We start from the raw sequence: 143,865 nt of genomic DNA on the forward strand, positions 1-143,865 counted from the left end.
GAGACCCACCGGAGGAGACCAAATGCCAACCTACCACCCACCCACCACGGCCTGTTTGGAAGGGATGAATGTTTTGAAACAGTGTGTGAAATAAGTACTTTTCCTTGTCTTGGTTTGCCTCTTTAAAACAGTTAAGGGGGCAGCTCATCAGCTGATAATTTCCAAACTGCTTCATTAATGTTGTGTGTATTTGTCCTTGTTCAGAGATATCTTTTGTTTGTTTGTTTTTTTAATCATCTTCTATTTTTAAATGTTTGTTTTTCTGTTCACTGTCTGGTTTGGTGTCTGTCTGTCTGGAGATCAGTCCAAATGAAGGAACCCATGACTGGCCAGGACCAGGGTTCGAGTCAATCCTTTTACATTCAGTCAATTCCAAATGGAATTGACCCCAACCCTGGCCAGGACTTTTCTATCCCCCTCTCTCTAACAGCGTCATCCACTTTAGTTGACCCTTCTTGGGGCCAAAGGTTATAGAGTGCTCTAGGTATAAGTCTTTTTGTGCTATAATCAGTAGCATGTTTTATTAGATACTATGGTACAGATAGAGATTAGCTTCCCATACACTGCCTGCCTTGCAACACTCTTTGGGTGTTTAATATGTTCTAGGAGGACACGTTTTATCATTTTCATTTGTGTGCAACTTCGAGGTGATTTTGTTGTGAAATTAACTGAAGTCATTGTTAAATACATTTAGAATTGTGACCATGCAGCCTTTCCAAATTACTGCAATTGTAGGTTTAGTGCACATTTTCATACACAAATCACTTTTTTTTAGTAATGCAAATGTAACCTAGCTTGGGTGCCTGTCTGTTTCTACTCTATTGCCAACTCCTTATGGAATTTGTCATGTTTGCCTTGACAATGACAACAATGCAGTTGGCAAGACAGCATAAACAGATCTGGGACCAGGCTAAATGGAATCTTCAGATGATATGGTTGTTGATTAACAACATTCATGTGCCAAGGCTCTTGGCAACTTGGTAGATGTCCTATATACCTTGAGTAAGTTGTAATCGCAAGATATAAGAGATTGATTGGGAAATGAGCCAAGTCCTAGCTATTTCTTTCTATGGTCCTTCTTCATTCACTCTTCTGTTGAAAAGGCTTTTGACCATAGACGTTATTAAAAGATGTTTGTAATTATTAAATTAATATCGGTGTGCTTTTTCATGTTTCTGGGCTGTAGGAGGTCACATTTTCATATAAATCTTTTTATGGAAATAATGGTTATCTTTGGAATGAATGGCTGTTTGCTCTGCATTTGGACCATTAATTTGAAATTGTAAATGACATCACTTGTATATTATCTTTCTCTGGATTATATCCATATGATCAGATATTATTTTATGGTTTATAAATGTACGGTATACTTTCCCCTTTAATACTTTTTGGTTTTACTTTATTTGTGTCAGAACAAATGGCTACCGTGACCAACAGTTAGAAGTGGCTCATTGGTCTTTATTGATAAACGTGTGAATTGTACAAAGTTTTATAGCTAGAGAACTGTTTGGCCTAAAATGTTCATCTGAAATGAATGAAACTGTTGGGTGTAACCGAGGACCAGATTTATTTTATTTTTCCCCCCTTTAGCTGGATAGTCTACTCTGACTAAAATAACTGTGTACACTTTATTTTTTCTTTATCTGCATCTGAAAAGGTGTTGTATATTAGATGTAAAATATCTTCTGGCATTGTCGGTATTGCACCTTAACTTTGTAAACATTTTATTTACCACTGGATGCCTTGTTTTCTTTAAAAATAAAATAAAAATGGAAACATCTTTGGGAAAGGAATTGACCCTGAAGCTGCTGTATATCTAGAACTCTATATATTTAAAAAATATTCCAGGGAATGTTCCCATTCAGTACTACCGATTATTATAACTGACTCCATGTTTTGTTACTTCAAGATTTCTCTCTTGTGTTATCATTGTAAATCCTTTTGTAACACCGTCAACTCTAATATTCTTTAAAATAAAATGTACCTGTGTTCAAAGCTTTCTACTGATGGATGAAGTTTTTTCATGTTGTAATGGACGTCTTGTAAGTGCGTTCTGTTTGAGGGGGTACTTTTGAGTCGTTTGAGAACAGTTCAATGACACGTTTCTGATGTAGAAAGAGAATAAAATGAATATCTATATGCAGCACAGATGCTGTATCTTAATTTGACCCAGTTTCTCATAGCAGGAAAATAATCAACTGGAAATGAGAATTATTATGTAAATTATCATTATTGGGCATTTTTTGTAGGGGTTGGGATATTTTTTCGTTGGGCAAATCAGGTCTGAAATTTAAAGTGGAAATGACAAACTTTGGACACCTTTTAAACTTTGAATACACTACAAGTTTGCATTTCCTGCTGTGCAGGGAAATACCTGCAACAACAGGATGATCAAATTAAGATACGGCATCTATAATATACAAGACAGATGGTGTGGTAATTTGTTCTCACGTGCAGAAAACATACTCATTCCCTTGTGTTACACAACTTAAGTCTCAATTCTTTTCAGTTTCTTGTTGACCATGTATGGCAGGGGTAATAAACTCTTACCCTATGAGGTCTGGAGCTGGAAGGTTTTCTGTTCTACTTGATACTTAATTGCACCAACCTGGTGTCCCAGGTCTAAATCAGTCTGTGATTAGAGGGGAACAATGAAAGAAAGCACTGGAACTGGCTTCGAGTGATGTATGGGGTCATATCTATTTGGAAGAGGGAGACCCATAACCACTATTCATCTTGTACCTGTGGAATTGGAGGACTGGAGCTAGTCCCTTATTGTCCGATATGTCATGTTCAATGGGTCATAAGGTTTGTTTCATCCTTTCGACTCCTCTGTGAAGAGGCTAGGTCCATTCTGTTATTGTAACAACTTTGGTGAGGGGTGTGAACAATGGTCTACTAAGCAGGAAGCATATTCACACTACATAAAAAAAAATCTCTCCCGAGAATCTCACTGTGGGCAGGAGACACGTTTTATTCAGTGAGCCTTTTCTTTATGATTTCTTCATGTGATATCTGGGGTGCTTTAGCTTAGTAAGGTTCTAGCACAGAGGTTGAAGGTTCAACAAGCCTGGTGTCCTCTCTAATTATCCCACTTCATGTGAGCTGTCTTCGGGTCTTGTACTGGCTTGTGTGCATTTCCAACATCCTCTAGGGGCAATAAAAATGTGTGCTGTTAGGGTTACTGGAAGACGAGTTGGGAAACATTGCCCTATGGCAGGGTCAATTTCTTGACTCTTTTTCCCACTGGAAAATGTCCTTGGAGAAGACTGATGTACACAGTGTACAAAATATTAGGAACACCAGACATAGACTGATCAGGTGAATCCAGACGAAAGTTATTATCCCTTATTGATGTCACTTGTTAAATCCACTTCAATCAGTATAGAAGAAGGGGAGGAGACAGGATATAAAATAAGGATTTTTAAGCCTTGATACAATTGAGACATGGATTGTGTATGTATGCCATTCAGAGGGTGAATGGGCAAGACAAAAGATTTAGGTGCCTTTGAACGAGGTATGGTAGTAGGTGCCAGATGCACCACTTTGAGTGCGTCCAGAACTGCAACGCTGCTGGGTTTTTCACACTCAACAATTTCCCGTGTGTATAAAGAATGGCCCACCAGTCAACTTGACATAGCTGTGGGAAGCATTGGAGTCAACATTGGCTAGCATCCCTGTGGAACGCTTTTGACACCTTGTAGAGTCCATGCTCTGACGAATTGAGTCTGTTCTGAGGGCAAAAGGGGGTGCAGCTCATTATTAGGAAGGTGTTCCTAATGTTTTGTGCACTCAGTGTGGTCCTCCATTGCTATGCCTAAATGGTTAGTATTATCTGGGATCCTTGGGATGTCCCTACCCTAGAGCCTAACCCTATCCCCCTCCTACCCTAAACCCTAACCCTTAACTATCATGTTTCAGGAGAAGACCCAGATACAGACAGATGGAAACAGGAGACAAAGGGCCGTGAGACATGGGTTTGATCCTAGACACATGAAAAATGGGATGGAGGGTACCAGGCAACAGAAGATGAACAACAGAGAGGCTAATGATCTTGGAGATGGGGAAAGGGCTGATAAACCGGGGAGAAAGTTTGCGGGACTCCACCCGGAGGGGCAGATCTCGGGTGGACAGCCATACTCTCTGCCCGAGACGATACCGGGGAGCCGGGATCCGGTGGCGGTCCGCTTGTCGTCGATACCTGGAGGTGGTCTTGAGAAGAGCCGACCGGGCTCTCTTCCAGGTACGACGACAGCAGCGGACAAACATCTGGGCCGAGGATATGCCGACCTCTTCCTCCGGGAAGAGTGGGGGCTGATAACCCAGGGAACACTCAAAGGGCTAGAGACCCGTGGCAGAGCAAGGATTGGTGTTGCGGGCATATTCAACCCACACTAGTTGCTGGCTCCAGGTGGTGGGGTTGGCAGAGACCAGGCAGCGAAGAGTCGTCTCCAGGTCTTGGTTGGCTCACTCGCTCCAACTCGCCATTGGACAGGGGGTGGAACCCGGAGGACAGGCTAGCCGACGACCCAATGAGTGTGCAGAACGTCTTCCAGAACCGGGACAACAACTGAGGACCCGGTTGGAGACCGGGTCCTACATCCCTCCTGTTATTTAACTGCCCGTGACAACAACAAAAAAATCCAGACAAACGCATGTCAAAAATGTTATAAATTGATTTGCATTTTAATGAGGGAAATAAGTATTTGACCCCCTCTCAATCAGAAAGATTTCTGGCTCCCAGGTGTCTTTTATACAGGTAACGAGCTGAGATTAGGAGCACACTCTTAAAGGGAGTGCTCCTAATCTCAGTTTGTTACCTGTATAAAAGACACCTGTCCACAGAAGCAATCAATCAATCAGATTCCAAACTCTCCACCATGGCCAAGACCAAAGAGCTCTCCAAGGATGTCAGGGACAAGATTGTAGACCTACACAAGGCTGGAATGGGCTACAAGACCATCGCCAAGCAGCTTGGTGAGAAGGTGACAACATTTGGTGCGATTATTCGCAAATGGAAGAAACACAAAAGAACTGTCAATCTCCCTCGGCCTGGGGCACCATGCAAGATCTCACCTCGTAGAGTTGCAATGATCATGAGAACGGTGAGGAATCAGCCCAGAACTACACGGGAGGATCTTGTCAATGATCTCAAGGCAGCTGGGACCATAGTCACCAAGAAAACAATTGGTAACGCACTACGCCGTGAAGGACTGAAATCCTGCAGCGCCCGCAAGGTCCCCCTGCTCAAGAATACATGTACATGCCCGTCTGAAGTTTGCCAATGAACATCTGAATGATTCAGAGGACAACTGGTGAAAGTGTTGTGGTCAGATGAGACCAAAATGGAGCTCTTTGGCATCAACTCAACTCGCCGTGTTTGGAGGAGGAGGAATGCTGCCTATGATCCCAAGAACACCATCTCCACCGTCAAACATGGAGGTGGAAACATTATGCTTTGGGGGTGTTTTTCTGCTAAGGGGACAGGACAACTTCACCGCATCATTTGACGGGGCCATGTACCGTCAAATCTTGGGTGAGAACCTCCTTCCCTCAGCCAGGGCATTGAAAATGGGTCGTGGATGGGTATTCCAGCATGACAATGACCCAGAACACACGGCCAAGGCAAGAAAGGAGTGGCTCAAGAAGAAGCACATTAAGGTCCTGGAGTGGCCTAGCCAGTCTCCAGACCTTAATCCCATAGAAAATCTGTGGAGGGAGCTGAAGGTTCGAGTTGCCAAACGTCAGCCTCGAAACCTTAATGACTTGGAGAAGATTTGCAAAAGGAGTGGGACAAAATCCCTCCTGAAATGTGTGCAAACCTGGTGGCCAACTACAAGAAACGTCTGACCTCTGTGATTGCCAACAAGGGTTTTGCCACCAAGTACTAAGTCATGTTTTGCAGAGGGGTCAAATACTTATTTCCCTCATTAAAATGCAAATCATTTTATAACATTTTTGATATGCGTTTTTCTGTATTTTTTTGTTGTTATTCTGTCTCTCACTGTTCAAATAAACCTACCATTAAAATTATAGACTGATCATTTCTTTGTAAGTGGGTAAACACACAAAATCAGCAGGGGATCAAATACTTTTTCTCCCCACTGTACACTGGGGATAATGGGGAAGAGGGGTGACACCTGGAGGGGGGTGGAGACAAGCACAAAGACAGGTGAAACAGATTAGGGTGTGACATTAAAATAACCCTTACCTTAACTGTTTTTTTCTTCTTACCTTAACCGGTTTAAATGTCAACTTCAATGGGGTGACATCAGATTTGGGATCTCCCTTTTCCATGCCTGAATGGAGAGGAAGAGGAAGCCCCTGGGAGAGTGAGTGCTTTGATCAACAAACAGTATACTTTAATAGAGGGCATCACAGCTTTCTCTCTTGATCCCATCACCACACCACAGCTCATTAGTCTGTTGAAATGTAAATATTCAATGTGTGTAATACTATATGTATGTTTTATGTCTGTTTTTATATGTTTACCCTGTAAGGCAGAGCACCAAATACACATTTATATTTAGTGTTAAGCTAATGGACAATAGTTTTATTGTCTTATCAATTCCCCAAATACATTTCAACAGGATTTCTTGTTTTCATATTTCATTCTTGGGTAAATTGTTACATTATTTTAATTCCAAATATATATGTACAGACCCGCAGAGGTTGTTCCAAGGTCAAAAGGAAATACATACATAATATACAAATCTGTAATAGAACAAAACTGTAATGTAAGAAGCTGATGTCACTAGAAACATCAATACATTCTCCAGATGAGAATGACAGATAGAGCCATTGACATAATGTAAATGGTCAGCACGATGGATGATGCGGGAGGCAGAGCTCAGCAGCCAAGAGCGTGCCAGTTGCGCGTGCACATCTGGAGCGGAACCTACAACAGCAGCACAGAGTAGCACTACTGCACGCGCGCAAACAGATACCGGTTGGTTCATTCACACTTACTGTTTTACCAAGATAGCACTGGATCGTATCGTTCCTCTCTCTGTTGACAGTTTGTAAGCAACAGTGCAAAGCTGGAGGAACCAACTCAACAACCGCAACAGCAGTTGCCATGGACCGGGACAGAGAGGCAGCCTCCCCCCTGGACCGACGAACTAGCCGACATGTCCCGGCACATCTACACCCGTCACGGTGCAGGCGATGGACTCCAGAAGGTAAAGCACAACATAGTAGATACTCTGCTCTATAGGTTTCTGACTCTGTTCTCTTACTGCTGTTAATAAAACGTGTTAAATTCACATTTTGCACATTTATGTGTAATTAAGATTATCCTGTGGGATGACTACCAACTCCACTGCACCAAAATGGGGAAAGCATTCTCTATGAGGCTACCTACCTTCAGAAAGTTAGTTACAGATTCATGTTGGCTATATATTTATTTATTAATAGGCTAGTTTCTTTATTTTCTCACATTTGTGAACAACGCTCAATAATCCATGGCACATCATAAACTTCGCACTGTATGTGATGTAGTCCTGTTGTGTGAAGTTTAGCAGATGGTATGTGAATTTGATTGATGTGGTTTGAAATAGGGTATTTAATAATTCATCCATGTAGCTGGAATCCATTTATGAAGGGCAGACTGACTGAACACATGACCTAGTTTTACAGCCTTATACCAAAATATTAGACCATCTTACATATTTAAGATCTTACAATAAATAGTAAACATGTAATATATAGGTTCTAAAAACGACACACTTGTTTTTAAGTTAGGCAGAAATCAAATGTGATTCAGGTGTATTTTCTCTGCAATTAAGTTACACCCTTAGTTCTTATGAAAGGTCACAAGCTGAGCTAAAGCTTAGGCATTAGTTTGGGGAGCCAATGCAAGTCTTCAGGTCTCAGCCAGAAGTGGACAGCAGGCTACACCTTTACAGACAGGATGGAAATGCATACAATAGGGACAGGCTATACCCAGGCACCTGATCACCTGTGGGGCCCCAGTGTTCCTTATGGTGCCCTTGTTGTCATGCTGCAAAGTGAGTGACAGTGAGAATGATGTGTGTGTTTCTGGCTGTACCTACTCAGGTGAATAGAGGGACCTACTCCAGACGCAGTCGGCTAAAGAGGTCTGACGGGAGCACCAACTCCACCAGCTTCATCCTCAGACAGGTGAGAGAGACAGATGGGTAACTACATTACTACTCAATTACAATAGATCCCTATGTAACAACGTGCTATCACAATGTTGTTGCGAGAGTAATTACAGCATTACTACACAGTCAGGAGCAAAAATTGTATCGGGGCACAAATCCCACTACACTCTCTATGTTTGTCCAAAACAGGCTATGCACTATACTATAAACCATATTTGCTGATAGTTTTTCAGCAGTGACTGCTCTTGTAATCCACAACCAGTTGTTATCCAATTAACAGTTGCATACTGTCTGTACTACACCCTGTACAAAATGTATTGTCCGAATGAAACATTCTGAATGCTTAAATTATTCTGGAATAAGAGAACGGTCAACAAGACCAATATTTCTTCAACATGGGGTTGTCACCTCTGTTGCAGGGGAGCCAGTGGCCTTGATTTGAGTGTTATTGGGAATTCACTTCCTCTCATTATCTCTGTATTCACTCTCTGTATTCACTACCATTCATGTATTATTTTTTATGAATGAGTGAGACATATTGTTCTGGACATAGTCATAGTTGTCTCACCACCTGTGTTCAACTGTATAACAAATGTAAAATAGTCCTTCAGTGTAAAACTATTATTCCGTAATACAGAGGAGACCATTTGCTGCTGGACTGTGACATCCAAACTAATGGGTTGCCTAGGGAACTGGCTTCCATCAAGGCTATTCAACAACACAAGGACACCTGAATGTTATTGCCTACCTTTGTTCTGCTTCTCCATCTCTCTGTCAGGGGGCTGGTCTATCACAGGCTAGCTAGCGTGTGTCTGTGTGTCTGTAAAGCTTAACAAATCAGGTTCAAAGTTTGGATGAGATAATTGACATGAACAAAATACATGACAGATTTTCAGAGATAGTATGTCCAGAGATTTGCTGACACTTATGGCTGACTATGAAGGATGTTATGAAGTCTTGCGCAGTTGTTTATAAGGCTTAATGAATGCATACATAAGGGGGTCAAGTGTTACATATTACGTTATACACTGAGTGTACAAAACATTAAGGACACCGTCCTAAAATTGATTTGCATCTGCCCTTTTGCCCTCAGTACAGCCTCTACAAGGTGTCTAAAGCGTTCCACAGGGATGCTGGCCCATGTTGACTCCAATGTTTCCCACAGTTGTGTCAAGTTGGCTGGATGCCCTTTGGGTGGTGGACCATTCTTGATACATGCGGGAAACTGGTGAGCTTGAAAAAGCCAGCAGCGTTGCAGTTCTTGACACAAACCGGTGTGCCTGGAACCTACTACCATGCCCTGTTCAAAGGCCTATTTATACCTCTGAATGGCTCACATACACAATCCATGTCTCATTTGTCTCAAGGCTTAAAAATCCTTCTTTAATCTGCCTCCTCCCCTTTTTGTGGATGTCACAAGTGGGGGATCATAGCTTTCACCTGGTCAGTCTATGTCATGGAAAGAGCAGCTGTTTTTAATGTTTTGTACACTCAGTGTATGTTACAAAGAGGTTGGATCATTCAATGTGTTTGCTATACAAATGTATTTAATCTACTTTATATATAGGTCACTGTAGTCATGTGCTGTTTGAATGGTTACTTTGAATACTGTGGTATTTCAGGTCGCAGATGCGGTCTGGATAGGCAGAGAGTCTTAGTCTTCCTCATTCTATGTTCACCATATCCTACTTAAATGATACACTATTAATCATTTACGTCTTTGAATTGGAAGTAGAGCACAGTTTATTTATCTCTGAAATGGTAAATGCTTATCCAGTTCTGTCTTGCAGACAGGCATCTCATGCTGTTTGCCAATTACAGAAGAATCTGTATGGGGAACTGGTATAATACGTGTGTGCCCCGTTGAGGCATAAGGTTGGAGGGAAAAGACAGCTTCTCACAGGTCATCTAGGTAGACAAGGCATGCATTATTCATTAAAAATACACATGCACACACACACACACACACTCACACAGAGAGATATCCTGCACTGCTGCCTGGCTGACCTTCCTCAGTTTGCCCTCATAACACTATATAGATGGATGTTAGAGGCAACATCTGCCAGAAGTGCCTAGTGACTCTTTCCAGCGGGGGATTTACTGAGGATCTACTTAATGGTACAATCTGGGATCTGGGAATCTGTTCAATGGTCATTTCAATGCTACTGTTTTGCTGAAAAACAAATCCCAGATTGAATCTTTAATGGCCCACCTCAGAGAAAGTTGCTGCACTTATGAGTAATTCCTGTCCTAGAGCGGAAATTATTATTCGGTTCCACCTCGAAGACTGACGCAGGCTGCTAATACGTATTCAGGCATTGGGGGTGGGAACGTTGTGTTGATCTCTACGTGTAGCAGAGAAATAACATCAAATAGGGCACTGACTGACAGCTGTCACTGTAACTAGCTATCATGCTAACCTTAGCTAGCTAATAAAAGTTATGTGAGCACCGTTTCAGAAAAACACTACCAAGAGACGAGTCTCCGCTAAACTGTGCCTATATTAGCGGTTGACATGTTGAGGGTTGACGTTTGTCTGACTCTTGCGGTTTGTTAATTCCAGTGAAACTGTGTCCGGATTGCAGAAGTCATTGATATTTTGGATATACGCACGGACATTATCATATAGCTATAATCTGTGTTCTCTATTATCATCAGGGTTGGGGAGTAACGGATGACATGTAATCTGTTACATGTAAGGGATTACAAAAAAACGGCAACTAATGCGTTACGTTACCAGCAAAAACATTGTAATCAGATTACAGATACTTTTGAAAAACTAGATGATTACTTCGAGGATTACTTTTAAATTCAGAAAGGATGTTTGCGGATGTAATCGGTGTTGTAACTCTGCGTTGTGTGTGGTTGATTGAGACTATAGACGTGGCCTTTGGAGATCAGGTTGTTTTAATGAATCAGAATTCACTCTCTGCATCTGCATCCAAAAGAAAATACAAAATATTTGTAGAGCACATATGTTATGCGAATCATCACCTCTTTCTCTCATAGTGCATCAAAATTATTTTTTCATAAAAAAATGAGTACAGCCTCTCCTTATTATGTATCAACACATAACATGTATTTTACATAGATAAAACCACATATCTGCATCCAAAAGAATACAACACAGTTATAGAGCAAATATGTTCTGCGAATGGTCGCCTCTTTCTATAATAGACGCACAATACAAGGGACTGGGATCATTAGAGGAGCTAGCCATCGTTCACACATACAATAGCTAGCTAGTAACCACATGTTGAATTCAGAATGTTAATATTATCCTAAAAAGTACAATTACATCTTAACAATACCATACACTTATGAGTAACCTCTAAATATGCAACATTATTCATGAACAAAACACTATGTGTATGACTTTGTGCTTAAAGGAATCAAACTTTTCTGAAGACGACAGAAAAAGCTTGCCTACCTCTCATAGAGCATCAAAATGATTTGAGCACGAGCACTCAGGTCAAAACGTAAGTAAAGTCGTGGCCAAAAGTTTTGAGAATGACACAAATATTAATTTCCACAAAGTTTGCTGCTTCAGTGTCTTTAGATATTTTTGTCAGATGTTACTATGGAATACTGAAGTATAATTACAAGCATTTCATAAGTGTCAAAGGCTTTTATTGACAATTACATGAAGTTGATGAAAAGAGTCAATATTTGCAGTGTTGACCCTTCTTTTTCAAGACCTCTGCAATCCGCCCTGGCATGCTGTCAATTAACTTCTGGGCCACATCCTGACTGATGGCAGCCCATTCTTACATAATCAATGCTTGGAGTTTGTCAGAATTTGTGGGTTTTTGTTTGTCCACCCGCCTCTTGAGGATTGACCACAAGTTCTCAATGGGATTAAGGTCTGGGGAGTTTCCTGGCCATGGACCCAAAATATCGATGTTTTGTTCCCCGAGCCACTTAGTTATCACTTTTGCCTTATGGCAACGTGCTCCATCATGCTGGAAAAGGCATTGTTCGTCACCAAACTGTTCCTGGATGGTTGGGAGAAGTTGCTCTCGGAGGATGTGTTGGTACCATTCTTTATTCATGGCTGTGTTCTTAGGCAAAATTGTGAGTGAGCCCACTCCCTTGGCTGAGAAGCAACCCCACACATGAATGGTCTCAGGATGCTTTACTGTTGGTATGACACAGGACTGATGGTAGCGCTCACCTTGTCTTCTCCGGACAAGCTTTTTTCCAGATGCCCCAAACAATCGGAAAAGGGATTCATCAGAGAAAATTACTTTACCCCAGTCCTCAGCAGTCCAATCCCTGTACCTTTTGCAGAATATCAGTCTGTCCCTGATTTTTTTCCTGGAGAGAAGTGGCTTCTTTGCTGCCCTTCTTGACACCAGGCCATCCTCCAAAAGTCTTCGCCTCACTGTGCATGCAGATGCATTCACATCTGCCTGCTGCCATTCCTGAGCAAGCTCTGTACTGGTGGTGCCCCGATCCTGCAGCTGAATCAACTTTAGGACACGGTTCTGGCGCTTGCTGGACTTTCTTGTGCGCCCTGAAGGCTTCTTCACAACAATTGAACCGCTCTCCTTGAAGCTCTTGATGATCCGATAAATGGTTGATTTAGGTGCAATCTTACTGGCAGCAATATCCTTGCCTGTGAAGCCGTTTTTGTGCAAAGCAATGATGATGGCACGTGTTTCCTTGCAGGTAACCATGGTTGACAGAGGAAGAACAATGATTCCAAGCACCACCCTTCTTTTGACGATTCCAGTCTGTCATTCAAACTCAATCAGCATGACAGAGTGATCTCCAGCCTTGTCCTCGTCAACACTCACACCTGTGTTAATGAGAGAATCACTGACATGATGTCAGCTGGTCCTTTTGTGGCAGGGCTGAAATGCAGTGGATTTTTTTGGGGGGGGATTCAGTTCATTGGCATGGCAAAGAGGGACTTTGCAATTAATTGCAATTCATCTGATCACTCTTCATAACATTCTGGAGTATATGCAAATTGCCATCATACAAACTGAGGCAGCAGACTTTGTGAAAGTTAATATTTGTGTCATTCTCAAAACTTTTGGCCACGACTGTACACACTCCCATATTCCCAGGATGCAGGCATGCATAATAACAAATCAACATGCTATAGTATTTATATGAACCTGGTCAAATCCACAAAGTACTTTAACAACTGTTACACGGAAACAAATATTTCACTCTTGTCTGTTTTATCAATGACATTAAAATCAGCATTGAAAAAAGGCGCTAATGTACATTTGTTCCACCTGAGCAAGTCTGACCACAAGTCATAAACCACTATGATGACACACCAAATGTGTTTGATGGATCACGGGAAAAGAGCAGGAATAGGTTTTTGTAGGCTACAGTCCAAGCTATGTCTTCCAATGGTGCGACTGCTGTCGGCATCCAAAGATTATTAACGTTGACCCCTATTTTAATTTGCTCCATGGCTCAGGCAGCCAAGTACCAAAGACAGAAGAGGAAGCGAGACACCCCACTCGCTATTTTTTTTCTGGTTCAATGAAAGTCAGTGAACTAAGTAGACCAGACCCAGCTGCTATTGTGTTGGTGTCTATGGGAGACCCACCCGTTTTGTAGACCGGAACTGACAATTCTTTCCAATGGTAAACGGCCTAAGTGAACAATCTTCATTGAACCATATTATTTCCTGTAGCTAAAGACAATCTATTATGTTGCTCAACTCAGTCGTGACTCACACATTTTTCAGGTGTTTCTGATTAATAAACTGTGCCATGCTGGTGGGTGGTACCATTCAAATAAAACCCAGCCCTAAAAAGAAACATGGGCAAAAAATGATTTGAACGTCATTTCATAGGAATAGACACTTCATTGGCATGAATATGCACAAAGAGGGCAGTACGGTTTTGTCACTTCAAGCCCAAATATATCATACTTTGACTATAACGATGACTTATTGACTTACATCATTGTGCAGAATCATGGGTAAGCTGTGCCAGTCTTCTTTCAGCTTGAAAAGTGGATTTCTACTGGTGTGGGCGTTTAAGGTGTTAGGGTTAGTCAGGGATGAGCATGACAGTGTCTAGAGATGCAGATCTTGGGTGATCTTAAAAATGTACCCAACTCCACAGCCTGTTCAGACCAGGGGTTGCTCTGAACTGTGTGTTTGGACAGTAATCTCCTCACAGAAGAGAATGGTGTCTGGAGGGTGTTAGGGACAGAAAGAGAGGGTTGAGAGTAATGAGGGAAGGATGGAGTGTTTCTGAGAGGTTTCTGAGAGAGGCTGAATGAGGAGAAAGAATCGCGCTAGAGAAGACAGAGTCAAGAGAGAGGAGAGATAATGGACACATTCGTGAAAAGGTGAAATGATTCAGACTGTCAAGCGATGCAGCAGCATTTAGTGTGTTCATCTCTCACCCCCAGATGTTGTGTTGAACAGTGGCACATGAGTTTCCTGTATCCAGATGTTCAATGTTGGCTTTATGATGGGATAGTCATAGAATTACAATGAGTAATTCAAGTTCTATGGGAAAATGACGTGTTCCAATCTGACCTATGACCCTGATCGCGTCTCTTATTCTGGGCTCTGTCCCAGGAACATGTTTTTAGCTCACGACAACCCAGTCTTTACTGAAATAAAGAAAAGGGGACGTTAACAGACTGAAATTACATTGCGTCTTTGCGGGGTGTACCAACAATACTGTAAATTATGAGATAATTCCATCCCATGTGATTCCATGGTAGCAGGCTGACTTTAGTTGATCTGAGGTGGTATTATTGAGTCATAGACTGAATGAACAGTAGTTCCACACTCCGCATCACTAGCTAACTCTGTCTGACAGCCAACCAGTTCTATTATTGTACACTACAGTATTAAAGACATTCCTGTTCAGTATTTGGTTCTGTTAAGTAGTGAGTCATGCATGCTTTTCAACCGTTCGCTGCCCGCACCTGCCTGCCCGACTAACATCACCACCATGGACGGTTCCGACCTAGAATATGTGGACAACTATAAATACCTAGGTGTCTGGTTAGACTGTAAACTCTCCTTCCAGTCTCATATTAAACATCTCCAATCCAAAATCAAATCTAGAATCGGCTTTCTATTTCGCAACAAAGCCTCCTTCACTCACGCCGCCAAACTTACCCTAGTAAAACTGACTATCCTACCGATCCTCGACTTCGGCGATGTCATCTACAAAATAGCTTCCATTACTCTACTCAGCAAACTGGATGCAGTCTATCACAGTGCCATCCGTTTTGTTACCAAATCACCTTATACCACCCACCACTGCGACCTGTATGCTCTAGTCGGCTGGCCCTCGCTTCATACTCGTCGCCAGATTCACTGGCTCCAGGTCATCTATAAGTCTATGCTAGGTAAAGCTCCGCCTTATCTCAGTTCATTAGTCACAATACCAACACCCACCCGTAGCACACGTTCCAGCAGGTATATCTCACTGATCATCCCCAAAGCCAACACCTCATTTGGCCGCCTTTCCTTCCAGTTCTCTGCTGCCAGTGACTGGAACAAATTGCAAAAATCGCTGAAGTTGGAGACTTTTATTTCCCTCACCAACTTTAAACATCAGCTACCTGAGCAGCTAACCGATCGCTGCAGCTGTACATAGTCCATCTGTAAATTGCCCACCCAATCTACCTACCTCATCCCCATATTGTTTTTATTTTATTTCCTTTTCTGCTCTTTTCCACACCGGTATTTCTACTTGCGCATCAACATATGCTAATTTATCACTCCAGTGTTAATCTGCTAAATTGTAATTATTCGCTCCTATGGCCTATTTATTGCCTACCTCCTCATGCCTTTTGCACACACTGTATATTTACTTTCTTTTTTTCTACTGTGTCATTGACTTGTTTATTGTGTTGACTTGTTTATTGGCTTGTTTATTGTTTATTCCATGTGTAACTCTGTGTTGTTGTCTGTGTCACACTGCTTTGCTTTATCTTGGCCAGGTCACAGTTGTAAATGAGAACTTGTTCTCAACTAGCCTACCTGGTTAAATAAAGGTGAAATAAAATAAAAAATAAAATAAAACACTTTCCAAAGATGGGATCAATAAAGTACTACTCTACTGTTCTCTACTCTCTGCAGCTCCTTTGCCTAATTCAGTAGTGACTATACTCCGGTCATCTCTGACACTTTCAAGTCTTCTGCACTGAGATGAGATCATTTATCTCATCCTAGGTACTGGACAGAAACTTCCAGCCATGATTTTTCTGGGGCTCAAAGGTTACATCCATGACTGTCTAAGTTGGGATGGGAGGGTTCATATTTAGATCTTCTAATTGAATGGGCCTCAACATTTATTCACCACCGAAATAAATCACATTTTGGGGTGGAGCGAAGCAGCGAAGCTCGTCTGAATTCACTGAATGTTGCCCGAGATGTAATTTCCTTTCTAAATCACAATAATGTGTTGATTATCCCTTTTATGCCATTGCTATAAGTTAACAGAAGTGGGGGGGTGGATCTCAGGGGTTTACCACAGAGGTGGGGGGGTGGATCTCAGGGGTTTACCACAGAGGTGGGGGGGTGGATCTCAGGAGTTTACCACAGAGGTGGGGGGTGGATCTCAGGGGTTTACCACAGAGGTGGGGGGTGGATCTCAGGAGTTTACCACAGAGGTGGGGGGTGGATCTCAGGGGTTTACCACAGAGGTGGGGGGTGGATCTCAGGGGTTTACCACAGAGGTGGGGGGTGGATCTCAGGGGTTTACCACAGAGGTGGGGGGTGGATCTCAGAGGTTTACCACAGAGGTGGGGGGTGGATCTCAGGGGTTTACCACAGAGGTGGGGGATGGATCTCAGGGGTTTACCACAGAGGTGGGGGGTGGATCTCAGGGGTTTACCACAGAGGTGGGGGGGTGGATCTCAGGGGTTTACCACAGAGGTGGGGGGGTGGATCTCAGGAGTTTACCACAGAGGTGGGGGGTGGATCTCAGGGGTTTACCACAGAGGTGGGGGGTGGATCTCAGGAGTTTACCACAGAGGTGGGGGGTGGATCTCAGGGGTTTACCACAGAGGTGGGGGGTGGATCTCAGGGGTTTACCACAGAGGTGGGGGGTGGATCTCAGGGGTTTACCACAGAGGTGGGGGGTGGATCTCAGAGGTTTACCACAGAGGTGGGGGGTGGATCTCAGGGGTTTACCACAGAGGTGGGGGATGGATCTCAGGGGTTTACCACAGAGGTGGGGGGTGGATCTCAGGGGTTTACCACAGAGGTGGGGGGGTGGATCTCAGGGGTTTACCACAGAGGTGGGGGGTGGATCTCAGGGGTTTACCACAGAGGTGGGGGGATGTGGAATGGATAGACACTCCCAGTATCCTAAAAGGGTGGGGTAGGAGAGACTCAAACCTGTCCGAGTGTAATTTTTTATATTTTCAAACTAGTGCAGGGGTTTTTCAATTATGGGTCAGGACCCAAAGTGGGGCCCTGGGCATGTGATCACACATAATTTCTTCTTCATTTGGGTTGTTGGAGGATGATTTGTCTCACAGGAGGACTGTCAATTTCTCATTTGGTTCTCGAGCTAAAAATGTTGAAGAACCACTACACATCTGATTAAAATAACCTACTCATCATCAAGCTTTGATCATTTGAATCAGCTGTGTAGTGCTGGGGAAAAACTAAACATGCACCCAGGGGGGGCCCCAGGACCGACTTTGGGAGACCCTGGACTAGAGGATGGCCAGTTTGTAGCAGTTGCACCTGCTGTAAGTCTCTTCATCACTAGAGGGCGATATTGCTCCAGTCTTCCACCATGCCTTTAGAAAGGAACCCACACAATGTGATGTGTTTCACTGCAATTTAACTTGATTAAAGCAAAGGGAAACACTTGTTTGAAAATCTATACGTTTCTAGAAATGGAATCAGAAATGACCAAAAATATACCATGAATATATTGCGTCATTATAAAATAAAATTTGATTTATGTCTAATTGTGTATCACATGAGATTAGTCTATACACATTCATTTGTCTTTTATGTTATATTTTTTTCTTGACCCTTTGATCCCTTCCAATTCTAATGACCTAGTGAATCTGTAGACTGCATGTTGGGTGTTTTATGGTCCCAGTGGGTCCATGAAGATGGAATAACACAGAACCTGGGTATTGGAACACTGTAAGGATCAACACTGTGATGATTAACACTGTGTGGATCAACAGTGTGAGGATCAACACTGTGAGGATCAACACTGTGAGGATCAACACTGTGAGGATCAACACTGTGATGATCAACACTGTGAGGATCAACACTGTGAGGATCAACACTGTGAGGATCAACACTGTGAGGATCAACACTGTGATGATTAACACTGTGAGGATCAACACTGTGAGGATCAACACTGTGAGGATCAACACTGAGGATCAGCATGGGTCAAGATCCAATTTGATATGTAATGATTCATGTATGGCATAATGCTGTGTGTGTGAATGATGTGACAGTGTGTGTGTGTGGCGGGAGGGGTTGTTAAACCTGGGTGATTAGGTCAGGAGATCATCACACACACACATACAAACATACACACACTCTCGCCTCTTCAGCAAGCCACCTTATGACAGAGGAAAATAAAAAGAGAGAGGGGAGGGGATAGAGGTAAAGAGAGAGGGGAGGGGATAGAGGTAAAGAGAGAGGGGAGGGGATAGAGGTAAAGAGAGAGGGGATGGGATAGAGGTAAAGAGAGAGGGGAGGGGATAGAGGTAAAGAGAGAGGGGAGGGGATAGAGGTAAAGAGAGAGGGGAGGGGATAGAGGTAAAGAGAGAGGGGAGGGGATAGAGGTAAAGAGAGAGGTGAGGGGATAGAGGTAAAGAGAGAGGGGAGGGGGATAGAGGTAAAGAGAGAGGGGATAGAGGTAAAGAGAGAGGGGAGGGGATAGAGGTAAAGAGAGAGGTGAGGGGAAAGAGGTAAAGAGAGAGGGGAGGGGGATAGAGGTAAAGAGGGGAGGGGATAGAGGTAAAGAGAGAGGGGAGGGGATAGAGGTAAAGAGAGAGGGGAGGGGATAGAGGTAAAGAGAGAGGGGAGGGGATAGAGGTAAAGAGAGAGGGGAGGGGATAGAGGTAAAGAGAGAGGGGAGGGGATAGAGGTAACACTAGAGGTAAAGAGAGAGGGGAGGGGATAGAGGTAAAGAGAGAGGGGAGGGGATAGAGGTAAAGAGAGAGGTGAGGGGATAGAGGTAAAGAGAGAGGGGAGGGGGATAGAGGTAAAGAGAGAGGGGATAGAGGTAAAGAGAGAGGGGAGGGGATAGAGGTAAAGAGAGAGGTGAGGGGAAAGAGGTAAAGAGAGAGGGGAGGGGGATAGAGGTAAAGAGGGGAGGGGATAGAGGTAAAGAGAGAGGGGAGGGGATAGAGGTAAAGAGAGAGGGGAGGGGATAGAGGTAAAGAGAGAGGGGAGGGGATAGAGGTAAAGAGAGAGGGGAGGGGATAGAGGTAAAGAGAGAGGGGAGGGGATAGAGGTAAAGAGAGAGGGGAGGGGATAGAGGCAAAGAGAGAGGGGAGGGGGATAGAGGTAAAGAGGGGAGGGGGATAGAGGTAAAGAGAGAGGGGAGGGGATAGAGGTAAAGAGGGGAGGGGGATAGAGGTAAAGAGAGAGGGGAGGGGATAGAGGCAAAGAGAGAGGGGAGGGGGATAGAGGTAAAGAGGGGAGGGGGATAGAGGTAAAGAGAGAGGGAAGGGGATAGAGGTAAAGAGAGAGGGGAGGGGGATAGAGGTAAAGAGAGAGGGGGATAGAGGTAAAGAGAGAGGGGAGGGGATAGAGGTAAAGAGAGAGGGGAGGGGGCTAGAGGTAAAGAGGGGAGGGGGATAGAGGTAAAGAGAGAGGGGAGGGGATAGAGGTAAAGAGAGAGGGGAGGGGGATAGAGGTAAAGAGAGAGGGGAGGGGATAGAGGTAAAGAGGGGAGGGGATAGAGGTAAAGAGAGAGGGGAGGGGATAGAGGTAAAGAGAGAGGGGAGGGGGATAGGTGTAAAGAGAGAGGGGATAGAGGTAAAGAGAGAGGGGAGGGGATAGAGGTAAAGAGAGAGGGGAGGGGGATAGAGGTAAAGAGAGAGGGGAGGGGGATAGAGGTAAAGAGAGAGGGGATAGAGGTAAAGAGAGAGGGGAGGGGATAGAGGTAAAGAGAGAGGGGAGGGGGATAGAGGTAAAGAGGGGAGGGGGATAGAGGTAAAGAGAGAGGGGAGGGGATAGAGGTAAAGAGAGAGGGGAGGGGATAGAGGTAAAGAGAGAGGGGAGGGGATAGAGGTAAAGAGAGAGGGGAGGGGATAGAGGTAAAGAGAGAGGGGAGGGGATAGAGGTAAAGAGAGAGGGGAGGGGATAGAGTTAAAGAGAGAGGGGAGGGGATAGAGGTAAAGAGAGAGGGGAGGGGGATAGAGGTAAAGAGGGGAGGGGGATAGAGGTAAAGAGAGAGGGGAGGGGATAGAGGTAAAGAGGGGAGGGGATAGAGGTAAAGAGAGAGGGGAGGGGATAGAGGTAAAGAGAGAGGGGAGGGGATAGAGGTAAAGAGAGAGGGGAGGGGATAGAGGTAAAGAGAGAGGGGAGGGGATAGAGGTAAAGAGAGAGGGGAGGGGATAGAGGTAAAGAGAGAGGGGAGGGGATAGAGGTAAAGAGAGAGGGGAGGGGATAGAGGCAAAGAGAGAGGGGAGGGGGATAGAGGTAAAGAGGGGAGGGGGATAGAGGTAAAGAGAGAGGGGAGGGGATAGAGGCAAAGAGAGAGGGGAGGGGGATAGAGGTAAAGAGAGAGGGAAGGGGATAGAGGTAAAGAGAGAGGGGAGGGGATAGAGGTAAAGAGAGAGGGGAGGGGATAGAGGTAAAGAGAGAGGGGAGGGGATAGAGGTAAAGAGAGAGGGGAGGGGCTAAAGGTAAAGAGGGAAAGTGAGAGAGATGGAGAGAATACAACACAGGGTATTAGACACTGGTAAAGAAATACAAGAAACCACTGTCAGTGGAGGGGAAAGTCTGCTGCTCTCAAGCGACAGACCCTCCTCTTCTCCTCTCCTCTTCCTTTCCTATCCCCTCATCTCCTTTCCTTCCCTATCCCCTCATCTCCTCTCCTTTTCTCTCATTTCCTTATTCACCATCAGTGAGAATGCTCTTCCAAGCTGATTGGAGCATGAAGCAGCCAATCAGAAGCCTGCCTCCCTGCTCTGTCATCAGCCCGTGATTGAGGAATGGTTGGCTCTCCTCTCCTACTCTCTGTTTGGAAGGGAGATAAAATGCCAGGTCTGGATCTAGACAGCAGCATCTGAGGATAACTGAACCTCTGCGTTGCTTTATTAAGATGATGGAAAAAAGGACAATTCTTTAAGCTAGAGGGGGAAACCATCTAATTCACCATCAAGGCTCAGGGAGGAGAACAATAAGAACAACTCCACCTGTTTCTCATTTCTGCTTTGGTGTTGTTGTTTTCTATCTAGAGGGAATGTAACCCCTGATAATCCATCTCTGGTGCTGGTGCTTCAAGCCATCCTTGCTATTTTTGTCAATTCGCAAGAGGTGCTTGTTGGAATATCAAACCTCCATGTATGATAATTTGTACCTACATGGATTGGAAGACTCGGAGGCGGTGAGTAAGGGGTTGTAGTGTAAGGGTAGACCATGTAAGCAGTGGTAACTGCCTGTACGGTGCTGTTATTCTCTCATTGTTTGCGTGTGTGAGAGAGAGCGAGAGAGAGAGAGAGAGATGCCTGTGTATTGACAGAACCACACAGTTGATGCTGGTTGAACATGCAAACACACATACAAAATGCACTTACACACACACACACCACACACACACACCACACACACACACACACACACACACACACACACACACACACACACACACACACACACACACACACACACACACACACACACACACACACACACACACACAGGGTTGGGGGAGGCTGGAGATTCAGCTTGTATATTATGCTCTGTTGAGTTGGAACAGAGTGGGTGGGTGAACCATGGAGAGAGGGAGGGGAGGGGAGGGGGAGAGGAGGAGGGGAGAGGGAGAGGGAGAGGAAGAGGGGAGGGGGAGAGGGGGGAGGGAGAGGAGGGATGGAGGGATGGATGGAGGGAATGGGGGATGAGAGAAGAGGGATGCATGTGTCTCTGTGTTACTGTCACCTTCTAACTGCACGGTTCTCTTGGTTCTCTGTAGGTTCTCTTGGTTCTCTGTAGGTTCTCTGTAGGTTCTCTTGGTTCTCTGTAGGTTCTCTTGGTTCTCTGTAGGTCCTCTTGGTTCTCTGTAGGTTCTCTTGGTTCTCTGTAGGTTCTCTTGGTTCTCTGTAGGTTCTCTTGGTTCTCTGTAGGTTCTCTTGGTTCTCTGTAGGTTCTCTTGGTTCTCTGTAGGTTCTCTTGGTTCTCTGTAGGTTCTCTGTATATTCTCTTGGTTCTCTGTAGGTTGTCTTGGTTCTCTGTAGGTTCTCTGCACAGTTCTCTGTAGCTTCTCTGTACGGTTCTCTGTGTGGCTTTGTGTGATGCCACTGAAGGAGAACAGGCAGAGGAACCATTCCTTCCTTCATTTCATATCATTGAACATCCACTGATCTGGACATACAGGGCTCTCTCTCGACCATCTACCAAGCCTGTGGATGACTGATTAGCCAGTAAATGTTGTAACTCTCGCTGTGTGTGTGTGTGTGTGTTTAGCCAGCAGAGCCCTAGCCTTCCCTTTAAGGTTGTGATTGCTTAATGTATCCTTCTGTAGCCCCTTGGAACAGAGAGCTGCAAACATTTTGTCTCATTTAAAAGGAAAGCGTCTCACCATTTTCCTTCTCTCGCTCTGTTGTTTTCTCCTCTCACTCTCTTTCTATCCGAGGGAAAAGTGTAGTAAAGACAACACACACATAGGAATGCAGACGATCAGAGAACCTTGCTGTCTAAAACACAGAGCAATGCCGCAGTCCTATCAGTGCATGGAGATAGTGTCTGTCGACCTACGCAGAGCTAAAATAGGTCTTCATAAACACAACCATTATCCTCCATTGCTATGGAGCAACCCAGCTTTACGTTGACGTGTGATGGGCATCAGTAAGAGTACCCCGTGTTGGGGCTTGGTGGGGAGTGTAGGGAGGGAACGGGGAGTATAGATTCACACTGAGCAGGGATCTAACAGGCCTTTTTACACTCTCACTCCATCTGTCTTCCTGTACACTGAAATGACACTCTTATTACACTGCTATTATATGGTCATGAACCTTTTCTATTCCTGTATGTTCTGCTTACGTGGGGCTCAAGATCCTCAAGATCTGTCCAAGTCTATTTGTTTACACATCTATTCTGTGAGAGGACGTCTTGTTGTTACTTCTCCAAAGCATCTGTGCTCCAGAATAGCTCCTATGTTCCTGTAGCCTGTTGTTATTAGTGCTTATCACAGGTCTGTCGGTGTCAGTGGCTGCCCTTTTCAGAAGTGAGACAATAGACGATACAGAGTGAATTGTTTTGAAGATGCAAAGAGATACCACACATTCTGGACTTTATCAGTGCATCTGCCAGCTTCGCTTTTCTCCCCAGAAAGGGTGGTAAAAACCGGACCCCTCTGCGTGGGCATCGGCTGTACTGCAATGTTGTGCCACCGGCCAGGGCCAGCCAGGGTCGGAGATGCCAATGTCATTTTTCATTTGGAGAGGAAACAGTTCCAGGATTTTGTTTGCTGGAGTGTGTTCAAGCCAAGCACTGCAGCTCCGTTCGGAAATGCGTCAAATATGGTGACACACTGGCTGATGGATGAATCAGACTTCCCCCCCTCACTCAGCAAGCTGTTAGAGCTGCTATAGGAGCAATCATCATACGGGGAAAACACATTTCCCAACACTTAAATTTCCATTTAAAGATGGAATCCGCAGTAGGGGAAACAGCGCCACTGACCGCCCCTCAAACGTTGTTATTGTTTTGTAGACGAAGCAGAGGTGGAAGTGCTGGGGGAGGTGGGGAGTGCTGAGGGCGGTGGGGAGTGCTGGGGGAGGTGGGGAGTGCTGAGGGAGGTGGGGAGTGCTGGGGGAGGTGGGGAGTGCTGGCGGAGGTGGGGAGTGCTGGCGGAGGTGGGGAGTGCTGAGGGAGGTGGAGAGTGCTGGGGGAGGTGGGGAGTGCTGGGGAGGTGGGGAGTGCTGGGGAGGTGGGGAGTGCTGGCGGAGGTGGGGAGTGCTGGCGGAGGTGGGGAGTGCTGGCGGAGGTGGGGAGTGCTGGGGGAGGTGGGGAGTGCTGGGGGAGGTGGGGAGTGCTGGGGAGGTGGGGAGGGCTGGCGGAGGTGCGAAGTCCGGCGGGAGGTGGGGAGTACTGGGGAGGTGGGGAGTGCTGGGGGAGGTGGGGAGTACTGGGGAGGTGGGGAGTGCTGGCGGAGGTGGGAGTGCTGGCGGAGGTGGGAGTGCTGGGGGAGGTGGGAGTGCTGGGGAGGTGGGGAGTACTGGGGAGGTGGGGAGTGCTGGCGGAGGTGCGAAGTGCTGGGGAGGTGGGGAGTGCTGGGGAGGTGGGGAGTGCTGGGGGAGGTGGGGAGTGCTGGGGGAGGTGGGGAGTGCTGGGGGAGGTGGGGAGTGCTGGGGGAGGTGGGGAGTACTGGGGAGGTGGGGAGTGCTGGGGGAGGTGGGGAGTACTGGGGAGGTGGGGAGTACTGGGGAGGTGGGGAGTGCTGGCGGAGGTGGGGAGTGCTGGGGGAGGTGGGAGTGCTGGGGAGGTGGGGAGTGCTGGCGGAGGTGCGAGTGCTGGGGAGGTGGGGAGTGCTGGGGGAGGTGGGGAGTGCTGGGGGAGGTGGGGAGTACTGGGGAGGTGGGGAGTGCTGGGGGAGGTGGGGAGTGCTGGGGGAGGTGGGGAGTACTGGGGAGGTGGGGAGTGCTGGGGGAGGTGGGGAGTGCTGGGGGAGGTGGGGAGTACTGGGGAGGTGCGAAGTGCTGGGGGAGGTGGGGAGTGCTGGGGGAGGTGGGGAGTACTGGGGAGGTGGGGAGTGCTGGGGGAGGTGGGGAGTACTGGGGAGGTGCGAAGTGCTGGGGGAGCGTCGCTCATCAATAATTTTTTGCAATACATATACTGGCATGCTGCTGTTCTGTCACGTCTGCAATGATATCCGAGGGGAAAAAACTGTGTTAGTTGTTTGCAGTAATTACTTTGTTATTGTAATATCGCAAACGGACGTGGCAGTTTCACCATTAAGGATTCTGGCTTTAAATAGATGGAGGTCTGTTCTTGTTTTAGGGGCAATGGATCGTTCATATCATCTGGCACTATGATAGTTAAGGTACCACAGTTAGCTGCTGTACCCAGTCCTCAGACTCTGTCTACACTGTGTCACCTGTCAAATGCTTTTAAGGTACCACAGTTAGCTGCTGTACCCAGTCCTCAGACACTGTCTACACTGTGTCACCTGTCAAATGCTTTGTCTTTGACCCATGTTAGTCTATCCACAAGAGATGAAGTACTTACTATGCAACATAAAGGGTATTGTAGCGTCTGCCAAAGACTTTTCGATGCAAACACTAACGAGCAACAGTTGTTCTGGAGCGCTAGTTTTTAGTCACTGATTAGTTGGACAAATCACAATATAGCAGGTGTGGGCATCATTAGAATTTACAAAGGGGAAGGGACATTTGGCCCATAGACTTGCAGATCAAAGGGGGTTGAGCTACTGCCCCGCTTCTGGTTGTAGTATCTTATCACATACATCTCATCCCAGAACTTAATCGAATTACGTACAATTTTAATAAATACGAGATTAGTAAATACTCTACCACAAAGTACCTACTGTATGATATTGGACCGATGTTAGTTAGTTTACTATGGCAATGACATCTTTACAAATAAAGGATCCAGGATATAAAGCCATCCAGGATATAAAGTGATCCAGGATATAAAGTGATCCAGGATATAAAGCTGATCCAGGATATAAAGCGATCCAGGATATAAAGCGATCCAGGATATAAAGTGATCCAGGATATAAAGTGATCCAGGATATAAAGTGATCCAGGATATAAAGTGATCCAGGATATAAAGGATCCAGGATATAAAGCGATCCAGGATATAAAGCGATCCAGGATATAAAGTGATCCAGGATATAAAGCGATCCAGGATATAAAGCGATCCAGGATATAAAGTGATCCAGGATATAAAGTGATCCAGGATATAAAGTGATCCAGGATATAAAGCGATCCAGGATATAAAGCGATCCAGGATATAAAGTGATCCAGGATATAAAGTGATCCAGGATATAAAGTGATCCAGGATGGAGTTACTGTATTGGTAGATAGACAGGGAGAGAGAGGGAGCATGAGTGGTTCTCTGAGAGCTTCAGACTGACTGGGATCAGATAGGAGCTGGCGCAGAGGACAGAGCACTCCCAGGCATCTCAGCAGATAAGTCATGAGTGTATCCTGATGAATTCAAGTCCAGCTTCCTTGACATAGATAACTGCCTCACTAGTGACCTAGTAGTGTGTCAGTGTTGGTAGTGGTGGGAGTGGTGGGAGGGGTGTGGCTGGTTCCTTTTTGTGTCACTACAGTCATTTTAGGAACGTTTTAAAGTGTGTCATCATGGCATGCCTCCGACGAGCGCTTCTCCCTTCCTTGTATGAAGAGGAGCCAACAGATATTGCCTTTGTTGTTCAATTCTTCAATGCCTTTGTTTTCTCTCCTGAGAAAATTCACAAAAGTAGTGTGAGTTTGGCTTCAAGAATACTTACATTGTAGCCGCAAGGTCAAAGTTCCCTCCTGTGGAACTGCTGACTGGTTTGCTTTGTCGATCAGTCAATGTCTGACATAGGGTTGACACACAGACTGGCAGGTCCCTCTTATGCAGGGGCCTAGATGGTTTCCAAGCAGAAAGACCGTTCATTGGTTTGAACTGACATTACACAGTGACAGTGTGGTGTATACTGTACATAATAACTGACATTACACAGTGACAGTGTGGTGTATACTGTACATAATAACTGACATTACACAGTGACAGTGTGGTGTATACTGTACATAATAACTGACATTACACAGTGACAGTGTGGTGTATACTGTACATAATAACTGACATTACACAGTGACAGTGTGGTGTATACTGTACATAATAACTGACATTACACAGTGACAGTGTGGTGTATACTGTACATAATAACTGACATTACACAGAGACAGTGTGGTGTATACTGTACATAATAAAGGTGTGGTGGTCTCATTTGGATTTCTTTACTGTCCCGTATTTATGGATTTATTACGTAATGATGTAGTAAATAACAGTTATTTGTATTAATGGAAAATCTTACCCTGGAAGCATTAATCCTTACATAACTGCCTCACTGTCACGACTTCTGCCGAAGTCGGTCCCTCTCCTTGTTCGGGCGGCGTTCGGCAGTCGACGTCACCGGCCTTCTAGCCATCGCCGATCCACTTTTCATTTTCCATTTGTTTTGTCTTTGTTTTACACACCTGGTTTCAAGAGGAGAGGTGGAGGTTAGGTTGAGAGCGGATAGGCCAGGCGGAGGTTAAGAATGGATAGTTGGAGCTTAGGTTGAGAGCAGAGAGGAGAGGTGGAGGCTAGGTTAAGAGTGGAGAGGTGGAGGTTAGGTTACGATTGGATAGGAGAGGTGGAGGTTAGGTTAAGAGTGGAGAGGTGGAGGTTAGGTTGAGAGTAGATAGGAGAGTGGGAGTTTAAGAGTGGGGGGGAGAGGTGGAGCTTAGGTTAAGATCAGAGAGGAGAGGTGGAGTTTAGGTTGAGAGGAGAGAGGAGAGGTGGAGGTTAGGTTGAGAGCAGAGAGGAGAGGTGGAGGTTAGGTTAAGATCAGAGAGGAGAGGTAGAGTTTAGGTTGAGAGGAGAGAGGAGAGGTGGAGGTTAGGTTGAGAGGTGGAGGTTAAGTTGAGAGTGGAGATGAGAGGTGGTTAGGTTGAGAACAGAGAGGAGAGGTGGAGACTAGGTTGAGAGCAGAGAGGAGAGGTGAAGGTTAGGTTTAGAAAGGAGATGTGGAGGTTAGGTGGAGAGCGAGGGGAGGGGGAGGTGAGGTGGAGGGGAGGTTAGGTTGGGCGGGGGGAGAGGAGGGTGGAGAGGTGGAGGTTAGGTTGAGAGCGGAGAGGAGAGTTGGTTAGGTTGAGAACAGAGAGGAGAGTTGGCGGTTACATTAATAGTGGACTGGTAAAGGTTAGGTTGAGAGCGGAGAGGAGAGGTGGAGGTTAGGTTAAGAGTTTAGAGGTGGAGGTGGAGGTAAGGTTGAGGGTGGAGAGGAGACAGGGTTAGGTTGAGAACAGAGAGGAGAGGTGGAGGTTAGGTTAAGTGTTTAGAGGTGGAGGTTAGGTTGAGAGCGGAGAGGAGAGGTGGATAGGTTGAGAACAGAGAGGAGAGGTGGAGGTTAGGTTGAGAGCAAAGAGGAGAGGTGGAGGTTAGGTTAAGAGTGGACAGGTGGAGGTTAGGTTGCGAGCAGAGAGGATATGTGGAAGTTAGGGTGAGAGCGGAATGGAGAGGAGAGGGGGAGGTTAGGTTAAGAGTGGAGATGTGGAGGATAGGTTGACAGCGGATAGGAGAGGTGGAGGTTAGGTTGAGCGCAGGTAGGAGAGGGGGAGGTTAGGTTGAGAGCGGAGAGGAGAGGTGAAGGTTAGGTTGAGAGCAGAGAGGAGAGGTGGAGGTTAGGTTGGGAGCAGAATGGAGAGGTGGAGGTTAGGTTGAGAGCGGAGAGGAGAGGTGGGGGTTAGGTTAAGGGGTGGAGGTTAAGTTGAGAGTGGCGAGGAGAGGTGGTTAGGTTGAGAACAGAGAGGAGAGGTGGAGGCTAGGTTGAGAGCAGAGAGGAGAGGTGAAGGTTAGGTTGAGAAAGGAGATGTGGAGGTTAGGTTAAGAGTTTAGAGGTGGAGGTTAGGTTGAGAGCGGAGAGGAGAGGTGGTTAGGTTGAGAACAGAGAGGAGAGGTGGCGGTTACATTAAGAGTGGACTGGTAAAGGTTAGGTTGACAGCGGAGAGGAGAGGTGGAGGTTAGGTTGAGTTTAGAGGTGGAGGTTAGGTTGAGAGCGGAGAGGAGAGGTGGTTAGGTTGAGAGCCGAGAGGAGAGGTGGAGGTTCGGTTGAGAGCAGAGAGGAGAGGTGGAGGTTAGGTTAAGAGTGGACAGGTGGAGGTTAGGTTGAGAGCAGAGAGAAGAGATGGAGGTTAAGAGTGGACAGGTGGAGGTTAGGTTGAGAGCAGAGAGGAGATGTGGAGGTTAGGGTGAGAGCGGAGTGGAGAGGAGAGGTGGAGGTTAGGTTGAGAGCAGAGAAGAGAGGTGGAGGTTAGGTTTAGAGTGGAGAGGTGGAGGATAGGTTGAGAGCGGATAGGAGAGGTGGAGGTTAGGTTGAGCGCAGAGAGGAGAGGTGGAGGTTAGGTTGAGAGTGGATACGACAGGCGGAGTTTAGGAGTGGATAGTTCGATCTTAGGTTGAGTGCAGAGAGTAGAGGTTAGATTAAGAGCAGAGAGGAGGAGGTTAAGTTAAGATTGGATAGGAGAGGTGGAGGTTAGGTTAAGAGTGGAGAGGAGAGGAGGGAGGGGAGAGGAGAGGTGGAGGTTAGGTTGAGAGCAGAGAGGAGAGGTGGAGGTTAGGTTGAGATTAGATAGGAGAGTGGGAGTTTAAGAGTGGAGGGGAGAGGTGGAGCTTAGGTTAAGATCAGAGAGGAGAGGTGGAGGTTAGGTTGAGAGCAGAGAGGAGAGATAGAGGTTATGTTGAGAGCAGAGAGGAGAGGTGGAGGTTAGGTTGAGATTAGATAGGAGAGTGGGAGTTTAAGAGTGGAGGGGAGAGGTGGAGCTTAGGTTAAGATCAGAGAGGAGAGGTGGAGGTTAGGTTGAGAGCAGAGAGGAGAGATAGAGGTTATGTTGAGAGCAGAGAGGAGAGGTGGAGGTTAGGTTGAGAGCAGAGAGGAGAGATAGAGGTTATGTTGAGAGTAGAGAGGAGAGGTAGAGGTTAGGTCGAGAGCAGGGAAGAGAGATAGAGGTTAGGTTAAGAGTGGACAGGTGGAGGTTAGGTTGAGAGCAGAGAGAAGAGATGGAGGTTAGGGTGAGAGCGGAGTGGAGTGGAGAGGTGGAGGTTAGGTTGAGAGCAGGGAGGAGAGGTGGAGGTTAGGTTGAGAGGAGAGGTGGAGGTTAGGTTGAGAGCAGGGAGGAGAGGTGGAGGTTAGGGTTAGAGCGGAGTGGAGTGGAGATGTGGAGGTTAGGTTGAGAGCAGAGAGAAGAGATGGAGGTTAGGTTGAGAGCGGAGTGGAGTGGAGAGGTGGAGGTTAGGTTGAGAGTGGAGAGGTGGAGGATAGGTTGAGAGCGGATAGGTGAGGTGGAGGTTAGGTTGAGCGCAGAGTGGAGAGGTGGAGGTTAGGTTGAGAGCGGAGAGGAGAGGTGGAGGTTAGGTTGAGAGCAGAGAGGAGAGGTGGAGGTTAGGGTGAGAGCGGAGTGGAGTGGAGAGGTGGAGGTTAGGTTGAGAGCAGGGAGGAGAGGTGGAGGTTAGGTTGAGAGCAGGGAGGAGAGGTGGAGGTTAGGGTTAGAGCGGAGTGGAGTGGAGAGGTGGAGGTTAGGTTGAGAGCAGAGAGAAGAGATGGAGGTTAGGTTGAGAGCGGAGTGGAGTGGAGAGGTGGAGGTTAGGTTGAGAGCAGGGAGGAGAGGTGGAGGTTAGGTTGAGAGCAGGGAGGAGAGGTGGAGGTTAGGTTGAGAGCAGGGAAGAGAGGTGGAGGTTAGGGTGAGAGCGGATTGGAGTGGAGAGGTGGAGGTTAGGTTGAGAGCAGGGAGGAGAGGTGGAGGTTAGGTTTAGAGGAGAGGTGGAGGTTAGGTTGAGAGCAGGGAGGAGAGGTGGAGGTTAGGTTGAGAGCAGGGAGGAGAGGTGGAGGTTAGGTTAAGAGCAGAGAGGAGAGGTGGAGGTTAGGGTGAGAGCGGAGTGGAGTGGAGAGGTGGAGGTTAGGTTGAGAGCAGGGAGGAGAGGTGGAGGTTAGGTTGAGAGGAGAGGTGGAGGTTAGGTTGAGAGCAGGGAGGAGAGGTGGAGGTTAGGGTGAGAGCGGAGTGGAGTGGAGAGGTGGAGGTTAGGTTGAGAGCAGAGAGAAGAGATGGAGGTTAGGTTGAGAGCGGAGTGGAGTGGAGAGGTGGAGGTTAGGTTGAGAGCAGGGAGGAGAGGTGGAGGTTAGGTTGAGAGCAGGGAAGAGAGGTGGAGGTTAGGTTGAGAGCAGAGAGGAGAGATGGAGGTTAGGTTGAGAGCAGGGAAGAGAGGTGGAGGATAGGTTGAGAGGAGAGGTGGAGGTTCGGTTGAGAGCAGGGAGGAGAGGTAGAGGTTAGGTAAGAGTGGACAGGTGGAGGTTAGGTTGAGAGCAGAGAGAAGAGATGGAGGTTAGGGTGAGAGCGGAGTGGAGTGGAGAGGTGGAGGTTAGGTTAAGAGTGGAGAGGTGGAGGTTAGGTTGAGCGCAGAGTGGAGAGGTGGAGGTTAGGTTTAGAGGAGAGGTGGAGGTTAGGTTGAGAGCAGGGAGGAGAGGTGGAGGTTAGGTTGAGAGCAGGGAGGAGAGGTGGAGGTTAGGTTGAGAGCAGAGAGGAGAGGTGGAGGTTAGGGTGAGAGCGGAGTGGAGTGGAGAGGTGGAGGTTAGGTTGAGAGCAGGGAGGAGAGGTGGAGGTTAGGTTGAGAGGAGAGGTGGAGGTTAGGTTGAGAGCAGGGAGGAGAGGTGGAGGTTAGGGTGAGAGCGGAGTGGAGTGGAGAGGTGGAGGTTAGGTTGAGAGCAGAGAGAAGAGATGGAGGTTAGGTTGAGAGCGGAGTGGAGTGGAGAGGTGGAGGTTAGGTTGAGAGCAGGGAGGAGAGGTGGAGGTTAGGTTGAGAGCAGGGAAGAGAGGTGGAGGTTAGGTTGAGAGCAGAGAGGAGAGATGGAGGTTAGGTTGAGAGCAGGGAAGAGAGGTGGAGGATAGGTTGAGAGGAGAGGTGGAGGTTCGGTTGAGAGCAGGGAGGTGGTAGAGGTTAGGTTAAGAGTGGACAGGTGGAGGTTAGGTTGAGAGCAGAGAGAAGAGATGGAGGTTAGGGTGAGAGCGGAGTGGAGTGGAGAGGTGGAGGTTAGGTTAAGAGTGGAGAGGTGGAGGTTAGGTTGAGCGCAGAGTGGAGAGGTGGAGGTTAGGTTCAGAGCGGAGAGGAGAGGTGGAGGTTAGGTTGAGAGCGGATAGGACAGGCGGAGGTTAAGAGTGGATAGTTGGAGCTTAGGTTGAGAGCAGAGAGGAGAGGTGGAGGTTAGGTTAAGAGCGGAGAGGTGGAGGTTAGGTTAAGATTGGATAGGAGAGGTGGAGGTTAGGTTGAGAGCAGAGAGGAGAGGTGGAGGTTAGGTTGAGAGCAGGGAGGAGAGGTGGAGGTTAGGTTGAGAGCAGAGAGGAGAGGTGGAGGTTAGGTTGAGAGCAGGGAGGAGAGGTGGAGGTTAGGTTGAGAGCAGAGAGGAGAGGTGGAGGTTAGGTTGAGAGCAGAGAGGAGAGATGGAGGTTAGGTTGAGAGGAGAGGTGGAGGTTAGGTTGAGAGCAGGGAGGAGAGGTGGAGGTTAGGTTGAGAGCAGGGAGGAGAGGTGGAGGTTAGGTTGAGAGCAGGGAAGAGAGGTGGAGGTTAGGTTGAGAGCAGAGAGGAGAGATGAGGTTAGGTTGAGAGCAGGGAAGAGAGGTGGAGGATAGGTTGAGAGGAGAGGTGGAGGTTAGGTTGAGGGCAGGGAGGAGAGGTGGAGGTTAGGTTGAGAGCAGGGAAGAGAGATGGAGGTTAGGTTGAGAGCAGAGAGGAGAGGTGGAGGTTAGGTTGAGAGCAGAGAGGAGAGGTGGAGGTTAGGTTGAGAGCAGAGAGGAGAGGTGGAGGTTAGGTTGAGATCAGGAAGGAGAGGTATATCATGTCACAGTATATATCTGCAGAACCCTCCATGTCTCCAAATGTCCCTGTGTTGTTAGGTATTCATTGTTTCTCCTATAGTCAATGGAGCTCCATAGTCCACACTGTCCACACAGGAGAGGGGGATGGTGCTGTTCTTCACAGGTTGTAGCATGGGCAAATGATACAGACACTGAATAATTTGGTGAGCGAATGGAAGAGAAGGTGGTGGTCGTGGTTGATATACGCAGTGCCTAAGATCGTTTGTCAGAGAGAGAGAGAATATGCATTTCAGCAGTAGTAGCAGCAGGAGCAGTAGTGGAGATGATAGTGCCCCTCTTCTCTCTCGTCACTCAGCCTGCTGCCCTTATGTAATGTGGTCACATGACTGACTGGGGTCAAAGGGCAGGGGGTGACAAGTGGCTGATGGTGATGCTATGGGGCCTGTGAGTCTTACAGTCCAGTACAGTAGCCTACAATGTGATAGGCCAAGTGGACAGACAGCCAGTGTTAATCAGTAGTTGTCTGCACAGTGTCTGCACAGTGTCTGCACAGATTAAATCCTGCCTAGGGCATAATAACTAACTTATTTCATTGCATAATGAAAGTAACTTATTACGTGTCATTATGATAGTGCTTGTCTAGAGGTAGGATGTGTGCCTTGTCTTCTCCTTAGCAACATCACACGTCACAGTAGACACATCGTGACCCAGAACTTCGTTATATCAGTTGTCTTTGTGACTGCACACTGCGCTGTAGATGTGATCATCGTCACCGCTGATGCCTTGCAGCACCTTCGTCAGGAGGCCTGAAATATGAGTCCCCTCGACTGCCTCAGAATCATCCACCCTCTCACAGCAGGCATGTGCTGTGTGCTGGCACTTGGGGCTTCGCTGTGCTGCTTTTAATCTCTCTCTTTCTGTCTTTCTCTCTCTGTCCCTCTTTATCTGTCTGTCTCTATCTCTCAATTCAATTCAAGGCGATTTATTGGCATGGGAAACATATTGCCAAAGCAAGTGAAGTAGATAATAAACAAAAGTGAAATAAACAATAACAATTAACAGTAAACATTAAACTCACAGAAGTTCCAAAAGAATAAAGACATGTCAAATGTCATATTATGTCTATATACAGTGTTGTAACGATGTGCAACTAGTTAACCTTTCTAGGGTAGGTGGGACGAAATCGTGGCGCGATTTTCAAATACCTTAGAAATGCTATTACTTCAATTTCTCAAACATATGACTATTTTACACCATTTTAAAGACAAGACTCTCGTTAATCTAACCACACTGTCCGATTTCAAAAAGGCTTTACAACGAAAGCAAAACATTAGATTATGTCAGCAGAGTACCCAGCCAGAAATAATCAGACACCCATTTTTCAAGCTAGCATATAATGTCACAAAAACCCAGAAGACAGCTAAATGCAGCACTAACCTTTGATGATCTTCATCAGATGACACACCTAGGACATTATGTTATACAATACATGGATGTTTTGTTCAATCAAGTTCATATTTATATCAAAAACCAGCTTTTTACATTAGCATGTGACGTTCAGAACTAGCATACCCCCCGCAAACCTCCGGTGAATTTACTAAATTACTCACGATAAACGTTCACAAAAAAACATAACAATTATTTTAAGAATTATAGATACAGAACTCCTTTGTGCAATCGAGGTGTCCGATTTCAAAATAGCTTTTCGGTGAAAGCACATTTTGCAATATTCTGAGTACATAGCCCAGCCATCACGGCTAGCTATTTAGACACCCACCAAGTTTAGCCCTGACCAAACTCCGATTACCTTTGGTGTTCTTCGTCAGAATGCACCCCCAGGACTGTTACTTCAATAACAAATGTTGGTTTGGGCCAAAATAATCCATAGTTATATCCAAATAGCGGCGTTTTGTTTGCGCGTTCAAGACACTATCCGAAAGGGTAAATAAGGGTTACGCGCACGACGCATTTCGTGACAAAAAATGTCTAAATATTCCATTACCGTACTTCGAAGCATGTCAACCGCTGTTTAAAATCAATTTTTATGCCATTTTTCTCGTAAAAAAAGCGATAATATTCCGACTGGGAATCTGTGTTTAGGTTCAGAGACGAACGAAAATAAAAACATGGGGTCGACTCGTGCACGCGCCTAAGCCCATTGTCCTCTGATAGAGCACTTGCCAAAAGCGCTAATGTGTTTCAGCCTGGGGCTGGAATTACATCATTCAGCTTTTTCCCGCCTTCTGAGAGCCTATGGGAGCCGTAGGAAGTGTCACGTTACAGCAAAGATCCTCAGTCTTCAATAAACAGAGTCAAGAAGCTCAAGGAATGGTCAGACAGGCCACTTCCTGTAAGGAATCTTCTCAGGTTTTTGCCTGCCATATGAGTTCTGTTATACTCACAGACACCATTCAAACAATTTTAGAAACTTTAGGGTGTTTTCTATCCAAAGCCAATAATTATATGCATATTCTAGTTACTGGGCAGGAGTAGTAACCAGATTAAATCGGGTACGTTTTTTATCCGGCCGTGCAAATACTGCCCCCTATCCCCAACAGGTTAACAAACTATAGTTTTGGCAAGTCGGTTAGGACATCTATTTTGTGCACGACTGTAAGGGTGTTTAACTGGCAGCAGAGAAGTCAGACGAAGGAGAGAAATAACTGTGTTTCCAACGGCTCAGTTTATATACAAAAAACCCACCGGAAAACATAATAAAAATCAATGGGTAACATAACCCGACGCACACCAGTACAAACGTACACAAACACTTACAATCAACAATCTCCGACAAGGACATGAGGGGAAACAGAGGGTTAAATACACAACATGTAATTGATGGGATTGGAACCAGGTGTGATGGAAGACAAGACAAAACCAATGGAAAATGAAAAATGGATCAGCGATAGCTAGAAGGTCAGTGACGTCGACCTTTGAACACCGCCCGAGCAAGGAGGGGGAACAACTTCGGCAGAAGTCGTGACAACGACACAAGTCATTTTTCCAAAAATTGTTTACAGACAGATTATTTCACTTATAATTCACTCATTCAAAAATGGATCAGCGATGGCTAGAAGGTCGGTGACGTCGACCGCGAACACCGCCCGAGCAAGGAGAGGGAACAACTTCGGCAGAAGTCGTGACAACGACACAAGTCATTTTTCCAGAAATTGTTTACAGACAGATTATTTCACTTATAATTCACTGTATCACAATTCCAGTGGGTCAGAAGTTTACATACACTAAATTGACTGTGCCTTTAAACAGCTTGGAAAATTCCAGAAAATGACGTCATGGCTTTAGAAGCTTCTGATAGGCTGATTGACATAATTTGTGTAAAAGTCGTCGTATATAGTGGACCAAGGCGCAGCGGGTTGAGTGCTCATTTTAACTTTTATTTAGAACACTTAACAAAACAAGAAAACGTACGTACGAACGAACAGTATTGCAGGCTAACACAGCAGTGCAACAACAACTTCCCACAAGGAACAGGTGAAAACAGGGCTACCTAAGTATGACTCTCAATCAGCAACAACGATGTACAGCTGTTCCTGATTGAGAGCCATACCAGGCCAACACAAAGAAATACACAACATAGATAGAGCATAGAAATACACAACATAGAACATAACCAATACTCTAAACAAACACCCCTCTACACAAACACATCTATCAACAAACCTCGAACCACATAAAACAAATACCCCCCTGCCACGTCCTGACCAAACTACAATAACAAATAACCCCTTTACTGGTCAGGATGTGACATTGAGTGTGAGGTTATTTTCCTGACACAACACTCCGAGGGCCCTCACCTCCTCCCTTTAGGCCGTCTCGTCGTTGTTGGTAATCAAGCCTACCACTGTAGTGTCATCTGAGCCGTTGAATTGTGACTCTACTTTGTCTCTATACTGACACTTAGCTTGTATGATTGCCTTGTGGAGAGAATCGCTACACTGTTTGTGTTCGGGCATGTTTCCGGCCGCCTTGCCCTGATTAAAAGCAGTGGTTCGCGCTTTCAGTTTTGCGCGAATGCTGCCATCAATTCACGGCTTCTGGTTGGGGAAGGTTTTGGAGGGGCCATCACAAAGCCCTGACCTCAATCCTATAGAAGATTTGTGGGCAGAACTGAAAAAGCGTGTGCGAGCAAGGAGGCCTACAAACCTGACTCAGTTACACCAGCTCTGTCAGGAGGAATGGGCCAAAATTCACCCAACTTATTGTGGGAAGCTTGTGGAAGGCTACCCGAAACATTTGACCCAAGTTAAACAATTTAAAGGCAATGCTACCAAATACTAATTGAGTGTATGTAAACTTCTGACCCACTGGGAATGTGATGAAAGAAATAAAAGCTGAAATAAATAATTCTCTCTACTATTATTCTGACATTTCACATTCTTAAAATAAAGGGGTGACCTAAGACAGGGAATTTTTACTAGGATTAAATGTCAGGAATTGTGAAAAACGGAGTTTAAATGTATTTGGCTAAGGTGTATGTAAACTTCCGACTTCAACTGTATATATGTTGAAGAGGGTAGGGCTGCATTCCTGTCTCACCCCACCTGTCTCTCCCTCTCTTCCCCCTCTTTCAATATCCCCCTCTTTGCCTTTCTCCCTCTTTCCCCCCTTCTCTTTCTGTCCCTCTCCCACTTTCTTTTCAGCCCCTACTTTCTATTTATGTACAGTCTGTCCCTATGGCTTCCTCTATCTCCTCTTCACACTTTCTCCTTCTGTCTTTTCCGCTCTGACTGAGCGAGTGGGTGTTGTACCGGGGCACTCTCCCACCAGCCATTGACTCGTTAATAAGAGAAAGGGTTGTGTGTGGTATCGGGGGCAGCTCTTCTGATCGTAATGACATTAGACTGGCTCTGCCTGAGGCTGGGTGGGGGACCCAGGGAGACCGGGACAATCTCTCTTTCTCCCCCCTCTCTCTCTCTCTCTCCCTCCCTCTCTCGCTCTCTCTTTCTCTCTCTCTCTCCCTCCCCCCTCTCTGCCCCACTCTCTCTCTGTCTCTCCTATTGTCTCATTCTAATCAGACCTGTGCTCTTCTGAGAAAGGACTATTGAATACATTAGCAATAGACTACTTTGATCCAGGAATCAAAAGATCCCACACAAAAGGAACAATCCCCTTGAAGGTTGATTAACCTTGTTGCACCGGGCCTAAAAAGACAACAGACATTGACCAAGCTTTCTTTGAACCTTTTAGATAAATGAATCCCACTGCTGCTTCCAGTGAATCTAGTAGAAGTTGTAATGACCAACCACACTATACTAGACATCATGGTGGTTTAACAGGTCATCTACCATGTCACTCACTCACAGGTTCTAACGCTAGTCCACTCTGCTCCCTTCAACCTGAGATGTATTGATGTAGAAATGGAGCTGTCTTGTGTGATCCCAGCAGTCCTTGTCTCTCTAATTCTGTTCTCTCTCTCTCTCTCTCTCTCTCTCTCTCTCTCTCTCTCTCTTCTCTCTCTCTCTCTCTCTCTCTCTCTCTCTCTCTCTCTCTCTCTCTCTCTCTCTCTCTCTCTCTCTCTCTCTCTCTCTCTCTCTCTCTTTCTCTCTCTCTCTATCTATCTCTCTCTCTCTCTCTCTTTCTATCTATCTCGCTCTCTCTCTCTCTCTCTCTCTCTCTCTCTCTTCTCTCTCTCTCTCTCTCTCTCTCTCTCTCTCTCTCTCTTTCTCTCTCTCTCTTCTCTCTTTCTATCTATCTCTCTCTCTCTCTCTCTCTCTCTCTCTCTCTCTCTCTCTCTCTCTCTCTCTCTCTCTCTCTCTCTCTCTCTCTCTCTCTCTCTCTCTCTCTCTCTCTCTCTCTCTCTCTCTCTCTCTCTCTCTCTCTCTCTCTCTCTCTCTCTCTCTCTCTATTTCAATTCAATTTCAATTTAAGGGGCTTTATTGGCATGGGAAACATATGTTTACTTGCCAAAGCAAGTAGATAAATAGATAATAAACAAAAGTGAAATAAACAATACAATTTTTAAACATTACACTCACAAAAGTTCCAAAATAATTTAAAATATCATATTATGTCTATATACAGTGTTGTAATGATGTGCAAATAGTTAAAGTGCAAAAGGGAAAATAAATAAATGTAAATATAGGTTGTATTTACAATGGTGTTTGTTCTTCACTGGTTGCCCTTTTCTTGTGGCAACAGGTCACAAATCTTACTGCTGTGATGGCACACTGTGGTATTTCAAAATTTGATTTGTTTTTGAATTCTTTGTGGGTCTGTGTAATCTGAGGGAAATGTGGCTCTCTTTTTCTATCTATCTCTCTCTCTTTCTCTTTCTGTCTGTCTCTTTATCTCTCTCTGTCTCTCTGTCTGTCTCTCTTTCTCTCTCTCTTTGTCTCTCTCTTTCTCTCTCTCTCTCTCTCTGTCTCTCTCTCCTTCGCTCTCTCTCTCTCTGCCTTTCACTCTCTTTCTGTCTCTTTCTCTCTCTCTCTCTGTCTCTCTTTATCTCTCTCTCTTTGTCTCTCTCTCTCTCTCTCTGTCTCTCTGTCTGTCTCTCTTTCTCTCTCTCTTTGTCTCGCTCTCTCTCTCTGTCTCTCTCTCTCCTTCGCTCTCTCTCTCTCTCTCTGCCTTTCACTCTCTTTCTGTCTCTTTCTCTCTCTCTCTCTGTCTGTCTCTCTTTCTCTCTCTGTATTTTTTTTCTCTTTGTCTGTCTCCTTCTCTCTTTCTCTGTTTGTGTCTATCTCACTGTTCTGTTCCTCCTCATGCAGTATTGATCCAGCCAGTCTCTCTTTATTCCCACTCTCTCTCCACTTAATGTGGTTTCCAATGTGATCACTTCAACTAAGATCGGCTGGGCTGCTCACCGCTCGCCAGCTATGGGCATCAAAAACATTCCTATATTTGTGAGTTGTGTCTCCCGGCTCACCAGCTTTAATCAGGGTCCCTGTGATCCCGCTTGGAGAGGCATATTCCCACCCACTCAACGTACGGACGCCACCTCTGAACCACCTGGCTGCAGGCCTATCACTGCCACCTTCACTAAGAGCTCAGTACATTCTGACAATATTAGGACATGGGCTCCCGAGTGGCGCAGCGGTCTAAGGGACTGCATCTCAGTGCAAGAGGTGTCACTACAGACCCTGGTTTAATTCCAGGCTGTATCACAACCGGCCGTGATTGGGAGGCCCATAGGGCGGCGCAAAATTGGCCCAGCGTCGTCCGTCCGGGTTAGGGTTTGGCCGGGGTAGGCCATCGTTGTAAATAAGAATTTGTTTTGAACTGACTTGCCTAGTTAAATGAAGGTTAAATAAACAAATAAAATACTGTAGGGTAACCATGTAGCCTTTTATCTGTTCAAGATTACAGCTTTTATAGTGATGACACAGCTCACAAACTGACCTGTGTAAGCATGGTAAACATTCCTCACTGACCTGTGTAAGCATGGTAAACATTCCTCACTGACCTGTGTAAGCATGGTAAACATTCCTCACTGACCTGTGTAAGCATGGTAAACATTCCTCACTGACCTGTGTAAGCATGGTAAACATTCCTCACTGACCTGTGTAAGCATGGTAAACATTCCTCACTGACCTGTGTAAGCATGGTAAACATTCCTCACTGACCTGTGTAAGCATGGTAAACATTCCTCACTGACCTGTGTAAGCAGGGTAAACATTCCTCACTGACCTGTGTAAGCATGGTAAACATGCCTCACTGACCTGTGTAAGCATGGTACAACATGCCTCACTGACCTGTCTAAGCATGGTAACCCTTCCTCACTGACCGGTGTCAGCATGGTAAACATTCCTCAGACTAGCCAATGACAACTTACAGAGGGCTTGTTCAGACAGGCAGAAATCTCATACTGTTGTCAGGGACAGATGTCACGACTGTTCTATGGTCCCTCTGCAGGGTTCAGCTGACTCCTACACTAGCCAATCATTTTACTGTTGTCTAACTGTTATCTGACTGTTGTCCCTCTGCAGGGTTCAGCTGACTCCTACACTAGCCAATCATTTTACTGTTGTCTAACTGTTATCTGACTGTTGTCCCTCTGCAGGGTTCAGCTGACTCCTACACTAGCCGACCATCGGACTCAGATGTCTCCTTGGAGGAGGAGCCGGCAGGCGGCAAGCTGGAGAAGGAGCAGCAGGCTGCTGTACAGTTGGAGAGGGCCAAGGTGAGACAGACCACCTGCAGGGTGTCCCACTGTGGAGCCTTATGTCTCTTTCTAGGCACATAGGTTCAGAACAAGGCCCCTATTATTGGAAAGGTCCCAGTAGGCAAGGCTGGTTGAAATGAAGTTATTTATTAAAACCACATTACAACCAGAAGTGGTATATTTGCAGCACATTTTGCCCAATGGGTTATGGTTGAGCTTATCTAGCTAGGCTAGGCACTCTTCTTATACATGACGTTTCCTGTATCGTCTCAGGCCAAAGCGGTGGCCTTTGCTGTGAAGACTAACGTCAGTTACTGTGGAGCCCTGGATGAGGATGTCCCTGTGGCAGGAACTGCCATCTCCTTCGATGCCAAGGACTTCCTGCACATTAAAGAGGTACAATATACTGTACAGTACATAACAACTCTACTGCTACAGCTATGCCTGCGTCTGAAATGGCATTCTATTACCTATGTAGTGCACTATATAGGGAATAGGGTGCCATTTCAGACAACCTATGTTTGCTGCAAGCCATATCTGTTCAAGGGCCATTATGGATGAATCAATATCAATAATGCATGTTCCGTTTTAGAATCGAGAACAATGTGAGTGTGTATACAGCCTAGTATCTCTGTGGAGTTTACACACTCTTCTTTTCTATTCTGAGTCATTGTGTTGTTTTGTGTTGACTTTCAAAGTTGCATAGAGTGTGTACTGTATGCAGGGCCGGCTCTAGGCATAAGCGACATAAGCGTCGCCTAGGGCCCCCGGCAACTAGAGGGCCCCTGACCCAAAATATGTATTTCTTAATTTTTGGGGGGGGAACTCAGTCAGGGTTTCAACTTGCTGTTGAGAGTTAGAATAGTAGAATACACAAGGCGCAACTTCTAAATGTGGTTGTGCATCAGCAATTTTCAGTTTTTCTCCTGTTTTGTCAGTCGCTGACGAGTCACTCAGTTAGCCCATGTCAGCTAACATTGTTTAGATTGTTAAGTTAGTCTAGCCAGTTATCTAAACGTATATTAATCATGTCCGAATACCAGTGGTGTAAAGTACTTGAGTAAAAATACTTTAAAGTACTACTTCAGTAGTTTTTACTTTACTATTTATATTTTTGACAACTTTTACTTTTACTTCACTACATTCCAAAAGAAAATAATGTACATTTACTCAATACATTTTCCCTGATACCCTAAAGTACTCGTTACATTTTGAATGCTTAGCAGGACATTGAAATGGTCAAATTCACACACTTATGAAGAGAACATCCTTGGTCATCCCTACTGCTTTGGACTCATTAAACAAAAAGGCTATCCAAAAAGGCTATCCCTGGCTATCCATAAATAAATAAAAACAAGAAAATGGTGCCGGGGGCTTATATAAGGAATTTGAAACTATTTATGCTTTTACTTTTGATACTTAAGTATATTTTAGCAATTACATTCACTTTTGATACTTAAGTATATTTAAAACCAAATACTTTTAGACTTTTACTCAAGTAGTATTTTACTGGGTGACTTTCACTTTTCCTTGAGTAATTTTCTATTAAGGTATCTTTACTTTTACTCAAGTATGACATTGGGTACTTTTTCCACCACTGCCAAATACCGACCGGGCACAGAGGGCACGTGCCCAGGGGCCCTGACCTCCAGGGGGCCCAAATTGATTTTGTTAGTCAATCTCACTCAGATATCATTAACATGACATATGTCATGGCAAAATGTGTATAATTGCAGGAAATTAGCTTTAAAATTACAACATTTTCTCTCCACCCCATGGCAAAATGTGTATACCGGAAGCAAACTTGCTTTAAAACTGCAATAATGTCTCTCTGCCCAATGGCAAAATGAGTAGAATTACATGACATTTATACATTTCTCAATTGTCTCTTCACCCCATGGCAAAATGTGTAGAACTGCAGAAAACTTGCTTTGAAACGGCAACATTTTCTCTATGCCACATGACAAAATTTGTAGGAAATTAAATTTTTCTGTCCACCGTCATTTCTCTCCACCCGCTGGACATCAGGACTGCGATTACTGCGATTACGCACCACGGACTGGCAGAATCCTTTTTTTTCTTTAACGAGTCTGACGAGCCCGACACAAATTATATACTGCTTTTTTGGGAACAGGCCCAGATCCCCGTGATTTGCGTGAAGAGGAAGTGGAGAAAAATGGGCCAGAGGGCAGGCTGCCTTCTGAGAATTCGTAGGCGATCGAATAAACCCCCACTTCCTTCCATTCTGCTAGCAAACGTTCAATCTTTGGAGAATAAAATAGATGACCTACACGGAAGATTAAACTACCAACGGGACATTCAAAACAGTAATATCTTATGCTTCACGGAGTCGTGGCTGAACGATGACACTATCAATATAGAGCTGGCTGGTTGTACGCTGTACCGGCAGGATAGAACAGCGGTGTCTGAAAAGACAAGGGGCGGCAGACTATGTATTTTTGTAAATAAAAACTGGTGCACGATATCTAAGGAAGTCTCGAGCTATTGCCTATATTCTATATTTTTTGAAGCTGATTACATACCACCACAGACTGAGGCAGGCACTAAGATAGCATTGAATGAGTTGTATTCCACCATAAGCAAACAAGAAAACGCTCACCCAGAGGCGGCGCTTCTAGTAGGACTTTAATGCAGAGAAACTTAAATCTGTTTTGCCAAATTTCTATCAGCATGTTAAATGTGCAACCAGAGGGAAAAAAACTCTGGACCACCTTTACGCCACACACAGAGCTCTCCCTCGCCCTTCATTTGGCAAATCTAACCATAATTCTATCCTCCTGATTCATGCTTACAGGCAAAAATGTAAGCAGGAAGCACCAGTGACTAGATCAATAAAAAAGTGGTCAGGTGAAGCAGTTACAGGACTGTTCTGCTAGCACAGACTGGGATATGTTCCGGGATTCTTCCGATGGCATTGAGGAGTACATCACATCAGTCATTGGCTTCATCAATAAGTGCATCGATGACGTCATCCCCACGGTGACCGTACGTACATACCCCAACCAGAAGCCATGGATTACAGGCAACATCCTCACTGAGCTAAAGGCTAGAGCTGCCGCTTTCAAGGAGTGGGACTTTAACCTGGAGCTTATAAGAAATCCTGCTATGCCCTCCGACAAACCATCAAACAGGCAAAGCGTCAATACAGGACTAAGATCAAATCATACTACACCGGCTCTGATGCTCATCGGATGTGGCAGGGCTTGCAAACCATTACAGACTACAAAGGGAAGCACAGCCGAGAGCTGCCCAGTGACACGACCCTACCAGACGAGCTAAACTACTTCTATGCTCTTTTCGAGGCAAATAACACTGAAACATGCATGAGAGCACAAGCTGTTCCGGAAGACTGTGATGCCGTTCTCCGCAGCCAATGTGAGTAAGACCTTTAAACAGGTCAATATTCACCAGGCCGCAGGGCCAGACTTATTACCAGGATGTGTACTGCTAGCATGCGCTGACCAATTGGCAAGTGTCTTCACTGACATTTTCAACCTGTCCCTGACTGAGTCTGTAATACCAACATGTTTTAAGCAGACCACCATAGTGCCTGTGCCCAAGAACACTAAGGTAACCTGCCTAAATGACTACCAACACGTAGCACTCACGTCTGTAGCCATGAAGTGCTTTGAATGGCTGGTCATGGCTCACATCAACACCATTATCCCAGAAACCCACTCCAATTTGCATACCGCCCCAACAGATCCACAGATTATGCAATCTCTATTGCACTCCACACTGCCCTTTCCCACCTGGACCAAACAAACACCTATGTGAGAATGCTATTCATTGACTACAGCTCAGCGTTCAACACCATAGTGCCCTCAAAGCTCATCAATAAGCTAAGGACTTTGGGACTAAACACCTCCCTCTGCAACTGGATCCTGGACTTCCTGATGGGCTGCTCCCAGGTGGTAAGGGTAGGTAACAACACATCCACCACGCTGATCCTCAACACAGGGGCCCCTCAGGGATGCGTGCTCTGTCCCCTCCTGTACTCCCTGTTCACTCATGACTGCACGGCCAGGTACGACTCCAACACCATCATTAAGTTTGCCGATGACGCAACACATCGACAATGATGAGACAGCCTATAGGGAGGAGGTCAGAGACCTGGTCGTGTGGTGCCAGGACAACAACCTCTCCCTCAACGTGATCAATACAAAGGAGCTGATTGTGGACTACTGGAAAAAGAGGACCGACATCGCCCCCATTCTCATCGACGGGGCTGCAGTGAAGCAGGTTGAGAGCTTCAAGTTCCTTGGTGTCCCCTTTGATCATTTTTGGTACAGTTGTCAATCATTTATTTTCAGTGATTTTTTTGTACACACACATGGCAATCATAGACTATAAAACGGAATTCTGGTGTTATGAATTTTGAGAAGGTGGTTGCTGTGTGGTTGGGAGGTTCTGCCTGTCACTTGTTCGCAACAGGCAGCTAGTCTTGGAAGGGGGACTTGAAGAGGGAGACTGCAAAGTCCAGGCACTACTGCTCTCTTTGTTCTGAGTGTTTGCAGTGCTAGTGTTTTTAGTTAATCTGTGTATCTCACATATTATGTGCCCAGTATGATAGAGCAAGAAAACTTTCAGAGCAACAGTACCGCGGATGACTTCGTCAACCATTTTGAAAAGAAGGTTGACGACATCCGATCCTCGTTTGCTAAGTCAAACGACACCGCTGGTCCTGCTCACACTGCCCTACCCTGTGCTTTGACCTCTTTCTCCCCTCTCTCTCCAGATGAAATCTCGCGTCTTGTGACGGCCGGCCGCCCAACAACCTGCCCGCTTGACATTATCCCCTACTCTCTTCTCCAGACCATTTCCGGAGACCTTCTCCCTTACCTCACCTCGCTCATCAACTCATCCTTGACCGCTGGCTACGTCCCTTCCCTCTTCAAGAGAGCGAGAGTTGCACCCCTTCTGAAAAAACCTACACTCGATCCCTCCGAAGTCAACAACTACAGACCAGTATCCCTTCTTTCTTTTCTCTCCAAAACTCTTGAGCGTGCCGTCCTTGGCCAGCTCTCCTGCTATCTCTCTCAGAATGACCTTCTCGATCCAAATCAGTCAGGTTTCAAGGCTGGTCATTCAACTGAGACTGCTCTTCTCTGTGTCACGGAGGCTCTCCGCACTGCTAAAGCTAACTCTCTCTCCTCTGCTCTCATCCTCCTAGACCTATCTGCTGCCTTTGATACGGTGAACCATCAGATCCTCCTCTCCACCCTCTCCGAGTTGGGCATCTCCGGCGCGGCCCACGCTTGGATTGCGTCCTACCTGACAGGTCGCTCCTACCAGGTGGCGTGGCGAGAATCTGTCTCTGCACCACGTGCTCTCACCACTGGTGTCCCCCAGGGCTCTGTTCTAGGCCCTCTCCTATTCTCGCTATACACCAAGTCACTTGGCTCTGTCATATCCTCACATGGTCTCTCCTATCATTGCTATGCAGACGACACACAATTAATCTTCTCCTTTCCCCCTTCTGATAACCAGGTGGCGAATCGCATCTCTGCATGTCTGGCAGACATATCAGTGTGGATGACTGATCACCACCTCAAGCTGAACCTCGGCAAGACGGAGCTGCTCTTCCTCCCGGGGAAGGACGGCCCGTTCCATGATCTCGCCATCATGGTTGACAACTCCATTGTGTCCTCCTCCCAGAGTGCTAAGAACCTTGGCGTGACCCTGGACAACACCCTGTCGTTCTCTACTAACATCAAGGCGGTGACCCGATCCTGTAGGTTCATGCTCTACAACATTCGCAGAGTACGACCCTGCCTCACACAGGAAGCGGCGCAGGTCCTTATCCAGGCACTTGTCATCTCCCGTCTGGATTACTGCAACTCGCTGTTGGCTGGGCTCCCTGCCTGTACCATTAAACCCCTACAACTCATCCAGAACGCCGCAGCCCGTCTGGTGTTCAACCTTCCCAAGTTCTCTCACGTCACCCCGCTCCTCCGCTCTCTCCACTGGCTTCCTGTTTAAGCTCGCATCCGCTACAAGACCATGGTGCTTGCCTACGGAGCTGTGAGGGGAACGGCACCTCCGTACCTTCAGGCTCTGATCAGGCCCTACACCCAAACAAGGGCACTGCGTTCATCCACCTCTGGCCTGCTTGCCTCCCTACCTCTGAGGAAGCACAGTTCCCGCTCAGCCCAGTCAAAACTGTTCGCTGCTCTGGCACCCCAATGGTGGAACAAGCTCCCTCACGACGCCAGGACAGCGGAGTCAATCACCACCTTCCGGAGACACCTGAAACCCCACCTCTTTAAGGAATACCTAGGATAGGATAAAGTAATCCTTCTAACCCCCCCCCCCCCTTTAAAAGATTTAGATGCACTATTGTAAAGTGGTTGTTCCACTGGATATCATAAGGTGAATCTACCAATTTGTAAGTCGCTCTGGATAAGAGCGTCTGCTAAATGACTTAAATGTAAATGTAAATGTACCGGGGGAATCCGTAACATGAATAGAATGTGATTGATAAACAAAAGGTTATTTCACTTGCCCAGATGTCCACCTCCTTGACAATTCCCCGTCAGAAGAAGCGTAGGTTGATTTTGGCAATCATGCGCTTCACTCCGAAGGGGCCAGCATGCATCTCGGTCAGCACGGCCTTCTTCTCCTCCATAGTGAAAATCACCCTCCTGTGTGGCTGGCCATCCTTCCCCCGTAGGTAGATATGATTGCCTAACAAGTTGGAGGAGAAGAGTTGTTGAAATACACCCGTCTAAGTACATTTACACTGCTGTCTTTCTCTCTCTGTTTCTCTCTCTCAATCTCTCTCTGTCTTCCACTCTCTACCCACCTCTCTCTCCTGCTCTCACTTTCATCCTTTCGTTCTCACTTTCTTCCTCTCCCCCCTCCCTGTGTCTGTCTAGCGAACCTAGTTAAGGGCATTTGGAATTACCATAATTGCTTACGCCTATCCATTTGATTGATCAGGTTTAACTTATAGATAGACACCTCTATATGACAGGCATATAACTATATCAGTGGAGGCTGCTGAGGGGAGGACAGCTCATAATAATGGCTGGAATGGAGTCAATTGAATGGTTTCAACCACATGGAAACCACGTGTTTGATACCATTCCATTCACTCCATTCCAGACATTATTATGAGCCATCCTCCGCTCAGCACCCTCCACTGAACTATATGTATAGCTAGCAACTAGCTAGATGGAAAATGGTTGTTGAAAAGTGTTTGTACCTAGCTAAAGCCGTCCAGTTATCAAATAGAAGTTAACTACTTAATTCAAGTTACCCTGAATTTCTCTGAATGTTGCGCCTCATGTCGAGGTCACTGGCGTCTTCATGGCACTTCGCATGGTTGGAAAGAATCTCCCAGAGGGATGCCATTGAAGTGCAAGCTACATACAAACAGAAAGCTACAATAACAGTTACAGTAGCTAGCTAGCTAGCTGACGTTAGCTAAATACAACTTTCTGGCCAGCTAGCCAGCCAGTAGATTTGATTTGATCCAGCAACCTTTTGGTTAGCGGCCCAACGCTCTAACCACTAGGCTACCTGCCACCCCAAAAAGACAAATACATGGTAAAGAAAGTGTTCTCTTTCCAGACTTTTCAGTCCTCTGAAGCAGGTAGTCAGCAGATTGTCACCGTCAAAAACACTGTCCTTGGAGAGCAATTCTGAGGTAATAATTTTGTATTTATTTTACCCCCTTTTTCTCCCCAATTCCAATTGTTAGTTACAGTCTTGGCCCATTGCTGCAACTCCCGAATGGACTCGGGAGAGGCAAAAGTCGAGAACCATGCATCCTCCAAGAGGACACCCAGATATTTGTATTCCTCTACAATCTCTATGTTCTGACCTCTGATAGATGTGTGATTCGTCACACCACTCTACAAAGTCATTTAGGACTGGACCATTGTGTTCCTCGTCATCATGCAACAGGCTGATCAAGGCAGTGTCATCAGGCTCAGGAAGTCCAACAGCCACAAAACCAGCCCCCCATCTAAGGAGAAGTCCCGGATGAGTCTCTGTGCCAGAATGTAAGGCTGGATTGTGTTGAAGGCAGAAGAAAAGTCCTACAAACAAAACCCTGACATGGGATTTGGCACCCTCTAGATGTCTATAGACCATGTTGAGGAGAGTACACCCTCTAGATGTCTATAGACCATGTTGAGGAGAGTACACCCTCTAGATGTCTATAGACCATGTTGAGGAGAGTACACCCTCTAGATGTCTGTAGACCATGTTGAGGAGAGTACACCCTCTAGATGTCTGTAGACCATGTTGAGGAGAGTACACCCTCTAGATGTCTGTAGACCATGTTGAGGAGAGTACACCCTCTAGATGTCTATAGACCATGTTGAGGAGAGTACACCCTCTAGATGTCTATAGACCATGTTGAGGAGAGTACACCCTCTAGATGTCTGTAGACCATGTTGAGGAGAGTACACCCTCTAGATGTCTATAGACCATGTTGAGGAGAGTACACCCTCTAGATGTCTGTAGACCATGTTGAGGAGAGTACACCCTCTAGATGTCTATAGACCATGTTGAGGAGAGTACACCCTCTAGATATCTATAGACCATGTTGAGGAGAGTACACCCTCTAGATGTCTATAGACCATGTTGAGGAGAGTACACCCTCTAGATGTCTGTAGACCATGTTGAGGAGAGTACACCCTCTAGATGTCTGTAGACCATGTTGAGGAGAGTACACCCTCTAGATGTCTATAGACCATGTTGAGGAGAGTACACCCTCTAGATGTCTATAGACCATGTTGAGGAGAGTACACCCTCTAGATGTCTGTAGACCATGTTGAGGAGAGTACACCCTCTAGATGTCTATAGACCATGTTGAGGAGAGTACACCCTCTAGATGTCTGTAGACCATGTTGAGGAGAGTACACCCTCTAGATGTCTATAGACCATGTTGAGGAGAGTACAACCTCTAGATATCTATAGACCATGTTGAGGAGAGTACACCCTCTAGATGTCTATAGACCATATTGAGGAGAGTACACCCTCTAGATGTCTGTAGACCATGTTGAGGAGAGTACACCCTCTAGATGTCTATAGACCATGTTGAGGAGAGTACACCCTCTAGATGTCTATAGACCATGTTGAGGAGAGTACACCCTCTAGATGTCTGTAGACCAGGTTGAGGAGAGTACACCCTCATGGATGTCTGTAGACCATGTTGAGGAGAGTACACCCTCTAGATGTCTGTAGACCATGTTGAGGAGAGTACACCCTCTAGATGTCTGTAGACCATGTTGAGGAGAGTACACCCTCTAGATGTCTGTAGACCATGTTGAGGAGAGTACACCCTCTAGATGTCTGTAGACCATGTTGAGGAGAGTACACCCTCTAGATGTCTGTAGACCATGTTGAGGAGAGTACACCCTCTAGATGTCTATAGACCATGTTGAGGAGAGTACACCCTCTAGATGTCTGTAGACCATGTTGAGGAGAGTACACCCTCTAGATATCTATAGACCATGTTGAGGAGAGTACACCCTCTAGATGTCTGTAGACCATGTTGAGGAGAGTACACCCTCTAGATGTCTGTACACCATGTTGAGGAGAGTACACCCTCTAGATGTCTGTAGACCATGTTGAGGAGAGTACACCCTCTAGATATCTATAGACCATGTTGAGGAGAGTACACCCTCTAGATGTCTGTAGACCATGTTGAGGAGAGTACACCCTCTAGATGTCTGTAGACCATGTTGAGGAGAGTACACCCTCTAGATGTCTATAGACCATGTTGAGGAGAGTACACCCTCTAGATGTCTATAGACCATGTTGAGGAGAGTACACCCTCTAGATGTCTATAGACCATGTTGAGGAGAGTACACCCTCTAGATGTCTGTAGACCATGTTGAGGAGAGTACACCCTCTAGATGTCTATAGACCATGTTGAGGAGAGTACACCCTCTAGATGTCTATAGACCATGTTGAGGAGAGTACACCCTCTAGATGTCTGTAGACCATGTTGAGGAGAGTACACCCTCTAGATGTCTATAGACCATGTTGAGGAGAGTAAAAATTGCATCATCAACTCCTCTGCTGGGCTGATAGGCAAACTGAAACGGGTCGAGGAGCTTCTGGGTGGTGCTGAGAACATGACTTTTCATAATTTTCTCAAGGCATTTCATTACTAAGGATGTCAAGGCGACAGGGTGGTAGTCATTCAGCACAGAGGGATTAGATGCTTTAGGAATGGGTATAATTATTGAGTTTTTCCACAATACTGGCACGTGTTGCTGGTCGAGTGAGGACTGGAAAATGTCTGTAAAAACACTAGCTAATTGTTCAGCACGGTGCTTTAGCACATGTCCACTTATTTTGCCTGGGCTTTTGTGTGCGTTACATCCCCTGAACAACTTCAAAACATCATCCTGTTGAACAACAACCCTCTCAAACATTTGTAATGATGCTTCCATTTGTTTTACCTCTGACACAAAGTTGTCTGATTCAAATCTTGAGAAGAAAACATTCAGTTCATTAACCATGTTCCGGCCCTCATATCCCCCAAGGTCAGCACTGGTTTTTCCCCTGCCTATGTGGGAGGCACTAGACATGGATTTAATCCTTTGCCAGGCCACCCTTGCGTTTCCTGAGGAGAGGGTTCTCTCCATCCTTTGCTTGTATACCTCCTTGTCCACCAGTATCTGTATTTTGATCTCACGTTGTACATCTCTTAAAGCCTGTCTATCAACCTCAGCATAAACTGCCTTCTTCCTATTAAGTAGTGATTTTAGATTTTTTGATACCCAAGGCTTATTGTTAGAGAAGATTTTTCTGGTTTTAGTAGGCGCAACTGACAACACAGAAGTTTACAAAGTCTGAAACAACATCTGTGAGTTCATCAAGATCAGAGCTGCTGTCCTCAAATACCTCCCACATAGTACAGTCAAAACACCCCTGGAGATGAGTGACACTGTTGTCGTTCCAGATCTGGACAGTTTTAACTGTGGGTTTCTCCCTCTCCAGGAGCCGACAGTAGGTTGGCCTGAGGTAGAAAACATTGTGGTCTGATGTTCCCGGGGGAGGTCCGGTGGTGGCAGAGAACGCATTTGGTATTGTCCCATAGCACAATCAATAGTCTTATTTTTCCTAGTGTGACATTTCACATTCTGGTGGTACATGCGCAGGACTTTGTGCAAAGTACAGTTGTTAAAATCCCCTAACATAAATGTGAGTGCGTCTGGCGAGATAGATTCCAGTTTCTGTGACAGATTATAAATAATCTGATGCTTTTGCTATATTAGCTTTTGGTTGAATCTACACCACGGTAACAAACAATTGGAGGAACTCACAGGCAGATAGTAGGGTCACAGTGACACAGAAAGCAGTTCAATGTCGAGGGTACAGAGTCTCTCTCTCTTACCAGGATCGATTTACACCACTGGTCCCTGACAAGCAGGCAGACGCCCCCATCTGACCAGAGTGAAGCCGGCTCCACTTCCCTGTCCGGGACTCTGTTATCCAGCCAAGTCTCAGTAAACGCCAGCAAACAGGCCTCCTGGTATTCGTGTTGGAAGCGAAAATTCGCTGACAGCTCATCCACTTTAACCCTCAGTGACAGGGCATTGATCAGCAAGGTGGTGGGAAGAGAAGTTTGTTCTTAAATTTTTTAACTCTTTGTCTGATTGCCCCGTGTTTTCTACGTTTGCATTTGGGTTTGTAATACACTCGCAGACAATCAGGGATTAGATGGGTCATTGGGATATCCATTGCGTTTGTGTTTGAGTTGCATTGTAGTAGGAACTCTCTGCTGTATTGGATTCTGCTGCCAGCGTTTTCATCATTTAGTCTGTTTGTAGTGGGTATGTACATGATCAACAAGAGCAGTCCAACACCCCACCACTGTAAAGCCATCGTTGACAGATGGCAAATAGTTTACAAACAAAGTTTACAAATTAATGTTGCAAGTTCTAGCAACAGACCTAGCAACAGACCTAGCAACAGACCTAGCAACAGACCTAGCAACAGACCTAGCAACAGACCTAGCAACAGACCTAGCAACAGACCTAGCAACAGACCTAGCAACAGACCTAGCAACAGACCTAGCAACAGAAGCTAGAACTCATCGAATCCCATTGTGACGCAGAGGGGGACACTATTTGGCATGACAGGCCCCCAAAAGGCTAGAGCCGGCCCTGACTGTATGTCTATGAATTGTTACACACTTTTGTTCTAAGACATTCGTTTTGTGTTGCATTGCCCACAACCACATATAGTGTGTATTTTTCTGTGGAGTTTGCACACTCTCTTCTGTTCTGAGTGATTGTGTTGTTTTGTGTTGTCTTGTCCACTACAGACGTACAGCAGTGAGTGTATATGTCAGTGTATAACAAACACAAACACACACACACTCACTTCACTCATTGTGTTGTTTTATGTTGTCTTGTCCACTACAGAAGTACAGTAATGACTGGTGGATCGGCCGGCTGGTGAAGGAGGGCTGTGAGATCGGATTCATCCCCAGCCCTCTGAAACTAGAGAACATCCGTCTACAGCAGGAGCAGAAGAGAGGTACACGCTCTTACGGGTAAGGCCGTGGTTGAGGGGCTGGGCAGGGGCTGTGGGATGAGAAGTTTATTGAGGGGGTGGGCTTGGTTGGGCGAATGGGCTGGGCTGGTGCTGGGAGGGTTTGGTTGGGTGGAGGGGCTGTGTTGGAGAGTGGGTTTAGGGGCTGGGGGTTTGGTTGGGTAGGTGGAGGGGCTGTGTTAGAGGGTGGGTTTAGGGGCTGGGGGGTTGGTTGGGTGGAGGGGCTGTGTTGGAGGGTGGGTTTAGGGGCTGGGGGTTTGGTTGGGTAGGTGGAGGGGCTGTGTTGGAGGGTGGGTTTAGGGGCTGGGGGTTTGGTTGGGTAGGTGGAGGGGCTGTGTTGGAGGGTGGGTTTAGGGTCTGGGGGGGTTTGGTTGGGTGAGGGGGCTGTGTTGGAGGGTGGGTTTAGGGGCTGGGGGTTTGGTTGGGTAGGTGGAGGGGCTGTGTTGGAGGGTGGGTTTAGGGTGTGGGGGGGTTTGGTTGGGTGAGGGGGCTGTGTTGGAGGGTGGGTTTAGGGTGTGGGGGGGTTTGGTTGGGTGAGGGGGCTGTGTTGGAGGGTGGGTTTAGGGGCTGGGGGTTTGGTTGGGTAGGTGGAGGGGCTGTGTTGGAGGGTGGGTTTAGGGGCTGGGGGTTTGGTTGGGTAGGTGGAGGGGCTGTGTTGGAGGGTGGGTTTAGGGTGTGGGGGGGTTTGGTTGGGTGAGGGGGCTGTGTTGGAGGGTGGGTTTAGGGTGTGGGGGGGTTTGGTTGGGTGAGGGGGCTGTGTTGGAGGGTGGGTTTAGGGTCTGGGGGGGTTTGGTTGGGTGAGGGGGCTGTGTTGGAGGGTGGGTTTAGGGTGTGGGGGGGTTTGGTTGGGTGAGGGGGCTGTGTTGGAGGGTGGGTTTAGGGTCTGGGGGGGTTTGGTTGGGTGAGGGGGCTGTGTTGGAGGGTGGGTTTAGGGTCTGGGGGGGTTTGGTTGGGTGAGGGGGCTGTGTTGGAGGGTGGGTTTAGGGTGTGGGGGGGTTTGGTTGGGTGAGGGGGCTGTGTTGGAGGGTGGGTTTAGGGTGTGGGGGGGGTTGGTTGGGTGAGGGGGCTGTGTTGGAGGGTGGGTTTAGGAGCTGGGGGGGTTGGTTGGGTGGAGGGGCTGTGTTGGAGGGTGGGTTTAGGAGCTGGGGGGGTTGGTTGGGTGTGTTGAAGGGTGGGTTTAGGTGCTGGGGGGGTTGGTTGGGTGGAGGGGCTGTGTTGGAGGGTGGGTTTAGGGACTGGGGGGGTTGGTTGGGTGGGTGTGTTGAAGGGTGGGTTGGGGGTTGGAGAGGGGATAACAGCTTCTAAGAAATGTCCTGAATAAGCATTAATCAACTATTTATAAACTACTTTATTAAGCATTTATAAAAGTATTATAAAAGGTTACTGAAGAGGGAAAGTGACATGGGTGGGTCTGATGAGAGGACACCTACTTCAGGTCTGGCTCTGCGGTAACTAGGATGGTTTACTCATAATAACAGATTGGTGACGTGTTTCTTAGGTGACACTAATATGAAAGAGATGATATGCATCATCTTATATTAGTTTCCTCATTGCCGACTATGACAGAGAGAATAGTCACTCTCCCACTATTGAGTCATTCAGCTCTGTTTTAACTCTTTGTTGTCTACTTTAAAGGACACTTCAGCATTGGCCTCATGTTGCCGAGGGTTACGTTATGTAACAATTGTGGTAAAACAGTGGGTATGTCATCTCACATAGTGCCTCGATAGATATTATTTCCAAGACAATCACTGCTCATAAATTATATATTAGCCTCTTTAATTCCAGCCCCTTTGTTATCACAATTCCTGGAACAATGTGTTGTCAATACTCATCTATTCTAGCATGTATTTATAGTATTCATCCATTCTACTGGTAGACCATTCTACTGGTAGACCATTCTACTGGTAGACCATTCTACTGGTAGACCATTACTGGTAGACCATTCTACTGGTAGATCATTCTACTGGTAGACCATTCTACTGGTAGATCATTCTACTGGTAGATCATTCTACTGGTAGACCATTCTACTGGTAGATCATTCTACTGGTAGACCATTCTACTGGTAGATCATTCTACTGGTAGACCATTCTACTGGTAGACCATTACTGGTAGACCATTCTACTGGTAGATCATTCTACTGGTAGATCATTCTACTGGTAGACCATTCTACTGGTAGATCATTCTACTGGTAGATCATTCTACTGGTAGACCATTCTACTGGTAGACCATTCTACTGGTAGACCATTACTGGTAGACCATTCTACTGGTAGATCATTCTACTGGTAGATCATTCTACTGGTAGACCATTCTACTGGTAGACCATTCTACTGGTAGATCATTCTACTGGTAGACCATTCTACTGGTAGATCATTCTACTGGTAGACCATTCTACTGGTAGATCATTCTACTGGTAGACCATTCTACTGGTAGACCATTACTGGTAGACCATTCTACTGGTAGACCATTCTACTGGTAGATCATTCTACTGGTAGACCATTCTACTGGTAGATCATTCTACTGGTAGACCATTCTACTGGTAGACCATTCTACTGGTAGACCATTCTACTGGTAGATCATTCTACTGGTAGACCATTCTACTGGTAGATCATTCTACTGGTAGACCATTCTACTGTAGATCATTCTACTGGTAGATCATTCTACTGGTAGATCATTCTACTGGTAGATCATTCTACTGGTAGACCATTCTACTGGTAGACCATTCTACTGGTAGATCATTCTACTGGTAGATCATTCTACTGGTAGACCATTCTACTGGTAGATCATTCTACTGGTAGACCATTCTACTGGTAGACCATTCTACTGGTAGACCATTCTACTGGTAGATCATTCTACTGGTAGATCATTCTACTGGTAGACCATTCTACTGGTAGATCATTCTACTGGTAGATCATTCTACTGGTAGACCATTCTACTGGTAGACCATTCTACTGGTAGATCATTCTACTGGTAGATCATTATATTCTAATGCTAAATATTCAACATGGACACAAATCAAACTTTAGTTTAGAAGTGCATTTAAAACTGTAACAAACTTACAGTAATAAATAATACAATGAAAGAGATAAAAACAAGCAAAAGGCAATAACAGAGAATAATTAAATAACATTAAAACACCAAGGATGTCTAAAGTAACAATAAAATGACTGATTAAAGACAGAGAACTGTTATTTACCCTGTTTCTCCTGAGGATGGGAGTTGTGTGGGACTCCCGTGATGGATGAGACTATCTGTCTGTGTTCCACATTAATGTTTCTTCTCTCGCTCTGTCTATTATCCTTTGTGCCTTGCAGTAAGTCCAGTGGGAATTCCTCCTCCAGTCTAGGAGACATGGTTTCAGGCGGGTTCAAATCCAACCCTCCCTCTGCAGGTGAGCCTCCAGACAGAAGCCTATTAGGTCCAGCGCCTCGCTACCCGTTTGTCAGAATGATTAATTGATCATCTAAAACTATGATCTAATTGTCCTTGTCTCTAACATACCATATCATTGTTGCTCAGTGTGTTGTTTATTAACTATTATTATTTATGTATTATTATTGTTTATTATATGTTTATTAACATATCAAATCCAGTGTTAGACGAACTGTCGCTCACTTCACATTAGTGAACTATGAACTGAATGGTTGTCAGAGTATATGTACCCAATGTCATTGTTCTACTCTAATGAGAAAAATCGAGTTACTTCAAAATGCTGCAGCTGCTCAATACAAACTTTTAGAGTAAGTTAATATGTGAAAATAGGGAACAGTGGCTGGAGGTTAGGTGGATGGAATGTGGAGTTGTGCGATCTTTGTGTCTTCCAGAATGTGCCATGCACGTTCTATTGGACTGGAATGAGGTGAGCCATGCACTCTCAGTCCACTCCTCCTCCTCTTCCTCCAAGAGGATTATGGACAAGCATTATGTCCATGCATTGAGTTTGCTTTAAGACAAACATAACCCTATAGCCCCAACTCTGTTGGGTGAAATATTATGGTTTGATGACAAGTTAAGATGAGAGATGCTTTATCCAAATATTATATCCATCTTAACATAAATTGAAATATTACTCCATTTTAATTTATTTTTAAGGAAATAAACACTTTTAAATGATAATGCAACTTACCAAAGGCTTTAGCAGACTCACTTAACAAGTGTAACCAAGGCTGTCACCTGCAAAGGAAGGTTTGGAATAGAAGCAACAAATAAATCAAGTGTTTTGACCACTAATATACTGTCTACATACTGTACATGTAGTACTTCATTTATTTGTGTGATAAGGTATTTGCATCCATTATTGTACTCTTGAAATATTTCCATCAGTATTAGAGGAATAGTGAAAAGGTATCTCTCTAATGTGTTGTACTGTATATTGTATTACGTTTCCGCCTTGCATTCAAAGGCAATTATCAGTTGTTTTCTCATTTTTACAGGAAAACAGAAGCAGAAAGTGGTGAGTAGTATAAACACTTTTTATTCACTTTAATCCACGCACAGGTAAACCCCAAGATCTGTCCCCACACAGAATCTGGTTGCACCTAGATTAATAATATACTGTATTATATATATATTACTGTATTATTAATCTAGGTGCAATGGCATCCTCCATATCAGCGTTTCAATCTTTATTATAGGCATACAGACTAACTAATAGGTTTGACTTTATTCACCCCAATTAATATCTTAGGAATAAATACTATGAAGTGTCTTTGCAGACCTGATTGAGCTCACTTTAATACCATTTAGACCTGTCTTCTTTTATTTCATTCCAGCCCTGGCAAGTACCAGGGCTTAATGATGCTATTAAATTGATTGACCAAAGAAAAATAGGAGTTGCATAAATGAATTGGATGGCTCATCTTTAACAATGATCTGCTGGCAGTATTGTAATTATAACACTTTTTCAGCACATTATCAGGAAGTAAAACAGAAACGTCCCAATGTCTTAATAGCATAACTTAATGGCTGATAGTAATATATCCAGCTACTGTTATACTCATTATTTTGTACCTGTGTTGTAACACTGTTGTAACACTGTAATTCCACAGATACACTTTCTTGGTATTAAATAATACCTAATAAAAGGACTTAATGGCGAATGTGATGTTACATGTTACTGTTGCTGTGTCTTTGCTCCCTCTAACCCTCGACCTCTGCTACAGACTGAACACATCCCTCCCTATGACGTGGTCCCCTCCATGAGACCAGTGGTCCTGGTAGGACCGTCCCTGAAGGGATATGAGGTAGGCATCATAACAATAATATTTCAGTCTCTTGTAAAGTGTTTTATTCGGCCTCCAAAACAGCTATTCAGAACAACTGCAATATTTGGTTGTGTGCCATACAGTGACTCCAATTCCCAGCTCTCCCTTTTGGAACCGTCAGCATGCAGACCAGTGGTTGAGATGCAGCTTCATTGAAGAGGTTCACTGACAGTGAATAACTCCCCCGTTCATTATCAGAGTAGATATTTGGAGGTATCCAAAAATAACAGCTATGTCTGGGTTATCCATTCATTGGTAACTAACCACCAATGAGGGTTTGCAGAAAAAGGAGGGCAGCATCTTTTCCTTGATATGTATGGGGGAAGTGGGGAGCCAGGATCATCGTCGGTCCTCATCGCAGCGCCACTGTGTTGCCGTGGTAACAACCTTCTGGGTAAAACACATCAGTCTGCAAAAGTAGAGCATGGCTTGAAATTAGAAACACAGAGATTAACAGCACCAGAAGAAGCTCTGTGTGTGTGTGTGTGTGTGTGTGTGTGTGTGTGTGTGTGTGTGTGTGTGTGTGTGTGTGTGTGTGTGTGTGTGTGTGTGTGTGTGTGTGTGTGTGTGTGTGTGTGTGTGTGTGTGTGTGTGTGTGTGTGATAATACAGTGTAAAAAAATAAACAAGACATTTTTGTCAAAGACAAGGTTATGTAAAGGTGGATGAAATGGAGGCACAATTTCTTTTTCTTAATGTGACTTTTTTTGCAGAATTTACAGAGACGTGTCTATAGGTCCAAACGATCCAATTACACTGACTTGTGTGAACAGCATGATGCTGTTGTTATTAATGCTCAATGTCAAGAGAGCTTACCGAACATCCTTTTTCCTCAAAAAATGTCCCTTGTGAAATGTAAAAGAAAAAATGTTAACGTTCCTGTGAAATATTCTGAACTAAAATATAAACGCAACATGCAACAATTTCAAAGATTTTGGTGAGTTACAGTTCATATAAGGAAATCAGTCAATTGAAATACATTATTTAGGCACTAATCTATGGACTTCACATTACTGGGAAGGGGCACACCCAATGGGGAGCCAGGTCCAGCCAATCAGAATGAGTTTTTCCCGACAAAAGGGCTTTATTACTGATAGAAATACTTCTCAGCGCCCCGCCCTCCTCCCCTCAGACGATCCCGCAGGTGAAGAAGCTGGATGTGGAGGTCCTGGGCTGGCGTGGTTACAAGTGGTCTGCGGTTGTGAAGCCGGTTGGACGTACTGCCAAATTCTCTAAAACGACATTGGAGGTGGCTTATCGTCAAGAAATGAACATTGAATTCTCTGGCAATGGCTCTGGTGGACATTCCTGCAGTCATTATGAAAATTGCATGGTCCCTCAGAACTTTGGACATCTGTAGCATTGAGTAATATGACAAAACCGCCAATTTTAGAGTGACCTTTTATTGTCCCCAGCACAAGGTGCACTTGTGTAATGATCATGCTGTTTAATCAGCTTCATGATATGCCACACCTGTCAGGTGGATGGATTATCTCTACAAAGACTTGAATGTTCACTATCAGGGGATGTAAACAAATTTGTGCACAAAACCTGAGAGAAATGCGTTTTTTGTGTATATGTAACATTTCTGGGATCTTTTATTTCGGCTCATGTAACATGGGACCAGCACTTTACATGTTGCGTTTATATTTTTGTTCACTGTATATTATCCAGGCAGACCAGTGGTTGCAGGAATATGCTCAATTCTTGAACCGTTGTCGAACTTTGTAGACTAGTTTATTAAATCTCATCTGCAAGCATAGCCATCATATGTTAAAGACTCAATAGACTTCATAAACAAGATTTCACCATTAACGTGATTAACAGAAGACTGTATTTTGGTCACGTTAGATGTCGAGAGTCTATATACCAGCATTCCCCATACTGGGGGCTGGCAGACCGTGCTCACGATGTGAGAGACCGAGATACTAACAACTACCCACCAACAAACGTTATTCTAGAGCTGGCTGAATATGTTTTCATGTATAACTATTTCAGGTTTGATAATGAATACTACTTCCAAACGAATGGATCATCGATGGGCTCCACATTCACTCCGAGCTATGCTAACCTTTATGTGGGACATTTTGTACGTTTTGTTAACAATGAAAACGAAAATCCATTTGTGAGTAAAGTCCTGAAGTGGTATCAATATATTGACGAGAGAAGAGCTGTCAGACTTGATACCATTACTCAATGACATTGACCCCAATCTCAAATTCACTATTGAATGTGACACTAAACGTGTTCATTGCCTCGACATGTCGATTGAGAAATCAAATGGAACCCTGTTTACAACTCTGTATAGAAAAGAAATGGACAGAAATACTTTATCACAGGGGGACAGCTTCCACCCGAGCCATTAAAAAGAGGACTTCCTAGAAGCCAGTTTTTCAGACTGCGCAGTATATGCCACTCCACAGAGGACTATCTAGAAAAAGCAGCGGATTTGCACGATAGGTTTTTAAGAGGCTACTCTTCACAATGTGTGGATGAAGCTCTTAATTTGGCATTAGGGAAAACATGAGAGGAACTGCTACAGAAAGAGCCACTAGAGCTAAAGAACACTATAATGTTCACCACCACATGAACTCGCGCAAAGTGGGAGATGCTGTCAAGAAACACTGGCATGTTTTATCATCGGACCCAGCTTTGCCAGCTGTATTTAACGATCCACCACTTATTGTATATAGGAGAGGTCGCAATTTACGCAATTATTTTGGTCCATGCCAACAGCCAGCCACAAAAGAAAATGAGCCAGGCTCTTTTACGCCCTCTTCCGAATGGTAGCTATAAATGCAGAGGTTGCGCACAGTGTAACATTAGGATGTGTGAATATTTCTGCCACCCACATACAGGAAAACTGTTCACAATAAATGACATTATAGCATGCTCCACCACCCATGTTATCTACATGATTAAATGTCCATGTGGGCTGTGTTATGTAGGTAAAACCTCTCGTTCTTTAAAACAGACAATTACTTAACATAAAAGTTAAATCAGGAGACACGACAGGGATTATCCAGTCTCAGTACATTTTAATAACCAAAAACCTTTAGATTTTGTGTCATAGAGAAAGTTAAGATATCAGACAGGGGAGGTGATATAAATAATATGCTGAGCTTAAGAGAATGTTTTGGGATTTTCACCCTCTAGACATTATTTGTTAAAGGTTTTAATGATGAAATGCCTATGTATGTTATGCTGTAAATGTGAACATGAATTAATTCCACCATTTCAGATTACTCTGAAGTTTTTATTGATTTATGAAAACTTGCTTGATGGGTCGATGTCGTCATTGTGGTTTTACAGACGTGTTTAATACGTACACACTTTATTAGAATATTTATGAAATGCACATTGTTATATTTGTGTAACACTTATTTCCCCTCGACTCCAAGCCCATTCGATGCATTGAATGGATGTGGGTGGAGCTATAAGGGTGCTATTTAAAAGAAAACTCACAAAGCTCTGACGAAGGCCTTGAGGTTGAAATGTAAAGCAGTGATACTATCTAGAGCAGTGTGCGGCTTTCTTCTTTTTTCTCATCTTATTCAACTGTTACCATGCACCTGCAAAAAAACATAGCTCAGATGTGCGAGTGCCTTTTGAATTTTGTTCAGTGTATATGGAATATGGTTATTGTTGTGTGCAAAGCACACAAATTGTCTTCAACTCCTTGTCGTTATATATGTGGATATACCATATAACAATTGCTCCCTGCTCCTTGCTAGCCTTGTCCTTGCAACTACAGTTCTTTTCATCTTCAGATTCTAATTGAAATACCTTGCAAAAATAGCATTAATGGAGACTGGTCTGATCTGCTATAGCCCAATTCATCACACCGAGTTTTTATGACACTTCATTTTAGGCCTTAATCACCTTATTTAATGTAACCAGGATTAATTCTGTAGAAAATGAGGTGGAAAAAAACCAGAGATCATGCTTCTCCTTTGCTGGATGTTTTGGACCAGTGGGATAATTCACAGGCAGGGCAAGAGGAGCTTGGATGGACCTAACGGTTGGATGTCATAATGAGGAATATGGAGAAATCTTTATTGGATGGGTAATGGTGGTAGATGGGGAAATATGGGACAGGGTCTTAATTTAGCACTCATACTGAAATCAAAAAGGAAGACAAGGTTGACAACTGTTCTTTTGACATCCTTGGGCACCTTTGTCCATAACATGTGCTATTTTTTAACATTGAACATCAAGGTATGTAGCTTCACCATATGAAATGGGTCTTGTCACAAGGGCTTTCTTGCCATGAGGAAGGCTCTTCGAAAGGCTTGCTGTAGCTGTGAGGAATTGTCAATGAATTTCTACTGGTTTATTTCCTTTCTGGCTGTCAACCTTTTTCACTTTCCCTCACTTTCTCAACCTCACTTTCTCTCTTTCCCTCCTTTTTCTCCATCCTTTCCTAACTTTCTCCTCTGCCATCCTCTGCTGCTCTCCCTGGCTCTGTGTGCTGCGTGTGCAGGTGACAGACATGATGCAGAAAGCGCTCTTTGACTTCCTGAAGCACAGGTTTGATGGCAGGTGAGGAGTTGTGTTGTCGGCACTATCCCTGTCCCTGCATACTGTCAACCCTATCCCTTCATATTGCACTAACACTCTGCATGCTTACTGTAGCATCAGGCTCTCAGCTGCTCATGGCACCTATGCAAACTACTATAAGCTAGTGCGGAAAATACACTGAATGTACAAAACATGACATAGACTGACCAGGTGAATCCAGGTGAAAGTTATGATCCCTTATTGATGTCACCTGTTAAATCCACTTCAATCAGTTTAGATGAAGGGGAGGAGCAGGTTAAAGAAGGATTTTGAAGCCTTGAGCCAATTGAGACATGGATTGTGTATGTGTGCCATTCAGAGGGTGAATGGGCAAGTCAATATATTTGAGTGCCTTTAAAGGGGGTATGGTAGTAGATGCCAGGTGCACAGGTTGGAGTGTGTCAAGAACTGCAACACTGCTGGGTTTTTCACGCTCAACAGTTTCCCGCGTGTATCAAGAATGATCCACCACCCAAAGGACATCCAGCCAACTTGACACAACTGTGGGAAGCGTTGGAGTCAACATGGACCATCATCCCTGTCGAATGCTTTGGACACCTTTTAAAGTCCATGCCCCAACGAATTAAGGCGTTCTGAGGGCAAAGGGGATGCAACTCAATATTAGGAAGGTGTTCCTAATGTTTGGTATACTCAGTGTAAACACCTTCCTAATATTGCGTAGCACTCCCAATTGAAGTGGATTTAACAAGTGACATCAATAAGGGATCATAGCTTTCACCTGGATTCACCTGGTCAGTCTTTGTCACGGAAAGAGCAGGTGTTCTTCATTTTTTGTATTAAACTATTAGGCTATTTCTTCATACAATAAGCGCAGCAATGCACACATGGTAGTAGGCTATAAATACAAATGTTCCATTAGTGGGAAAACACTATTATCAAAAGTGACCTCAAATGCAATTATGCATGTAATGCTTTTATTATAAAGGTGCATTGTTATGGTGAAAATGTTCTTCCCCAAACTTGAAACTCACGCACTGCTTATATATGCTAGTTAGGCTCTAGCCCCCTTGTAAAGCGGATTAATGTGCTTAATTTTAAGAAGTTATTTGGCCACTTTAGTTGTGATACAAACCTTAACAAAACATATAGGCCTATGGGCTAGGCTACATGAGGTGTGCGACTGTGTTTAGAAAAAGTCTCGAAAAAATGCAGTTTATTACGCTGGGCATCATTCACAAGTGATAGGCTAATATTCACCTGGTCAGTCTATGTCATGGAAAGAGCAGGTGTTCTTAATGTTTTGTACTCTCAGGATATGTAAAGCAGTTATACATGATCATTGAATACTTTGCCAAAGTAAATAATCTGACCACCTGTTTTGACTAAACACTTTCTCTAGTATTATAAACATGGTAGTAGCCATACTTTACATGTGGGTTTGTGATATTCTGTATCCATTGAATCTGTTGCATTTAGGATATCTATTACGAGAGTAACAGCAGATATAGCTCTGGCCAAGAGGTCAGTGCTCAACAACCCCAGCAAGCGGGCCATCATCGAAAGATCCAACACCAGGTCCAACCTAGGTATCATCTGGATGACACTGAATACTGTTATTCTTCACTCAGATGTTTTGTATATGTTAAAAAGGAAATTATAAACTGGGTGGTTCAAGCCCTGAATGCTGATTGGCTGAAAGCTATGGTATATCCGACTGTATACCAGGGGTATTATGACAAAACATTTATTTTCACTGTTCTAATTATGTTGGTAATCAGTTTATAATCGCAGTAAGGCAGCTTGGGGGTTTGTTAAGGGCTGTATCCAGGCACTTCTCGTGGCGTCGTGCTTAAGAATAGCCCTTAGTTGTGGTATATTGGCCATATGCCACACCCCCTCGTGCATTATTGCTTAATTATACAGTACCAGTCAAAAGTTTGGACACACCTACTCATTCAGGGGTTTTTCTTTATTTTTGCTATTTTCTACATTGTAGGATAATAGTGAAGACATCAAAACTATGAAATAACACATATGGAATCATTTAGTAGCCAAAAAAGTGTTATTAAACAAATCAAAATATATTTCAGATTCTTCAAAGTAGCCACCCTTTGCCTTGATGATAGCTTTGCACACTCTTGGCATTCTCTCAAACCAGCTTCATGAGGTAGTCACCTGGAATGCATTTCAATTAACAGGTGTGCCTTGTTAAAAGTTAATTTGTGGAATTTATTTCCTTCTTAATGCGTTTCAGCTCATCAGTTGTGTTGTAACAAGGTAGAGGTGGTATACAGAAGATAGACCTATTTGGTAAAAGACTAATTCCATATTATGTCAAGAACAGCTCAAATAAGGAAAGAGAAACGACAGTCCATCATTACTTTAAGACATGAAGGTCAGTCAATCTGGAACATTTCTAGAACTTTTAAAGTTTTTTCAAGTGCAGTCGCAAAAACCATCAAGCACTATGATGAAACTGGCTCTCATGAGGACCGCCACAGGAAAGGAAGACCCAGAGTTACCTCTGCTGCAGAGGATAAGTTCATTAGAGTTAACGGAGTTCAAGTAACAGACATATCTCAACATCAACTGTTCAGAGGAGACTGCGTGAATCAGGCCTTCATGGACGAATTGCTGCAAAGAAACCACTACTAAAGGACACCAATAATAAGAAGAGACTTGCTTGGGCCAAGAAACACGAGCAATGGATATTAGACCGGTGGAAATCTGTCCTTTGGTCTGATGAGTCCAAATTTGAGATATTTGATTTCAACCGCCATGTCTTTGTGAGACGCAGAGTAGGTGAACGGATGATCTCCGCATGTGTGGTTCCCATCATGCAGCATGGAGGAGTTGTGATGGTTTGGGGGGCTTTTCTGGTGACAATGTCAGTGATTTATTTAGAATGCAAGGCACACTTAAACAGCATGGCTACCACAGCATTCTGCAGCGATACGCCATCCCATCTGGTTTGCGCTTAGTGGGACTATCATTTGTTTTTCAACAGGACAATGACCCAAAACACACCTCCAGTCTGTGTAAGGGCTATTTGACCAAGAAGGAGAGTGATAGTGCTGCACCAGATGACCTGGACTTCACAATCACCCGACCTCAACCCAATTGAGATGGTTTGGTATGAGATGGACCGCAAAGTAAAGGAAAAGCAGCCATCAAGTGCTCAGCATATGTGGGAACTCCTTCAAGACTGTTGGAAAAGCATTCCTCATGAAGCTGGTTGAGAGAATGCCAAGAGTGTGCAAAGCTGTCATCAAGGCAAAGGGTGGCTACTTTGAAGAATCTCAAATATAAAATATATTTTGATTTGTTTAACACTTTTTTGGTTACAACATGATTCCATATGTGTTATTTCATAGTTTTGATGTGTTCACTATTATTCTACAATGTAGAAAATAGTAAAAATAAAGAAAAACCCTTGAATGAGTAGGTGTGTCCCAACATTTGACTGGTACTGTACATGCTGTACTATAAAGTGTGTATTACACAGAATGTGTTGAATTGATGTCTTTGATTTTGGCATTATAAAGGGTTGTTCATCCACCATCTGTGATCACTGTTCTGGTTCCCCACAGCGGAGGTTCAGAGTGAGATTGAGAGGATATTTGAGCTGGCCAGATCCTTACAGCTGGTGGTCTTGGATGCTGACACAATCAACCATCCAACCCAGCTCATAAAGACGTCCTTAGCACCTATCATCGTCCATGTTAAAGTGTCCTCTCCTAAAGTAAGTTTTAGGCTTCCCCTTATCCTCAAATGGTTCTAATTTTGCTACATACCAAAGGTGGAAATGGGAGGGAACCAGGCTCCGAGAGTAAAATCATTTTGGCATGTATGAATTCGGCTGTTTTTATACACACAGTTGTACCCAAATTCCTCTGCCACCGAGTGACATGTAAGAGTTTTTTTTAATGTGAATTCAAAGTTTTGCCATTTTTCTATTTCCATCCCTGACCCATGCTGATTTGTGTTGCTGCTTTCTTCTGACTTGATATATACAGTGCTTGACTTGGGCAGGAGCTCGTCATAAAATGTTCTACAGCTTGAGCTCCTGTTCCTCTTATAGAATATTATCTCAAAAGTATTGTGGAGCTCCTGCACCTAAAAATAAACAGTACCGGCACCCAAAATGTGTACCGTAGCCTATTTCAGTCCAAGTCCAGCACTGTGAATATATAAACTATCCACAGGTTCTGCAGCGGTTGATCAAGTCGAGAGGGAAATCCCAGAGCAAACACTTGAACGTGCAGCTGGTGGCAGCAGATAAACTAGCACAGTGCCCTCCGGTAGGTATACAATAACCCTCAGTACATCCTGTCAACTGCTGGTCTCTGGCCTCCCATAAGGGACAATAACCCTCAATACACCCTGTCAACTGCTGGGCTCTGGCCTCCCATAAGGGACAATAACCCTCAGTACACCCTGTTAACTGCTGGTCTCTGGCCTCTCATAAGGGACAATAGCCCTCAGTACACCCTGTTAACTGCTGGTCTCTGGCCTCCCATAAGGGTCAATAACCCTCAGTACACCCTGTTAACTGCTGGTCTCTGGCCTCCCATAAGGGACAATAACCCTCAGTACATCCTGTTAACTGCTGGTCTCTGGCCTCCCATAAGGGACAATAACCCTCAGTACATCCTGTTAACTGCTGGTCTCTGGCCTCCCATAAGGGACAATAACCCTCAGTCCACCCTGTTAACTGCTGGTCTCTGGCCTCCCATAAGGGTCAATAACCCTCAGTACACCCTGTTAACTGCTGGTCTCTGGCCTCCCATAAGGGACAATAACCCTCAGTACATCCTGTTAACTGCTGGTCTCTGGCCTCCCATAAGGGACAATAACCGACAGTACATCCTGTTAACTGCTACTACCAGCAACTCAATCCCTCAGTCACTAAGTCGTAATGTCTCTCTGGTCTCCCCTCTCTCCCTCTCTCTCTGTCACTCTGTCTCTCTCGCTCTCTTGCTCTCTCTCCCCTCCCCCTGTCTCTTAGGAAATGTTTGACATCATTCTGGATGAGAATCAGCTGGAGGATGCATGTGATCACCTGGCAGAGTACCTGGAAGCCTACTGGAGGGCAACACACACCTCCCTGAGCACCCCTCTTAACCCTCTGCTGGGCCGCAACCTGGGATCCACTGCCCTCTCTCCGTACCCCACAGCTATAACTGGGCTGGTCAACCAACCGGTGAATCAACCTGACCTTACTTTGACTGATATTTGCCCTCTTATTTGACTGGGAAACTGGTCTTATAGTGTTAAAGTAGATGAGGTGGCAATAGCTATTATCTCGGGCTGTGGCGGTCACAACATTTTGTCAGTTGGTGATTGTCAAGTAAATAACTGTTGGTCTCACGGTATTTGACCGTTAATTAACATAAAAACATTTAGCATGTCCTGGCTTCCACACATAGTCTACAAGCCACTGATGTAGACCTTTGGAACATCTACATTTTAAAAAGTCTAATAAATCCATGTAATATAGCCTACACCTTCACAATATATCCATTATTTATTTTAGACAGGTCTAAAGAAACATGATATGAAGAAAATGTAGTCTATTTCAGAAGAACAGAGTAGCATACTCTGAGTTGTCCTTATGTTAGGTACTGATCTGGCTCTGCCATATGGCTGTGGGCTACACTAGTTCATTTAGCAGACAAGATTTGCTTAGAATTCTGTGACATTATTCTTTTAAATTATTGTATGAAGAAAACAATTGAACAAAATATACATATTTTCTCCAAATGATTTGAGAGTGCACACATGTGGCTATTCTGTGTTGAGTGGTTAACAAAGAAATAGGCACTTCTATATGCTTAATTTAAAGTTATTAATGTAACTTTAGTTGTTCTATAAAACATTGTAAGTGTAACAGTATAGCTTCCGTCCCTCTCCTCGCCCCAACCTGGGATTGAACCAGGGACCCTCTGCACACATCAACAACTGACACCCACGAAGCATCGTTACCCATCGCGCCACAAAAGCCACAGCCATTGCAGAGCAAGGGGAACAACTACTTCAGGTCTCAGAGCGAGTGACGTCACCCGATTGAAACGCTATTAGCGCGCACCACCGCTAACTAGCTAGCCATTTCACATCGGTTACATAAGGCTGCATGTTGCAACTAATGATGATTTGAAAAAAGTCGCTTGAAAGGCATGATTTCTGCTTTGTTTTTTTGCGGAGGCTTTACACACTTCATTAGTCTCTCATTCACAATTTGACAAGCACTTGATAATGCCTTGAATTTCACAGCGGCATCCCCTTCATGATTAGAAAAAGTTGCAAAAAAAGGTTGTTTCTTATGCTGGGCATCATTCACAAGTGATAATATAGAATTCAGAAGTGATAGGCTAATATTGTCACCCATCAGACTATTCCTGATTTAATCTTGTCTTTACACATACTAAATAATATATGTGTGATATTTGTTTTGATATAGAATGGACCATTATCATGCACCTGTCTCGAAACAGGGACAGCGGGAAAAAATACAAATCTATGTACTTAAATAGTAAATGGAGGACACATTTCCCATGGTTCATTTTCATGTCAGCCAGGTAGGCTATACTCCTGTTTTAAAGATAAACAATTGGCTTAATATTAGGAAAGTTGAGAAATAAATATAGTATGCCTAACCTATAGAAAGCTGATGGGATCCTACTCGTTTTAATAGAGGTCATCACTCTGTTTTCTTGTGAAATTGTATAGCCTATAGAAATGTTGTGCAACATGAGCTCATGGGCTCTCATGAAGTGTTTGATTAGATTTTCTAAAACATTTGCATTGAGTGATTAGAGGGACAATAGAGTGCTGAGTACCAGGCAGTTAACAAGTTTGGTAGGCTACTAATGACCATCAGCAGCATCAGAGCTTGGAGAAGCCTAATTACGGTGACTAAACGGTCATGTGGAATTTCACTCCCTTCATGACTCGTGACCGCCGGTTTGGCGGTAATACGGTCACCGTAACAGCCCTAATTATGACTATTTCTTCTGAATAGTTGTTGGACAAATTGGTTGTAAATAATTTATTGAAAATGGTATGAATTAGTAGTGAAGTGATACAGGATTATGATACCGGATTGCTGCCTATTTATGTAGCCTCATCATCAAGGACGTTTTGCTCACTACTACAGGATAAAAAAAAATACAATTATACAGTTTTGAAAAAGCTGATGCTATAGTCAACTGCTGAATTTATACAATATGTCCTCTCCTTCTCTCTGAACAGGGTCAAAGAAACACAAACAGGAACAGCAATCACACAGCAGGAGAACACTCGCCATCAGACGAGAACTACCACAACGAGCGGCAGAGGAAGAGCCGTAACCGCCTGTCCTCCGGCTCTCAGCACAGCCGGGACCAGGTCCACTACCCCCTGGTGGAGGAGGATTATCATGACCCCTATCAGGACACATACAAGCCCCACCGCAACCGTAACGGCTCCCCCGGAGGCTACAGCCATGACTCCAGGCACAGGCTTTGAGCTGAAGACCCCCTTATGTCACTTAGGCCTCTCTTCCCTTCACAGTGGGTACGACAGGGCTACATCACCACTCTCTAGTTTAATTGTACTGTAACCAACTTTTTTTATAAAGTGTTAGTACCTCGCTTTTCCTCTGGCACTGGTTCACGCTGAAAACGTAAACATTGACCAACTAAAAATCTAATCTCTATGCCTTTTTCTTATGAGGGAGACAAAAAATAGGATGAGGGGCAGATTTTCACCATGTTTTTTTTTAGGGAAGGCCCAACTCTGGGCTTGTCTTCTTTTTAACATGGCCCGAGCCTTGACACGTTGGGGTGAAAGAGGTGACCATGTGGTCTGGCCATCGACTCCCTGTTGTCTCAGTGTTAGCAGGGCTAGCTGTCGTGGTGGTCATGGTGACCCATCAACACCTGCCTCGAACCAGTGCCAGACAGCGTCAAGCGTCCCTCGATCAGCACAGAACTTCTTTGCACATTTCCAGGAGCCAATAGCAGCAGAGTCAGTGCACTGTATATTTAATTAATGTCACTAAGTTGTTTGAAATTGTCTTGGATTTGAGTGTTTCCAGTCCTGTAGCCTACAACCTGTTTCTCAGAGTAGGCAAAGTTCCTGTTTGTCAAAATATTGAGGGATTTTTTTAGGAGGGTCCTGAATCGGAATCCTCTAGTTTCCAGGGCTTTTAGCCCCTTCTTCTCAATGATACTTAGCTAATGCCATTTGCGACGTGCCGCACAGGACAAGAAATCACACTTTTCTAATAACAATTTGCTAAGTAAATTAAGTGAGTTGCAAGTTTCATATCTTGTGCTCTTTCAGGAAAGGGTGCATCCCTTCGTTATATACAGTACCTTAACACTCTAGTGTGAGGATTATGCCTATCAGTTTTTAGAATGCTGCAACCAAGAGGAAATAGCCTAATTCAAGTTTTTCCATTAGTACTCATGACTAGGAATAAAATATACAGTAGAGAGGGATGATATGCCCATTGAGCTTAATTTTAACTGTTTAAATGGGTTTCATAATTTACTAATGATCAAAGGATAGGCTTTAGTATAGATGGATATACTTCCAATCAGGGAAATATTGATCATTTGAATTGAGGTATACCACATTCCATTTACTGTACAAGCAGCCTATTATAGTGATGCCATTTGCATCATATTTTATTGTCTTTTAAATGGTCTTGTGAATTCAAGTGTAATATATTCAAAGAAAGTCCTGCTTGGCAAATAAAGAAATAACGGCTGTCCGTGGACCGACGTTTCATTGGTTTAGAATGATCAATGGCAGCATGTCTTTTTGTCAATATACAGAATGTCATGGGATAATGATTCAGTGCTGTTATGTATGTGTTAGGCCAGAAAAATCCCTAGGAGACTGTAGTTGAGTGAGTGACTGTTGTTTAGGACACTCTCATTTGAACAATTAATTTAGTCAACAGTAACACATAAGAGGATGAGAGCGCTTCATTCAGTCTGCTATGAAGTTATATTGTTGATTTCATGAAACAAAGAAATTGTGAGTCTAACATCAAACATTTGGTCATAATTACTATGTAAAGCGCTTTGGGTGTCTAGAAAGGCGATATATAAGTCAAATCAATTAATTGTAATTATTTGCCAACCATCAGCTGTTCTTTTGTTCTGCCCCGTTTAAAAGTCTTCCATGTCCTGGCCATTAAAAATAAATTATGTTGTTTTTTAATGAACGATTTTACTTTCCCAAGCATTGCATATCAAAACACCATGACAAATGAGTTGTTCAAAGCCTTATTGCTTAACCCAGGCCTTGTTTTAAACTATTTTTGGGGTACTGTAGCAATGGAGTGGCTTCTCTCCTACCCATATACATATCCTCAAAACGTAGCATTTTATTTCAGTTTTTATGGTCTAAATGGTTAGGAACCATTATAGAAGTTTAGTCATATGAAGAGAGTGTGAAGGGTACAGACTAGGGAGTTGTGTATAGAAGTTCATGTCAGAGAATGTCTCTCTGTATGCTACGAGTTGTGCATAGAGCACCAATAGAGGGTATGTATCAGAAACCCCCCAAAAAACAAATCACAACATATTTCATTTGTTTTCTTTGAATACCTTCTTCTGTTGCCAAGATAGCTCGATTTCCGTTAGTGCTGTATTCTATAAAGGCATGCTGGTAAAGAGAAAAAATCGGGCAAACTAATCTAGAGAAAAAGAGAAAAATGTACTATGCAAATGTGTACAGTGCTGCATGTTGATGCTTTTCCTCCCTCAGCTACTTAGCGGCTTCATTGGAGTTCAATGAGATTGTGTTCTTGTTATTTTTGTGAAAGATAACATTCAAAAGGGAAATGCGAAACTGCATGACTAATACAACTTTTTAATTTATCAAGAAGAAAGATAAATATGTTTTATGGGAAATTGATGTAAAATGAGAACTAACTCTAGTTAAAATGAACTTTTTTATCAAATAAATTCAGAGCTCTGAATAATGATGGTCCAGATTCCTCTTTTCTTCATTGACTCCCATCTTCAAACAGATATGTTATCTTAAGATGTAGGCTATTGAGTTGGCCCTTCTTATCAAAATATTATTTTATTTCCACAAAAACAGAACACAGAGGGGTGCACACCCAGTGGGTGATATAGTGAATCATAATTTCTTCATTGTGGCCAATTGTAATGTCCTTGATGTGTTGTGCAATTGATGTTTGTTTGACCCAGAGCCAGGTTAGACCAGTGGTTCCCAAACTTGGCTTCTGGACAATATGGAGTCCCATGAAATTGGGGTCCCCTGAGAAAATCTGTAATCTTATCAAACAAATGAAGAACTTTTCTCTTCAAATGAGTATAGGATACAATCTTTTAGTATCAATTTAAAGCCTTTTATACTATTAGAATACGTTTTCATGTAATTATTATGTGTTAGGACAGCGAGCGGACCTTAAATTGAGTGAATATGAACAGTGTTAGGGAATGTCATTTTCCCACGTGGGGGCCCCATGCATGTTCTACTGTCAATTGGGTTTTGGGCAGAAAAAGTTTGGAAATCCCGGGTTAGACCCCGCATGAACTGAATATACGATCTTATTAAATATGTGGCATTTTGTGAATGGTTGCAATTGCCTCACTCCAAATGATGAATGACCTTAAGTGCCTATGGATGCAGTACTACTTGATAGTGGGCTTTGCACACATAATGTAATGTAACGTATATGGTGTCACTCTAAACTTTATTCATCATAATTGTCTCTGATTTGGTAATCACTCTGGAATCCATCCTCACTGGGCGGATTGTGGAGAGAGCATGCGTCAGTGTTGACGAATGCACTCCAAAGCTAGCTAATCAGCTATCGTTGTATTCTCTAGCTAGACACTCCAGGGCTAGCTAATCAGCTACCGTTGTTTTCTGTAGCTAGAAATGCAATAACGTCGTCCTGTAATTCTATTTCGGCCATAAAGGAAAAGCCTTCGTGCAAAGATGAGAACTTTATCAATAAGCGTTGACATTACTGTTCTCTTTTCCACCGTCAAATATTGCCAGGTCGTGTGACTGCATTGCCCGATTAACGTTAGCAACATCTTCAGGAATTCGCCAGATAGCAAGCCAGTCAGCTAACGTTACCTAGCTAAATTACCGCAGTTAGTTGCCTCCAAAGGCTCTACAATAACAGCCATGGGAATAATTTTCACCAAGCTATGGAGGCTTTTCAATCATCAAGGTATGTCAGACCTATCGTTGACGTCGAATGTGTAGTTAGCTAGTTAGCGTAGCACGTTTCCTAGCGTCTAACGTATCCAGCTGAGTTCATGTTGTTATTTAGCTAGTCCAGCTGTTAGCCAACAGCCAAGAATGTTCCAGTGTTTACAAAACTGATAGCTAGCTAGCTTGCTATTACATCATATATATATATTTTTTATTTGTTTTTTGGGGGGGGGGGTGTAAAGTAATAATAAGTCGTTGGGTGTTTATCTGTCCTATTTCACCCATGTGGGAATTGGACAAAAACATTTCATATCCCAACTTCCCCTGACTGAGAGACCCTCTGAGAGTGGGGTCACGGCCAGGGTCTGCCATTATTAACGGCGACCCTGGAGCAATTAGGGTTTCGCTGCACCTGCGATGACATCAGCAAATATGTGTACTTTGATTCGAAGGGCACGTCGACAGTTTTTTTCACCTTGTCAGCTCGGGGAACTACCGACCTTTCGGTTACAGGCCAAACGCTCTAACTGCTAGGCTCTCTAACTGCCGTCCACAAAGTACTGTTGGTAACTTTGGCAACTTAATTGGGGAGGACGGGCTTGTGGTAATGCCTGGAGTGGCGTGCTATCATTCCATTCCCTAGGTTCCAGCCATTATTATTAGCCATCCTCCCCTGGTGTAATAGCTAGCTAGCTATATTGAATGATATCACCATGTGTTTTGTATATTATTATAGCTATATCAGTACTGCATTGTTCAGAGAGCCTTGGTTCTGGACCGCATCTATGGGAGTCTGTTGGGACATTGGGATGACATTTGGACTCCCATCCTCGCTGTGTACCACGTGAGTTGAGTCAGCCTAGCTAAAGTTCAGGATCATTGGAGAGTAAAATGGAACTTGAATATTAATTTTGAGCATTAGCCCAGCAACTGGCCTTTGATGCAGTATTTTTCCTGTTTTCCCCCACGATGGTCAGCTAAGAGCTGTGCTGAGTGTCCTCTTTAGTGCACTGTGTTTTTGTCTAAATTAGCTGAAAATGTAATCAATCCCTCCCTGCTGAATCCTGAACTAACTCAATCTGTAAACAGATCTGTGCAAACCTGTAACATGAGACCCGAGGGCAGCAGAGTGCTCCTATGGAAAGTTCTCTCTCTTGGCCTCTTGGTTTTATGTAGTATGTGGGCCTATTCTCAGGGGGTCACTGACTGTGGTAAAGGATTGTTTGCCTAGTCAAATCAAGGTCGTATACATAAACAATCACAGATATTGAAACTAAAGACTTCACTTTAGTTTTCACTTTAGGTTTACTGTTCACTCCTATCCCCACATGCAGTCAGTGCCACATCAGAATGTGTTTACCTATGGCTGGTCCCAGATGTTTGTGTTTGCTAACTACATTGCTGTCATTGTCAAGCCTAACATGTTTGGGATGGCAATTCCATAAGGAGTTAACAAGAGAGCTACTGTTGTCACAGGCTGGACAGCTTGCCTCTAAAATACAACATCATACTTTATACCTGTTACTACCAGACAGCCAGGCCACTCAGCGGGGTCGGTAGAAATCGGATGTTTCCGTTTTTCAGGAATACGGTATTTTCCACCTAACTCCCATTTCCCCTGAAAAACAGCCTGCTAGGTTAGGTTAGAGACAGGTATACCTCCCACACAAAGCATGTCCCATCATGAAGAGCTTTTCATGTGTTTCAAGTAGTGATGGGGGGGGGGGGGGAAATTGATACAGTTACATAATGGGATATTATTTTTGACGAGTTATCGTCAATATTGCAATATTAATAATATCGTGAGGTCCCCTAGTTTTCAAGGCTGCTGAAAAGGGGAAATATAAGTGTTTTCAACAACTATTGACCCACTTTATTCGCTGTCAGTGTAACCCTTGTTACAGGCATACAGCATGACCCATTTCTGAGCGACTCCATATTGGTTCAGTCAGAGCGATACTGTAGCTGACTTGTCTCTTAAAAACCTAGGCTTGTTTCATTGGACTCTCCTCTCACAATGTCTTTATTTGTAATATAAAGACCTTGTTCTCTCACATAGGCCTATTGTAATTGGCAATGCCCAGTGTCTGGGGAAGGCTTTGATTGGTAGTCGTCCACAAGCAACAGTGTTCCACGTGTCATAAAGCCCATGGTGCGAGAGACGTTAAGTTTATGTCGCCATGTCAGTAGTACTTCAAACAGGAATTTCAAAGACTTCTCAATGTGGGCTGTGGCAGTTTAAATAAAAAAAGCAGTTCATTCACAAGGTGAATGACAAGTAAAATAGACTAGCACAGCACCAGGTACAAAGATTCTTTCCAGTGAATATAGTCAATATTGTTGATGGAACCGTGTGCACCAATTTTAACTGCTACACATAGCCTAAAACACCTGAGGTACCTTTGCAACTGAGACAAGGTCTTATGCATTAGTTTACGCAAGACTAACTGGAGATCTCAAACTCAGGTGACAGATGTGTGTTCTTTGCAATCTGCATTTTGCAGTGGCTGCAAAAAATGTTCTCAAATTAAGGTCTGCTCTCTGTTAAATACATATTGTTTTCAGCACTTTTATTTCCATGACTGTTCAAAACTAGTTTTCTCCTGGCTGTCTCTTGACCCTCTGCAGCAGACGTATGACACCAAAGTATCGTGATGATGTTGTATCGTCCCTGGCGTTTCCCAGCCCAAGTGTCTACCTAGATAACACCCACCAAAAAAAGTGTCTACATAATGTCATAGCTTAGACCCCCCCCCCCCCACGGCTACTTGGTGTCATCTGAAGTTGTTTCGTAAAGCAAAAATAGGAATTTCCATTTCCTTAAAAAATGAACACCAAAGTAGTCTAAGTTGTGACCGTGAATCGAAATAGATCACTCCATTTACTGTAAACAGTCCCGAGTAGCAGTCAAATTGAACCCCGGTGCTGTAGCCTAAACACTGGGGATTGTGATGCAGGCCTGCCAAAAATACATGTAGCGAGAGACAGGAAGAGAAATGACTCTTTAACCTTATTGTCCAGAAACTATCAAGGCTCTAGTTGTTCTTGAGGCTCCCTCTCATTTCTGCATTGTGTGTCATGGTATTTTGGGGATTGTGAAGAAAGGAGATTCACTTCTGTAATTGCTGTGCTGCTCAACCAGCATTTCCTTGTCAGTCACATGATTAGGCTACATTTGTTAATATGGGCATGAGTAAGGACGAGGGGAGTGAGTATTGGGTAAGGACGAGGGGAGTGAGTATTGGGTAAGGACGAGGGGAGTGAGTATTGGGTAAGGACGAGGGGAGTGAGTATTGGGTAAGGACGAGGGGAGTGAGTATTGGGTAAGGACGAGGGGAGTGAGTATTGGGTAAGGACGAGGGGAGTGAGTATTGGGTAAGGACGAGGGGAGTGAGTATTGGGTAAGGACGAGGGGAGTGAGTATTGGGTAAGGACGAGGGGAGTGAGTATTGGGTAAGGACGAGGGGAGTGAGTATTGGGTAAGGACGAGGGGAGTGAGTATTGGGTAAGGACGAGGGGAGTGAGTAGGCCTTGCTCTAGATCCAATCCAAATATACACAGCCTACTCCTGCCTGTGGCTTTTAAAAGGGGTGGATATTGTTTCAGCTTATTAGTCATATGTTTGCTCAGCCTGCTGTGCCCATATCTGGCTGGATTAGCCATACTGGACATGTCTTGAATTCCGGTCAAGGTGTGGTTTTGCATTAGTACGAACCATCCCGATGACCTTGTACGAACCATCCCGATGACCTTGTACGAACCATCCCGATGACCTTGTACGAACCATCCCGATGACCTTGTACGAACCATCCCGATGACCTTGTACGAACCATCCCGATGACCTTGTACGAACCATCCCGATGACCTTGTACGAACCATCCCGATGACCTCGCAAGCTTAAATTCTCTTTTCACTACCGCTACATGGATACAGAATGTAAGCTTGCCAGATCAGGATGGTTCATACGAGGATAGTATAGGCCATGTACCTTCTTCAGTCATACTCATGAGGACTAGTCTAACTTCACAGGTGTAATGTAATGTCTTGTCTAGTGGCAGCTAGCATCATGCTAACAACATTGTAGTGTATGTGTGTGCTAAGAGTATCCTGTCTTTTGTTTTGGTCCAGTGTGTCTTGTTGGTGTTTGTCTGTCTGTCAGTGACAGTGTTTACATGGAGCTGTATGTTTGAGTGCAGATGGCTTCGGCTTTGTTCAGTTGAGCAGGTGGGTCAGTATCCGTTCTGTGTTCAGCTGAGCAGGTGGGTCAGTATCCGTTCTGTGTTCAGCTGAGCAGGTGGGTCAGTATCCGCTCTGTGTTCAGCTGAGCAGGTGGGTCAGTATCCGCTCTGTGTTCAGCTGAGCAGGTGGGTCAGTATCCGTTCTGTGTTCAGTTGAGCAGGTGGGTCAGTATCCGTTCTGTGTTCAGCTGAGCAGGTGGGTCAGTATCCGTTCTGTGTTCAGCTGAGCAGGTGGGTCAGTATCCGCTCTGTGTTCAGCTGAGCAGGAGGGTCAGTATCCGCTCTGTGTTCAGCTGAGCAGGTGGGTCAGTATCCGTTCTGTGTTCAGCTGAGCAGGTGGGTCAGTATCCGTTCTGTGTTCAGCTGAGCAGGTGGGTCAGTATCCGTTCTGTGTTCAGCTGAGCAGGTGGGTCAGTATCCGTTCTGTGTTCAGCTGAGCAGGTGGCTCAGTATCCGTTATGTGTGTGCCATCCATTACCGACAGCTGCTGCTTTCAACCTTAGCAAGCGCAGCACTGAGACCACTCACTCTAGTGTGTGTCTCTGTCTCTGTCACTGCCATGTCTCAGAGAGAGGTAAGAGGGGGGAATATGTGTGAAACATTGCAGTTTGTCACTGTGAAGTCTTAAGTCTTGCAGCTCCTATAATGAATAGCTTGTTTAGTTTATGGCTGTGCTGTGGAGATCTGAAAAACAAATATCCAAATGACTCTATTGTGCTGCTCAATATTGGGTGCGTAGGTCAGCCACTGGGCATTGAAGTCAGACTTATTTTTGAAGTTTATATTGTTTTGTGATTATAAGAATGTGTTTTTAAAATATATTTCTTCTCACTCTTTTTTTCAGAGCACAAGGTTATTATTGTGGGCCTGGACAATGCAGGGAAGACCACCATTCTTTACCAGTTGTAAGTAGCCTATTGTACCCTTTTTTTTAAAGGAAATGAAGGGGATGAGAGGGACCTCTATGAAAGGGAAGATGTAATTTATGTAGTGCTTTTCATTATACTGATAATCTCAAAGACTGTAAGAATTAAAACAAAAGTAGGCCTACATGTAGTTATTGGGTTGGACAATGGTCTTCAACGGAGGCTGTTATTGGGTTGGACAATGGTCTTCAACGGAGGCTGTTATTGGGTTGGACAATGGGCTTCAACGGAGGCTGTTATTGGGTTGGACAATGGGCTTCAACGGAGGCTGTTATTGGGTTGGACAATGGGCTTCAACGGAGGCTGTTATTGGGTTGGACAATGGGCTTCAACGGACGCTGTTATTGGGTTGGACAATGGGCTTCAACGGAGGCTGTTATTGGGTTGGATGTATAGGTCACATCCAACTCCGGTGGGCTGCACGTAGGCCAAGCCTAGAACAGTTTCCTGAAAGTCAGTAAAGAAGAGCCTTCACGCTTCACCCTCAGCACTCTCCTCCCCCACTCTGTTCTCAGCTCTTCTGATGCCCTGAAGCAGGCTTGGTTGGGGAGGTATACAGGAAAAAAAAGAAGGTATATTAGCCAAAGTTCCAGAATGGCACTTGACCCAGACAGATGAACTCATCTACTGCTCTGTTCAATGGTTGGACATCTTTTGAGTTAAATATCATTTCATAGATTTTTTTTAGACAGCCATGTATGCATTAATGAATCTATTAAACAATCAATTTGACTTTGTTTTTACCAATCTGACTACATAAAAACATAATGGTAATAATTTATTTGAATGGTACATTTCTATTGATAAACTTTGTAAATAAAGATGTAGCCTAGACCTATTCACAATACTGGGGAACAAATGTTCAAATCAAATGTTATTGGTCACATACATGTGTTTAGCAGATGTTATTGCGGGTGTAGCGAAATGCTTGTGCTTCTAGCTCCGACAGTGCTGTAATATCTAACAAGTATTAGCTAACAATTACACAACATGCACACATCTAATAAAGGAATGGAATTAACAATATAAAAATAAATGGACGCGCAATGTCAGAGCGGCATAGAATAAGATACAGTAGGATAGAGTATAATAGAATAGGATACAGTAGGATAGAGTATAATAGAATAGGATACAGTAGGATAGAGTATAATAGAATAGGATACAGTAGGATAGAGTATAATAGGATAGGATATAATAGGATAGGATACAGCAGGATAGAGTATAATAGGATAGAATAGGATACAGTAGAATAGGATCCAGTATAATAGAATAGGATACAGTAGGATAGGATACAGTAGGATACGGTGTAATAGAATATGATACAGTAGGGTAGGATACAGTAGAATAGGATACAGTAGAATAGAATAGGATACAGTATAATAGGAGTGTGTGTGCATTGAGTTATTGAGCTTGTTTTGGTTGATTTCATGGTGCTACAGATAAATATCTTTCCCTTCAATTTGGGACTTATTTTATTGTACTGATGAACAGCATTTTCATATAAATATATATTTTTTTAAAGGGTGCGCTCTCTTTAACCAGTAATGTTGTCATTCACAAGGCAAGAGGGGGGCATCTCATCGGAGTCCTATTCTCTTTCTCTCTCACACACACACACACACACACACACACACAGTTTGCTGAGGCAATCGATAATATTTGGCTGATGGAGAGACGCGACAGACACCGATTTTAAGGGAATTAATACATTTTTGGGTGGCAATCCGCTTTGAAATCAGCATATTTTGCATTATGGTTTGCATATTATCACAAAGTACTAGTGTAGTGAATTGATGTTAGCTTCAGCTGTAAGTTAAAAAGGAAAGTTAGCATACAAAGCTGGAAGCTAATGGTATCTTCTTTGCATTGTAACGTGTTCTAGCCTGTATGGACATTGTTTTGCGAACATTAATTAACAGTTTCAGCATTTCTACGTGTCGTGTCACATTATTCAAGTGTGTTAACTTCTGTGCAGCATGAGTGGGGCACTAACATGCAGCCCAGACTCCCAGTGCAGGCTAAGTGGAGCAGGCACTGTGCTGTTTGCTCTATAAGGGGGACATCGGCTACGCTCATAGACAGAGTATGAGAGTTAATCCATGAGAGACACGTTTGACAGAAGTACTGAAAGTAACAAATTCTAGCACTGAACCGTTTTTCATGTTCTAGTATCGTAAAAGTACCAAAGTTTTGGTATACCGTGCACCACTATCCAGCAGGGATAATTAGTTATGATAATGAGTTGTGACGGTAGACTAATTTCCTGTCACAACTAGGGGGATTTCATAACGTTTTTTTATGATAAATGGTGACCTTAGCTTAAATGCTTCAAAGCAAGGTTTTGGTTAGCCCTTGATCATGACTCTAAGTTCCATTTCTATTACACATAAGAATCATTGGACAAAGGCGTCTTCTGTACGGGGGAGTTTTGTTAAGAGCCACGATGCTCGGTCTGAACATTAACATGCATCGCTTGCAGTATGGTTCTGGAAGCGTAAGGACCTTTAGCTTTCTGTAGAAGACACACACAGGCACAGAAACGTGCACATGTATGTTGTATTATAAATATGTGGTGGTGGAGTGGTGGCCTGAGGGAACATCTGAATGTGTTGGGTAAGGTGTTATGAAATGTAATGTCATGTAGTATTTTAAACTGTATGTAACTGTTTTATGCTGCTGGACCCCAGGAAGAGTACCTGCTGCCTTGGCAGGAACTAATGAGGATCCATAATAAATACAAATAATAGTAAAAAAAGGTTAAATTGATACACACCTTTTTATAAGGTTAATGTTCCCACGCTGTCATATCTCCATGTCCATTTATACGGAAAACAGACGGAAGACCGAGTTGACTACCTGTGCTAATTAGATATCTGCGTCTCCGAACACCTGTGTGTAAACGAAGGACAGATGCCACAAACATGTTATGACTGAAAAATACTGTTGGCTGCAACTGTGTTAAAACAGTGTACAGTAAGTGTATGTTTTACATTTGTGAAATGATTTTCATGTGAAATGATTTTCATGTGTTATAGTATCTGGCTGTTTTGGCTTCCGGAGCCAATTCACCTTTAAACAGAAGATTCAGATTACTTTAATGGTCAATTGCCCACAAGGTCCAACCAAAATTTGACTTTCGCTTTTAATTTAAGCTGGGAGAGGGGGTTATACTAAGCTATATTGAATTGTTTTAAGAAGGTCAAAACAGCAGACATGTACAGTGCCTTCGGAAAGTATTCAAACCCCTTGACTTTTTCCACATTTTGTTACATTACAGCCTTATTCTAAAATTGATTAAATAAATAAAAATCCTCAGCAGTCTATACACACTACCCCATAATGGTAAAGTGAAAACAGGCTTTACATATTTTTGTTGCTAATTTATAAAAAATTTAAAACAGAAATACCTTTATTTACATAAGTATTCAGAACCTTTGCTATGAGACTCGGAATTGAGCTCAGGTGCATCCTGTTTCCATGAATCATCCATGAGATGTTTCTACATCTTGATTGTAGTCCACCTGTGGTAAATTCAATTGATTGGACATGATTTGGAAAGGCACACACATGTCTATATAAGGTCCCACAGTTGACAGTGCATGGCAGTGCATGTCAGAGCAAAAACCAAGCCATGAGCTCGAAGGAATTGTCCATAGAGCTCCGAGACAGGATTGTGTCGAGGCACAGATCTGGGGAAGGGTACCAAAAAAATGTCTGCAGCATTAAAGGTCCACAAGAACACAGTGGCCTCCATCATTCTTAAATGGAAGAAGTTTGGAACCACCAAGACTCTTCCTAGAGCTGGCCGCCCGGCCAAACTGAGCAATCGGGGGAGAAGGGCCTTGGTCAGGGAAGTGACCAAGAACCCGATGGTCACTCTGACAGAGCTCTGGAGTTCCTCTGTGGAGATGGGAGAACCTTCCAGAAGGACAACCATCTCTGCAGCATTCCACCAATTAGGCCTTTATGTGGTCAGACGGAAGCCACTACTCAGTAAAAGGCACATGACAGCCCGCTTTGGAGCACCTAAAGACTCTCAGACTATGAGAAACAAGATTCTCTGTCTGATGAAACCAAGATTGAACTCTTTGGGCTGAATGCCAAGCGTAACATCTGGAGGAAACCTGGCACAATCCCTACGGTGAAGCATGGTGGTGGCGGCATCATGCTGTGGGGATTTGTTTTCAGCGGCATTGACTGTGACTCTAGTCAAGATTGACGAAAAGATCAACGGAGGAAAGTACAGGGAGATCTTTGATGAAAACCTGCTCCAGAGCACTCAGGACCTCAGACTGGGGAGAAGGTTCACCTTCCAACAGTACAACGACCCTAATCACACAGCCAAGACAACGCAGGAGTGGCTTTGGGACAAGTCTCTAAATGTCCTTGTGGCCCAGCTTGAGCCCGGACTTCAACCCAATCAAACATCTCTGGAGAGACCTGAAAATAGCTGTGCACCAACGCTCCCCATCCAACCTGACAGAGCTTGAGAGGATCTGCAGAGAGGAATGGGAGAAACTCCCCAAATACAGCTGTGCCAAACTTGTAGCGTCATACCCAAAAAGACGTGAGGCTGTAATTGCTGCAAAAGGGGCTTCAACAAAGTACTGAGTAAAGTGTCTGAATACTTACAGTACCAGTAACGTTTGGACACACCTACTCATTCCAGGGTTTTTCTTTATTTTTACTATGTTCTACATTACATCAAAACTATGAAATAACACATATGGAATCATGTAGTAACCAAAAAAGTGTCAAACAAATCAAAATATATTTTATATTTGAGATTCTTCAAAGTAGCTACCGCTTTGCCTTCTACTGGTGACATGTAATGGGGAATTGATCTTTAAAAAAAATATCTAATTCACACAATGAAACAATGAATGCGCAAGAATTGGTGGGAGACAGCTGAGCCATTCTGGATTGGATCCACCTGTTGGACCCACTGCTATGCCATTTATCTTCTGTTCTATTGGTTTTCATATTAACTTTCTTTTGTTGTCAATCGTAGTTATATTTGCAACCCATCTTAGTTGTTGCATCTTTAGATACCCCCCGTTTCTAATAGAGATTTTCATCTTATCACAAAATAGAACCGCTATTAGGTGGTCTGTTTTAGAATGGTGTTTTCCTGCGAATTCCATTTGGGCAAATTACGTTTTATTGGCTGCTTCATTACATGAGTTGCATGTTCTGTTTAAGATGCATTACCATAATCTAAATGTGATTTCTGTCATTCTGAGCACCGTGGGTGGACGCCATAATGGTTTATGCACCCAATGCATATGGGTCCAGTAAATTTCTCAAATGGCCAGTAAATTAAAATCTTCCCGGTCACGTTGTCCGGCACCACATTTTCCTAACGGAAATCTTGATATCAACAGATTTTTTTGCTTCTGTTGGACCCGGGATTCGAACTGCCAACCTTCCAGTTGCTGGCTCTTCTCTCTAACCGCTAGGCTGCCTGCCTAAGGTCCTTGGACTATAAGGAGTAATGTTAGGCTCCTTTAGTCCAATATTGGGCTAGGTTTTGGTTAACCCACAGTTCATGGAAGAATGATACAATGGGGCATAGATTACATGGTGAAGTGAACTCCGGGAACCCCATTGTTCTCATGCCTACCAGAATTCTGACTTTTTTTTGTTGCATTGATTGAGAACCTCCTGTGCTTGTGATGCAGTTCTATGAATGAGGTGGTGCACACCTCTCCTACAATAGGCAGCAACGTGGAGGAGATAGTGGTGAACAACACTCACTTCCTGATGTGGGACATCGGAGGGCAGGAATCACTGAGGTCCTCCTGGAACACGTACTACACAAACACAGAGGTCAGACCACGTATTGTGGCTGTATGGCCGTTATTATTATTTTGTAGTTTTATTTTTCATTAAATTAACAAAAACTGCTCAACAATATTGCTATGCAATAGTTTTTTTTAAACGGCTTAATACAGTGTTTCCAGTGTTTTTACTTAGGTATAAGAGCAATTTAATGTAAAGTGTTACCGGCTGTCTTTTTAACTGTCCTTATCTCTCTCCCCATCTTTCTCTCCAGTTTGTGATCATAGTGGTGGACAGCACCGACCGAGAGAGAATCTCTGTCACCAAAGAGGAGCTCTACAGAATGCTTGCACATGAAGTGAGTTGTTGGTCTTCTTGTTCATGTTTTATGTGAGAGGACGTATGACAATATGTGTGGGTCAAGATGGTATGAGTTCAATACAACCCACAGCAGAAGACATGGCAGCAGCCGGAGTTCCATGATGGTGTATGACACACGTGTCAAACTCATTCCACGGAGGTCCGAGTGTCTGCGTGTTTTTTGCTCCACCCTTGTATTTGATTGTTGAATTAAGGTCACTAATTAGAAAGGAACTCCCCTCACCTGGTTGCCTAAGTCTTAATTGAAAGGAAAAACCAAAAACACACAGACACTGTCCTTCGTGGAATGTGTTTGACACCCCTGGTCTATGAGCATACGGGCACCTCTCGCTTTTTCTCCTCATCCTCCTCCTATTCCCTCATTGTATCATTCACCATTCCTTCTCCTCCATCCCTTTAGTTCTCCATAGTTGAAATTAAGTGTGTTAAACTCCAAATCCTCTTGCCCTCTCGCTCTCTCTCTCACTCGCCAGGATCTGAAGAAGGCGGGCCTGCTGATCTTTGCTAACAAGCAGGATGTGAAGGGCTGTATGTCTGTGGCTGAGATCTCCCAGAGCCTGCAGCTTACATCAGTCAAAGACCACCAGTGGCACATCCAGGCCTGCTGCGCCCTCACTGGGGAGGGGTAAGAAAATTTGTATTTTCTCCTTGGTGGACCGGACCACTCTCATTAAAACTAGCTCTTGTCTCGATTATTGACTAAATTGGTGTTAGCTAACCATCTTAGGGACTGGTGCTGTTCCATGACCCCAAGGTTGAGAAACTGCTGTAGATAGTGCTAGCACTGGTAGTACTGGCAATCCTTCACTTAGGCATACAATGCATTTGGAAAGTATTCAGACCCCTTGACTTTTTTCACATTTTGTTACACATTACAGCCATATTCTAAAATCGTTATTTTTACTCTTCAATCTACACACAATACCTCATAATGACCAAGTAAAAACAGGTTTTTAGAGATTTTTGCAATGTATTAAAAATAAAGGGTCTGAATACTTTCTAAATGCACTGTGTTAGTCTGAAGAACATACTTCACAAATGTATCAAAATATATTCCCACGAACTGATAAATCCATTATCTTGTTCTTCTTATGTCTCCCTACCTTTAGGTTGTGCCAAGGCTTGGAGTGGATGACGTCACGATTGCGAGTCAGATGACCTTTGACCCTGATCAAAAACAACAGGTGTGCTGTTCCTCTCCTCTCTCTACACCTTCAGTCCTGAGGGGTGTGGTGGTTGGTTGGCGGTTGACGGGTGGCCCTCTCCATGAAGCCTCTGACCTGACCCAGCCGGCCAGACTGCCAGGATGTTGTTTTTCTGATGCGTGTTTATTTATTACTACAAAACACTGCTCTGACTGAGAACTGTGAGCAACCAGAACTGAATAACTCTACCTTTTCAGGATCAATTCTAGAAAGAAAAGTTCAACAAAAGACTGATAAGAATTCCGGTGTGTTGAATTTCTGAATCTGCAAGGTTGGTTTTCCAACTAAAAAAGATATGGACTATCTGGGACTGGAGGTGAGCTTGGACTTAAGAGGACTCGTCTTTAGTTGTTTGAGTGAGCCTGCCTGCCCAGAGTGGCCTTGTTTCAGTATTGCCATACTGTCTGAGATGGTGGTATTGCCCTATGTGTACAGTCCAGTATTTACATTATGACTGCGTCCCAAATGGCGCTCTATTCCTTAATTCACATTTCATTACCTTGTGCCTGCTGCGTCTGAATCCTGAAGTGATGATGGCTGAAGATACTGAGTCACAGAACCGAAGAGAGGGAAACCCAACTCTCTCAGCTCATATGAAATACATTCGAAAAAATAAAATGTTTTTATCTGTTTTGGGTTCATTACATTTGTCATAAATGTGTATATATTTCACAGGTAAGAAATATTCCTATGTTTCTGGTTATCTTCATATACCCTTGTCATGTGGTTTTGTCATTCTCAGGGATGCAAACTAGTCACCTTTCGGCGAAATTCGCCGTTTTGAATCCAAAATAGGTGACCTATGTGATTCATGTAGATCCGATGAGAACGTTTGGGAGGGGGGCCTTTGGATCACTACTGTCTGTAAGCGAACGAGTGATGCGCGTTTGGAGCAATACTGGCTGTATCCAAGGCTCAGCCAATCGTTTACATAACAACAGAAATCAGCGCAACAAGCGACTGAAGAGACAACCATCAGCGCGCGCTCTGGAAAGACAGCGGAGAGTGGAAAGGCAGCTTGCCAGCTACAGCAGGGCGTCCCTGAACGATAACGAAGACGTAACGTTAGATGAGAAGCCTGACCACGGAGACGGGGGTGAGAAGGTGATGAAACCTACTTCATGAGCTGTAGCCGAAAAACTACTGGCATTTGGAAAGTTTGAGGTGAGGGAGAAAGTGGTGGAACAAGTATTGTTAGCATTGTTAAGAATCATGCTAACTGGATCGAATTCTCCGTTAGTTAGCCAGAGACATGTTGAGCAACATTAGCCAATTCATCTGATAAAATTCTTGAGTTTATGAAAATTAGCTTACAAATAAAGTCAGACTAGCTGACGTTACAACATCTGATGAGCTAGTAACCTAACCAATTAGCTATAGTAATGAAACAGGCAGGGAGCAGGTCTCGAACCTTCGACCTATCCCGAAGTCCAGCGCGCTATCCACTGCCCCAAAAGTATACTCGAGCAACTCCTCAGTAAGGAAAGTAGCTATTGGCTGTCCTAAAAGTCGCTAAATGACGTCATCACCTAATTTGCATAATTGGCAATGTGCATGTAATTGTGATGGACGCTGTATGAACTTTCTTTTTAATGTCACAATTCCAACCCTCCTCCTTTATCCCGGAAAAGTGACCCAAAAGAGACACTCTGGTGGAGTTAGTATTTTTGTTTTTTAGCTCAGTTTTCTTAGTTTGGTTTGGTTTTTAACCTTATGGTCCACTTAGGAGCCGACAACAATTCACAGTAAAACATGAACATTTTTAACCATAACATTTTTTCCATTTTTTTGTATACAATCTAAATGGACCAAAAAGAGACAATGGAAAAAAACTCAATGGCAATGTGAGAAAATGATGGTAACTACTCTGGCCCTAATTCAGGTTAATTGTTTTTTTTTTTAAATGTAAGCCGGCTTCCCGCATGCGCGATTAATTTGCAGTCTGGACGCGGAGGGGTGAACATCTCCTGCTCTGACTGCAGCTGGGAGGGACTGCTGCGCAAGGACTGTGAGTGCTTTGGGATGGGGTCGGGCCCACGGCAGCACCCGCTGCTCGTTGAGACGAGTAAGAACGATACGTGCTTTCATGTCAGAGTCTCCAAAAGTCTCCAATAACACCAGAAAAAGTCGCTAGATTTGTCGCTAGTCGCTTTTTTGAAAATCGCTAGAGGGGTCTGAATACTCGCTAAATATAGCGACAAAGTCACTAAGTTGGCAACACTGGCGGCAGAGTCGATATCCGCGCATATAAACCCAGAGTCGTATTAACTGGTATACGACGTTTCTCAAGTTATAACACGTTAGTTGCTTACTGGACCCAGGCAATCTGTGTGAAATGTTAACTATCTAACGAACTAACCACTATCTAACTCATATTTTCCCTCTACAGTATGTGGTTAATTTTCAGAATGAGAGAGTTGGGTGAAAATGAGGCGTTGCTTGTTAATGTAGCTGGAGCTGGGCCTGGCTTAAACTCGATGCCACTAGAGGTGAAAGGAACACCACTGTCGTGTCTTTGGCATCATTAAAACTGAAGACATATTTATCAAATAACTCTCTGTAATTATTATTACGCGATTAACCTGATTAATCATGTAACTGTAATTAACTAGGAAGTCGGCACCAAGGAAAATATTCAGATTACAAAGTTATAATTTTCCTAATATAACTTTCAGATATTTTAATATCTGATCAATAAGTCTTCTGATTAAAGACGTATTCTTTACCTCACATCAGTCTCATTCCAAACGTCGTAAGTTGTTGGTTATCTGCACGAACCCAGTCTTCACTATGAGTCATCCATACATCAATTGTCTTAAAATCATTTATTTACTAACTAAGTAATTCACAGAAATGCATAACAAACAGTAGATATCGTTACAAAGAAATGATAGGAGAATGTGCCCTAGTGGGCTAAACCGGCATGGCGGCTTGTTAGACAAAAGGGGAGTGGGGGTCAACTGAGAAGGCACTACAGAGTTGATAATTCTAACAATTGAAATACTAATCCTTTGCACATGAACGCTCACTCATTCGGGAACAATTGCAATCAATATATATATATTTACGCTCAGTGTGTCGTCGGGATCTCTGTTGAAAAGTTTGTTTCTGTTGGAGAGTCTGTCCGCCCTCTCTCTGTCGTGGTTAGAATGGATAATTCAGAGTAACATTCATTCATGTCGTTATAGGACAGATGTTTCTGCGGTTGTCGGTCTTCGCGTTCAATAATACCGAATTCCTAGCTGCAGACTAGTAATTAATATCAAAGACTTGATCTTATTCTGTCGGTATCGATAGTCTAAGAGTTTAACTTCTTACATCTAGGGGTTCCGCTAGCGGAACGCCTCGCCAATATCTAATGGAAGAACGTGGCGCGAAATACAAAAACCTCAAATGCAATAATTTCAATTTTTCTAACATACGACTATTTTACACCATTTTAAAGACAAGACTCTCGTTAATCTAACCACATTGTCCGATTTCAAAAAGGCTTTACAGCGAAAGCATAACATTAGATTATGTTAGGAGAGTACATAGCCAAAAACAATCACACAGCCATTTTCCAAGCAAGCATATATGTCACAAAAACCCAAAACGCAGCTAAATGAAGCACTAACCTTTGATGATCTTCATCAGATGACACTCCTAGGACATTGTTATACAACACATGCATGTTTTGTTCAATCAAGTTCATATTTATATCCAAAAACAGCTTTTTACATTAGCATGTGATGTTCAGAACATGCATTCCCACCCAAAACTTCCGGTGAATTTACTAAATTACTCATCATAAACGTTGACAAAATACATTACAATTATTTTAAGAATTATAGATACAGAACTCCTTTATGCAATCGCTATGTCAGATTTTAAAATGGCTTTTCGGCGAACGCACATTTGGCAATATTCTGAGTACATAGCTCAGCCATCACGGCTAGCTATTTTCACACCCGCCAAGTTCGCGGCTCACTAAACTCAGAATTACTATTAGAAAAATACTTCCACAAGAAATGTTGTTTTTGTTCCAAATAATCCATAGTTATGTCCAAATACCTCCGTTTTGTTCATGCGTTCAGGTCACTATCCAAAGGGTAGTGCGAGCGCATTTCCAGACCAAAAAATAAAAATGTTCCTTTACTGTACTTAGAAGCATGTCAAACGCTGTTTAAAATCAATTTTTATGGTATTTTTCTCGTAAAATAGCGATAATATTCCAACCGGACAATCGTGTATTCATTCAAGAGGAAAAGAAAAAAACTGTGTGGTCTCGTGAACGCGCATATCCAATCTCTTAGTCACCAGGCAGACCACTGACAAACTGAGCTACAAAACTCTGCCCAGAGACAAGAGACGCCTCAATCCGCTTTCTGAAGGCTTTAGAGAGCCAATGGAAGCCTTAGAAAGTGCTACATAACAGCACAGATACTGTAGTTTCGATAGAGAACCAAAAGAAGAACTACACATTCTCAGACAGGCCACTTCCTGCTTGGAATTTTCTCAGGTTTTTGCCTGCTATATGAGTTCTGTTATACTCACAGACACCATTCAAACAGTTTTAGAAACTTCAGAGTGTTTTCTATCCAAATCTACTAATAATATGCATATTGTAGTTTCTGAGCCAGAGTAGTAACCTGTTTAAATTGGGTACGTTTTTCATCCGGCCGTGAAAATACTGCCCCCTATAGCGAAGAGGTTAACCACGTGGTATGGTTAAAAGTTCAGCAAGAGGAATGCATGGTCAAACCTTGGCACTCTCGTTATCGAGGTAAACTGGTCTCCAACCTTTAGCCATCTCGTAATTGAGGTAAGCATCTAGATGTTCCGCTACCGGAACACCGCTCCAATATCCAATGATAGGGCGTGGCGCGAAATACAAACTCCTCGAAAATCCGAAAACTTCCATTTTTCAAACATATGACTATTTTACACCATTTTAAAGACAAGACTCTCCTTTATCTAACCACACTGTCCGATTTCAAAAAGGCTTTACAATGAAAGCAAAACATTAGATTATGTCAGGAGAGTACCCAGCCAGAAATAATCAGACACCCATTTTTCAAGCTAGCATATAATGACACCAAAACCACAGCTAAATGCAGCACTAACCTTTGATGATCTTCATCAGATGACACTCCTAGGACATTATGTTATACAATACATGCATGTTTTGTTCAATCAAGTTCATATTTATATCTAAAACCAGCTTTTTACATTAGCATGTGACGTTCAGAACTAGCATTCCCACCGAACACTTCCGGTGAATTTACTAAATCACTCACGATAAACGTTCACAAAAAACATAATTTTTAAAAGAATTATAGATACAGAACTCCTTTATGCAATCGCGGTGTCCGATTTTAAAATAGCTTTTTGGTGAAAGCACATTTTGCAATATTCTGAGTAGATAGCCTGGCCATCACAGGCTAGCTATTTTGACACCCACCAAGTTTGGTACTCACAAAACTCAGATTTACTATAAGAGAAATTGGATTACCTTTGCTGTTCTTCGTCAGAATGCACTCCCAGGACTTCTACTTCAACAACAAATGTTGGTTTGGTTCCAAATAATCCATAGTTATATCCAAATAGCGGCGTTTTGTTCGTGCGTTCAAGACACTATCCGAAGGGTGACGCGCCGGTGCGTATCGTGACAAAAAAATTCAAAATATTCCATTACCGTACTTCGAAGCATGTCAAACGCTGTTTAAAATCAATTTTTATGCGATTTTTCTCATAAAATAGCGATAATATTCCGACCGGGAGACGTCGTTTTCGTTCAAAGACTGAAAATGTAAAATGGACTCTTCACGTGCACACGCGCACCCGTCTCATTGTTCTCAGATCGACCACTATCCAAATGCGCTACTGTTTTTCAGCCAGGGACTGCAGAGTCATCATTCAACGTTCTGGCGCCTTCTGAGAGCCTATGGGAGTCTTAGAAAGTGTCACGTTACAGCAGAGATCCTCTGTTTTCAATAAAGAGGCTAAAGAAGGCCAAGAAATGGTCAGAGAGGGCACTTCCTGTTTGGAATCTTCTCAGGTTTTGGCCTGCCATATGAGTTCTGTTATACTCACAGACACCATTCAAACGCTTTTAGAAACTTTAGGGTGTTTTCTATCCAAATCAAACAATTATATGCATATTCTAGTTTCTGGGCAGGAGTAATAAACAGATTAAATCGGGTACGTTTTTTTATCCGGCCATGAAAATACTGCCCCCTATCCATAACAGGTTAAACAGTCCAAAATCACATTACACAATTTCACAAACAGTTCCATCCTTATTCATTCATTTTATACAACCATTAGATGTAAGTCTCATAGCTGAGGCTATTGTATAAACATGATTATGGTAATGTGGCCGTATTGTCTCTCATGACTTTCACAAAATTGTACCAAATGGACCAGTTCATAGCTGGATTCTTCACCGATCTTTTATACCTTCTCCAGAACATACATTTTGTTCGGTTCTCCAGTTCTGTGAGGTGGAAGAACTCCTTTATTCTCTATGAAACCCACTCTGTCTCTATACTGTGGCCATGAGGAGAGAATCTCCTCATAGGAATTTACGACCGCTCTTACAGAGCCTGGTGTCAGAAGTATAGAGGTCGGGGGATTTTGCATAGAAACGGCCTGGTGCAGAGGGAGGGGGGTCAACTGTGCTCGCTGTACCCAAAGAGGGCAACATCATGACACTACCCACTTTCCCTCTATCACTTTTTCAATACAGTGGATAAAAAGGGGTATGCTAGGTGTACTCTGCCTGAAATAGATCAATTATGCCAACAAAAGGTATCATGCTCTGCTGGCACATTGTAGAACAGATGTCCACTGGCAGAAAGTACAATGTAATGTTGCTTTTGTTGTGTTGAATTTGACAGTAACACTTGTGCGGGGGATTATAAAATGTTTTACTCAGTGAACGTTATTTTTGCACACATGTAGCCCTGTGCACCTGATCAATGTCTACTATAGTGGCCACTATAATAGAGCAAAAATAGAATGCCTTTTTGTTTCATTCTATTTCTACATTTACGTTTTAGCATACGCTCTTATCCAGAGCGACTTACAGTAGTGAATGCATACATTTTTTTTTCTTTTTTTCTCCTGTGCTGGCCCCCCGTGGGAATCAAACCCACAACCCTGGCCTTGCAAACACCATGCTCTACCAACTGAGCTACAGGGAAGACTTTAAGATGTTCTTTTCCCAAGTGCAATATTTAGATGTGTGTGGTCACAAGCATTCTATTATAAAGGCTGTCATGGCTAACTGCAATATTAGTGTATTGTTTTTTCTCAAGAGTGTCATTTGCAGTTAAGTCTAGGCAACAAATAACATTGGATTGCTTTTTTTTTTTAAATTTTTAGCTGTGAGTTAGGTTCACATTAACAACTTTTTATTTTACACAGAGAGACTGATCATGTAGATCATATTCTTTGTTGTTTAATGAGTTAAAACCTGCATTCCCCCTAGCAGGGATTTTTTTTGCATGTTTCAGTGCAACAAAAAAAAGTGTTACCTTTTTGGGCCCTCACCAGTTTGCAACCCTGCATTCTTCAATCAACCTCTGTGGGGCAGTATGTTCTGATGTGGACCATTGGACTCTTAACAGCCAAAGGTAGAAGTCTGTGGGACGGCTAAAGACAGGATGAGGAGAACGCAGCCGAACAAGGCCTTGTCCAAGTCAAGTATCCTTTATTTACCCAAACTGTGGAAATCACTTGCCTAGCTTCACAAGAGGAAGATCTCAATTGTTGTCCTCTCTCCTCATCTCCTCAAACCAGGTTGGTTGAGAAAGCCAGAGATCACTCCTCTGACTTTCTCCAATCGGTTTTGAGTAGGAAACGAGGAGTATGCAGTTGAGATATTCCCATAGAAAGGGTGAGCAGACAGGCATGAGTAGAGGTGAGAAACTGCAGCACTCCCATTGTGCGGTTGTACATGGTGAGGTGGCTCCTAAGTACTGTTCCAGGTTCAGCTATAATGTATTTTTATAATGGTTCAGATTTCAATATTTCTATGGACAGTACATTCCGGAACAGCACTTCAACACGAGAGTTGACATTTGCATACTGTAGTATGTTTCTATAGTAGGACACCATTATTAGCTCACTTTCAGTTTTACAATGAGATTACTTTTAGTTGGCATAGCGAGATTCATTTATTTTAGAATTGCCAAATATGTTACTCATCAAAAGGGAATAAAATGACTGATAGTAAGTAAATAATGTCCAATTGTAAGAGAATAACCTACAAGTATTAAGTTAGGAGTGTATTGTCTTTGATTACTGTTGTGAAACACCATTCTATTGGTCACTTGTCCAGAGTGAAACCATGGAGAATGAGGGAGGCCTCTAGTGGCCAAAAGGCAGTATTAGCATGGGCACTGCCATTGAGGGCTTCAACCATTTTAATGTAGTCAACTGGGTGGGACTTCCAACTTCATTGGCTGCTCTCTCCTGGTGACCCTGTTGGGGTCATGAACAACCTGGATAAGCCAATCGTGAAGAAGAAAATCGACAACTTCAAAATGGAGATGGCCTCAATGGCGCTGTCCATGCTGTCACAGACCCTATAATAGCACAGATACGTATTTTATTTATTTTTGTATTTTTTTGAGTCCTCAATCTATCTCTGAGTGGAACAGAGGAACTGTCTTCAACAAATGGTCTTGTCATTGGTTGTAAATGTGTCACTGTGTGAAACACCATAAACATGAGAATTATGTCATCTGAAAGGTGAGTACCACATCCCTGCTATTCTCACATATGATGCTGAAGTGTCCCATGCTGCAAAAAAGGTTTTTCTCAATGAGAATACCCTGTAGAAATAAAGGATACATAAAAAAATTGAACATGTTCACCCTACATACATTGTGAAGATAGTAAAATAAAAACATTTGCCACCATTAATGGAAAATGTGCATTACTCAGCATGCAGTATAAAAAAACAAGACCGCAGTCCGAAAGCATTCAGGTCCTAGTCACTTTATGGGCTACTGACCCCTATATGTCAGTTACCCATTAGAACACCCAGACAGGTGTCTGGACTGGGTGACTGTCCAGTCACAGTGGTATGGTATTGGTAAACATGCCAGGATCCTTTGCACAGTTACGTCATAATGACCTATGACACTCACCACATCTTACCTCTGTGTTTATGGGAACAGTTGTTTTCCCAGGAGTTAGTGGTGGGATTATTGAGAGTTGAGGCTGTAGCTATCAATGTGCAGCTGCTAATGTCCTCCATCATGTAATTTCCTTCAATAACTAAGCTGCATCTTCTAAGCTGCATCTTCTTCCCTGGTGTAAGCGTTTCGCTGTTAGTCTACACCTGTTGTTTACGAAGCATGTTTATTTTTTTATTTCACCTTTATTTAACCAGGTAGGCTAGTTGAGAACAAGTTCTCATTTGCAACTGCGACCTGGCCAAGATAAAGCAAAGCAGTTCAACACATACAACAACACAGAGTTACACATGTAATAAACAAACATACAATCAATAATACAGTAGAAAAGTCTATATACAGCATTTGCAAATGAGATAGGATAAGGGAGATAAGGCAATAAATAGGCCATGGTGGCGAAGTAATTACAATATAGCAATTAAACACTGGAATGGTAGAGATACTGGGGTGCAAAGGAGCAAGATAAATAAATAACAGTATGGGGATGAGGTAGATTGGATAGGCTATTTACAGATGGGCTATGTACAGGTGCAGTGATCTGTGAGCTGCTCTGACAGCTGGTGCTTAAAGCTAGTGAGGGAGATATGAGTCTCCAGCTTTCGTGAATTTTGCAGTTCGTTCCAGTCATTGGCAGCAGAGAACTGGAAGGAAAGGCGGCCGAAGGAAGAATTGGCTTTGGGGGTGACCAGTGAGATATACCTGCTGGAGCACGTGCTATGGGTGGGTGCTGCTATGGTGACCAGTGAGCTGAGATAAAGCGGGGCTTTACCTAGCAGAGACTTATAGATGACCTGGAGCCAGTGGGTTTGGCATCGAGTATGAAGCGAGGGCCAGCCAACGAGAGCGTACAGGTCACAGTGGTGGGTAGTATATGGGGCTTTGGTGACAAAACGGATGGCACTGTGATCGACTGCATCCAATTTGTTAAGTAGAGTGTTGGAGGCTATTTTGTAAATGACATCGCCGAAGTCGAGGATCGGTAGGATGGTTAGTTTTACAAGGGTATGTTTGGCAGCATGAGTGAAGGATGCACAGTAATGTCTCTTCTCAATGGCGGTTATGATATCGTTTCGTACCTTGAACGTGGCTGAGGTGCCCCCATGACCAGCTCTGAAACCAGATTGCATACCGGAGAAGGTATGGTGGGATTCGAAATGGTCGGTAATCTGTTTGTTAACTTGGCTTTCGAAGACCTTAGAAAGGCAGGGTAGAATAGATATAGGTCTGTAGCAGTTTGGGTCTAGAGTGTCTCCCCCTTTGAAAAGGGGGATGACCGCGGCAGCTTTCCAATCTATGGGAATCTCAGACGATACGAGAGAGAGGTTGAACAGGCTTGTAATAGGGGTTGCAACAATTTCGGCAGATAATTTTAGAAAGAGAGGGTCCAGATTGTCTAGGCCGGCTGATTTGTAGTGGGCCAGATTTTGCCGCTCTTTCAGAACATCAGCTATCTGGATTTGGGTGAAGGAGAAGTGGGGGAGGCTTGGGCGAGTTGCTGTGGGGGGTGGAGGGCTGTTGATCGGGATCGGGGCATGTGACAAATAAAATGTGGTTTGTACCTGCTGGCATGCTTTCACTCCCCTCTACTGTCTGCTACAATAACATCAACAGCCTTTCCAAATCCCCAACCAAAATAGCGAATGTATAAATTTCCTTTGAAAAGGGTATAATGAAGTATTCATTATATTCCATCCACAGCCTTTATTATTCATTCGCAAACCATAAAATACTATACGTATTAGTTGAAGAGCTGGGTTGTTTTTTCAATGTGTACTGAACAAAAATATAAACGCAACAAGTAAAGTTTTGGTCCTATGTTTCATGAGCTGAAATATAAGATCCCAAGAAATGTTCAATGTGCACAAAAAATTGTATTTATCTCAAATTTTGGCCACAAATTTGTTTGCATCCCTGTTAGTGAGCATTTCTCCTTTGCCAAGGTAATCCATCCACCTGACAGGTGTGGCATATCAAGAAGCAGATTGAACAGCATGGTCATTACACAGGTGCACCTTGAGCTGGGAACAATAAAAGGCCACTCTAAAATGTGCAGTTTTGTCACACAACACAATATCACAGACGTCTCAAGTTTTGAGGGAGCGTGCGATTGGCATGCTGACAGCATATGTCGACCAGAGGTGTTGTCAGAGAATTGAAAGTTCATTTCTCTACCATAAACCACCTCCAACATAATTTTTGAGAATTTGGCAGTCCAGCCGGCCTCTCAACCGCAGACTACATGTAACCACGCCATCCCAGGACCTCCACATCCGGCTTCTTCACCTGGGGACCGTCTGAGGGGGTGCTGAGGAGTATTTCTATCTGCAATAAAGACCTTTTGTGGGGAAAAACTCATTCTGATTGGCTGGGCCTGGCTCCCCAGTGGGTCGGCCTGGCCCCCCAGTGGGTGGGCCTATTCCCTCCCATGCCCACCCATGGCTGCGCCCTTGCCCAGTCATGTGAAATCCATAGATTATGTCACGACTTCCACCGAAGGTGGCTCCTCTCCCTGTTCGGGCAGTGCTCGGCGGTCGTCGTCGCCGGCCTACTAGCTGCCACCGATCCCCTTTTCATTTAGTTCTGTCTGGTTTTACACACCTGTGTCTTGTTTTATTTTATTTGGTGGGTTTTTATTTCCCCGCAGCAGGTTAGGCTGTGTGCAGGATTATTTTGCTGTAGGCAACATGTAAGGGGTGCGTGCCTGCACCACGGGCGTTGTTTGTTGTTTGTACGGTATGTGTTTAACCGTGGACATTTTGCTTGTGGAATAACGGAGTTGAGATTTCTCCCCTGTATGTGTCGTTGTGCTTTTTCGGATCTGCCAAAAATAAACGGTGGATTTTCCTGGAACCCTTCTGCTCTCCTGCTCCTGATTCCACACACCCCCTTCCATCGAGAGGCTCTGTTACAGATTAGGGCCTAATGAATTAATTTCAATTGACTGACACCTTATGTGAACTGTAAAATCTTTTAAATTGTTGCACGTTGCGTTTATATTTTTGTTCAGTTATACATAGAACCTTGGCCCATAGGTACTGTCCACACTTTGCTACTTCACTGAAACACAGGCTGTATGCACTGATTTAGGGCCAGATTCAATCCGATCGCGTTTTGCTCGCTATGCACATTTTAAAGCCAATGTTCCCACGTTTGTGGAGACCACATTCACAGTAAACACTGCATATGTCAGCTCAATCGGAAATCACCTTTAAGCCATTGTCGTGTGTGTAGGTGGCAGGGAAGTCAGGCGCAGGAGAAACCAACTTGGTGTAACGAGTAGTTTAATAAAGATAAAACAAAGTCCAAAAACCAACGTACATAAAAAAATAACATGGGTAAAATAACCCGTCGCGCACCAATACAAATACATGAGCGCATAACAACAAACAATCTCTGACAAGGACATGAGGGGAAACAGAGGGTTAAATACACAACATGTAATGAATGGGATTGGAACCAGGTGTGTAGGAAGACAAGACAAAACCAATGGAAAATGAAAAATGGATCAATGATGGCTAGAAGACTGGTGACGTCGACCGCCGAGCACCACTCGAACAAGGAGGGGCATCGACTTCGGCAGAAGTCGTGACAGCCTCAATCAGACGGACATCGTCATTGCGTTTTTGTATACCAGAAATACATTCATTTCCAATGCAATGCTGCGTTTGCCTTGTAGCATTGCGTTGCAGAGGCAGTTGCAGTGCGTTCTGTGTATGCATCGAATTGTATGCGTCGATTTGACAGAAATTGTAGCAAAAGGTGAATGTTGAACGTTGGATTACCAACCTGGACTCAGGGGTTGACATAGCATAGTAACCGTAAATCCGGGACACTCCAATTAGTGTGATATGTTACATTTTGTATGTTATGTATTCATTTGTTGATGTCCTTCATACATGTTACGAATTTGCCAAACGTGTGGTATGTTAACTAATTCCAATTTGTTGTGGCCAACGTTAGCTAGGTGGCTAACGCTATCATTAGCTAGGTGGCGTCGTGTCGGCAAGCAGTTTGCTGATCTCAACGTTGTGAACAGAGTGCACCATGGTGGCGGTGGGGTTATGGAATGGGCAGGCATAAGCTACGGACAACCAACATAGTTGCATTTTATCAATGGCAATTTGAATGAACAGAGATACCATGACGAGATCCTGAGGCCCATTGTCATGCCATTCATCCACTGCTATCACCTCATGTTTCAGCATGATAATGCACGACCCCATGTCACAAGGATCTGTTCACAATTCCTGGAAGCTGAAAATGTCCCATTTCTTCCATGGCCTGCCAGTGGCGGTTCTAGACCATTTCAACTGGGGGGGCCAAGCTGTGGCCAGTTGTACTGTTAGAGGGGCCAGTTACATTAGACGTTATTGTTGTCATATCGTTTTCTTCACTGCATTGCAGGCAAAAGACCATGTTCATAATCATCATCGTTGCCACTGTCTAATAACCGATGTAAAAAAAGAACGATAGCAAAAATGTGTTATGTAAAAATCATTTCATACTCCACATTTAGGGGGGCCACAAGGGGATCCAAAATTGTTGTCACAGAGGCACTGGCCCCTCTTCCCCCCCACCAGAACCGCTAGTGTGGCCTGCATACTCAGCAGACATGTCACCCATTCAACACAAGAACTGTTCGTTGGGAGCTTCATGAAATGGGTTTCCATGGCCGAGCATCCGCACACAAGCCTAAAATCAGCATGTACAATGCCAAGCGTCGGCTGGAGTGGTGTAAAGCTTGCTGCCATTGGACTCTGGAGCAGTGGAAACGCGTTCTCTGGAGTGATGAATCATGCTTCACCATCTGGGTTTGGTGGATGCCAGAAGAACGCTACCTGCCCGAATGCATTGTGCCAACTGTAAAGTTTGGTGGAGGAGGAATAATGGTCTAGGGCAGTTTTTCATGGTTCGAGCACGGCCCCTTAGTTCCAGTGGAGAGAAATCTTAACGCCACAGCACACAATGGCATTCTAGACGATTCTGTGCTTCCGACTTTGTGGCAACAGTTTGGGGAAGGCCCTACCTGTTTCAGCATGACAACGCCCCCGTGCACAAAGTGAGGTCCATACGGAAATGGTTTATCAAGATCAATGTTGACTAAATTGACAGGTCTGCACAGAGCCCTGACCTCAACCCCATCGAACACATCCCTGCAGCAATGCTCCAACATCTAGTGGAAAGCCTTCCCAGAAAAGTGGAGGCTGTTATAGCAGCAAAGGGGGGACCAACTCCATAATAATGTCCATGATTTTGGAATGAGATGTTCGACGATCAGGTGTCCACGTACTTTTGGTCATGTAGTATATCTGTATTCCCAGTGATGTAAAGTCCTTAGAATAGGGCCTAATGAATTCATTTAAATTGACTGATTTCTTGTTAACTGTAACTCAGTCAAATCTTTGAAATTGTTGCATGTTGCATTTATATTTTTGTTCTGTGTAATTTAGGGTGTCCTGGATTTACGTTTACTATGTTACATTTAGTCTATGATACCAGGCAGGGATTGCATAATGAGAAAAGTTTGACTGCATAATTTATTATGCAGCATTGATGCAATGATACTTTGGTCTGATCAAGGCGTTGAATGTCAATTGCGCTATAACGTGTATCTTATGCAGTCCCCACAGTGACTGTACGTACATATCCCAACCAGAAGCCATGGATTACAGGCAACATCCGCATTGAGCTAAAGGCTAGAGCTGCCGCTTTCAAGAAGCGGGAGACTAATCCGGACGCTTATAAGAAATCCCGCTATGCCCTCAGACGAACCATCAAACAAGCAAAGCGTCAATACAGGATTAAGATTGAATCCTACTACACCAGCTCTGACGCTCGTCGGATGTGGCAGTGCTTGAAAACATTACGGACTACAAAGGGAAACCCAGATGTGAGCTTCCCAGTCCCCGCGAGCCTACCAGACGAGCTAAATGCCTTTTATGCTCCCTTCGAGGCAAGCAACACTGAAGCATGCACGATCCTGAACTCTGGGGCCCCTCAGGGGTGTGTACTTAGTCCCCTCCTCTATTCCTTGTTCACCCACGACTGCGTGGCCAAACACAACTCCAACACCATCATTAAGTTTGCTGACGACACAACAGTGGTAGGCCTGATTACCGACAACGATGAGACAGGCTATATGGAGGAGGTCAGAGAACTGGCAGTGTGGTGCCAGGACAACAACCTCTCCCTCAATGTGAGCAAGACAAAGGAGTTGATCGTGGACTACAGGAAAAGGCGGGCCGAACAGGCCTCTATTAACATCGCCGGGGCTGTAGCGAAGCGGGTCGAGAGTTTCAAGTTCCTTGGTGTCCACATCACCAACAAACTATCATGGTCCAAACATACCAAGACAGTCGTGAAGAGGGCACGACAAAACCTTTTCCCCCTCAGGAGACTGAAAAGATTTGGCATGGGTCCCCAGATCCTCAAAAGGTTCAACAGCTGCACCATCGAGAGCGTCCTGACTGGTTGCATCACTGCCTGGTATGGCAACTGCTCGGGATCTGACCGTAAGGTGCTACAGAGGGTAGTGCGAATGGCCCAGTACATCACTGGGGCCAAGCTCCCTGCCATCCAGGACCTATATAATAGGCAGTGTCAGAGGAAAGCCCATGAAATTGTCAGAGACTCCAGTCACCCAAGTTATAGACTGTTTTCTCTGCTACCACACGGCAAGCGGTACCGGAGCGCCAAGTCTAAGACCAAAAGGCTCCTCAACAGCTTCTACCCCCAAGCCATAAGACTGCTGAACAATTCAACAATTCAATTCACCGGACACCGCTGTTTGTTTGTTACCTATGCATAGTCACTTCGCCCCCACCTACATGTACAGATTACCTCAACTAGCCTTTACCTCCGCACACTGACTCAGTACCAGTACCCCCTGTATATAGGCTTGTTATTGTTATTCTTATTGTGTTACTTTTTATTGTTACTTTTTATTTTAGTCTACTTGGTAAATATTTTCTTCTTCTTGAACTGCACTGTTGGTTAAGGGCGTGTAAGCATTTCACAGTAAAGTCTACGCTTGTATTCAGCACATGTGACAAATAAAGTTTGATTTGAGTTGATTTGATTCTATTCCTTTTCTGATAAAGGATGCCGTAGCTGTCTCCAATGCAGATAAATGACAACATACTGTAGACTATGTGTATAACATGTTGAGTAATTAAGCTTTCTAAATGAAGACATGTCTCCATATTAGCCCTATTTCTTAATGAAGGCCAATGTGTCTGTCTTTCTGTTCTCATACTTGACAAACTGCAGAGGAGTGCTGAGACTACTGCTTTCAGACCAGAGAGAGAGAAAGAGAGAGACGCAGTGTGAGGCGAAGAAGACTCAGCTGTGCCTGTCACTCAGGCTGCTGCAGCTCCCTTCTCCTGTGTGTGTGTGTGTGGGGGGGGGGGGGGTTAAATACCTCAGCCAGAGACACAGGCAGAGCCAGAGGGGCAAAGGAGGGGCAACAGAAAGGTAGAACCTCAGGAGGCATTTTGTTGTAAAATTGTTGTATTGTGGTATTATACACGTATTGTAGATTTGTAGTGGTAGATTAGTGGTGTAATAATGTGTTTGTGATCTTGTTTGAACCCCATGAAGTAAACTAATGGGGAACCTAATAATATATATTTTTTCTTGTCTTACGTCAGATCGAGAGTTGTGTACGAGCAGTGGCGACCCATCATAGGGCAGTTTTGAGCCCCACATTTTTAACAAAAAATAAAAAAAATATTATCCTTTCTTTTTGGGGGGTGCTTGCCTGTTTTGCATGTTATTTTGGCATTAATACATTTCACATATCAGTTTTCAAACAATGTAACAAAAATATATATATCTCATTGAGTTAATAAAGCTGCATACAAACATGGTCTCTTTTTTGTTTTCTTGAGTAAGGCAGCTCCAAAATGCAGGTGTTTCAGCCTAGCTTTGTGCTTTCTGTGGTAGTGGGGTAAGTTAGCAGAAAATACGGTGCGTTGCACCGTGATTGGCTCAGTGTTCTGTCACTCAAGGAGACACTTAATCACCACCATTAAGACCAAGCTCCCGTGCAGCAGCTCTATTTCCTTTTCCAACAGCCAGATCAATCGCCTTCAACTTGAAAGCTGCATCATATGCATTTCTCCATGTCTTTGCCATGATGAGGGTGACAAAATGACTACCGTAATCAGAATGATGGGAAGTTTGAGAGCGCTCGATTTAATCTAAACAGTAAACAAAAAAGTTGTTTGACCTTCACCTGTTCGGCAATTTCATTGGTCTAATGAAAGCTTCATGCCGGCAAAAAACTGAGCACGTCACAGAATGTGTTTTTTTGGAGAAAAAAAATGGGAAAGCGGGAAAAATCCATATATTAGCCGCGTCATTGTTTAAGCCGCGAGGTTCAAAGCGTGGGAAAAAAGTTGCGGCTTATAGTCCGGAAATTACGGTAATTGTGTGCCGCCCTATTGTGATACGGCCTGGATTCAAACCAGGGACTGTAGTGACTCTTGCATTGAGATGCGGTGCCTTAGACCGCTGCGCCACTCGGAAGCCATCTATGCTGCCATAGAGCTACATTAGAAGTGCCCATCCAAGAAGGCTCAAGGTCATTGGCCACAGATAAAATGACGTAAAATCACAATATATGTACAGTAGTGCTCATCGGCCATAGGACATAAACATTACACCACAAGTTGGAAATCACAAATTCAACAATGAGTGGTTTGGAAGGAATCAGTGACAGTGGCTAACTGCAAGCATTGCAAAGCTATCACTAGCCTGCTATTCAGTGGAGTGGCTGTGTGGTCCCAAATCTGGGATTATGGGTCTCTTTTCCAAGTTTGAAATGATAAACATTCAACATTGGCCATGCTGTCAATGAAGCATGATTTGTGCCACGCTCAAAACAACTGTTAACTTGGAACTGCAAAAACTTGACTTCAGTGAGTTCAAGACAATTGGGAAGTTGGGAATGAACGAGCTCTGACTGGGAAAATACATTTTGAATGGTCATCCAACTCGGAATTGTAAATCTGGCCTTTTTCTAGAGCTACGACCTGAAGATTGATGACGTCATCATGATTCAACCTTGTTTTTTCCCCAGGTGTTTTGAAAGCACCATAAATCCAGAGAATGCCAGACTTTAATGACAAAATTTGCCCACGAAGGACCGCCGCTCCACCTTCCTTTTCAAGTGGGCACAGCACAACAAGGTGAGTCCAAAAATGTACACTGCTCAAAAAAATAAAGGGAACACTTAAACAACACAATGTAACTCCAAGTCAATCACACTTCTGTGAAATCAAACTGTCCACTTAGGAAGCAACACTGATTGACAATAAATTTCACATGCTGTTGTGCAAATGGAATAGACAACAGGTGGAAATTATAGGCAATTAGCAAGACACCCCCAATAAAGGAGTGGTTCTGCAGGTGGGGACCACAGACCACTTCTCAGTTCCTATGCTTCCTGGCTGATGTTTTGATCACTTTTGTATGCTGGCGGTGCTTTCACTTTAGTGGTAGCATGAGACGGAGTCTACAACCCACACAAGTGGCTCAGGTAGTGCAGCTCATCCAGGATGGCACATCAATGCGAGCTGTGGCAAGAAGGTTTGCTGTGTCTGTCAGCGTAGTGTCCAGAGCATGGAGGCGCTACCAGGAGACAGGCCAGTACATCAGAAGACGTGGAGGAGGCCGTAGGAGGGCAACAACCCAGCAGCAGGACCGCTACCTCCGCCTTTGTGCAAGGAGGAGCAGGAGAAGCACTGCCAGAGCCCTGCAAAATGACCTCCAGCAGGCCACAAATGTGCATGTGTCTGCTCAAACGGTCAGAAACAGACTCCATGAGGGTGGTATGAGGGCCCGACGTCCACAGGTGGGGGTTGTGCTTACAGCCCAACACCGTGCAGGATGTTTGGCATTTGCCAGAGAACACCAAGATTGGCAAATTCGCCACTGGCGCCCTGTGCTCTTCACAGATGAAAGCAGGTTCACACTGAACACGTGACAGACGTGACAGAGTCTGGAGACGCCGTGGAGAACGTTCTGCTGCCTGCAACATCCTCCAGCATGACCGGTTTGGCGGTGGGTCAGTCATGGTGTGGGGTTGCATTTCTTTGGGGGGCCGCACAGCCCTCCATGTGCTCACCAGAGCCTGACTGCCATTAGGTACCGAGATGAGATCCTCAGACCCCTTGTGAGACCATATGCTGGTGCGGTTGGCCCTGGGTTCCTCCTAATGCAAGACAATGCTAGACCTCATGTGGCTGGAGTGTGTCAGCAGTTCCTGCAAGAGGAAGGCATTGATGCTATGGACTGGCCCGCCCGTTCCCCAGACCTGAATCCAATTGAGCACATCTGGGACATCATGTCTCGCTCCATCCACCAACGCCACGTTGCACCACAGACTGTCCAGGAGTTGGCGGATGCTTTGGTCCAGGTCTGGGAGGAGATCCCTCAGGAGACCATCCACCACCTCATCAGGAGCATGCCCAGGCGTTGTAGGGAGGTCATACAGGCACGTGGAGGCCACACACACTACTGAGCCTCATTTTGACTTGTTTTAAGGACGTTACATCAAAGTTGGATCAGCCTGTAGTGTGGTTTTCCACTTTAATTTTGAGTGTGACTCCAAATCCAGACCTCCATGGGTTGATAAATTGGATTTCCATTGATTCTTTTTGTGTGATTTTGTTGTCAGCACATTCAACTATGTAAAGAAAAAAGTATTTAATAAGATTATTTCTTTCATTCAGATCTAGGATGTGTTGTTTAAGTGTTCCCTTTATTTTTTTTGAGCAGTATATTATATGCTGCTGCATAAATGATATAATATGCCAGAGAGATATGTATACTGTAGCTAAGAAATGAATACTAAGTGTATGTTGTGTAGTAAGATGTTAGTAGCCCATGTGCCTCACCATAATAATTTGGTCTATTTACCCCTCTTATTTTCCCCTACTGTTCTGACTTGGTGGTGCATATGTAGCCTATAACCTGTTTTAGAGAAATGTAATCATCGAATATTGTAAGAGCTTTCATTGTCTGCTTATATGCCGTCTTTATTTATCCTACAGTTCTGACTTGGTGTACATGGAGAACACTGTAAGAACGGCCCATGTTCTGAATTCGGTTGCTGTACATTTCAGAAGTGCAAAACAAATAGTTATATTGACTACGTCCGTCCTAGCTCTCTCATTAATGTCTTAATCGAAATTACAGATTGCCTATTATCCGCTTGTCATCCCGTTATGTCATAGTTTGTACATCTCAATTTTCATTAGAAACCACATTTGTTTAAGCCAGTCAGCCATATCAGCTATGTTTTTTTTAAAGGCAGTAAATGAGTCTGAATGAACTGTTTTGCTGCCAGACAAGGCTCTGCTGATAGCCAGGTGTAGCAGTGGTAAGATGTTGGGACTGCTGTTGGGACAGGTTTATGTAGGCCCTAACAGTTTGTGGGCACGGATTGTCACCGTTATAGTGCAATTGATATATTGTTTAGTGTTGTGTAGTGGATTTGCTGGCATGCATCCCACTTGTTTTTTATTTTTGCCCCACCAAAATGCTAAAATCACCACTGCGTAGGAGTGACGCCATCTGACGTAAGACAAGGCCTCATGAGGTATAATCTGAGATAATAATACATGTACAATACTTTTTCTATTAACTTATTTATATACTGTCGACAAAACCAACTTCGGTAGAGGTTTTTTTTTTCTCCAAGGGAATGCTGTATCACTCTCACATCACATTCCCCCACTGTACATGTACTTCCACTGTAGCTGGAAATAGTCCCCTGCTGTATTTTTTATTTACGTCTCTGAATACTTTTTATATCCTTCAGTCAGTCAGGTCAGATGCAGTAGAAGGGGTCAGACAGCAGCTGCCTGTTCTAGAGCCCAGAAGAGCTGTAGAGAGAAGGCATTCAATTCCACCTCTGGTCACGCTGTGTATTAGGCTAAGTAGTTAGCGCCTTAGTCAGTGAGCATCTGTCAATCCACGGGGTCAACTCAAAACTTTGACTCATCTCAAAGCTCTGGGTCTCAATAACAAGCTGTTGCATTCACAGTGAAGACCAAGGCCCCATCCCTCCCATTAGGCTGTTGATATGTTGTCTAAAGTGGCTTTGACTGTACAAGTAAAAGAAGATACCTGATGGGCATCCAACATATCACCTATCCTGTGTTTTCAGGTCAGTGTAGATGAAGGAAAGCAGGGGTGAGACTAGGAGAGACATACAAGACTACAAAGATTGAGGGACACTGCTGGAAAAATGGAGATGGCTTGACACCACAAACCATAACAGGGTAATGTCATATCAGCTTGATTGGTGCCTGATCTAACCTTTAGTTCTCATGCTGAGCTCAATCTAGAAGTATGTCATGAGTAACTCGTAATCATTCTTTTTTTACAGGATACCATCACATCGAGGGTTGATATGTTTTTTATTTATGGTGCGTATTTATTTAGGGTTGGTGGTGGAAAAGCAGGTCAACGGTTTGATTCCCTTCCCATTAAATCCAGTGGCCCATTCTGGCTTTGACCCTGTTCCAGACACCAAACAGCCTGTGACCAGGGTCAGTTAACGCATGATCTCAGTCAGAGAGTTTCCTGCATAGAGTCAGTCAGTATGCAGTACCCTCACCTGAACTATCAGTACCAGTCTCCCCAGACGGCTTATGTATCAAGTATCTCAGAGAAGGAGTACTGATTTAGAATGAGGGCCTTCCTGTCCATATTATAATCACATTAAGTATCATCTAAAGTGCAAACTGGATCCTAGATTAGTACTTATACTCTGAAATAACCTACAGCTCACTTCCCCCTGCAAGAGTGTCCCCACTGACATCACCCCCAAACCAGTCAACATTGGCGATCACCTCCCATTAGCCCCTAGGTGGGAAGGTAGTTGGGGTTTTCACTTGATTTCTCTTCCCTCTCTACCCAAACCCCTTCTCTTCCTCATAGTTGTATCTATTTCTCTCTGATACATTTACTGAACAGGTGCTCCTTTCTGAAGGGATCACTTAGGTATATTTAGATTTTGAAACCTGAGAGCGCTGCCATCTGATTGGCTGTTTGGACCACATGATAACTGGGGTGCCGCTGCACCTGTGAGCTGTCGCCCATCGTCTCTGTGGAGGGAAGTTGGGGAGGCTCTTTGGTGGCTTGGGAAACGATTTGACTCTAAAGTAAACTGGTAAGCAAAAAAAAATTAACTGAACATATTTCTTTCCTTTCTTCCTACCGCTGCAGCACACCCTCTGCATGGCCTTTGTTAGGGACTTTTTTGGTACAATCTGTCTTCTGCTGCTCCAGTGGATTGTTTGGGGATAGTTAATCAAGGAATAAGCCCAGTTAAAGGGCTGTGTGCTGGTTGAAGGAGTCTCAGAGTAGTGGACCTCCAGAGACCAACAGGGCTGTCAATGGAACAATGGAACATCCACAAGTTTGTTGCATTTTCCCCAACCTCTTCTGCTTCTGGTTTCAAGTCACTTTTGATGGAAATCGTTTTTATGTGAAGAGTTTGGGAGTGGAGCGCTAAAAAAGGGTAGTTAGTACAGCGGTCCTATATTTAACCTGCAGCCTCAGAAGGCATTGGAGCGCCGTTAGCTAAACAAAGCCAGCCAATCAGGCAGAGAGGCATTAGCTTACATGACAAATAGCTGGAGCGATATGAGGACAGCTGTGCCAACCCTTCAGCCAGGAGACGCAGGACTGCTCTAGAGGGGGTTTTGGGTGTCAAACCCTCAACAAAGCCTACAGGCCTGTGAAAAGCAGTCCAGTGCAACTTGGCCCGTGGTCACACCTTTTAGCTCTACCTGATCTTTATCCGACTGGGAATTTTGAATAGTATTTGTTTTTTTGTCTAGGTTTGAAGGCAAAAGGCAAAGTGGAATATCAGTTTGGGGCTCTAGTGGACGGCAAGTCAGCAGCTTCCTTTACTCTAAGGTCGCTGGAAATACTACAGGAATCTTAACTGGGGTACAGCATGTTGCATTGGTTGGCATTCTGGCATTATTGTGTGTACATGTTACAATCAAATCAAAGTTTATTTGTTGCATACACAGATTAGCAGATGTTAAAGCAGGTGCAGCAAAATGCTTGGTTTCTAGCTCCAGCAGTGCAGCAAATGTCTAACAGTATAATACTAACACACAAATAATCCCAAGACATAAAAATATGACAAAATAAGAAGAAGAAACAAGAGATTAAGAAATATCAGAATATCATGTTACATACTTTATGTGTGACCGACTTGATTAGAGGGTTTTGTCCATATTCTGTCTTTGACTGGTGGTTTGGCTTAAAAAGACAATGCAAGGCAGGTTCTTAAAAGATTTATGTTAATGTTGTCCTTCAGCCTCTGGTAAAAACACATTGTTTTATGGAGTAATGTATTATAACAGAGTTTACATGTTGACTATTGCAGTCCAGTTATGGATAATATATGGTTTTCACTTGTGCTTGTAAAGTTTCAACCATAGTTTATTGGGAGGTGCATCATTGAGAAATCAAATGATTGTTGTGTGTTTCAGGTAGACAACCCCTAAAACTGCATCATCATGGATGAGAATGAAGAATTTGAGGAGGAGTTTGAGGAAGAGGAGATTATCGAGGAAGAGGTAAGTAAATATTTTCTCACAAGATCAACACAGCATGCCATAGTTGTCTTCTGCATTTAACCCAACCCCTTTGAATCAGAGAGGTGCAGTGTTAGGCCTTGTGGGCCCTCCACTCTGGTTTTTGAGTCAATTCTATTCCAAAATCAGTCAAGGAAATTTGGAATTGGAATCAGAATGTCAGTTCACTTCCTGACTTGACCGAATTGTCATGGAATTGGCACCCCGACCCTGTTCCAAACCCTCTATGTTCTTAGGTCAGAGTTATATGGCTCCACTGGGCTTCTCTGGCCCCTGTACTGGTGGGTCTGCAGATTCAGTGGCTAGCTTTACTCAGTCCCTATGAATAGTAAACTTACTTTTGATACCACCCCAGTCAGCAATTCAGGAGGCCAGGCATCTCTGAGCTGTGAGGAGGGTTAGATCCTGTTTCAATAGAACACCCATCTCCTTATATGCTAGCTGGCTAGAGACATGGCCCTGGCCAACATTGTACAGACCAGAGAACTGCAAATCAGACCAGCCATTAAAATCAAAACCACTGCCACTTTCCTCTTTTCCTGGACATTTTAAAGCCCAGTTATGAGCATAAAAAGCAATCATACCCTTTTGTTTACAAGGACCATTGCACTTAAAGGCCCAGCGCAGTCAAAAACAATATATATGTTCACAGAATGAGGTTGGAATAATACTGTGAAATTGTTTAAATTATGATAGTGCCCCTTTAGTGTAAAAGCTGTTTGAAAATACCGCCTGAAATTTCTGTCTGCTTTGGTGGGATAAAGTTTACCGTTTGTTGATGCCTGGTGACATCAACAGGCGGTAAATTAGTTAATACACCAATAAGAATGAGAGTTCTAAACCTCTCTGCCAATACATTTTCAGTTTTCCCCTCCCCACTCAGACCACTCTCAGACAGTCCTAGCACAGTCCTAGCTTGATTAATGTCTCTTTGCTACGAATTATATATATATTTTCACCATTTTAAGTTAAATCAGTCACAGTAAGGCACTTAATTGTTACCCAGAAATGATTTGATTTTGAGACTAAAATACAAATGAAGATAAAAAACGGTTTTAAGCAGTGCAAAGAAAACTCCTCCTTTAAAGCTACATAACTTTTTGGGCAACCAGACCAAATTCATATAGAAATGTGAGCTATAGATATGTCATTCTCATTGAAAGCAGGTCTAAGAAGCAGTAGATCTGTTCTATGTGCGCTATCTCTATGCTTCCCGTTCTTAAGTTTCATTTTTGTGTCTTTTACTTTCGGTTTTGAACACGAGCTTCAAACAGCTGAAAATAAAATATTTTTGGTTATTGAAAACATATTTCACAGCAGTTTCGGTGTTACAAAGATACTCTACACAATGACTGCTTGTTTTGTCACATAACCTGAAATTAGGCGAGCTATTAGAATTTTAGCAACCAGGAAATGGCGGAGCAGTTTCTGAATATTGCACCTTTAACTTGGTAGTCGATACATGTAGTATAAGTACACTTTACCTGACCAATCACCTTATCCTAAAGACTCCCAGACAACTATGGGCTTTGATGGCAGGAGCACACTGATGTAATAGGTGTAGTTGTTACACAACAGCCAGTGTGAAGACATTGCTGACATTCCTGCAGATACTGTAAATTCATATTAGGTTACACTGCACCGCATATGCCTCAATGGAAGAGTCCATCATCATTCTTAATCTAGAACATTTCTTACACCATTGGTGTAAAAGGTGTAGTAATGTTGTGATGTTCCATTCATAAGAATGATGGATTGATGGAAGACCTGCAAGCTTGGGGAGCCGCCATTTTGTTGGAAGTGACCAAAGTTTTGTGTTAGATACTGTAGATAGTATCAGTGAGATAATACTGTGCCTTTCTGCAAGAATGTGCAATAAAACATTTTGAGCCGTTTAGCTTTAGACTGGCAGTTCTGGACATTGTGTAGTATCACCATAACCCACATAGTCTATCCAAGTTTTTAAGGAAGTATTTTTATTCTTATTTCTTTGTGATGGTCCACTCTGTGTCAGAGCTTGAAAGTAGAAGACTAATAATGTAATATCTTATTTCCTGGTGAAATAGGATTTAAGTTAGCCTCATATTTGTCTAAAAGTTAGGCTCGTATTCGTCTAAACTTTATGTTGTTGATAATTTATAGGGGAATCTGAATCATTTCTTCTTATTGAAGATGTGGAAGAAACTTCTGATCTTTTATTGTTGCATTTGGAAATGTAAGCCCCCCCCAATTTTTTTCTTTGTATAATTGTTTGTTGATATTTTATTATGGTTAGTAAGTGGTGATTAATATGGATGGTAAGTATTTAATATTCAGCATTTAACAAAAGCTCTTTCTCAAGATAGTAGTACATGGTTCTATAGCCTGGGTACCAGTCTCTTTAGCTAATCCTCTCCCTGTACTCCATGTCATGGGCCAAAGACAAGGAGTGGCAAGAAGTGAAATGTTAGCTAAAGAGACTGGTACTCAGCCTAATAGTCTTATGCTATGCTACTTTTCTCTCTTGATGTTAATCAAGTTTGAGAACATTTCACAGTATATTGTTCTCCCAGTGTGAGAAACATTGACTCTAAGCTCTGAGCTGTGGCTGTTAAATACTCTCTGGACAGGACAGCACTGGAGATACAAATTTAGCTGTGGACATCTATGGCAGGCAGGCAGGCAGGCAGGCAGGCAGGCAGGCAGGCAGGCAGGCAGGCAGGCAGGGAGGCAGGCAGGCAGGCAGGGAGGCAGGCAGGCAGGCAGGCAGGCAGGCAGGCAGGCAGGCAGGCAGGCAGGCAGGCAGGCAGGCAGGCAGGCAGGGAGGGAGGGAGGGAGGGAGGGAGGGAGAAGGGTTGTGCTGCCTGTTTTAAATCACATGGCAGTATCTCCAGTAGCCCAGGGTCTGCTAACGTCAATTTAGAATGTGCTTAGAAGGTAGATACAAGTATAGAGAAACCGACAGCCAACCTGCACCTAGCTAGAGGAGGAACGCAGAGCTAGGCTCTGTAGCAGCTCTGTAGCAGTAGGAGAATCTTAGCCTGATGCATCTCCTTGCAAGATAGCACAAACAGATCTGCAATCAGGCTAGCAGATTCTACTTATTCTCTGTGCTCCATTGTTTATTTTCATTATTTAAACATGTTGGGGAACACCTATCATTTGGGTGTTCATGTACCTGTATGATTCTCCCCAGTCTTGTAGAGTCAGAAAATGGCCTCTTGAGATGTTGCATTTGAGATGTTTGAGATGACTATTAGAGTTCAAGGGTTTTCTTGACTGTTCTAGCAGTAGGGTTGTTAGCAATATTTACAGGACTGTGCTCTATGCTATGGCAATGACTGCCTTCCTGAGTTAGAGAACAATGTACTGTCACTCTCAACTCACAGGTCATTGGCTACAATTAAACCTAGTTAAAGTTAGACACAGGCTATACAGGGAATATGTTTGAGAATGTTTTTAGTTTAGTACAGTATGCTGCTCTGATTGAAACTGATTGTAGGATATTTATTAGTATAATCTCTAAATATTAAATCTGTTTTATCTGTCTTGTTGATATTCACATTCATAACAGCTATTAATAACAAGAACAATGGACTTGTAAATGTAATAACCAACAAAAATAGCCAGTGAGGTCTTGTGAGGGTGTCTATATTCCCAGGGATGGTCAGTCAGAGGGTTATGTTGGTCAGACCTGGGTTCACTGCAAATACTATTTGAAATCTTTAACATACTAATCTTTCACATCATTTTTGAAAAATGCCAGAGTTTGCCATTTTGCAACTGTTCTATTGTTCCCATTGTGCCAGACAAGCTCAGTCAAGACCAGCGAAATTATTAAAAAGTATTTCAAATATTATTTGAACCCAGGTCTGGTCAGAGGGCTCTGTCAGTCAGATGCAGGCAGGCAGAAGGCAGGCAGTCAGGCAGACAGTCAGGCAGACAGAAGGCAGGCAGTCAGTTGCTATTATAGGCTCCTGCTCCTCTTTCCCCCTGGAATAGGGGCTTCATTACACTGTTCATTAATCACAGCATATTCCAGGCTCCCAAAGGACACCTTTAAAGTCACTGGTGAGATCTGGGATACATGGGACTTTTTATTACATTATAGTGAATGTAATTACTATATAATTATGGTACTTATCAAAGACTGTAGCTGAACTTTGAACGTTAGTGCAGAATATTTGACTTAGCTACTATAACCAGATAATTGTAGCAACAGTGCAGATGAGTATTAAGTCAGTATAATTATTACTGTTTATCAGTGTTGTTTCCTGTATAAAAGGCTAACTGACTGTGTCAGTGACAGTGGTGTAACGTACTTAAGTAAAAAATGTAAAAGTACTACTTAAGTAGGTTTTTGTACTTTACTTTACTATTTATATTTTTGACTACTTTTACTTTTAATTCACTACATTCCTAAAGAAAATATTGTACTTTTTACTCCCTACATTTTCCTTCACACCCAAAAGTACTCGTTACATTTTCTATGCATATCAGGACAGGAAAATAGTCCAATTCACTCACTAATGAAGATAACATCCCTGGTCTGAAGAATTTGAAACAATTTATACTTTTACTTTTACTTTTGATACTTTTAGACTTTTACTCAAGTAGTATTTTACTGGGTGACTTTAACTTTTACTTGAGTCATTTTCTATTAAGGTATTAATTTCTATTAAAGTATGACAATTGGGTACTTTTTCCACCTCTGGTCAGAGATCAGGGTATTATTGCACCAGAGCTGGGAGAAAAACTCAATGCAAAACATTTGTGATACAGTATGTCTTCCTTTTACTTGTAATGGCGATTTTGAAACCTGCGAATTGTTCCTATATTTGTAGTATTTTGAGGAGACGGTGACTTCGACCACCTCTCACCAGACCACATCTCGGGCAGCAGCGGTAACTCAACAGGTAGAAGACAACAGTGAAAAACAGAACCAGCAGCTCATCATGCTGGGTACTTGCATGCCATGAGGGTTATTCCACCACCGAAGGAAAGAAACTCTACAAGAAAGGATACTGTTTAAAATGCCATGTGTGTGTGGCCCCGTGGATTATTAAAGAAACTCCCTTGTTTAACAATAATTCACAATTTACTCAAGTCGAGGAATATTTTTTTTTGCCATTCCAAAAGTGAGTTCCCAAACAAAAAGGCGATTGTTTGGGTAATTCACAAATCACGACTTCATGTTAATTGTCCTCAGATGGCCCTAAGGCTAGTGAGTGATAGATGAAATAGCCCTCATATAGCCCGGTGTTGCTAAGTGATGCATGCAGTCTGTCAACTGTGAAACTGTGTGTCTTGCTATGCCCAACACTGCTTTTGTCCACTGGCTCATTCATGGCCAGTCCCTTCTTTCATTTTCTCAGTCTCCTATCATTTCCTTCACTCAGTCTCCTTTCCTTTCATTTCCTTGGTTCAGACTCCTTTCATTTCCTTGGATCAGTCTCCTTTCCTTCGTTCAGTCTCCTTTCCTTTCATTTGCTTTCAGTCTCCTTTCATTTCCTTTGTTTCATTCAGTCTCCTTTCATTTCCTTTCCTTCTTTCAGTCTCCTTTCCTTCACTCATTCTCATTTCCTTTCCTTTGTTCAGTCCCTTTACCTCAGTTCCTGTACTTTCCTGTAGCCTTGATAATATGTCCTACTAGATAATAGGTCCCTACTAGACCTTAACCTAGCCAACTCAATATTAGGAAGGTATTCCTAATGTTTGGTGTACACAGTGTATTTCTATAATCATTCCCTGTAATGGGCCCAGTTTTTCAAATGCTATCTATCTGGATTTCGCGTATTGGGTAGGATTAAATTCATTGAAATACAATGAATAGAATGGACAAATCATTGACTTGAATGGGGACTCTGGTTCATTCGATTTCTATGCAGTTAATCCTATCCGATAGGCGAAATCTAGATAGATAACTTTTGAAAAACTGGGCCCACATGATAGGGTGAAAAACACAATTTGTAACTTAAGGTTGTCCTTTTTTTGTTAACCATTGTATTGAATTCTTGCAAGTAAGTGCACTTGGTTGCAGAGTAGTGTTAGGTTCTAATTTTTCAGAGTAAATAACCCACGGACACTAGAGAAGCTTTAACCAAGTTTATTCTTCCCAAAGGTTCTGTACAGCTGAAATCAGAACGCAAAATATTTCAGACATCACAGTTTATATACATCCCACATAAGACACTCCTCTTTCTCTGCAATCCTTACATTTTATGGCTCTCCACAGGAAAGAAGGTAACCAGATACCAACCCTGATTACTCCCTTAAGGGGAACTGACCTCAGTCCTCACCTCCTGACCTCAACCCCTCCTTCACCTAATCCACAGATGTCCATCTGTCTTCCCCATATCAACACATCGCTCTCCTCTCCTCCATCAAACACATTCCAAAGCCTTCTGGCTTTTTACAAACTCTTTCTATTCAAGGCTTTGTCTCTATCATTTATTTAATATCTCAATGTTCAAAGTTTAGCCGTTTCCAAGTCATTGTTGCTTTCACACACAAGTGTCCCTTTTGTAAGAGTCTTATGATAGTCAAAATGTAATTCTAAATAATTTTTCGATGCTATAAATGTTATTATATACACGGCCTGTTCTAGCACTTGTTTACCCATTTCTTTATATTATACCGACCTAGTACTATTCTTCCATTGTTACAGTAGTCAGGATTCCGTCTTGTTTCTGATTTCTCTGTATTGTGTCGCTAGCCTTTGTAAGTGGATTGTACGTTGGAAGTGGATGTATACCTCTGGCCTGGTTTCCTATCATTAAGGAACAACGGTCACGCAACTAACATCCTTTCTTCTATTTCCCAGCCTGGCGTTCCTGTGAGGAGAGTGGTCAGGAAGAAGGTTAAGGTGGACACCTCCAAGTTCATGACTCCTTACTTGGCCCACAGCCAGAAGATGCTGGACTTGTTCTCCTACGTAAGCAAGCCCAGGTCAACCAGGTCCTGTTCATTAGGTCAAAACGTAGCAAAACGTTTTGAAACGGAAAGTGAAAGTCAAATCAAATGAAATGTATTTATATAGCCCTTCTTACATCAGCTGATGCCACAAAGTGCTGTACGGAAACCCAGCCTAAAACCCCAAACAGCAAGCAATGCAGGTGTAGAATCATGGTGGCTGGGAAAAACTCCCTCGAAAGGCCAAAACCTAGGAAGAAACCTAGAGAGGAACCAGGCTATGAGGGGTGGCCAGTCCTCTTCTGGCTGTGCAGGGTGGAGATTATAACAGCACATGGCCAAGATGTTCAAATGTTCATAAATGACCAGCATGGTCAAATAATAATAATCACAGTAGTTATCGAGGGTGCAACAGGTCAACACCTCAGGAGTAAATATCAGTTGGCTTTTCATAGCCAATCATTGAGAGTATCTCTACCACTCCTGCTGTCTCTAGAGAGTTGAAAACAGCAGGTCTGGGACAGGTAGCACGTCCGGTGAACAGGTCAGGGTTCCATAGCCGCAGGCAGAACAGTTGAAACTGGAGCAGCAGCACAGCCAGCTGGACTGGGGACAGCAAGGAGTCATCATGCCAGGTAGTCCTGAGGCATGGTCCTAGGGCTCAGGTCCTCCGAGAGAGAGAAAGAAAGAAAGAAAGAGAGAATTAGAGAGAGCATACTTAAATTCACACAGGACACTGGATAAGACAGGAGAAATACTCCAGATATAGCAGACTGACCCTAGCCCCCCGACACATAAACTACTGCAGCATAAATACTGGAGGCTGAGACAGTTTGCATTTCTTAATGGACAAGTCCAAGTAGTACCTTCTCTGTTTCTGTCAGTTTTTATCAGTTTATAGCATAATGAACACAACCCAGGTGAATGCTTTTTTCACCCCACTGTCGTTCTGGCTCACCAGAGTTTGATTATAATGTTATTATGCTCCGATGTGTCATTCTGGCTCACCAGAGTTTGATTATAATGTTATTATGCTCCGATGTGTCGTTCTGGCTCACCAGAGTTTGATTATGATGTTATTATGCTCCGATGTGTCGTTCTGGCTCACCAGAGTTTGATTATAATGTTATTATGTTCCGATGTGTCGTTCTGGCTCACCAGAGTTTGATTATAATGTTATTATGTTCCGATGTGTCGTTCTGGCTCACCAGAGTTTGATTATGATGTTATCATGTTCCGATGTGTCGTTCTGGCTCACCAGAGTTTGATTATGATGTTATTATGCTCTGATGTGTCATTCTGGCTCACCAGAGTTTGATTAGGATGTTATGATGTTCCTCTGTGTCCCTAACAGAACAAGTACCGTCGTGCCTATGACAAGGCTAAGGGGAAACCCTATGCCATCACGGCTGACACCCCTGAGATGATGAGGATCAAGAAGGCTCAGGAGCAGCTGTCTGAGGTATGGAGGTCTCCATTCTCTTCTATTCTGTCCACTTCTCTGATAGATATCATATATCTCAGTCTCAGTCAATGTTGCAATTTTTTTGTTTAAACAACAACTTTATTTTATTTTTGTCAAACTAACACTTAACTCATTGCCCCTACCAGGTGAAGTACCGCATGGAGGGCAATAAGGTCAGGTGTACCAGTTTGTATGATGGGGAGGCCAGAGAGATCGCCCATGTCAAGCATGTCTCTGAGCTGATCAGCAAGGTTCTGTACAGGGCCAAGTGGGATGAGACAAAGGACAGGTACCTGCTGCCCCCTGATGCCCCGGAGCTTGTCCTGGCTGTGAAGAACGCTGCCAACTACAGCAAGGTATCGCATACTGAACCCTACTCAGTCGTATGAGATTATAACAATATTTTATATGTAGATTACTCAATTAAGATGACATTTTACTCAAAAAAAGGTTGATAGCTTTTTTATATTTGAGCCGATGCAGATTCTCCAAGCTAACTTGTCATTTTATTTTTCTGTGTGATCAGAAACTGTACACGGAGCAATGGGATGAGGACAAGACCATGTGTTATCCTTACAGCGATTCTCCGGAGCTGCGCAGGGTGGCCAAGGCACAGGAGGTCCTCAGTGATGTGAGTACTGCAACTTCAAACATATATTGTATTGTATTATATTCTTTACTTAACTACACTTTTACTAGTAATTACAGCAAGTTAATATCAGTGTTATTAGATCAGTTGTATCAGAGATTAAGATAGTTATGTTTGACTTAACAACATTAATTTCTTACTCTGACTAACTGTTGTCAATCATAAATATCCTCCTAAACAACAATATTCCTAGAATACTGTCTCTGCGTCAGTCAGTCAGTCAGTCAGTCAGTCGGCTGAGCCACGAATGTGGTGGTTCACTTTGTAATTCACTTAGAACAATTAATTGCTCACATCGCAGAAAGGCAGCCTACATCAATCACACTTCAGAAAAGTACAGTAACCACCCTCCTTTTAAACCCTCTATTTTTTTCTCTCTGAGCTTGTATTTTTCTGTTATTCAGATGTACTATATGGAAGCATTTTCTTTAAGCAGATAAATAGGATGCAATTAAAATGGTCACTGCTGTCGCTCTTTTTTTAAAGTGAGCTTCAGGTTTCCACTGATCCAGTTCATTGGTTTATCCAATTTATCCAATACCCTATCTCTGTGTCCAATAACCATGAAACTAGAGATCCATCTCACCATTCTGTTCTGTTTCTCTCTTACTCTGTTCTGTTTCTCTCCTACTCTGTTCTGTTTCTCTCCTACTCTGTTCTGTTTCTCTCCTACTCTGTTCTGTTTCTCTCCTACTCTGTTCTGTTTCTCTCCTACTCTGTTCTGTTTCTCTCCTACTCTGTTCTGTTTCTCTCCTACTCTGTTCTGTTTCTCTCCTACTCTGTTCTGTTTCTCTCCTACTCTGTTCTGTTTCTCTCTTACTCTGTTCTGTTTCTCTCTTACTCTGTTCTGTTTCTCTCCTACTCTGTTCTGTTTCTCTCCTACTCTGTTCTGTTTCTCTCCTACTCTGTTCTGTTTCTCTCCTACTCTGTTCTGTTTCTCTCCTACTCTGTTCTGTTTCTCTCCTACTCTGTTCTGTTTCTCTCCTACTCTGTTCTGTTTCTCTCCTACTCTGTTCTGTTTCTCTCCTACTCTGTTCTGTTTCTCTCCTACTCTGTTCTGTTTCTCTCCTACTCTGTTCTGTTTCTCTCCTACTCTGTTCTGTTTCTCTCCTACTCTGTTCTGTTTCTCTCTTACTCTGTTCTGTTTCTCTCTTACTCTGTTCTGTTTCTCTCCTACTCTGTTCTGTTTCTCTCCTACTCTGTTCTGTTTCTCTCTTACTCTGTTCTGTTTCTCTCCTACTCTGTTCTGTTTCTCTCTTACTCTGTTCTGTTTCTCTCTTACTCTGTTCTGTTTCTCTCCTACTCTGTTCTGTTTCTCTCTTACTCTGTTCTGTTTCTCTCCTACTCTGTTCTGTTTCTCTCCTACTCTGTTCTGTTTCTCTCCTACTCTGTTCTGTTTCTCTCCTACTCTGTTCTGTTTCTCTCCTACTCTGTTCTGTTACTCTCCTACTCTGTTCTGTTTCTCTCCTACTCTGTTCTGTTTCTCTCCTACTCTGTTCTGTTTCTCTCCTACTCTGTTCTGTTTCTCTCTTACTCTGTTCTGTTTCTCTCTTACTCTGTTCTGTTTCTCTCTTACTCTGTTCTGTTTCTCTCCTACTCTGTTCTGTTTCTCTCTTACTCTGTTCTGTTTCTCTCCTACTCTGTTCTGTTTCTCTCTTACTCTGTTCTGTTTCTCTCCTACTCTGTTCTGTTTCTCTCCTACTCTGTTCTGTTTCTCTCCTACTCTGTTCTGTTTCTCTCCTACTCTGTTCTGTTTCTCTCCTACTCTGTTCTGTTTCTCTCCTACTCTGTTCTGTTTCTCTCCTACTCTGTTCTGTTTCTCTCCTACTCTGTTCTGTTTCTCTCCTACTCTGTTCTGTTTCTCTCTTACTCTGTGCTGTTTCTCTCCTACTCTGTTCATCTCATCATTCAGTTCCTGTCACCATTCTGTTCATCTCAATATTCTGTTAATCTCAACATTCTCTTCTGTTTCAACCCTACTCTGCAGATCCTGTACAAGAAGGGGCATGCTGAGCGAACGGCAAAGTACACATCTCTGGCTGTCCCTAATGATATGGAGCTGGCCAAGAAAAATTTTGAACACCGCAGTGACGTAAGTGCTCCTACACACACACACACACACACACACACACACACACACACACACACACACACACACACACACACACACACACACACACACACATCACAATTCATCGACAATGGCTTATCTGTCATTGTATCCATCAGTCACTCATCATCCTTGATAACATTATCATGTAGAAATGTATCATAGCCCTCAGCTATCGAGTCCTGACAGAGAGGGCAGGGGTGCTGTCAGTAACTGCTTGACATGGGTGAAGTCTCACACCCCTCCAAGCCCCCCTCCAAGCCCTGCCGTCCCCAGCCCTGCCGTCCCCAGTCCTGCCGTCCCCAGTCCTGCCGTCCCCAGCCCTGCCGTCCCCAGCCCTGCCGTCCCCAGCCCTGCCGTCCCCAGCCCTGCCCAGCCCTGCTGTCCTTGTCCCTGGGAGACAGAAAGGGATAACTGCCACCTGCTCCATGATATTACTGGAGGCCAGCAGCCCTGTTCTGGACACAGAAAGGGATAACTGCCACCTGCTCCATGATATTACTGGAGGCCAGCAGCCCTGTTCTGGACACAGAAAGGGATAACTGCCACCTGCTCCATGATATTACTGGAGGCCAGCAGCCCTGTTCTGGACACAGAAAGGGATAACTGCCACCTGCTCCATGATATTACTGGAGGCCAGCAGCCCTGTTCTGGACACAGAAAGGGATAACTGCCACCTGCTCCATGATATTACTGGAGGCCAGCAGCCCTGTTCTGGACACAGAAAGGGATAACTGCCACCTGCTCCATGATATTACTGGAGGCCAGCAGCCCTGTTCTGGACACAGAAAGGGATAACTGCCACCTGCTCCATGATATTACTGGAGGCCAGCAGCCCTGTTCTGGACACAGAAAGGGATAACTGCCACCTGCTCCATGATATTACTGGAGGCCAGCAGCCCTGTTCTGGACACAGAAAGGGATAACTGCCACCTGCTCCATGATATTACTGGAGGCCAGCAGCCCTGTTCTGGACACAGAAAGGGAGCAACGTATCATTTTGTTCAGAATCATTTTTTAAGGAACATTTTGACTGATAATATTTGTTGTCTTTCTTGATTGTTTCATGCTTCTAGGATACCATCTTAGTGCTATAGTCACTGAGACAAAGCTTTAGTTCTTCTTACTGTAGTCACTGAGACAAAGCTTTAGTTCTTCTTACTGTAGTCACTGAGACAAAGCTTTAGTTCTTCTTACTGTAGTTATTGAGACAAAGCTTTAGTTCTTCTTACTGTAGTCACTGAGACAAAGCTTTAGTTCTTCTTACTGTAGTCACTGAGACAAAGCTTTAGTTCTTCTTACTGTAGTCACTGAGACAAAGCTTTAGTTCTTCTTACTGTAGTCACTGAGACAAAGCTTTAGTTCTTCTTACTGTAGTCACTGAGACAAAGCTTTAGTTCTTCTTACTGTAGTCACTGAGACAAAGCTTTAGTTCTTCTTACTGTAGTCACTGAGACAAAGCTTTAGTTCTTCTTACTGTAGTTATTGAGGCAAAGCTTTAGTTCTTCTTACTGTAGTTATTGAGACAAAGCTTTAGTTCTTCTTACTGTAGTCACTGAGACAAAGCTTTAGTTCTTCTTACTGTAGTTATTGAGACAAAGCTTTAGTTCTTCTTACTGTAGTCACTGAGACAAAGCTTTAGTTCTTCTTACTGTAGTCACTGAGACAAAGCTTTAGTTCTTCTTACTGTAGTTATTGAGACAAAGCTTTAGTTCTTCTTACTGTAGTCACTGAGGCAAAGCTTTAGTTCTTCTTACTGTAGTTATTGAGGCAAAGCTTTAGTTCTTCTTACTGTAGTCACTGAGACAAAGCTTTAGTTCTTCTTACTGTAGTTATTGAGGCAAAGCTTTAGTTCTTCTTACTGTAGTCACTGAGACAAAGCTTTAGTTCTTCTTACTGTAGTTATTGAGGCAAAGCTTTAGTTCTTCTTACTGTAGTCACTGAGACAAAGCTTTAGTTCTTCTTACTGTAGTCACTGAGACAAAGCTTTAGTTCTTCTTACTGTAGTTATTGAGACAAAGCTTTAGTTCTTCTTACTGTAGTCACTGAGGCAAAGCTTTAGTTCTTCTTACTGTAGTTATTGAGGCAAATCTTTAGTTCTTCTTATTCTAAATTACCCCAATGTCTGACTTTTCCTTGCCTTTATCTTGCAGCTCAAGTACCATGAGGACTACAACAAGAACGTCAAGGGCCACTGGTGTGAGACGCCCTACATTGAGGTGGCCGTTGCCAGGGTAGCTATGGACAACCTTAGCAATGTAAGAGCCCACTATCGTGTAGCATATGAATAGTTATTGGCATAGTGACATAACATTGTGTTCATCAAAACATAACACATTTAATATCTATATTTAATCCATTTGTCTTTTTTCATTTCAGAAAATGTACACGGCTGCGTATGAGGACATAAAAGACCAAATCAATTTTATGCAAACCGAGACGCCAGAATACAAACAGCACAAGAAGGCTGGTCACGCTGCTAGCTCGGTGAGTCTATAAGCCCTCAGAGCGGCGTAAAGGAGAACACACAAAACACACACAAAAACACACGCACATCAAACCAACTAGCTAATCAACCAACCAAACAGCCACCTACTGCTTCTCTCAGAGAAAGGAAGCAGGGTAAGTGAGTGTATTTGTATAGATCCATCTGATGCGGCGGCAGGCAGAGAGACACACTGGGTTGACCTGTGACCTTGTCTGATCAGGGCGTCAGTCAAAACCATGACTCTTTTGTCACGCAGACATCAGGATGTGTCCACACATGTTCCGTACTCAGATAAATTACAAATAGTTGTCTTGTCAGACAGTAGTTTAAAGACATTTAGGCTATGCCGTAGCTAGTAACAAAACTGTAGCTTTCGTGAAGGAGTCGTTGTCTCTTAGCACTTATCGATCAAATGTAAACGCTCTTCACACCGTGGCTTCATTCACATACCAACGCAGACTGACATGTCAATCCAAAATCTGCTACGGTGATGAGTAATCGTATTAACCTTTCACAGTATCCCAGTAAAATAAACACATCATGTATTGACTTGTGCCCATTTTTCTCTCCTCAGATCAAATACAAGAAGGATTACGAGAACAGCAAATCGGTAGCTGACTACAACGTTCTCCCAGCCACAGACAACCCTCTGCTCAGGCAGCTGAGATACGCTGGCACCATCTTGAGTGACGTAAGTTTCTAATTCTGGGAGACTGAACCATTGGTCCAAACAGGTGTCTACTCAAATAGACAGAAGTTACAGGAAGTTAAACAATCACATTTCTTCTATGAGAGGCAGTCATTAGTTACAGAAAATCATTCAGTGTCCCATCCCATGTTCTAGCTGATTACAACAGTTATCTTTCATCTCCATTCTCAACAGTCCCTACTCGTGTTTCAAATTAGCTTGTATAGTGTTTATTAGTACACTTTTAGCTAGACAGTTGGCAGTTTGTTAGACAGGGTAATGGTTTTAACAGCAGATTCCCACTAGTTAAGTGGTAACGGTGAGTAATGTGGAACCCCCTTTAACTTAATCATCATATTACTGTGGATAATTCTGACAACCAGGATGCCTGTATACTATAGTTAACCGACTGGAGGTGTAACATGACCCCAAGCACTACTTTAATGAGTCTACTTAGTTACTAGTCACTCACTGTCAATTTGTGTTAAGAATTACTGTAGCTATTCACAGAACCTTATATTTGGATATAAGATCATTTTGAAGAAGTTCATCAATTGAAAGCCAAATAACTTTGATTTGTATTTGAGACATATAGCTCTAGTTTTGTTGTCATTATTTTCTGTTCAACGTTTCTCCTCTGATCACTACCTTTGCAGAAAGTCTACAAGGCCAGCTATGAGAAATCGAGGGGGTCAAGTATCAACTACTGTGACACGCCCAAGTTCAAGATGGACTCTGTTGTACAACAGTTCAGTGACGTGAGTATTCCCCTCACTGATGTTGTTGATCATGTGTTTTATGTTTTCATTGTTCAACAAATCATTGTACAGTAAGAATGGCAGCAACAAGCTTAACTGATCATTCAAAGTGGATCTCCTTTATTCATTGTACAGTTGAAGTCAGAAGTTTACATACACTTAGGTTGGAGTCATTAAAACTCGTTTTTCAACCACTCCACAAATTTCTTGTTAACAAACTGTTGTTTTGGCAAGTCGGTTAGGACATCTACTTTGTGCATGACACAAGTCATTTTTCCAACAATTGTTTACAGACAGATTATTTCACTTATAATTCTCTGTATCACAATTCCAGTGGGTCAGAATTTTACATGCACTAAGTTGACTGTGCCTTTAAACAGCTTGGACAATTCCAGAAAATTATGTCATGGCTTTAGAAGCTTCTGATAGGCGAACTGACATCATTTGAGTCAATTGGAGGTGTACCTGTGGATGTATTTCAAGGCCTACCTTCAAACTCAGTGCCTCTTTGCTAGACATCAAGGGAAAATCAAAAGAAATCAGCCAAGACCTCAGAAAAAAAATCATAGTCCTCCACAAGTCTGGTTCCTCCTTGGGAGCAATTTCCAAACGCCTGAAGGTACCACGTTCATCTGTACAAACAATAGTAGGCAAGTATAAACACAATGGGACCACGCAGCTCTCATACCACTCACGAAGGAGACGCGTTCTGTCTCCTAGAGATGAACGTACTTTGGTGCGAAAAGTGCAAATCAATCCCAGAACAACAGCAAAGGACTTTGTGAAGATGCTGGAGGAAACGGGTACAAAAGTATCTATTTCCATAGTAAAACGAGTCCTATATCGACATAACCTGAAAGGCCGCTCAGCAAGGAAGAAGCCACTGCTCCAAAACCGGCATAAAAAAGCCAGACTACGGTTTGCAACTGCACATGGGGACAAAGATCGTACTTTTTGGAGAAATGTCCTCTGGTCGGATGAAACAAAAATAGAACTGTTTGGCCATAATGACCATCGTTATGTTTGGAGGGAAAAGGGGGAGGCTTGCAAGCCAAAGAACACCATCCCAACCGTGAAGAACGGGGGTGGCAGCATCATGTTGTGGGGGTGCTTTGCTGCAGGAGGGTCTGGTGCACTTCACAAAATAGATGGCATCATGAGGTAAGATAATTATGTGGATATATTGAAGCAACATCTCAAGACATCAGTCAGGAAGTTAAAGCTTGGTCACAAATGGGTCTTCCAAATGGACATTGACCCCAAGCATACTTACAAAGTTGTGGCAAAATGGCTTAAGGACAACAGGGTCAAGGTATTGGAGTAGCCATAACAAAGCCCTGACCTCAATCCTATAGAAAATATGTGGGCAGAACTGAAAAAGCGTGTGCGAGCAAGAAGGCCTACAAACCTGACTCAGTTACACCAGCTCTGTCAGGAGGAATGGGCCAAAATTCACCCAACTTATTGTGGGAAGCTTGTGGAAGGCTACCCGAAACGTTTGACCCAAGTTAAACAATTTAAAGGCAATGCTACCAAATACTAATTGAGTGTATGTAAACTTCTGACCCACTGGGAATGTGATGAAAGAAATAAAAGCTGAAATAAATCATTCTCTCAACTATTATTCTGACATTTCACATTCTTAAAATAAAGTGGTGATCCTAACTGACCTAAGACAGGGAATGTTTACTAAGAATAAATGTCAGGATCTGTGAAAAACTGAGTTTAAATGTATTTGGCTAAGGTGTATGTAAATTTCCGACTTCAACTGTATATAAGAAGCAAATGGATCTTACATGGATTCATGTTTACTTCTTCTGTCCCCCCTCACAGGCACATTATAAAGACAAGTATGAGAACGAGGTGAAGGGCCACTATATTGGCAGCTATGAGGATATCTACATGCAACACTGCAAGAAAATGGAGGAGATCAAGAGCGAAGTAAGTGGTGGTTTTGTCTTGTTTTCTCCTCTATTACACGGTTAAGAGTAAAACATTGGTTTTGTCTTGTTTTCTCCTCTATTAAGGGAATAGGGTGTCATTTGGGATGCACACATTGTATTTTTACTGTACGACAGGTCAGTTCACTCTGAATGATTAGAAAGTAACAATCTGTTCTTTTGTCTTTTCAGCAAAACTACAAAGCTGATTATGAGGACATCAAGACAAGATGTTTCTATCCTCAAACTATGTCGCCAGAATATGAAGCTCATAAGAAAGTTGCCCAGTGTAAAGATGTAAGTTCACTTCTTGAGGAAATGGTGTAAATTAGAACCAGTCAGTTGCAGTATGATGAGCATGGACAAGACCTTTCCATTGAACATTAGATTGACAGAATTCTTTGATTTTGGTTAACATTGTCTTCTTTTTATTCCTGGTGTTGATATGATATAATTAAGCAATAAGGCATGAGGGTGTGTGGTATATGGCCAATATACCATGGCTAAGGCTGTTCTTTAAGCACGACGCAACGCGGAGTGCCTGGATACAGCCCTTAGCCGTGGTATATTGGTCATATACCACAAACCCCGAGGTGCTTTATTGTTATTATAAACTGCTTACCAACATAATTAGAGCAGTAAAAAGAATTGTTTTGTCATACCTGTGGTATATGGTCTGATATACCATGGCTGTCAGTCAATCAGCATTCAGGGCTCGAACCATCCAGTTTATAAATTACATCTTTCATGTGTGTTGTTTCATTTTGCAGAAAGTGTACCGGCAACATCCGGATACGGTGAAGTTTACGCAAGTGACAGACTCGCCTGTTCAACTGCAAGCCGCCATCAACGCCAAACAGCTGAGTGACGTATGTATTCAACTTTTACGACACTTTATACGACTATTAAGTTCAAAATGAACTAGTTACGCTATAGAATTACAATTACATCTGTCTGTCTAGCTTAGAAAATAGGTATTTTGACCTCCGTGGGACAACCTGTTAAATATATGTGACATCATTTTGTTAGAGTTTATAAACAAATGCTAGAAAAGAGACGTCGGTTGAGCCGTTGCCATAACACTAAAGGTTCTTGATAGCTGTTGCCTGAAAATGTGCTCATTCATCTACACAGCACATTTTTTTATTTTGTTTATTTAACCTTTTTTTAACTAGGCAAGTCAGTTAATTAAGAACAAATTCTTATTTACAATGACGGCCTACCCCGGCCAAACCCGGACGACGCTGGGCCAATTGTGCGCCGCTCTATGGAACTCCCGATCACGGCCTGTTGGGATACTTCCTGGATTCGAAACAGAGTGTCTGTAGTGACGCCTCTAGCATTGCCAGGTCGCAGTTGTAAATGAGAACTTGTTCTCAACTGGCCTACTTGGTTAAATCAAGGTGACATAAAACAATTGAATAAAACTGAGATGCAGTGCCTTAGACCATTGCGCCACTCGGAGCCCCACATAACCCAGCTGTCTTCCTGCAAACGCCATGGAAACCAGAGAGCCCTATCTCTCTCTCTGTAGTATTAATAGCAACATGCGTTCAGTCTGGTGAAAATAACCCCTAGTCTAATGAGAGGAGGGGGGGCTGACAGTTCAGACAACTCTTGGTCTCACACTCCTCACAGACAGGCAGCACTGCCCTCTAGTGGTGTGAAATAACCCCGGTAGTACTCATCTTTTCCACAAGGAGTCCTTATAGCTCTACTCAGCTCTATGCACTGCCAACAGTACATTTTACCTGACTATACTGTATTTTCATGTGTATTTATGTGGTTTTTCTTCTGTTTTCCAGCTCAACTATCACGCAGCGTATGAGTTGGATAAGTTTAAGTGTGCCCTGCCCCCAGACTACCCCTTCTTCATCCAGTCCAGAGCTAATGCATATAACCTTAGTGATGTAAGTGCAATTCTGTTGATGATGATGTAGGTCATGTTCTGTTGGTGATTATGTAGAAAATGTTCTGTTTGTGATAATGTTCTGTTGATGATACTGTAGATAATGTTAAAAGAAATACAGTTATAGTTTGAATACACTTAATTGAATTTGTTATAAGATGATTTGAAAATGATGTGCTTGTATTGACAATTTCACAGTCATTGTATTCGGTTATTGTTGACCCTCATTGGATAAACCCTCCTGATCTTTAATTGTATCATACTAATATCCTAAATGTATTTATTCCCTCTGTGCAGAGTTGTTATAGGTATGATTGGGAGAAAGTGAAAGCCAAGCAGTTCGAGGTCAAGGGTGATGCTATCTCGATCCTTGCAGCCCGTGCCCACACAAACATAGCGAGTGATGTGAGTAGGCATGCACTGAAATGAACATCTACACATACATGTAATGTTATTGTTCATACTGATCAATGCTGACTGTTTCCTTTTGTATCCTGTATAGTAAAGGCCTTGACATGATCTTTGATCTTTGCCCTCAGGTCAAATACAAGAAGGAATTTGAGAAGAACAAGGGAAAGATGGTGGGAGCCCTCAGCATACATGATGACCCCAAGATTCTGCACTCTATGCACGTGGCCAAAATCCAGAGTGATGTAAGTAATTTTCCTTCCCAGGGACTACAGATTAGACTACAAATTAGCCGTCTATCATAATCTGGCACATTTACAAAAATGTTAGTTAATGTACATTGTCCCTGTCAAATAAACCTAATAAAGTAAATTCCACTGAGTTGTGGTATAAAACAGAAAGATGAGGACTGTGTCTGTCAGTGTGAAAGGGCTATTAGGGCTCACTGTGACTCGTCTCAACTTTATATTAAATAACACTTTTTTGTCATGGAGAGAATGTCGTGCCTCACCTTCTAATTCTCTCAAACTCTCTCCACAGCGCGAGTACAAGAAGAACTATGAGAAGACAAAAACCAAGTACATCACCACGCTGGACATGATGTCTAACACCCTGGCCAAGAAGTCCCAGGGTATCGCCAGCATGACCGGCTACAGAACCATCCACAACCGCTACCTCCTGCCTCATGACGCCATGTCCCTGGACCTGGCCAAGAAGGCCAACATCATCCAGAGTGACGTAAGATTGATCTGAAGGATTGATCAAATTGATTGATTGATTGATCTAATTGATTGATTGGTCAGATTGATTGATCTAATAGATTCATTGATTTGTTAATTAATTTGTTCATTAATTGATTGGTTTGGTTTTGTTTTATCCTAGTAAACATCTGGGGAAAAGGTTATAATAGCATTGGAGCATTATACACAGTGTAAGTATAATGAAAGTAATTCTCACACTACTTTATGACTCCTTCCTTCACTACAGAATGAATACCATTCAGACTACAACAACTCCACCAAGGGCACTGGTTGGGTCGCCTTCGGCTCCATGGAAGTGGAGAAGGCCAAGAAAGCTGGAGATATCCTCAATGAGGTAGCTACCAGTACATGATCTAGTTTTATTTAGCGGTCTATTTGTCATAATGCAGTGAATACACAGGAAGCCATACTCACCAGAGCTCTCACAATAAAAACAGTATTAGTTGTAATATATTTTTAATTGTGTAAAGTCTTTTGTCGCCTTGACAATTTAAAAACACATAAAAATTGGTTTAATCTGCTTTGACATAATATTTGTACCCTTGATCCTCCACTTCAGAGAAAGTACCGTCAGCACCCAGACACTGTCCCCTTCACCTCCATCGCTGATCACCCCGTCATGATGCAGGCCCAGGTCAACCAGATAATGAGGAGTGATGTGAGTTTTATTGGATGATAGTATGGACATTGTGATCTGTCTTCATTCCCAAACACAGATTAATCTCAGTGCTGGATGAAAAAGCTATTTCATCTGAGCTTCTGTGTCGAGGTAACTGGGTAATTCATGAAGGTTACGTACTGTATTGAACTTAGTACAAATCTGAAACTTTTTTGATATCAGTAATTCATTTCCGTGAATGGAACACCTATTTTATATCTACAAATATGTGTTTGTGTATCTACTCATTTTAATTAGTATTCTTCTTCCCTCTCAGCTTCACTACAAGAAGGGTCTTGAGGAGATCCACCAGAAGTACTCTCTGCCCCATAATGACCCCCAGTTCCTTCAGGCCAAATGCAACGCCTACAACATCAGCAAGGTATTGTTGACCAAGACTGATAACTTGTGCCTTATATTCATATTTCATTTAATGAATTATCAAACATATTATCGTATTATCATCGTCTGCCCACTACTCTACAGTGTTTAGACATCTTTCCTCTTAATGCTGCTGTGCCTTCTTGGGTGTGCGCTACATACATTTACTGTGTTATATTAGTGTCTCATGGAAATAGTGTATTCATTTACCGTATTGATTTATTTCAGAACTACTACAAGCAGAGCTGGGAGGAAACCATTGCAAAGGGCTACGACATGAGGCCAGATGCTATCTCTGTCATCCATGCTAAGCACGGCAGACATATTGCCAGTGATGTAAGTACACAATAAATTGCCAGGACAACATCAAATCAAATCAAATTTGTTTGGTCGCATATACATATTTAGTAGATGTGTTTGTGTAGCGAAATGTTTGTGTTCCTAGCTCCAACAGTGCAGTAATATCTAACAATACACACACATTTAAAAGTAAAAGAATGGAATTAAGAAATATAGAAATATTAGGACGAGCAATGTCTGAGTCCGGAGTATAAATATATATATATATATATACAGTACCAGTCAACAGTTTTGGACACACCTACTCATTCAAGGGTTTTTCTTTATTTTACTATTTTCGACATTGTAGAACTATGAAATAACACATATGGAATCATGAATTAACCAAAAAGTGTTAAACAAATCAAAATATATTTTATATTTGAGATTCTTCAAAATAGCCACCCTTTGCCTTGATGACAGCTTTGCACACTCTTGGCAATCTCTCAACCAGCTTCATGAAATGGAATGCATTTCAATTAACAGGTGTGCCTTGTTCAAAGTTAATTTGTGGAATTTCTTTCCTTCTTAATGCATTTGGGACAATCACTTATGTTGTGACAAGGTACAGTAGGGGTGGTATATACAGGAGATAGCCCTATTTGGTAAAATACCAAGTTCATATTATGGCAAGAGCAGCTCAAATAAGCAAAGAGAAACGACAGTCCATCAATACTTTAAGACATGAAGGTCAGTCAATACGGAACATTTCAAGAAATTATATACTGTACATATGAAGTGGGTAAAACAGTATGTAAATATTATTTAAACTGTGACCAGCATTCCATTATTAAAGTGGCCAGTGTTCCATGACTATGTACATAGGGCAGCAGCCTCTACGGTGCATGGTCGAGTAACCAGGTGGTCACACTGTATTAACTTCAGGGCAGGGTACTGGGTGGGGGCTATACAGTATGTACATTTACATTACATTTAAGTCATTTAGCAGTATGTAGTCCTCATGTAGGCTACGTTGAATAGTGTCACGTCTGATTATTCTTTTACTTCTACCTTTCAGATCCAGTATAAAAAAGACTATGTGAAGGGAAAGGGCAAACAAATCGGCTGCCGCAATCTTCAGGATGACCCCTTGCTGGTGCACTACATGGAGGTGGCCAGGTTGCAGAGTGACAAGAACTACAAGAAGGACTACCACAAGTCCAAGCTGAAGTACCACTCTCCAGTTGACATGATGAGTGTTGTACATGCTAAGCACGCCTCCACAGTGCAGACCTTTGCTGGCTACAGGAAGATCCAACACCACTACAGTCTTCTGCCTGGGGCCATGAACCTTGAGCTGGCTCGCACCATGAACACCAATGCCAGTGATGTAAGTAGTTTGACTCCACCACAAGGAAAAAAACAAAAGGATTTCCTGCACTGGCCTGAAGGGCTAGTAGACTGTGATTTTCTACCAGCACAGGTTACATTCTATCAGCCCCGGTTACATTCTACTAGCCCCGGTGACATTCTACTAGCTCCAGTGACATTCTGCTAGCCCGGTGACATTCTGCTAGCCCCGGTGGCATTCTACTAGCCCCGGTGACATTCTACTAGCCCCGGTGACATTCTACTAGCCCCGGTGGCATTCTACTAGCCCACATTCTACTAGCCCCGGTGACATTCTACTAGCCCCGGTGACATTTTACTAGCCCAGGTGACATTCTACTAGCCCCGGTGACATTCTACTAGCCCCGGTGACATTCTACTAGCCCCGGTGGCATTCTACTAGCCCCGGTGGCATTCTACTAGCCCCGGTGGCATTCTACTAGCCCCGGTGACATTCTACTAGCCCCGGTGGCATTCTACTAGCCCCGGTGGCATTCTACTAGCCCCGGTGACATTCTACTAGCCCCGGTGACATTCTACTAGCCCCAGTGACATTTTTACTAGCCCCGGTGACATTCTACTAGCCCCGGTGACATTCTACTAGCCCCAGTGACATTTTTACTAGCCCAGGTGACATTCTACTAGCCCAGGTGATATTCTACTACTAGTCAAATCTGTGCCATGCAGTATTTCAAAAGACAACATTTCACTCGCCTGGTGGGCTAGTTAGGCACATTTTCTACTAGCCTGATTTGAAAAGTACTTCAACTTGTAAGTTGTAATGCTGCATCTTTGGTTTTTACAGTAGTGGCAATTTACAATATTTCTCACATGGTTTCTTCCCCTTGCCGGATGCAGGTGAACTACAAAGCGGATTGGGAGAACTCTGTGAAGGGAACTGGCTGGATCCCCATCGGCTCCATTCCTGTGGAGCTAGCCAAGCAGGCCGGGGCTGTTCTGGATGAGCACAAGTACAGGCAGCACCCTGAAAACTTTAAATTCTCCAGCAAGATGGACGGCATGAATATGGAGCTGTGCAAGCATAACCAAAAGATCATGAATGTTGTGAGTAGTACTTACTTACTAGAAAGGCCACCAATCAGATATCTAGTTGTCCATTGAATTGAATTTGTCTATTTAATATGTTTTGTTGAAATGTCTTGTTTGTGTTGCACCGAATTGAACTGAACTCAACAAAACTGTTGATTGAAATATATGGTGTAATGATGTTATGTTTTTGCAGCAAGAATATAAAGCCAGTGGAGAGAAGTTCCTGCACACTTACAATCTCCCTGCAGATGCACCAGAGTTTATGCAAGCCAAATGCAATGCTGTCAACATCAGCAAGGTTGGTTACATGTTGATCACTGTCCATACTATTATACAACTATGCTATTATACACATTCAATACCCATATATATTAATTATCCATGCCATGTGCCTGTATTACTATATAGTTGGTTACATGTTGAATGATCACAGAACTGTTAGCCATTTTTGTAATTTTATCAGTAACTTACTGTATAAACTGAATACAGTAGATTACCATAGAATGCACAGTAAAATACTGTAAATGTGTTTTACAGTATTAATTATGGTGCATTGTGGGAAAAATGTTGTGGGCGGGGAAAGAGTCTGTTAATGAACATATTTTAAAGCGTGCCATGTAAGAGCCTATATTTGTTGCATCCGTGAGTGAGAATGCTGTACCTCCACAGAATACGGTAATATACTGTATTTTAGGAATTCTACAAACCTTGTCCTGAAACTCAACAGTAACTGACTGGCCAATTGCTGCCAGTAATTTACTGTAATTCCCAATACAGTACCATCTGACATTTCTGGAGTGCCAGAAACCTTTTGAACTCTAATGGGTGCATGGTAATGTTGTTTCTCACTCATATTTTGAGGCATGTCTTGAAAGAGCCTCTATTTGATGCACCTGTTAGTGAGAGTGCTGTAACAATTAAAGTTATATGTGGTAGTAATTCCCTAACCATTAAATGTATATAGAGAACAGATCACAGTGGTAGTGGGTCTTAAACCTTTAAATGGTTGAATATTGACCCATGTCCATTTGATCTGTTTTGCCCTGTAATCACAGACCGTTTGGAAGCCTTTGTTTAGGCCTCTAGTAATGCAGATGACATAACATATCTAGTACTCATTAATATGCTGTAATATGGAAATGCCTACAGCCAACCTACTTGCTCTAATCACTTAAAATACTGTAGAAATAATTTTCTTACAGTTTAGTAGTCAATTCTATTGTATTGTACTGTTTTTCATTGCTCTGGCATCTAGTTACTGTGAATATCTCAGTATTATTTTGGACAGTCAGACATATATCATAAGATAACTTGTTGTAACTATAATTATTTTGAAGAACAATTTATCCTTAACTACAACAACATTTTCAGTAACGGTTACAGAAACGTTTTACTTGCTATGACTGTGATATGTGATTTTTTATTAACCTTGATTGAATGCGCTGACAATAAGTTGCTAAGGACAAGAACGCCCACTAAATGTATTTATTTGTATTTATTTAACCTTTATTTAACTAGGCAAATGACCAAAATATAAATGTAAAAATGAAAACTTAGAACACTTGGTAATGTGTCGCTGCATGAGTAAATCCAGTAATATACATTTTTGGTACTGTAAAATGGATTACCATAAAATGGACAACAGGAGCTGTACTGTAAAATAAATGACAGTAACATACTGGCCAATTGCTTCCAGTAAGTTACTGTACATTTCACAATGAGTTCATACAGTCCATTGAATGCAATTTTACACTCAGTGACCAGTTTATTAGGTGTACCAGGTCGTACCTCCCATTGCCTCCAGAACAGCCTTTGGGGATAGATTCTACAAGGTGTGGCGTTGAAACGTTGCTCAATTGGTATCCAGGAACCTATCGTGTGCCAGGAAAACATTCCTCACACCACCACCACCACCACCAGCCTGTACCGTTGACACCAGCCAGGATGGGGCCATACATGCTGCTTACGCCAAATCCTGACTCTGCCATCAGCATGACGCAACAGGAACCAGGATTCGTAGGACTAAGCAATGTTTTTCCACTCGTCAATTATCCAGTGTTGGTGCCCACTGGAGCCGCTTCTTGTTGTTTTTAGATGATAGGAGTGGAACCCGGGGTGGTCGTAATAGCCCATCCTGCACAAGGACCGACAAGTTGTGCGTTCTGAGATGTCGTTCTGCACACCACTGTTGTACTGCGCCGTTATTTGCCTGTTTGTGGCCCGCCTGTCAGCTTGCATGATTCTTGCCATTCTCTTTGAGTTCCCATCAACGATCTGTGTTGGCGACCAGAACTGCGGCTGACTGGATGTTTTGTGTTTGTCGTACCACGCTCGGATAACCCTAGACACTGTCGTTTGTGAAAACCCCAGGAGGTTGGCTGTTTCTGAGATACTGGAACCGACGCGCCTGGCATCGACGATCATACCACGCTCAAAGTCGCTTAGGTCACTCGTTTTGCCCATTCTAACGTTCAATCGAACAGTAACTGAATGCCTGTCTGCCTGCTTCATATAGCAAGCCACGGCCACCTGACTCACTGTCTGTAGGAGCGAACGATTTTCGTGTACTGGTTGGTGTACCTAATAAACTAGCTACTGAGTGTGTATATAATTATGAATGCTTTTAAGTACACTTAATATACACATATTCATTGACCATTTTGCATTAATTGAAATGTGCTAATGACTGTAAGTAATGTGTTTATTTCTCTTTCTCCTCATCACAGAACTATTACACATATGCTCACCGTCAAGACATTCTCAAAGGACATCAGGTGAAGGCAGATGCCATCCCCATCCTCGCTGCCAGGGCCTGCACTAATATTGCCAGCAATGTACGTATGAATTTGAAAGGAAGTGGAAGAATTGGAAGGAATTGGAAATCTGTATTTGGGTTTATTGGTCATAATTGACCATAATCATGTCATGTTATTCGTGGTATTTACATTCATCATTGTATTTCCTGTACAGTACAAGTATAAGCTGGCGTACGAGAAGGGAAGAGGCAAGCATGTCGGCTTCCGCAATGTTAAGGACGACCCCTTGCTGGTGCACTACATGGAGGTGGCTAAAATGCAGAGTGAGCAGAACTACAAGAAAGACTACCACAAGTCCAAGCTGAAGTACCACTCTCCAGTTGACATGATGAGTCTTGTGCATGCTAAGCACGCCTCCGCAGCGCAGACCTTTGCTGGCTACAGGAAGAGCCTTCACAACTACACTCTTCTCCCTGAGGCTATGCCTGTTCAGCTGGCTCGCACCATGATGGAGATTCAGAGCAACGTGAGTTCATTTCAATACCTGATACCTGCCCTGATATCGGTCCTGATATCTGTCCTGTCCTGATACCTGTCCTGTCCTGATACCTGTCCTCATACCTACATGCCCTGTCCTGATACCTACCCTGTTACCTGTTCTAATACCTGTTGTGATACATTTCCTGTTTCCCTGTGTGTCTCTACAGAACGCCTACAAGTCTGACTACAACAACATGTGCAGGGGTTCTGGCTGGGTTCCTATTGGCTCTATGCAGGTGGAGTTGGCTAAGACAGCCATGGCAGCCCGAGATGAGCAAGGCTACCGTGTGCACCCCAGCACCCTGAAGTTCACCAGTCTGACTGGCCAGATGAACATGGCCCTGGCCATGACCAATACCAAGCTACTTGATGATGTAAGAAAAAATAACTTTGTTTATCGTTTATTAGGATCAAATGTGAGTATTTATTCCCTAATATGGATGTTGAATGTGATTACCTGGTTCTGTCTCTCTTTGAAGGCTTCATACAGAGCATCTGGCGAGAAGTTCAAGCACACCTACAACCTGCCTGCAGACAGCCCCCAGTTCCTCCAGGCCAAGTGCAACGCTCAGACCATGAGCGAGGTCAGTACACACTCACTTACACACACATACACACACAGACACACAGGCATACACAGTCACACACACACATACATACACTCACACACACATACATACACTCACACACAAACACACACACAGTCTCAATTTCTCTTACATTTTAAAGATGTACAAGTTTTATTGTGTTTGACTGTGGTTTCTTTGTTTTCTCCTAGTCTCACTACAAGCACAAGTGGGTGGAAGATATTGCCAAAGGATACGACATAAGGCCAGATGCTATCTCTGTCATCCATGCTAAGCACGGCAGACATATTGCCAGTGATGTAAGGACACAATAAACCCGTTTTTCTAAAGTGATCTACCTGGATTTCTCCTATCGGATTAAACACATAGAAATAGAATGAATACAACGGACGAATCATTAATGTAATTTTTTTACCTTTATTTAACTAGAAAAATCAATTAAAAACAAAGTCTTATTTACAAAAGGCATCTTGTGGTGACCGGTGTTTGGATAAAAAATAAGAATGTAGGACAAAACACACATCAAGCGTTCTTCTTACTGAACCACATGACCTTTGTTTAAGAGGTGTTCAGAACAAGGATAAGGGCAGAGAAAGCTTGTTGGACACTAAGAAAGCTTTGTTGTAGAGCGTTTACCAAAAAATCAGAGGAGGGGCCAGCTAAGTATAATACTGTATCATCTACATATAAATGGATGAGAGAGCTTCCCACTGCCTGAGCTATGTTGTTGATGTAAATTGAGAAGAGCGTGGGCCTAGGATCGAGCGTTGGGGTACTCCCTTGGTGACAGGCAGTAACTGTGACAGCAGATGTTCTAACTTTACACACTGCAGAGAGCGGTAGTGAGAGAGGTAGTTAGCAAATCAGGCCTAAGACCCCTCAGACACCAATACTCCTTAACCGACCCACAAGAATGGAATGGTCTACCGTATCAAAAGCTTTGGCCAAGTCAATAAAAATAGCAGCACAACATTGCTTAGAATCAAGAGCAGTGGTGACATCCTTCACGACCTTTAAGGTTGCAGTGACACATCCATAACCTAAGTGGGAATCAGTTTTCATACCAGAGAGAACACTAGACATCAAGAAAGCCAGTCAGTTGATTATTGACACGTTTTTCCAACATTTTTGATTAACAGGGCGAGATAGAAATTGGCCTGTAACAGTTAGGATCAGCTTGATCTCCCCCTTTAAATAAAGGATGTACTGTGGCTGCCTTCCAAGCACTGGGAACCTCCCCAGAGAGGAGAGACAGGTTAAAAGGTCAGAGATAGGCTCGGCGAAGATAAGGGCTGCAACCTTAAAGAAGAAAGGATCTAAACCATCTGACCCAGATGTTTTTTTGGGGTCAAGTTTATGGAGCTCCTTTAGCACCTCTGACTCAGTGACTTCCTGCAGGGATAAACTTTGTAGCGGGGCAGGGGAAAAAGAGGGAGAAGCACCAGGGCTAGTCACATTAGAAGGACTGGGACATGAGGACGGGCAAGGAGGCATGGCTGAGTCAAATAGGAATCCTGTCTTAATGAAGTGGTGATTAAAGAGCTCAGCCATGTGCTCCTTGTCAGTAACAACCACATCATCAACATTAAGGGACATGGCCAGCTGTGAGGAGGAGTTTACATTTACATTCTAGTAATTTAGCAGACGCTCTTATCCATAGCGACTTACAGTAGTGAGTGCATACATTTTCATACTCGTCTCCAGGTCTTATTCTCCAGATCTTTCACCGTTTTCCAGAACTTCGTGGGGTTAGACCCACAGAGAGAGAACTGCTTCTTAAAGTAACTCACTTTGGCCTTCAGGATAGCATGAGTTCACTTATTTCTCATTTGCCTGAATGAGAGCCAGTCAGCCTGACTATTTGAGTGCCGAGTCCTTTGCCAAATGGAATTCTTGATGTGGAGTAACTCTGCCAGATCACGATCGAACCAGGGTCTAAACCTGTTTTTAATTCTCATTTCCTTTATGTGTGTGTGCTTGTTAACAATGCCACTGTCTTGAATAGGGACTCCTGTTCTATTCATTGTATTTATATGCATTTAATCCTATCCGCTTGGCAAAATCCAGATAGATCACTTTAGAAAAACTGGGCCCAGGAGGACAGAAAGAGCTATACAGTATGTAGTCCACAACAATGTTGCTACGTCCAATAGTATCAGATTGTCTAATTATTATTTTACTTCTACCTTTCAGATCCAGTACAAGAAAGACTATGTGAAGGGAAAGGGCAAACAAATCGGCTGCCGCAATCTTCAGGATGACCCCTTGCTGGTGCACTACATGGAGGTGGCTAAGATGCAGAGTGACAAGAACTACAAGAAGGACTACCACAAGTCCAAGCTGAAGTACCACTCTCCAGTTGACATGATGAGTCTTGAACATGCCAAGCACGCCTCCACAGTGCAGACCTTTGCTGGCTACAGGAAGATCCAACACCACTACACTCTTACCGCTGACTCCATGAACCTTGCGTTGGCTCGCACCATGAATGCCAGTTCCAGTGACGTGAGTACTGTTCATGTGACTTCGGCCTAGTGCTAGGGGTGTTTTCTGTTAACACGCTTGTGGGTATCAGATACTTCATTCATTTGTGTTTGGTTCATTCCCCAGTATGAGTACAAGTCTGACTGGAACAACTCTGTGAGAGGAACAGGATGGATTCCTATTGGCTCATTGCCGGTGGAACTTGCAAAGGTTGGCGGGGACATCCAGAGTGAACAAAAGTACCGTACACACCCCTCTAAATTCCAGTTCAAGAAGCTGATGGACTCTATGGACATTGTCCTGGCCACTGACAACAACAAAATCATGAACAAGGTACACTATAAACCATAACGCCATATTTGAAATAAAAAACACATAGTGTAAAATGTGATGTTTTCTCATTTGTCCTAATGTTATAATTGATATGTGTTTGTACCAATGACATTGCAGCAAGAATACACCAAACAATGGCACAATGACAAGCTCACAGTCCATGTGATGCCAGATGCCCCTGAGATTGTCCTGGCCAAGGCTAATGCTATCAACATGAGTCAGGTAAGGCTACCTTTTTCAAACATGTAAGTTACCCTCAAAATATTCCTCTTTGTAATGCATCATGCTTTTGCAATATAACTTTGAAATATCTCTTGGAATTTGAATTATTTAGCAAATGTTATTTTTGGTCATATTTTAATAAATTGTATCTCCTCCATTCCAGAAAACCTACAAAGCAGGTCTGGCGAAGATGTATAAGAATGGTTACGACTTGAAGGTTGATGCCATCGCCATCCAGGCTGCCAAGCAGGGCACCAAAATCGCCAGTGACGTGAGTGACTCAGACCAGCAATAAAAGGCTTTAAAACCATTTTACAATCTGCTCCAACCTCTGTATGTATGCATGTCTATCGGAGGGGTTGGGATAAAGCAGAAGTAGAATTTCCATTGGACCTTGTATACAATAAAGTCATCTTCATCAAAGCTAAATATTTGTCCTGGGAATAATAAACTGTTGTTGTTTATTTACACAGTACAAGTACAAGCTGAGTCACCGGATGAATAGGGGAAAACAAATCGGCTGCCGCAATCTTCAGGATGACCCCTTGCTGGTGCACTACATGGAGGTGGCCAGGTTGCAGAGTGACAAGAACTACAAGAAGGACTACCACAAGTCCAAGCTGAAGTACCACTCTCCAGTTGACATGATGAGTGTTGTACATGCCAAGCATGCCTCCACAGTGCAGACCTTTGCTGGCTACAGGAAGATCCAACACCACTACACTGTGCTTGCTGATGCCATGAACGTGGAGTTGGCTAAGCAGATGCAGACGATCGCCAGTGATGTAAGTGTTATTTGACTCATAATACTATAAAAACAAACAGAACAAAACATGTTTTTGTATACAATACATTTTTTCTCTCAGAATTATTTAACCATTCCCAGATTCTGAGCTATTAAGACACATCTAAATCTGTGAGAAAAGTTTGGTTATGTTATTGCCTTTTTCTGCAGAATTTGTACAAAAGTGACTATGAGACAAGCGTCAAAGGCACAGGATGGATTCCCATTGGTTCTCTGGATGTAGAGAAAGCCAAAACAGCTGGCCTGATTGGCAGTGAGAAACTGTACCGCCAACACCCCAGCAGCTTTAAGTTTACCAAGGACATGCACTCCATGGACGTTGTCCTGGCCAATGCTAACAATGCAATCATGAACAAGGTATCTACTGTATCTACTGAATGTCTATACACATATGTTCAACTGTATATATTATAATGTATACAATACAAATACATGGTAATACATCCAAACAATAACAAGTATATCTGTCTTATAGCAAACGTACGTTGACGCCTGGAATAAGGATAAGACCTCTGTCCACATCATGCCAGACTCAATGGAGGTGGTGTTGGCCAGAGCCAACAAGATCAACTGCAGTGCTGTAAGTCATACCTCCCACACCTCATTGTAGTGTTCATTTAGGCTGCATTGTCCTAATTAACTCGAAACATGTTTTTTATTCCTCCTGTACAGACACTATATAAGCTTGCCAATGAACAGGACAAGAAGAAGGGTTATGACCTGCGCAATGATGCTATTGCAATCCTGGCAGCCAAACAGGGCACATCCATTGCTAGCGATGTAAGTGAAAAACTGTCTATTGAATAAATGGTGTGTGAACTTCAGAATTTGAATGAAATCTAACTATCTCAATTTAATTTATTTAGTTCAAATACAGGGCTGGCTACCGTAAGCAGGTTGGCCACCACATTGGAGCCCGCTGTGTCGAGGAAGACCCTTTGCTCATGCTGGCTATTAACTCAGCCAAGATTGCCAGTGATGCTCTGTACAAGAAGGACTTCCATCAGTCCAAGACCAAGTTCCATCTCCCATTGGACATGATAGCCTTTGAGTTGGCCAAGAAGAACCAGATCCAGGTCAACCATGCCAAATATGTAACTCGTCTGCACAACTGGACCTGTCTGCCAGACTCCACTGATGTTGTCCATGCCAGACATGTCTATGACATAGCGAGTGATGTAAGTATGAATTAACTAGATCATGTTTTTCCAGTGTAATTGTCTTTATTCCATCCATTTTGACCATTGTGGTATTGTTGTGTCTAGGCTGTGTATAAGGCTGAAATCAAGAGCCTGCAAGGTATCGGATGGGTTCCCATCGGTTCACTTGATGTTGAGAAGGCAAAGAAAGCCGGCGAGGTCCTGAGTGAGAAGCTGTATCGTCAGCACCCAAGCAACTTCAAGTTCACCAGCTCAGTTCAAGACATTGGAATGGTTTTGGCTAAACAAAATAATGATAA

The 143,865-nt window shown here is 43.5% G+C and overlaps 4 protein-coding genes across 18 annotated transcripts in view; all 4 read left to right on the top strand.

Moving 5' to 3' along the window:
• Positions 1–1,995, top strand: part of stam2 (signal transducing adaptor molecule (SH3 domain and ITAM motif) 2) — a 32,192-nt gene extending 30,197 nt beyond the window's left edge. The window contains exon 14 of the mRNA XM_045704776.2: positions 1–1,995. This exon is cut by the window's left edge and continues 463 nt beyond it. The gene's annotated coding sequence lies outside the window, so the exon portion shown is untranslated.
• A 19,280-nt stretch (positions 1,996–21,275) lies between these two features.
• LOC106582346 (voltage-dependent L-type calcium channel subunit beta-4) lies at positions 21,276–73,300 on the top strand. The gene is made up of 13 exons (XM_014165366.3): positions 21,276–21,670; positions 40,885–41,004; positions 41,260–41,382; positions 53,403–53,533; positions 56,847–56,923; positions 57,966–57,985; positions 58,695–58,775; positions 63,279–63,337; positions 64,793–64,902; positions 66,907–67,058; positions 67,522–67,617; positions 68,325–68,519; positions 70,568–73,300. The coding sequence occupies exons 1-13, from the start codon at positions 21,626–21,628 to the stop codon at positions 70,820–70,822; spliced, it is 1,464 nt and encodes a 487-aa protein (XP_014020841.3). The 5' UTR covers positions 21,276–21,625; the 3' UTR covers positions 70,823–73,300.
• An 832-nt stretch (positions 73,301–74,132) lies between these two features.
• On the top strand, positions 74,133–87,672 carry LOC106582344 (ADP-ribosylation factor-like protein 5A). 3 transcript variants are annotated; one of them, XM_014165361.3, is made up of 6 exons: positions 74,133–74,525; positions 79,592–79,652; positions 85,355–85,502; positions 85,729–85,812; positions 86,309–86,460; positions 86,945–87,672. In XM_014165361.3, the coding sequence occupies exons 1-6, from the start codon at positions 74,480–74,482 to the stop codon at positions 86,991–86,993; spliced, it is 540 nt and encodes a 179-aa protein (XP_014020836.1). In that variant the 5' UTR covers positions 74,133–74,479; the 3' UTR covers positions 86,994–87,672. The 3 variants fall into 3 exon arrangements, with proteins under 3 accessions (XP_014020836.1, XP_014020837.1, XP_014020838.1); XM_014165363.3 differs by lacking the exon at positions 74,133–74,525 and adding an exon at positions 75,137–75,353; XM_014165362.3 differs by lacking the exons at positions 74,133–74,525; positions 85,355–85,502 and adding an exon at positions 75,053–75,353.
• A 21,617-nt stretch (positions 87,673–109,289) lies between these two features.
• Positions 109,290–143,865, top strand: part of LOC100194727 (nebulin) — a 100,435-nt gene continuing 65,859 nt past the window's right edge. For 8 of the 13 annotated variants that reach the window (XM_045704788.2, XM_082967184.1, XM_082967186.1 and 5 more), the window contains exons 1-41: positions 109,290–109,411; positions 110,751–110,837; positions 115,679–115,750; positions 117,658–117,768; positions 119,101–119,208; positions 119,358–119,567; positions 119,738–119,842; positions 121,848–121,952; positions 124,124–124,228; positions 124,350–124,457; positions 125,033–125,149; positions 125,803–125,904; positions 127,738–127,845; positions 128,037–128,141; positions 128,615–128,713; positions 129,650–129,754; positions 130,051–130,158; positions 130,293–130,406; positions 130,702–130,899; positions 131,149–131,256; positions 131,482–131,580; positions 131,858–131,962; positions 132,190–132,297; positions 133,319–133,630; positions 134,488–134,694; positions 134,873–134,977; positions 137,406–137,513; positions 137,650–137,961; positions 138,143–138,349; positions 138,455–138,559; positions 138,754–138,861; positions 140,756–141,067; positions 141,173–141,379; positions 141,497–141,601; positions 141,765–141,872; positions 142,075–142,386; positions 142,557–142,763; positions 142,882–142,986; positions 143,079–143,186; positions 143,273–143,584; positions 143,672–143,865. The exon at positions 143,672–143,865 is cut by the window's right edge and continues 10 nt beyond it. In XM_045704788.2, coding sequence (XP_045560744.1) covers positions 110,778–110,837; positions 115,679–115,750; positions 117,658–117,768; positions 119,101–119,208; positions 119,358–119,567; positions 119,738–119,842; positions 121,848–121,952; positions 124,124–124,228; positions 124,350–124,457; positions 125,033–125,149; positions 125,803–125,904; positions 127,738–127,845; positions 128,037–128,141; positions 128,615–128,713; positions 129,650–129,754; positions 130,051–130,158; positions 130,293–130,406; positions 130,702–130,899; positions 131,149–131,256; positions 131,482–131,580; positions 131,858–131,962; positions 132,190–132,297; positions 133,319–133,630; positions 134,488–134,694; positions 134,873–134,977; positions 137,406–137,513; positions 137,650–137,961; positions 138,143–138,349; positions 138,455–138,559; positions 138,754–138,861; positions 140,756–141,067; positions 141,173–141,379; positions 141,497–141,601; positions 141,765–141,872; positions 142,075–142,386; positions 142,557–142,763; positions 142,882–142,986; positions 143,079–143,186; positions 143,273–143,584; positions 143,672–143,865 — 5,894 coding nt within the window. In that variant the 5' untranslated portion in view covers positions 109,290–109,411; positions 110,751–110,777. Of the gene's footprint in view, positions 109,412–109,955; positions 110,197–110,750; positions 110,838–115,678; positions 115,751–117,657; positions 117,769–119,100; positions 119,209–119,357; positions 119,568–119,737; positions 119,843–121,847; positions 121,953–124,123; positions 124,229–124,349; positions 124,458–125,032; positions 125,150–125,802; positions 125,905–127,737; positions 127,846–128,036; positions 128,142–128,614; positions 128,714–129,649; positions 129,755–130,050; positions 130,159–130,292; positions 130,407–130,701; positions 130,900–131,148; positions 131,257–131,481; positions 131,581–131,857; positions 131,963–132,189; positions 132,298–133,318; positions 133,631–134,487; positions 134,695–134,872; positions 134,978–137,405; positions 137,514–137,649; positions 137,962–138,142; positions 138,350–138,454; positions 138,560–138,753; positions 138,862–140,755; positions 141,068–141,172; positions 141,380–141,496; positions 141,602–141,764; positions 141,873–142,074; positions 142,387–142,556; positions 142,764–142,881; positions 142,987–143,078; positions 143,187–143,272; positions 143,585–143,671 lie in introns of those variants that run through there. The other 5 variants (XM_082967181.1, XM_045704793.2, XM_082967180.1 and 2 more) reach the window with 5 other exon arrangements.

Source organism: Salmo salar, chromosome 21 (genome assembly GCF_965601325.2).
Source record: "Salmo salar chromosome 21, fSalSal1, whole genome shotgun sequence".
Lineage (NCBI taxonomy): Eukaryota > Metazoa > Chordata > Actinopteri > Salmoniformes > Salmonidae > Salmo > Salmo salar.

Excerpts from the sequence above, each read along its gene's own strand:
- LOC106582346 (XM_014165366.3), top strand. The coding sequence starts at position 21,626 with ATGTATGATAATTTGTACCTACATGGATTGGAAGACTCGGAGGCG. Across the intron at positions 56,924-57,965 it reads ATCCAACCCTCCCTCTGCAG|GAAAACAGAAGCAGAAAGTG; the intron begins GTGAGCCTCCAG and ends TCATTTTTACAG. Across the intron at positions 58,776-63,278 it reads CGTCCCTGAAGGGATATGAG|GTGACAGACATGATGCAGAA; the intron begins GTAGGCATCATA and ends CTGCGTGTGCAG.
- LOC106582344 (XM_014165361.3), top strand. The coding sequence starts at position 74,480 with ATGGGAATAATTTTCACCAAGCTATGGAGGCTTTTCAATCATCAAG. Across the intron at positions 85,503-85,728 it reads CGTACTACACAAACACAGAG|TTTGTGATCATAGTGGTGGA; the intron begins GTCAGACCACGT and ends CTTTCTCTCCAG. Across the intron at positions 86,461-86,944 it reads TGCGCCCTCACTGGGGAGGG|GTTGTGCCAAGGCTTGGAGT; the intron begins GTAAGAAAATTT and ends CCCTACCTTTAG.